Source organism: Lagopus leucura, unplaced genomic scaffold (assembly GCF_019238085.1).
Source record: "Lagopus leucura isolate 7727_CA_CO unplaced genomic scaffold, USGS_WTPT01 Super-Scaffold_100014, whole genome shotgun sequence".
Classification (NCBI taxonomy): domain Eukaryota; kingdom Metazoa; phylum Chordata; class Aves; order Galliformes; family Phasianidae; genus Lagopus; species Lagopus leucura.
The window spans coordinates 6,844,008-6,988,186 of record NW_024962268.1 but is presented as its reverse complement, the minus strand read 5'-3'; the positions used below and the strand labels follow the sequence as shown (position 1 = coordinate 6,988,186).

Here is a 144,179-nt window from a genome sequence, read left to right as displayed (position 1 = left end):
ATGTTATATGTGATCTGAGAAGGGAGTTAATGCATTTTGGCTGCAATTCCCAAGAGAGCTTCAGGATCTGTTTTTCTTTCAGTCAGGAAATTTTCCCCTTAAGTGTTTGACATTGAACTAGGTAAACTCTGCAACATCAGCAGATGCTAACAAGTAAATTGTTATGCAACCAGTATGTAAGATGGCAAGGGTCTGGCAGGAAGGACGGAGATCTCAGTGAAAGAAATACACGAAATACAAAAATTTCTCAAACACTGATAGAAGAGAGAAAACAAAGTAAACTGCACTGAAACTTGGGCAGTTAAGCATTTATAAAATTGTAGAAAAATATGAAGGCAACATTCAACAATAAATTAATAAGTATACAAATGAACCACTACTGTTTTTTTCTATGTACACTGTTCTCATCACTGAAAACAATTAAGTAGTTGCTGGTCCAAGTAGGTCTTACTTATGAAATGGAAGTAGTGCACATTTTCTAACTTTTATCTGTTTCCACAGTGCTGGATTTTATTGTTTAGATCATAGCTGAGTAAATTTTCCCACACCAAAGAATTTCTATATTCATTAACAGAAATGTGATTCTGCACATTTTACCTTTCTTTGTTTGAAATTCCTGGAGTGTGTCTTCTCCACTTGTATTTTAACCTGATCTCTGCTGTTCACCAGCAGCAAATCATAAAATCACAAAGCAAAATTGGGTCATCTTTTTAATTACCAGCATCTCTCTGTTCTACTACTAAAGTTGTGGAAAATTCATTTTTGTTTTAAATATTTACTCCAGTGTGTTACTTTCAAAAAACAATCAGTCACCTCTGGACAAGTAAAATTTGGAAATTCTAAATCAACTTATTGCGCTCAAAGGCTTTGGTCCGTTTGCTTGCTCATTAAGGCCCATAAAGACATAATACAGTACAGCTTTGAGTGAAGCGAACTTTCTATATGCCTATATCTCTACTATCCTCTACCAGAGGAGGTTTAGGTTGGACATAAGGAAGAACTTTTTCTCTCAGAGAGTGGTCAGGCACTGGAATGGCTGCCCAGAGGGGTGGTGGAGTCGTCGTCCCTGGCAGTGTTCAAGAGGCGTCTGGATGAGGAGCTAATAGATATGCGTTAGTAGCTTGTGGTACTAATAGGAATGGGAGGGTGGTTGAACTAGATGATCTTGAAGGTCGTTTCCAACCTTGCAATTCTGTGATTCTATGATTCTATATATACAATTAAAAAACAAAAATAGGGGCTTCATTGTCCTAGATTAAAATCAAATATTTTCCTATTTCATTTAAAGAAAAATTCAACCTCAGAATTAAACATGGCTGCTCTGTCTTCTAATGCCCAAAAATTCTTACCTCTTGTAACTAAACACATTTTTTTCAGTATTCATAACTTTGTTTTCATAGTGCCAGGAAGAGATCAGAGCAACAGGGAGAGGGAGGTGATTTTCCCCACTTGTGAGGCCCCATCTGGAGTACTGTGTCCAAACCAGGGGCCTCCAGGAAGGTTGTAAAGCAATTTGAATGGGTCCAAAGTAGGGCTACTAAGATGAACAGAGGGCTGGAGCATCTCTCCTATGAAGAAAGGTTGAGGGAACTGGACTTGTTAAGCTTGGAGGAGAGAAGGCTCTGGGGAGACATCACTGTGGCCTTCCAGTACTCAAAGGGAGTGTAAAAACAGGAGGGGTACATCCGTTTTTGAGGGTGGATAGTGATATAAAAATGGTAGGAGGAAGTTTTTCACACAGATGGTGGTGGCACACTGGAACATTTTGCCCAAGGAGGTTGTGGATGCCCCATCCCTGGAGGCATTCAAGGCCAGGTTGGATGTGGCTCTGGGCAGCCTGGTCTGGTGGTTGACGACCCTGCACATAGCAGGGGGATTGAAACTAGATGAACTTTGAGGTCCTTTTCAACCCAGGCCATTCTATGATTCTATGATTCTGTGAAAGCCCCATAGAATGCAAGAGTGAAGAAATCGGGGGGGAATTTAAGAAATCAGTTTGCAGAAATTACCCAACGAGCTGTTACTTGTACGCAAGACATCCATTCCAAAGGACTTTGTTCAAATAATTATGGCTAATTTATATTGCTCTTGGATGGTTATTTAAAAGCCTCTATTGTAAATTGTTTTCCCATCAAATTCTGTAGGCCCATAAAAATTACTTATAAAAAAGTATTACAATCTGATATTGCATATGTTAATACGATATAAATTAAGGACGCCAAGAAGAAGATGAAGAACAAACACAAGAAGAAGAAGAAATAGGAGGAGTTTAAACTCACTGAGGCAGTTGAATACACAGGAAATACTGGCAGAAACATCACTGCCTTCCGTATTTCCAAAAATTCTATTATTGCAGGATTTTATTCTGTCTTTTTTTTTTTTTTTTTTTTAATTGCCTCAGGTTTCCACACTAAAAATACACCAGAATTCAGTTCCAAGTTTGGGAGTTGCAGGCAGATCTTGGGAGTTGTGAGCAGGTCCAGGGATACTGAGATCACCTTCGTCTTAATAGCTGGATGGAGATGTTAAAAAACAGGACCCGGCATACTGGAGAAAAAGAAATACATTACAGTTTTAGGATTGCAGCACTAATATATTTTCCTTCATTAAACTTTTAGTTATTTCCTATTTTTGTTCCAGTTGACTATTTCCTCTTCACTTTTTCATCCTGAAAATGTCCAATGACTGATATTTCTTTAGATACACAATATCTAATATATTATAGATATAAGATATTTTAAAAGAAAATGTATCAAAGGCGATAAATACTAAAGGCAAATCTATCTTGAAAATAAACGAATCTATAAAAAGTATTTTGCAGAGAACTTCCAGGAAGGTGCTGGAAGAAAACTGCTGCGATGGACAGCTGTAATTTAACCTCCCATACTGTTTTAACTCTATTAAAAGTACATAGCTCCTTCAATGTCTGATGTGTATAGTACAAAAATGTTACTAGTTTGCAATCTAGATTCTGTCCTCATTGCACAGGGTCACATTCGCTAAAGTATTGAAAAAGTGATGTACAGAAAAGGATAGAAAGTCTCTCCGCTTTTATCAGTCCAATGGAGCTGCTCAGCTATAGAAAAGAAAAAAGGACTTAATTCCTTATCAATCAAATGTGACTCTATAGAATGACATCTTTACAGAATTTTGGAAGAAAAGAACACAGTATTACTCATCATCACTCTCTTGCAATTACAGGTAGGAATAAAAGATCAAATTCAGAGATTTGATACAGAAATAACTGACATATTTATAGACATATCCCTAAGAATTTAGTGATGACTGAAACAGTACCCCATTGAACACAGTGGACTGTACTAACTAAAAGATTACATCTCTCCGTTTCTATCAGATTTTTGTATGGCAAAGTGAACTTAAATTAAACAGAAAAATATTCAGTTTTCTACACACCTGAATTGGCAAGAGCTATCTAACTAAAAAGTACTCCAGTCAGTGGAGGCTTTTTTTAATTAAGACATCATACAGTCTCTCATAGTACATTTTTAATGACTCAGAAGCATTTTAAATCAGTTTTATTTTTCTATCTATATTCTTCTGAATTTAATCTCATTGGTGGAAAGAAAATTCAGAAGAGGAGACAATCATAGATTACTCAGATTTTTCTGAGGCTGTGCAATATTTACATTGTAATTTTTTGAAGGAAACTTTGTGCTCACTGAACATCCTTGTTCATTGCAGGAGAGGTCCTGTTTATTGCAGGAGAGTTGAACTAGATGGCTTTTAAAGCTCCTTTCCAATTCAAACAATTCTATGAATTTGTGATTTACTTACATGGAAATCAGCAGAAAGCGGATGAATCAATGTTAAAAATCCCATACATAAATATCTTTTCCAAAAATCTGCATTTTTCTAATTGTATCTCTCATAAGGAAATAATCTTCAGAAAACAACAGAAGTGAAAAATACACATTTGTATCACATGACCTCATAATCCTAAATGCGTGATTGCTTTCAGGGACAATGTAACAGTTTAGTCTGGAGAAGTCTCAGGATGGGGTAGGTTAAGGAGAATCTCATCAATGTCTGTAAATACTCCAAGGGAAGACTCAAAGAGGATGGAACCAGGCTTTTGTTGGTAGTGTCCAAGGCCAGGACAAACAGACAATGGGCACACACTGGAATGCAGGAGGTTCCCTCTGAGCACCAGGCAGTACTTCTTACCCGTGCACTGCTGCAGATTGCCCAGACGTTGTGGGGTCTTCTTCTTGGAGGTCTCCAAAAGCTGTCTGGGCATCCTGCTTTTGGTGTCCCTGCTGGAGGAGAGGTTGGACCCAGTGAACTCAGAAGGCCCTCTTCTTAATATTATTTTTTATAGTCTCCTTTTTCACCAATTATTATAACCTACAGGTTATATTCCAAATTATTTGTTTTATCTACAGTACTATCTTTGTAGGTCAGAAACTAGTAATACTGATGGACATTTACAAAATAAGAACTCTTGTGCTCACAGATATTCTATTAAATGGAATAACAAAAGAGTACTTCAACACCAGTACACTATTGTCATAAGCAAACTGGTGAATAGGGATTTTTTTCCTACCTGTACTGTCATTATTAAAAGCACTCTTCCAGTGAGATTTTAGATAAGATAGGTAGTTCCAAGATGTAATACAAAATCTGGTTTATTGTTATTCCAAAGACAGTCCTCATAAGAATGTTCTGCTTGCAGTTCTTACCTTGTTTTGAGGCCATAATGTAGTACCTGGATTTAACTGCTTGAAAGGTCAGCTCTGGAAATCCATTTTTAAAAGTCAGAGTTCATATAAAAAGTCGCAGCCCAGACCCAACAGAATTGTCAAAATACTATTGCTGTAAAAGGCTGCTCTGCTTTTGTTGCTGCTCTTCATGAAAAGGAATATTTAATTATCAGAATTCTACAGATCTACCCTTTCCTTATTTAACAACAAGAAAAAAAAACAAATGTAGATGCTTGCTTTTGTTTTCTATTAGACTTCTTAAACCATAGATTCAGGCTCACTCCCATTTATTGATGTCAATAAATATGAAGACAATTATTGTGATGAGACCAAGCCCAGCTGTCAAGGTGTTAGTGCAAAGTCAGCAGTGTTCTCTTTTTTATTATAATTCATAATCCATGCATCCACACAAAGAATTTAGCGTTTGTGATAGAGCAATGCACTTCTTTTCCCCATCTTCTGCTTTTTCTGTGTATTCAAACTGAAATTTCTTAGTATAGCAATTCTCGTATTTTTCACTAAGACTTTGAGCCTCTAGTGATCAGTCAGCTTTCTGCACATCTTTCCACAGCCATATAGCACACTTTAAGCAAGAAGGACCAACAGACCTTTTCTTTTGCTCCAAATGACTTGCAAGTAGAACAGTAACATTTTTGCCTCTCCTTCTATAAAAATCACAAAGATTAATTGCATTGCACTTTTTTTAATACCTCACCCCTATGCAATTGTCTGTCTGGACTTTGCTGCATGAAATACGTTCAGCTTTAAAAATAACAAGTAGCCTAAGAGCTAATATAGATATTGTCAATTGATAGGTAACGTACTAATATGTGAAGCTTGTTCAGTATTCATTTATGCCTTGTATTAATGGCATTTAGCAAGAAGGAAGGAGACTCATGAAACAGAAATCTTCAAACAGATAATCTTTGAAATGACAGAAGTCTTCAAAACTCCTTTCCTGACAAGAGTATGAACTACCATTTGGAAATATTTCCAGATCTTCCCATATTTGTGACAGTAAGATTTCAACTGCTCTTGATTTTGTTTTCTCATTATTTGGCTTCTTGATTCTTTTAGACAGACTCTGCACAGTACAGTCAAAGTATCTGAGAAGCAGCAACATAGACACAATGTGTGACAAGCAGCACACTGCATTATCTAGGATTAAGAATAAGACCACTCCAGAGTTTGAGAAGACATCAAAATAATGGATAACAATTAGCAATTACAATGTGAAACTCAAGACTTCAGTCAGAATTCAATTGGTCTTAAAAGGAAATTCCATTTCTATCACTAGTGAGGACAGAAAACGTTTGACTACTTATCTCAGAGTCCATGTAAGTCAGATTGGTGTGATTTATAACTATGTATCTTGCCTTTTATTTCTCTTGTGTGTTCAAGTTTTTCTTTGATACTTTTATAGTTAAACAAGTCATAAATTGCCTCTGAGAGTATGAGTTAATCACTTTCCTTCAGCTACATCACTATATTATTAGCTGTTTTCAAGCAAAACTAAATTATCTTCTCAGAGTACATTAAGTCATAGGGTTCGGCGTATCTAGCATCTGTGCCAGTTGGCCTGAACAGGATGAGCATACACAGAGCAGGCATCTGTTTTAGAGTGATATTCAGAAAAACAGGTTTACTCTGTCTGTTTTATATCTTTGGGATTTCTCTCTTATCTCATAATGCTTACAAAGTATCTTGCAATAATGTAGATTGCCTGTGATTTTTAGTGCATATGCACTTCAGCTTGTTTTTTCCTGCCTAGTTCGAGTGAGAAAACGCACTCACAGACGCATTTTAAAAACAGGATCAATGCTTTTACACCAGTAAATCCTGTGACTGAGAGCTGTCAAAATGTTCCATGCATTAGTATGCAAAGATTCTGTTACGGTGAGCACTGTTACTGCTGGCTGAAACTTGAAGCAAGAAAGTAAGGACTTGTGTATCAGCCAGTCTTAGGATATCCAGCAAGATATCAAGGAACCAAAGTCATGCAGGATGGGTATGCTGAAAGAGGGAATGAGTAAGTCTCACCAAGTGAGTGAGATTGTTACTAGGCCTTCAGTATACCAAAGAACAAAATGATATAGCCTCCTAGTACTACTTAATACAACTAAAGTATGTTTAATGCATGTTTCCAGACCATTTGCTCTTTCTGAGACCAACTAGGGGAGAACAACTTTCTCCCTCCCTGTACAAAGCATACATTGAGTTCGTGTAACAGAGTAAGACTCATTAAGACAAGAGATGTATTAAGTAGTCATCACATTGAAAGTAAAACGGAATTTCTTATTGTTTTTCTCTGTGGGACAATGGTTTGTATAATTCCAACCCTCGTGTGAGCAATTCCCCACCATTTCTGTGCAACAATAAGAATAGCTATGTAACTAACACCATTGAGAGGTTTTTCCGACGTTCCTAATCACACCTGTTACAAGATCCAGACAGACAGACAGCTAGTCTCTGGTGCCACAAAAGTTCTCCATAGTTTCCTCAAAATTTGCAGAAGACAGAAAACAAAGCCTAATTAGAAGAATCCTGAATGTCAAGGACACTGTGACCAAACACTAATGGCAGAAATTAGGCAAGTCTGATTGACTTCATTAGGTCTTTGCTACTTATCCTCTTGCTATTTATCTAGAAGTTTGGATTTGGAGCATAATGTATTTAGAGAAATAATGTTGAAGTTGTATTAATAAAATATATCTTTGAGATCAAAAGGATGTATTCAATGGAAAATATTTATTTCCATCCATCTTTTTGAGCATCTGGAATTTACAAACAAGGGGAAATTAGAACAAATAAGCTTTCCAGCAGAAAACTTAAAGGAGGAATGAGAACAAATAAAATACCATCTTAGTTAAACAGGATTCTTTCATTTTGAAAGTGTATATGATTCCTTAACCAAAGACACTATTCTCTAGGGAAAAAATATGTTATAGAAATACAGTTCAATAGAAAAGATTCATCATCTATCTGCATTTTTTAGTATCCCTCACTGTTTCAGTTAGTATCTAGACTTTCTCTCTTTTCTGCTTGGTTATGATTTTTAGTTTTCTTGCTGGAGGTGAACAGTTTTCTCTATGTTTTCTGAGTTTCCAAGATTTTTATCAGGACTTTCTTAAGTTCTGTGTCCTTAGCAGTTCTGCAGATCAGTCCTTTCAGATTCTAATTCATCTATCTGCAGCTGTGCTTGAAAACTATGTATACTCCAAATGAGAATACAGATCAGTGATGTGGAACAGGAGTTCTGAGAAAAGAATTGAAGTACCCCATTAAGTTTCAGGTCTTAACTCTGGAGTTAAATGTAGACATTTGAAATACTGATACTGTAAATTATGTTACATTCTGAGGTAAAAAATTCACCTGAAAGGACACTGCAGAGGGTTGACAAATCATGAGGTTTTGAGGGTGTTGTGTCTCGCTAAGAGCAATTTCCAGTTCTGAACACAAGGCAGTGTAGATGCAAACTGTTGTACTTGATGCTGACCGGGAACTCCTGTCCTCCAGTTAATTGATGACAGGCAGCAACAAACAGGATCGAAAGAGTTAAGCCTTGGAGATACTGATTCGGATTACTCCCACAGAAACTGAGAATGTTCCACATGTTTTTAGCAGTCCTTGCAGCAAATGCATGGGCATAGAGCAGACTTCTGTGAAAGGCAAGCAAATCACTGACACTTCTGAAGAAGTGGAAAATAGATTCCTTCCATTTTACCTCTGCTGCCAGAAAATCCAGCTCAAAATGAAGAGGGATTTAAACTCTGTTTTTGGAAAGTATAAAGCCCAGAATTGACCACCTTTTTCACAGAGGCAAATTTTAGTTATATGTGGAAACAACTAAGTTAAGTCATTCCTCCTGCTGCCTTTCTACACTGTGAATGCAAGTTGACAGCTGCTTTGTCTTATTAATAGAAACGTGTGGTCTTCCCTTCCACCATGCTTGGAGGAACTGCTAGATGTTACAATGACTCTTGAGTAAAATCTCAACTGAGGGAAGGTGAGATTGTTTGCTAAACCAATACCTTAGACTGCCTTCCAGGCAGTGCGGTGTTTCAAATGGGCAACTCTAGATACAAGGCACATTTCAGCCAAGCTAATTGCATTACTAGACAGTAGAAAAACCGCTCTCGATGTGGGTTAACAGGGTGGGTAATCTATCTGTTTGTCGTCGAGTAAGCAAAAAGGGAATCTGTAAATCTTATAACAGATGGTAGATTTATGCTACAGTCTGTGTTCTTTCCATGGGATTTATTACCATATGTGCTGTTTCTATTTTGCCACCCTTCTGTTTTGATTACTGATACAACTCTATATGAATGCATGGAGGATTAGGGCTCAGTGTAGTGAAACCAAGTCAGGTTCCAAAAGAGCAATAAGCAGTGTGTTCATCCTTAATGTAAAGATGATAGCAGATCAAAAATTAAAATGATGTATAAGAAATTATAAACTTTATTGTTAACTCCTTTTTGATATTCAACACGGTGATTTGAGCACTGTTACGAATGGGTTAGAGGGTTACATATGCTTTAAATTAGCATCAGTTAGCACTATCATTAGCATTTGGGTAAACAGTCAAATCCATGAGGTAGATGGCAACTTTGGAAAGCTTCCTTGGGTAGACAGCTATACAGGTGTCTACTTTGTGTTCCCTCATTCTAAGATACAGTACCATTATTTCTACTCCTCTCCATCCTCTCGTTCTCTTCTGTCTCTTTCTTAGTACATTTCAGGTAGGTGATTTAACAGATGAGAGAAGAGTAGGCAAAATGTAAAAACATCTCAACAGAGATGAACTCAAATAAAAGTACCCTTAAGTCCCTGAAGAGACAAGTGAATTAGACTTCAGGATAAGAAAAGGGAATTTGTACCTCTTACTAGTCAGAAATATTTTCCCAATAATAGTAGGCCAGAAAAGATCTGATTCCAGCATCAATTTCAGACATTTCACAGGAGGCTCTTTTTGACACCCTATGGCTCAGTGTTCTGCATACATTTATAATGAGGAAAAGGATTGCCAGCATCTAGCTTTAAAAACAATTATAGTTTTGGTGCTACAAATGTACCCTGAGCAGCCTATTCCAGTGCTCTGTCACCCTCACTGTGAAGAATTTCTTAAGCACATTTGTGCAGAACTTCCTATGCTTCAGTTTGGGGTCACTTCCTCTTGTCCTATTGCTGTGCACCACTGAAAAGTCTGGCCTCATCCCTTTGCTTCTCACACCTTAGATATTAATATTCTTTTTGCACCCGAAGATCCCATTGGCCTTCTTGGCCACCAGGGCACACTGCTGGCTCACTGTGTTCTTGATAGTAGTTTTTTTCCACATCAATATTCTAGAATAAGACAGATCAATTCACATTATTGATGTCTCATTGCATTTTTTTTTCTATTTAAGAAAAGTTCTGTGGCTTCTGGACAGCATAGCATAACTAATAATCAGAGTTAGTTCTGTTTGTTTAGTGCAGTAAAAAATTAGAACTAGGCAGGTATGCTGGAGAGGGCAACCACAGCCCACACAAATTTGTATATGCTTTACATATGAAAACTGGCACAGCCAGTTTAGAATATCTATTAGAATACTTAGAATATCTATTAGTGAGAGATGTTGCAATTTCTATTTAAAACAGACACATGAGATACCAAGACATGACAAAGGAAACATTATTCTTCAATTTTCCTTTTCTCTTAAGTACAACAGTGGAAGATGCTTGCCACACCATAATCAAAAACACAGGACCTCACCTTAAGTTCACTTATCTGTTATCCATGGAATTATAAACTGATGTGATGAGGGTGGATAGTGATAGGACAAGGGGGAATGGTTTTATGCTGAGACAGGGGAGACTTAGTTTAAATATTAGAGGGGAATTTTTCACCCAGAAGGTGCTGAAGCACTGGAAAAAGTTGTCCAAGAAGGCTGTGGATGCCCCATCCCTGGAGGCATTCATGGCCAGGTTGGATGTGGCTCTGGGCAGCCTGGTCTGGTGGTTGGTGACCCTGCACATAGCAGGGGGTTGAAACTTCATGATCTTTGAGGTCCTTTTCAACTCAGACCATTCTATGATTCTATGATTCTATGATTTTAAACAAACTGCAATAGCAGAAAGAGAAATCATGCCACAGTAGATGCATACAGGTATAAATACCTCCATCATTCAGCACCACTGAGCACCAGTACTTGAAATCATCATGCTAGTCTTAAAGAAGCTAACTTGGGAACCAGTGATAGTAAGGCTGCTTAGTCATTTCTGTCAGTGGGTTCCAGCGTCTTATGAAAACTGTCAGAAGCATCCACTAAGTGGTGAGTTATCAATTCACGGAAAAATTAGAGAATAACTTAAAAACTATGTGCCAGCCAGTTTGACTGTCTTTTTGAAAACAGAAGAAGCTGAATCTATTCTTTTGCGTCAATTTGCATTAGCTGTCTCTTCTATCATACAATATTTTCCTTGGAAAATTATTTCCAGAATACAAATAATACCAGATGAAGTCAGAGTTTTAGAGGTTATTTCTGGGGACCATCTAATGATGAGAAAACTACAGGAGTTAATATATATGATTAAAGTGTCATTGATAAATCTCTAATTAAAAAAAAGAGATACCATTAGACAGTTACCTAAAAGTTACTTAGCCTGGGGCAGCCTGTATAGAAAATGCTTTTAATTGCTCAAAGTCAGAGAACATTCCTATCACTGATGAAAATGCTGCTCTGGGTGAGGATGAAGTAAATAAACATAGCAAAATGTCTGAATAAAGTCTCATTCTTGGTCTTTTTCTCACAAATATTTAAGGCCATTTATATCATGATATTGGGGTACTGTATACAGTTTGATTGTATCTCTTTTTAAAGGTCAGCCTTCTGAAACACTGCTTACTTTCTTTTGCAACCTGTCAGTCAAATATAAATCACTACCTCTTCACATCTCAGATACCCCTCAAAACAGAAGAAACAGTCTAAAGAAAAATCCTAAAAATGACATTTGCTGGCAAAACATTTCTCAACACACAGTCTGTCAGAAAAAAAAAACCAAAAAACTGCTTTCAAACTGTGTGTCTATTTGAACAATTCCCAATAACTGAATTCCCTAATCCTGTGTGAAAATAATCAGAGCATCTAGAGCCAAAACTATTGAGTAGGTCTCCCATCAATCATCTCCCTTTTGATGTTTATTCTTTTATTCCTCTTCTGCATATCACATTTTGACCAGACATAATATTTTGACATAATGTGGTAATCATTGTGTTAAACTTAGTGTTTTCTTCAGTGTCAGTGCATGCACTCTTTGCCATTTCTTAATACTTCAGTATCATTTTGCATTGCCAACTACTTAAATCTTCATCTTTTGAAGTATTTGTTTTCTGTTAAGATCAGAATTGCCTATTTCCCAGTCAGAGAAAAAAAAAAAAAAAAAAAAAAAAGATTTGACATTATCAAATTGGTAATTCAGAGTCTGATTTTCAGACTGCAAGAGACCATTCAGACAAGTTACAGGTATCCATTACCTTTTACAGTAATGACTGATTCTATGCTTCTGTTTTATTAGAAGACAGTATCTATAGGATTTTGTTCATTACTGGTTCCTTACTTGAGAAGGAATTTTTAGGAGAAGCATTCCTTTCCAGTATGGTACCTATACAATAGCTCTCTTCTCCTCAGCTACAATGACTAAAAAATTAGCATAAGATTTTGCAATTAATTCTGGTGATGAAGACACCAGTATAGTCTCCTGTTGGTTGTTATTACTGGATAATCTTAAAAGTAGCTTCTAAATATAGCCATGCTGATGTCTATTGTGGAATGTGTAAATATACAATACGTAATTAAGTAAAGCTACTCATTTACAGGTGGTTCCTCCATTTCTTCCACCTTCTTTGTGCTGCATAGTAGAAGCGTTTCCATGTATTAGATTAGTAGTTCATGTGCATAGTTCATAATATAGCCACAATATATTGAGAAAATGCTATCATAACAAAGTGAGCCCCTCTTAACAAAGAAAATTGTCCTTTCAGTACCCATCCCAGCTACTGGAAAGGTACGTATTATATTGCTGTTTGACATGACCTAAAGATCAGGAATAATAAACTTCCTTGTTTCAACCAAGTTTCAAGTTTATTCTTTCTACATATTACAGGTACATATTTCTACATATTGCAATTGGTTGCCCAGAACTCCTTTGGGCGTCTTTTAAATTGTGATTTCATTTTCCTGTTGCCAAAAACTTCATCACAGTATGCTTTCTGAAAATTATAAGTTATTCTGTATTTTCCCTCTATCTCATGCTTTGATCTAAAATATGATCCTAAAACACTGCCAGTTCATTAGCTAAAATGTTATTTGTAACATTAGCAAGGCCCACTGAACAGTACTTTCTGTAATACAGACCTGTCACTTATCTTCTCACAATTAGTTTGTGGTTATAGTAACGAACTGTGTTAATTTTGTTTCTAAGCTAGAAATAAGATTGATCTTAAAAGTCCTATTTTTAATAGAAGTGAAAATTTGAGTAAATTGTGGAAGGAAGGAAATATACCAAACATAATTGCATGCTGGCTTTTGTCAGTTTAGTTCCTGGGCTGCTATTCAACACAGTTCACCTTGCCTGTATTGCAACACATCCTTTTCTGTTCTCAGTAAAAATGAGACAAACAAACAGTTAAGTATCTCAGCACAGCCCACATCCTCCTCAGAACTCAAGAAATCAATGCTTGCAAAACATTGCTGGCTCGTGGTAATTCTAGAGATTTTTACCTCGTTAACTGCTCAGAACATACTGATCAAAATTAGATTCATAACGTCCCAGTCATTAGCAGTGAATTAATTGCTCATTACATAGGTTGACTTTTATGAATTGTTTATTTTAATCATTTACTTACATTTTCTCCACAGGTAGTGATGAAATTCATGTTTTAACTAGTAACAATTTCAGCAAGATGTATCATTTCAGTTTACACTTTAATGAACAAATATGAAAAATTACTTGTATAAGTAAAAAATTAATTTCCCTATTGAAAATCTAATCTCATTTCATCAATATTTGATTTATAGCAGTCATAAAGATAAATGTCTCTACTATTAATTAAAATATTTCCTTCTTTATCATCTCACACTTCTAATAATCTAACCATTATTTCTGTATTTTTATCTCAAATTTTCTTAAGCTTTTACCTAGTTAACTAAGAATTACAGCCATTTCAAGGCAGTGCTTTCAGCTTATACAGTTTTCAAACGCTGCACTAACTGCTCCATCTCCTTTTGTTGCACTTTTTGTCATAAGCCTTATGCCTGTGCTTCCGCTGGTATTCTAATGTTTGTCCTGTGGGGCTGAAGTCGGGGCATCCCTAACAGAGGAGCATAGACTGTGGAAATCACTCCCTCTACTGGATATTTGAGCTTCTTGCTTTTGCAGTTCGCAATCTCGGCTCAAGCATTTACCGGACTGATCTAATCTGTGGTTTAACTTTCCCAATCTGTTTGGGAACAGTCACAGTCAGGACTTTACATAAAGCAAACTCATATGTACTTTTGTAGAAAGAAAATAGATACTGGCCGCTTATTTCTGTTGAACTCGGAAAACTGAAATAAACATTTCATGAAAAAAATGATTATATATAAAAAAAGAAGAAAACCCATTCCAGGTTTAAAAAAAATACTGAATAAGACCAAGGTAAATAAAAACCATAGCACTAAAAATTAGGAGATAGAAAATATTTAAAAGGGTGAAAAGATTTTTTTTAAAAACTGTTACTGCAGAAGAAAAAAAAAAAAAAAAAAAAATCACAGGCAAAGCAGGTACCAAGAAGTGTATAAACTACGCAGTTAGGAGAAAATGGAAAATAAAAATGAAAACAAAGCCAGATATATAGACCTGGATTCTGTAATTACCCCAAATATGCATTTTCTGAAAGAGATGCAGCAACAAAAATACCTGTCCTTTGTAGCACAGGATTGTAGGACTGTCAGTGCAAATCAGGGTAGCAGTGCTCCTGATCACTGGCAGTTTAATCTCTTAAGGATAGCTGAAAAAAAAATTTTGCCTTTACAAAAAAATAATTTCTACATTATTTTCAAAAATTCATGTAAAAATCTGCCAAAGCATGAATCAGATTTCTCAGATTGTAAGAAATGAGAATATGGTTATGGGCACGAGTCTGCTAATGATGTTAGTTGTTTCTGTATCAAAGGCAGAATGAGTATCTTTAACTCATTTGGTCAAAGATATGACAGTTCGATGCCAAGCCACATGTGGGTTGCATGGGCAGATGGCTCTGCCCCAGCATCATGCAGAAACAGGCATAGCAGTGACAGCTGATCAGAAGCAGAAAACTGAAGCACAAGTGTGTGCTCAGGAGGGAGAACTCCTATGCTTAGATGTCTCCAGCTGTTTTTCCCTGCAGGCCTACAGGCAGTTGCCTAGGCAGGCTCTCTCTACCAACCATGGGCAATATTCTGGGAGGGGAATATGATTCTGTGACCCCTCCTGCTGCCTGGCAGTGAGAACACTATAAAGTGCAAATGGATTTCTGACATTATTTAATTCTTTTAGCCACATATTCAGTTGCTTTTACAGACATATAATTTTTTTCCAGTATTTTTAATGAAGTCCATTTTCAACATAATATAGAAAGACTTCTTTTCTTACTTTATTTAATGCAGAATTACACTGTTAAGAATTCGGCTTTAAAGGATGGTAAAATTTTACTATGTGCATTTCTGTATCCCCATCAACTGGAGAGAGATTCCTGTAGTAAACTAAATTTGCTCGTAAAGTAAAAACAGCTCTTACCACTTTGACTCATCAGCTTAGCACAAGGAACTACAGGCTGCCTTGTAAGGTACAATTGCATTAAAGGAGAAAACAATGCTGTTTCTCTTACCTCAGTAAGCAAATGGGGAGGAAAATGCATCAAAACATAAACCTGAAACATATACAATCACAGATCTTAGATTCCTGCAGCAGGGAATAATAGATGAAGCAAGAATTAGGAATGTTCTGAAACAGCAGTATCATGGTCCAAAGGAAAAAGCACTGGCTGAAGACTGCCACTTAATGTAAAATTATGATCACATGCCAACTGTATATTGCATTGCCACTGTTACATTGTGGCACTGTTGAAGAGTTCCAGTCACAGATCATAGGTCCAATCTTTCTCTTGCTCATCTCTAAAGATACACAAAAATTCACTTCAAAATGAAAATTCACAAAAAAATGAAGTTTGGGTGAAAAAAATGGGATTTGGGGGTCCACGTTTTGGGGAGATTTGGACTTTTTTCAGCCTATCCCCAAAGGGATACTAGGATTGAAATATGGGAATGGGGGGAGGAAAGGGGAAAATAGGGAATAAATAGGAAAAATTGGGGGAAAGCAATGGAGAGAATGGGGGGGAAGGAAAAAAAATGAAGTAAAATTGGTGGAAAAAGGAAAAAAAGGGAAAAGAAAGGAAAAAATGGGAGAAAAATGAAGGAAATAAGAGCTGAAAATGAGGAAAAAAAATGCTTTAAAAATAAAAAGAGTTCAAGAGGTGGTGGAAAATTGTGTTATTTTGGGATTGCCCCTCTTCCCCCCCCCCCCCCCCCCCCCAAAAAAAAAAAAAAAGGGGGGAAAGAAAGCAGATAAATGGGTAAATATTGAATAAAAATTTGGTTTTGGGATGAAACCAGGAGATTTTGGTTAAACCTGGGCTGAAAAGCCCTGGTTTGGGAGAAAGGAGGATAAGAAAAAAAAAAAAGGGGGGGGGGGGGAGTGTTAAAAAATGGGAATCCCCAAAACTGTGCAAAACTGTGGAAAACGCTGATTTTGGGCAAAATGGGGATAAAAATTGTTGCAATTGGCCCTAAGGATTTTCAGTTTCAGTAATTCAAGTGGATCATCTGAATGGATGGAGGAAGTGGGAGTGGATCATCTAAATGGGTGTGGGAAGTGGGAAAGCTGAGTAAACTAATGTTTTTATAAGACTGTAAAGACCATCTTGATTGTAAAGGTTATGTTGTAAAGACTGTGTGTTTCACAGCTACCACCCAAGCTTGGATATCCATCCAAGGCTCCTAAAAATCAATATGCTCTCCATAAATATTAAAATAAAATATCGTAATTTTATATTTTTCCTGATTTTACTTCTGCTTAAAACTTTTATATCTCTGCCCATAAAGCATAATGCTTGGATTCTGTAAATCCATGTACAAACCACTGCTGACTTTGCTGAGCTTTAAAGAGAACAGATTTGTCCTTTATCCAACTGTAAACAGTAAAATCATGATGAACAAATCAATATGCATATACATTCTGCTCCTCATACTTCTATAATTTTACTACACATTTCTACCCATTTAGCTTTTCTCATCAAACTGCAAGCATCTTTTACCTCAATGACATCTTTATCATGAATGTGAATCAGCATAATAATTAATATTAATCAGCATAATAATTCATACCTCAATTCGGCCTATCTTCCTTATGGAATCTCCTCATCACATGTACTGTGTTTTTCACAAAATGGCGAGGATTCAATGTCTACAGGATTTCTCTCTAAACCTTGCTCTTATTCAAATTAATACCTGCTTTGAAGTTATATATTGTATGACTAGAATCACTGGATATTTATAAACATGTAATGTAACATTTTAATCACTTCTCTGTAGAAACAGTGCCCTTCTCCTGTCCTTTGTATTAAACCACATAAAGAAGAAAATCAAATGTTACTTAAATCAAGCATCCATAAATACGTATGAATATCTTTGTGTGTTTTTGAAAGAGTGGACAGACTAGGAACTGTAGCAAACAATGCACTTGGCACTACACTGTCACTGGTGTCAGAATCACTGAATCATAGAATGGTTTGGGTTGAAAGGGACTTTTAAGATCCTCTAGTTCCAACCCCCTGCTATAGGCAGGGACACGTCCCTCTACACCAGGTTGCTGAAGGCCCCATCCAGCCTGGCCTTGAATGCTTCCAGGGAGGGGGGATTCACAACCTCACTGAGCAACCTGTTCCAGTGTCTCACCACCCTCACAATAAATAATTTCTCCCTAGTATCTAGTCCAAAACTACTTTCATCCAATTCGAAAACATTTCCCCTCATTCTTTTGCTACATGCCTTATAAAAATTTCCTCCCTAGCTTTCCTGTAGGCCCCCTTCAGGTACTAGAAGGCCGCCATAAACTCTCCTCAAAGCCTTCTCCAGGCTGAGGAGCCCTAGGTCTCTCAGCCTGTCCTCGTTGTAGAGGTGCTACAGCACTCTGATAATCCTTGTGGCCCTTGTCTTGACCTACTCCAACAACTCTATGACCTTCTTGTGTTAGGGGCCCCAGAACTGTACACAGACTCCAGGTGGGGTCTCTCAAGAGCAGAGTAAAGGGGTAGAATCACCTCCCTCGACCTGCTGGTCACAATTCTTTTGATGCAGCCTAGGACATGGTTGGCCTTCTGGGCTGCAAGAGCACACTGTCAGCTCATGTTGAGTCCTTCATAAACTGACATCCCCCAGTCCTTCTCTTCAGGGCTGCTCTCAAGCCATTCTCACCCAGCCTGTATCTGTGCTGAGTATGAATCCAGTGAGTGGTCCATCCATCCCTCAAATTAATTTTTCTCCAGTTTGGCAACCAGGATGTCATGAGGGATAGTGACAAATGCTTCGCACAGGTGCAGGTAGATGACATCAGTTGCTCTTCCTTTACTCACTGACACTGTAACTCTATCATAAAATGCCACCAGGTTTGTCAGGCATGACTCTAGGAGTTTGTCAGGCATGACACTTGGAGAAGCCATGTTGGTTACCACGAATCACTTCATCTTTATTTTCCATGCGCTTTAGTATGGCTTTCAAGATGATCTGCTCCATGATCTTTCCGAGGCTCTGAGGTGAGATTAACTGCCCTGGATCTACTTTTATTCTCTTTTTTGAGAATGGGCATTACATTTCCCCTTTTCCCATCAGTGGGAGCTTCACAAGACTACCATGACTGTATAACCAAGATGTTATAATCACAGTATAATTGTGTATAATCAATAGATATCAAGATGTTATAATCGCAATATAATCAAGAGAGTAAGGCAAAGCAGACAACAATCACAAAAAGAGAATAAGTGGAAGAGCTTACCCTTGGGTTGAGCTCACCAGAAGACACCAAAAGAGGGAATCTCCAGAAGAGATCCTTCCCCTCTGGTAGCCAGCTCTTAAATAGGTCCATATATTATATGGGCCTATAATAGGTTCCGGTAGCACAGGTGAATTGCCTTCACCTGTGCTCCTCTGGCTGACTCATGGCTCACCTCAGGTGATCAATCAGAGGTTCAGGCCGTGACTCAGCAGTTCCCATACACTCCACCCCTTCACGGCATGAACCAATGATCAGGTTAACAAAAGGGTAAGCTTTCCCTAATACAGAGATCCAGTATATCGCAACACTTATACAATTTTATCGCGACGTATGTTGGTACAGTTCAAGACAAGTGATGATTAGTGGATGTCTATATTCTTCTATGGGCCAGTGCTCGATGATGTGACTGGAGGCATGAGGTCCTGAGGTGCAAGTCCATTCTATGTTCCATCAGTCCCATGCAGACCATCACCGGCTGTTGTACGTGATCTGACAGCAACACTGGAACACTTGATGGCATTTTGTTCCTTCCGGTGGTCCTGAAGGCTCACGGGGAGTAATACAGATGTTTTACAGGTACCAGGAGGGGAAGGTCTGCTCTCCAGGGCAAGATACAGGCCGTATTTCTGTCTTGGGTCAACACTTCCGCTTGTACTCGGGCACGTCCTGGCCACCTGTACCACACCTTTTGGCCGGATATCTGCGGCTGCATAACAATATCAGGCACCAAAGGAGGTGTCCTGATCTGCCATAGGGACAGGATGGGGGTCCCTTTAGCAATAAAGATCGGAGTGTTGACCACAATATCAGTAGGCCATGTACCTATTACTGGAGGGACTACTGAGCCTCCCACCTCCAATAGTCTCCCCCAAGGTGCAAGTAGGCCACACCACTTGGGTCCTACCTGCACCTTCCAGGGCCATTTTATTTTATGGGTACCTGGCTCTAAGTTTTCAGGGGCAGGGAGCAGAAGATTATTTTCATTACCAATCTGGGGTCTTACCTGATGATCAGTGCCCGTAATTTGGATCCTAAGCGGGGTGGCCCATGTCGTCTGCAACATTCTCAGGGCACTGGGTCTGCCATCTCAAGGTCTTTCATTCAGGTCCCGCAGGGTTTCATACAGTCTTTTTGTCCACCCCTGCAAGGACTGGGAGTCTGTCTTCAGGGCAGCCTTAAGAATACCATTATAACGTTCGATGAGGCCTGCCCCCGTTGGATTATATGGCAGGTGGAATCGCCATTTGATGTTATTTTCTTCTGCCCAGCGCTGTATCGTTGCACCAGTAAAATGAGTCCCTTGGTTGCTCTCGATGACTTGAGGTGTCCCGTAGGCAGACATCAGTTTAGTGAGTGCCTTGATGGTATATGCCTGGTTTGCTTTCGGTACTGGATAGGCCTGCAGTAGCCCACTTGCAGTGTCGACACAGGTCAGGGCGTATCTTGCCCCTTCGGAACGAGGAAGGGGCCCAATGTAATCGACCTGCCATCACTGGAGAGGATTGTGTCCCCTAGCAAGATGGGCTGTTGTTTCGGGCAACGATCTCGGTCTCATCTTGGAGCAAGCGTCGCAATCCTGGCATGCCTGGACGATATCAGATAGTTGTATGGGCAGTCCCCATGCTTTAGCAGCTGCCCACATTGTCTTTTGTCCAGCATGCCGTAGCTTCTGATGTAACTCAGATGGTGAATTCTCAATCCATCGAACTCGGGCCAGTGTGTCGGCTTCATCGTTTCCCGGTGACTGTAGGGGCTGATGACCAGAAACATGGTAGACACATACAGTCCTGTGTTTGACCGTATTCCATATATCTAACCACATGTCTTTGCCCCAGATCGGTCGGGCGTGGATAGTCCATTCCTGGGTGGCCCACTGTGCAATCCAAAGAGTGAGCCCCCGGTACACAGCCCAACTATCTGTGCAGATGTTCAGGATACCATCACCGGGTTCCTTGGTTATAACCATCCACACGGCTCGCAGTTCTGCCCATTGGCTGCTCTGACCATCCCCCTCATCGAACCAGATTGTCTCGGTGGAAGGATGGTACGCTATTGCTCTCCACTTGCTCGGGTTGCCCTTGCTGGACCCATCTGTGTACCAGGCATCTTCAGGGATAGGATATTTTCCCTCCTGAACGGGACTCTTCTCTGGTGGAGCGACCAGTATTTCTTTTGGTGCATCACTGTGATACGTAACTGGGCCTAGGATCTTCTGGAGTTCTTCTTTCAAGGGGGATGAAGACAGACTGCTCCTTTGGCTGAGATAGGCGACCCATCGTGCCACTGTTTGTGCTTGGGCCACCCCTGTCTTAGGAAGGTGGGTCAGATCTTTCACCCACCCCTGAATTGGCAGAGTGGTCTTGACTATAACTGCAGCTGTTTGAGTTATTGGCTCTACTGCCTGTAATGCCGAATAGGCAGCCAATAACTTTTTTCAATCATACTGTATCTTTCTTCTGCTCCGTGCCAAACCTGAGACCAGAAACCAATGGGGGTCCAAACAGAACTCTGGCGTTGCCACAGGCCCCAACCGAAGCCGCCTTGAGTAACATGAACGTCCAACTCGGCTGGGAGGGTAGGATCGAATATACCCAAGGCCTGAGCTTGTTTAACTGCCAGTTTTGCTTGTTGGAAAGCATCCCTGTTCGGTTTTCCCCCAGTCCCATAGCTGCCCCTTTTTTGTGAGTCTGTATAGTGGCCTTAGCAGCTGCGCTAGGTGAGGTATAAAGGAACGCCAATAACCCAATATACCTAGGAACTCTTGCAGCTGCTTTGATGTTGTAGGGACTGGGAACGCCTGAACCTTATCTATAACAGCACTGGGTAGCACTTTGGTCTTTCCTGACCAAACCACCCCCAGGAATTTTACGGACAGGCCTGGACCTTGCACCTTTTGGGGATTTATAGCCCATCCCCTTTGTTGTAAATAGGCAGTTAATGAATCTGCTGCCTGTCCTACTGCCTCCAGTGAGTCGGATGTCAACAGGAGATCATCAATATAATCATATAGGTTAACATCATCAGGTTTTCTCCAGTCAGCCAGGTCACGCGCCACTAGATTGTGACAATACGTTGGTGAATGCACGTACCCCTGTGGCAGGACCTGAAAGGTCCACTGCCTGCCTCCCCACGTAAACGCAAACTGATCTTGCGATTCCTCAGCAATTGGGATACTGAAGAATGCATTTGCTAGATCTAGGACACAATGATAGGTTTTTATCTCCCTACTCAATGTGTCCATTAGGGAGGCAATATTGGGTACAGCCGCATGAATAGGCGGTGTGACCTTATTTAATTCTCTGTAATCTACTGTCATCCTCCATGTGCCATCCGACTTTCGCACTGGCCATATGGGGGAGTTATACGGGCTGTGTGCAGGTCTTATAATGCCCACTTTTTCTAATTCCTGCACCGTTCTCGATATTTCATCTTGCCCACCCGGGAGTCTATACTGTCTAACATTAGTAATCCGGCGCGGTTTCGGCAGGCAAACAGGCTCATGTTTTGCATGGCCTCTTAATATTGCCTGCACCGCCCGGATACCGATACATCTTTGTCTGAACTCTCCCACAGTTGTTTGGAGAGCCAGACCCCATAGAATGTCTATGCCCAGGATGTGTTCTTGGACTGGGGCAATAGACACCTTGTACTCCCAGGGTGGGAGACGCCCAACCCCCAATTTTAACCATGTTTGGGTGACAGGAATAGTCTGTCCCCCAAAACCACCAATCATCACTCTGTCGCCATCAAATTTTCCCGGATCTCCATAGATAATTGATGTTTCTGCTCCTGTGTCTACTAATGCCATAACTCTCTGAATATTTTTTCGGGACCAATAAATCGTTAATTCTACATAGGGCCTCCGGTCCCGTTTGGAGGCCCTACAGGGACTAACATCCCTTGTCACTGCATGAATTGTGCTAGGGCCAGTTCTTTTGCTTCTGACGGCTCAGGCATTGTGGCCCGAGACACCTGAGGTGGCTTCTTTTTCCTGTTTGGAATAATAAAATCTGCTAGGTTCCATGTTGTTGGACCCTCTCTATAGCTCTTACCCTTGATTTCTTAGGGTAGCTCTGGAATTTTTGATTGTCCTTTAGTTGTCTCCAGAGCTGGAGAAGGACATGGTTGGGCTGGCGGTCGATCTTAGCAAATTGGACCCCAGCCCGAATTAAATCATTAAACATTTGTTTTTGGGATACCCTTATGGGTCCCGATGGAGGAGCTCAAGTAGCCGGCATTTTGGTTTTATTTACCGGCAGGACCTCTGCTTCCTCCAAAAACCGAATATTGCGCCTAGTCCGCAGGCGTTCTGTTTCTCCCAAGTCGGCAACTAACTGGGCAGCCTGCTGGACTACGGGTTCTGACGCTACAAGGGGATTTAATATGGAAACTAGGGTGCCGTACAGATGGGAGGGAGCTTGCTGTAGAATTAAATCTCTCATCCCTGCTGAAAATTTAACCATATCAGGGCCATCAAATGTATCTTCATAGATGGCCTCTCTTACACCCAGTTCACGGATATAGTTTTGAAGGTCCTCCATGGAGGACCACGTACCTGTATGTAACGGTATGTCTGATTTATTCGGCCATACCATACGGCAGGCCGCCATTAACCATTCTAGTATGGAATGGGTTTCATCACGATACTGATTACCTACGTATAACCTCTGTCTGAGAGCAGGATGGACGGTCATGGTGGCCAACTTAGCTATTTCTGGGCCACTCACCAAGACACTTTCTGCCTCAGAATCCCACAATCTCAATAACCAAGCCGGCACACTTTGTCTAGGCTTCTGCCGAAATCGTTGTACTAAGTCCATTAATTCTGTTGCCGTGTATGGCCGAGCTGTAACATGTAAATGAGTCTGGGCAGGGGGCCATTGATCAGGCGGCACCCCTGCCAGTCTGTCCTGTACTTTTTTTTGTTTTTTGGGTTACAACAGGACAGACTTCCAGTGGATCAGTTGGACATTCAAGATCTGATTTGGATTTCTTGTTCTCCTGATCAACGAAGTCTGTTGATTCAGGAGTCTGGTCATCATTTATTGAAATGTTACGAATTTGGCCTACAGGAAGATGTAGAATTGGCTTCTTCCCTGTTAAAACGTCAAGTTTGCGCTCCAGCTTTTCAATGCGGTCTTTCAAAAGCTGATTTTCAGTTTCTAAAGTATTATTTCTTAAGTCCGCATGATTTAAAGTGGTTAATAATGGCCATGCCACCATGGCGGCAGCCAGTTGTCTTTCTTTGGTAGTGAGGACATCCTTGCCAAGTCCTTGAAAATAGTCCGCCATGCGATATGGGGAGAGATTGCCCATAATGCGTAAAGGACCCCATTTTTCAATGATGGCAGCTAACTCGTAATAGGGCGATCCCTCAAATCCTGGGATCTGCCCTGGAATCATTTTCTCTAGAGGAGTATTGTTCTCCCCCTTGACCCATTTATAGAAATTCCATAGAAAAGACATGATGTTAATTTCAGTATATTCAGCCTGCCTGGCTCGCCAAGTGTATAACCAAGATGTTATAATCACAATATAATTGTGTATAATCAATAGATATCAAGATGTTATAATCGCAATATAATCAAGAGAGTAAGGCAAAGCAGACAACGATCACAAAAAGAGAATAAGTGGAAGAGCTTACCCTTGGGTTGAGCTCACCAGAAGACACCAAAAGAGGGAATCTCCAGAAGAGATCCTTCCTCTCTGGTAGCCAGCTCTTAAATAGGTCCAGGAGGGGTGGAGCCTGGCTCCACCCCTTCCAGCAGCACAGGTGAATTGCCTTCACCTGTGCTCCTCTGGCTGACTCATGGCTCACCTCAGGTGATCAATCAGAGGTTCAGGCCGTGACTCAGCAGTTCCCATACACATGACCTTTCAAATATGATGGATCGCATCTTGGCAACTTCATCAGCCAGTTCCCTCAGAACCCATGGATGGATCTCATTGGGTCCCACAGGCTTGTGCACCTTTTGATGGTCTCAAAACTGTTCTTCACTTACATCAGGCAGATCTACCTTCTCCAAGTTCTTATTACTGCTCTCTGCCTTTCAAGGTCTTACAAAGTAAAATACTTTGGCAGATAAGAACAACTATTTGAGGGCATCTCAGATACATCTTGATGGACTGATGCAACTCAGTTCAGTTGCAAGTGACTAAGGTCCTAGCAAAGTTTGAAATGCTTTCAGGTATTCCACCTGATCTGCAACCATTCATCCAGAGACCATGTCAGATATGTCAGTGTCACAAAGATGTGAGTATCTTAAGCAGTGAAGACGTGTGTGGGTGTATAAATCAAGCTTCATGTCAAAATCATTTAAAATATTTAGAATACCAGTTGATAAGCTCTTACAGTGCCTGAAGTTTATAGATCTCCAGATTATGAACCACTTAATTTTCTCAGTGTAAAAGCCTAATACCTTCCTTAAGAAAATGCAGCCCCACTGCCCTCAAGTTATCTGGGAGCAAGGGAGGATCCTTGCTTATAAAGGGAGCAGGGAGGACCTGAGGAACTACAGGCTGGTGAGTCTCACCTCTAAACCTGAGAAGATCATGGAAAAGATCCTTCTGGACAACATGCTTGATCACATGAGGAATGAGCATATGATCCAAGACAGCCAGCACAGCTTCACCAGGTGAAGATCATGCTTAACCAATCTGGTGGCCTTCTATGATGGAGTGACAGCATTGGTGGACAAGGGGAAGGTGAGCAATGTCATTTACCTGGACTTGAGCAAGGCCTTTGACATGGTCCCCCACCACATCCTCATCTCCAAATTGGAGGGATGTGGATTTGATGTGTGGACACTTGATGGATAAGAAACTGGTTGGAAGGCCGCAGACAGAGGGTGGTCATCAATGGCTCCATGTCCAGGTGGAGGCTGGTAATGAGCGGCGTCCCCCAGGGGTCTGTATTGGGACCGGTGCTCTTCAACATCTTTATCAATGACATCGATGACAGAATCGAGTGCACCCTCAGCAGGTTTGCTGATGACACCAAGCTGAGCGGTGCGGTTGACACGGTGGAAGGAAGGGATGCCATTTAGAGGGTCTTCAACAGGCTTGAAAGATGGGCCCTAGTGAACCTAATGAAGTTCAATACATCAAAGAGCAAGGTTTTGCACTTGGGCTGAGGGAATCCAAGACATTTATATAGACTGGAAGGAGCACTTGAGACTTGAGAGCAGCCCTGCAGAGAAGAACCTGGATGTCCTAATGGATGAAAAACTTAACATGAGCCAGCAGTGTGCCCTTGCAGCTTGGAAAGCAAATGGTATCCTGGGCAGGGACAGGGAGGTGATTGTCCCCCTCTACTCTGCTCTTGTGAGGCCCCATTTGGAGTGCTGTGTCCAGGTCTGGAGCCCCCAGTGCAAGAAAGACAGGGAGCTGTTGGAGAGGATCCAGGGGAGAGCCACAAAGATGATCAGGGGATTGGAGCACCTCCCTCACAAAGAAAGGCTGAGGGAGCTGGGCTTGTTCAGCCTGGAGAAAAGAAGGCTGCGGAATTACTTCATTGCAGCCTTTCAGTACCTAAAGGGAGCCTACAAACAGGAGGGGAATCAACTCTTTGAAAGGGTTGATAACTGCAGCACAAGGGGAAACGGTTTTAAGTTGAGGGAGGGGAGATTTAGGTTGGATGTCAGGGGGATATTCTTTACAGAGAGAATGGTGAGGTGCTGGACTAGGATGCCCAGAGAAGTTGTGGATGCCCTGTACCTAGAAGTATTCAAGGCCAGATTGGATGGGGCCCTGGGCAGTCTGGCCTAGGATTAAATGGGGAGGATGGTGACCCTGCATGTGGCAGGGGGTAGGAGATTCACGATCCTTGAGGTCCTTTCCAACCCGGGCCATTCTGTGATTCTGTGATCTGCTCTTTGAGTCTGAGATAGGAGTGTCACTAAACTATGGCAAAGGTCTTGAAAGTGACTGCTCAGTTAGCTCACAGCTTCTGCTTGAAAAGAACTGAGCATCATAATTATGTGGGTGTGCGTTCTTACTCACTAGCTCTGATGGCATTGTTCTCAGCACTAGAACAGAGAAATGCCCCTTGGGAGTCTAGTTCTTTGTTCACTCTTTGAGGTGCGAAGCTGCCCTGAATCATGCAGCTAAAGCAAGGAGTTCTGTTCCAGACAATTGGTACTTAATTCTGGCATCAGAAATACTGTTTTGCAGGTACCTTTGTTGGAATAAATCGAAGTTTACATTTAGGGATTACAGAATGGATTCTACAGCAAAAGCAAGCACAGTAACACCAAATTAAACAAAGCCTATCTAACTAAAATGACAAAATTATTTTGTGTAGCATCTCATTATATTACATATTTTAGATGATTACATGACAAGATGAAAAATTTTGGATCTCTCTGAGATCTGGCAGCAGAATTCACAGACACAGTATTTCAGTAATGGCGAAAATATTATGAATAATCAGGCATGAGTGTAGGAGGTTCTTTTGACTACAACAAAAAGAATATTTGAATACAGTATCATGTTAGAAAGATGAAGCTTTGAAGTCTTACCTTTTATTACATCTTTAAATTGCATATTCTAAGCACAACAGAATGCATCAAGAACACAATTCTTGATTCAGAAACAGTGACATGTAAAAAAATAAGCACAAGTTTCCAAAAAGGAAAACTAGAAATCACCTTAAAATGATTTACGACAATTTAAACTGATGACTATGTGAGGATGAAACAAGTAAGCTTTTCATAATTGAGAATGTTAATTATGTAGCAGCTGAGACATGAATGCAAACAAGATAACTGAAGTAATTTTAGATGATCTGTTTTCAAGGAGAATGAGACAGTTTAACCTGGGGTGGCTTCTAAAAAGAAAACCAGCCTGTTACACATACAATTTAGCATTGATGAATGAAAGAAACTTTAACTTTTTTCTACTGATTCCAACTAAAAAAGTCAAATTGACTAAAAAAGGAGTGAATTTCAGGCTGCTCTAAGAAACTATATTACATGACAATACATAATAAAACAATATATTAGGAAATATTTAATTTAGACAATGGTAACATAGCAGATGGCCCTGGAATCTCTTCAAAGCTTCAACTTTATCAAAAAAATTTTGTGCAAAGATGCTCAGTATTTTGGAACAAGCTCAGCATTGGAAAACAAACCAACAAAACAAGCAAACAAACAACGAAACAAGAAAAGCATATTTTATATCTTTTAGATCCTTTCTGAAGGATATAAAATATATTTTTACAACCTTAAGAAATTTTTTTCTTCATATTCAAGAACTGATGAGCTTCTTACAGCATAGGAAAATCAGGTCTAAGTACACAGAAGCATGCTCAATCACAAGGTAGCAAATTACCAAAGATAATATTTTCCCAGAAATGGGAAGATTTAAAAAAATAAAAAAAAAAAAAAACAAAAAAACTGCTGTAAGTGTAATAACAGAGGGCTTGAAAGAAGCTGCCAGATCTTTAAATCCCACCACCAGCTTCTGTAAACTTGATAATCATGCAGCTATACTCCTTCCTCTTTTGTTAGTTTGTGTTTTTCTCTAATACTTCCCTTACGAAGCAATTTCATTAATTTCTTTATTGGGACAGATACAGCCTTTTTATTTCCACCATAAATTTTTTAACAGCCAATTTATATATTCTTTTTTACATATATCTCCTAGGCTCCACAGTCCAAGTTACAATTCGCCTTTTCCAGGGTACATTACTCTGCCAAGGCATAGACATCCTGTGACTAATTAGTATACTCTTCCCTCTTACTTCTTCCACTGGACGAGTCCCCTCCAATTACAGTGGAAACTTTTGCTACCATTTGTTGCAGGGTACATTTGGATCTGAGACACAAAATGTCTCAGGAGCAGAGGCAAGCAAGCTTATAGCAGCACAGAGGATTATGAGTTTTGTTCAGCATACGCACTTCTCACACACAGGCATCCATTTTATGTAATCCCTGGCAAGCAGAAACAATAAACAAGAACACTATTACTTACCAATCCTTGAGAGATAGCAAACCACCAAAAAGGAGAGACAAGGAACATGCCAGCAGTGGATTTGATAGCTAGTGCCAGCAAGCCAGCAAGCATCCCCTGCTTCAAAGTGTACTTTTCCTCTCTCTCCCACCATAGTCTCTTTCCTGCTTTTATTCTCCCCAAGGTCTACAGGGGTTTTTCCACTTGCATGCTGTATCTGCATGACCAGTGTATGTTATGGAGCCCAGGTGGAACACCTGCTTGCAAAACAAGTCCTTGCAAAAACAAGACTGACCACCAAGGTCAGCTCTTTCTGCAATAGATCCCTTAAAACTATCCTATACCTAAAAACTTATAATACTTTGCTCCATCCCTGTATCGTTCTTCAGTTAGAGGCCTGTAGGTCCCCAACACGTCATTCTCCAAGTGTATAGCATTGCATGTTATTCATTTGAATCTCAGACATTTTCCAATTCTCTAATACCCAAGGTCACCTACGTCTTTCTTAATATTCTTTGCAAGTTCCAATTCAGCTGCAGTTTAAACATCTTTTATTCTTGCTCTACACTTAAAAAAAATAACTTTGCTGTTCCTGTATTCGGTACTCTTTTATTCCTGTTTTTCTTTTTCAACCTATTTTTTTACTCATCCATTTATTTCTAAAATCTTTTCAGAGATTCTCCAGCATTATTTTTGCAAGTCTTTACCTTACTTGCTTAAATTACACCTCTGTGGTTTGAATAAATTTTACTTTAATTCCAGATATCCTCTCCATTCAAATTCCTGCACACTACAGACTGGAAGATCTAAAGAAACTGCAGTTTTGTTTCAGTTTCTTTAGCTTATCTAAGCCTCAAGTCAAGCTCTATACTTGAAGAAATACCTTGGTCTTTCCATTTAATTTAAAATAAAATGACTTAATCAAAAACCTTGATTAAAATGTATAATGGTAGATTTATCTGCAACATCATTTTTTTTTACATTCACTCAAATATAAAATAGCATAGAACCCTCTTGTAAGGGTTTTTAATGTATTTTTACATTAAAATGTCTTTCTAGTAAATACATGTCTTTCCAGTGTAAAACAATTATATTAGTCCTTCGAGATCCCTGAAATTCCCTTTCCTATGCAAGTCTTACAGCCATTTGTGCAGATATGTCTCTTCTATCCCAAAACTGTCCAGTAGATCATAAATTCTTTGAAGCTGGGATACCACAGATACCAAAGACAGTGTGTTTTTATCTTTAGCTGGTTAATCCGTGTGTTCTTCCAGGTCACAGGAAATGTGCTATGAACAAATAAGCTGTGGAGAAAAGTGATGCGAGGTCTATTTTCTTTATGAATATTTCACTTGTAGGAGCTAGTTCCTAGCAGTGATAAACAGAACACAAACTACTAAGCTTCACTGGCAATAATTTGCATAGCACACCACCTTCAAGGCATTTTCTTTTCTCTACTTCAAGACAGCAGGATTCCTTGATCAGCAGGACTCTGAAGCACTGAGAAGATCCCTGCATCTAACACAGTTTTGGATTCCAGGGAATAAGTGACCACCAGGAAAGTGACATTAAGAACTACATTATAAATACATATAGCATATAAATACATCTGACAGACTTACACACTTAAAATTTTGTATCTTAGTTTCAACATGTTCTGTGACCACACAAAACAATTTTAGACTGATCTAGTTTTCTTTGACAAGAAGCACAATCAGAAGATTTGTTTAAAGATGGATATTCTGTATAGGCATAAGATTTCATAAATGAGAAACATTAGCTTCATAGATCTGGTTTGGAAGCTTAATAGCAAATATAAGCCATTATCTTCAAGGGAGAGGAGAGGAAATGTCACTTTCTTACAATTAATATTCTATTTGGAAAGATTCCTCAATGGTAAATCATATTGAACATAAGGGTGTGTTTTTGAAAGGAATATAAAATGCTAGATGATACTCACCATAGAGTGAGATGTTATGCTTTACCATAGAGTGAAATGTTATGCTTTACTGTTATCGTAACACCTAATGTCACCAAAGTTTTTTTCAGAAATGAGACCTACTGTGAAGGAGTTTTGCCTTTCCAATATGCATTATGCTTGAGCTTAAAAACAAAAATACAGACAAAAAATGTTAAGAGCAACAACACATATCTTCCTGTGTATCATATTCCTAAAGTTCCATTTAACATATTCTGTTTCTTCGCTTATTTCTAATGATCTGTCTCTAGCACTTCCTACTATAATTTCCTCCAGAACAAATGACAATATGCAGGTCTTGGAGACGACCCCAGAATAATGTGTTAAAAAACCAGAGATGAGTGGGTTAATGCCAATGTTAGTCATTAGTTCAACACTAAATATCTGTATAAAAAATAATAAATTGGAGACTATGTAAAGAAAGGTACAGAAAGGAACTTTACATGAGTGAAAGTCTGATTATTTATTTATTTTCTTAAGTAGAAAAGACTTCTATTTTCTAATTCATCACCTCTGCTGGCAAGGAGGTCATATCTACTACACGGTAGTAAGTAGCCTGCACAAATCACTGCCCCACTGCAATGTGCTTCAGTGTTCAAAGATAATACATACAGCCTTCACAACAGCCTTCCTGCTATCTCAATAGATCAAAAATAGTCCCTGTTTTCTATCTTACTGCTTGTCAATTCAGTATTGATAGACTGATAGCCCACCATAGACCATCCAGATCACCGTGGGATATCTCAGTAAAACGCACTTCATGTATATACCCATTTGGGAAATAATTCTACACCAGGCTATCACATACCCTAAAGCTACAGCGTGAGCAATAACTATTCACCTTCTTAGTGATCACTTTATCCTCTCTTATCTTGCACAGGCCAGCTGTTCTGTTCTCATGCTGTGAGAGACAAAAACTACCTGTAAAACAACAGATAAGCTAACCACGCAACTGAATGTCTTGCTCAATAAAATCAAAGGTGCAGAACAAAAATTCTCAAAATATAATTTCATAGAAGTACCATGGTTTTATCTTTCCTCATTCCATTCTGTGACATAAGCCATACACTACCTTTCTTTTCCTCAGTGCCTTCTTCACTGCTATTTCTTCTGAAGCATGAGATGCCATAAAATTCCTGTAGTTAAAACTTACATCTTCCTTAACAAGAATCAAATGAGATGATAACATTTTAAAAGAGTAAAATCTCCTTGCTCTAATACTCTCAACATCCTTTTATTTCAGAAGGGGAAGACCTAAATTAGCAGGCAGTCATTTAAACCTGTCTTTTATACACTCCATTCATTTTCCTGTTTTGCTTGCTATACATGCTTTTGAAACACCTTGTAAACCACAACTAGTCATTACCAATAAACAATGCTTTTCCTAAATAGTCCTTTCAGATAAAAATTGAGCACATTGTACCACACTGGGAATTACTTCAAATTAATAGTCTCTTTCTTCTCCTACACAACCATGGCTAAGCACAGTGGAACTTGTTTACTGTGAGCATTTTACCTGTGAACCTACCTACCTAGAGAAGGTCTTTGTGTAGACCTTTTCTACTAAACCAAAAAAAAAAAAAAAAAAAAAAAAAAGAAAAGAAAAGAAAAGAAAACAGAATCACAGACTCACAGATTTGTAGGGGTTGGAAGGGATCTCTAGAGATCATCGAGTCCAACCCCTCTGCCAAAGCCGGGTCTCACAAGAAGAACAAAGAAGAAGCACCAAACTGAATAATTACTAAAAAGAATGTAGTATTGGTGTTCTCAGCAAATAAATAAATAAATAAATAAATAAATAAATAAATAAATATTCCAATGATAAAGCAGGAAGATAGGTGATCATAGGTCAGGATAAGTTTGGTTGTACTTTTATATATTTTAAGATACACATTCATCAGTAGGACTCCATGTAGTTGGAAATGAAGAAACCTATGCTATGTCCTAAGGGAAAAAAAAAACAAAAAAACAGACTAATTCCATAGTTACACTGCAGTCTGCTAGAACAGGGTAGCAAAGAGCAAAACTTAGTGGAATCATAAAATCACAGAATCACAGAATGGCTGAGAATGGAGATCATCTGGTCAACAACCTTCTCAAGAAGGGGCACCCTGAGCAGGCTGCCCAGTACCATGTCCAGGCAGCTTATGACAGTCTCCAAGGAAGGAAATTTCTCAATCTCTGTGCCTCCTGATGTTCAAGACAGTGTCTTTAATAACATACTTTAACTTTTGGTTAGCTGGTCAGGCAGCTAAAATGGCCAGGTAGTTTTATTCAATGATCTTTGTCCCCTCCATCTGAACTATTCTAACTCTTTGGACAACATGCGGTCAAATAGTGAAGAAATGTTTCCTGACACCTTGACAAAGCCTCCTATGTTCCTCCTGCATCCAGTTTATGTCCATCGCCTCATTATCACAGAATCACAGAATGGCCCGGGTTGGAAGGGACTTCAAGGATCATGAAACCTCAGCCTTTCTTTGTAAGGGAGGTGCTCCAGTCCCCTGATCATCTTCGTGGCCCTCTCCTGGATCCTCTCCAACAGCTCCCTGTCTTTTTTGTACTGGGGGTTCCACACTTGGACACAGTACTCCAGATTGGGCCTCACAAGAGCAGAGTAGAGGGGGACAATCACCTCCCTGTCCCTGCTGGCCACCCGTCTTCTGATGGTGCCCAGGATACCATTTGCTTTCCAAGATGATGTAACAAAGCATCAGAGAAAAGTGCCTGGCTCCTGTCCTTTTGCATCCTGGGGTGTACACATTGATAAGATGTCTACTAAGCCTCCCATTCTCCAGTCTGCACAGTACCAGCTCTCTCAGCCCCTCATTACTGCAGATATACCCCAAACCCTTCATCATTTTCAAGGCCCTCTATTTTACTCTTTCCACAATGTCCATGCCATTCTTGTACTGTGGAACCCAGAACTGGACACAGTACTCCAGGTGTGGCCTCACCAGAGCTAAATAGAAGAGAAGGATCACCTCCCTCAATCATTTATCAACATTTCTCTTAATGAAGCCAACAGTGCTGTAAGCTTCTAGACGCATGGGCATATTGCTGACTCATGTTTAACCTGGCGTCCACCAGGAGCCCCAGGCCCTTTTCTGCAGAGCTCCTTTCCATTTGGATGCCCCCAGCATGTCCTCATGCCCAGACTGTTCCTCCCCAGATGCAGGACTTGCATTTCTTTCTTCAACTGCATGAGATTCCTATCAGCCCACCACTCCAGCCTGTTGATGACAGCAGGGTCCTCTGGTGCATTCCCCCCAATTGCGTGTCCAGGTTTTCTCCCAGACAGCTCCACATGAATTGCAGCAATTCTGTGTAAAAGTTCACAAAACTACTTACGTATTTCATTTAAAACTTTATCTTTGCTTTGGTGCCCATTAAGGCACTCAGAGGCTGCAGAGGAGCTGATACACTGCTGTACTGCATCCTGCTGCTCGCAGTTTTTCTGCCCACACTGGTTCCAGTCTGGCTGCGCTCGCTCTGGACAGAGCTTCTCCCTGAGTTCAGAAAAAACCCTGAGCACAGGCGGGCATCGCTGCTGACCTGGAGTAGCCTAATGCATTAGAGTACTTGCACTGCCGCCTTTATGGAAAGGGCTGCAGCAGCGCAAAGCATTTTTGTCATTTTGTTACCGTTCCTTCTTTTATTGAAAAGTTTTTATTCAGCTCTCCCTAATCCACTCCCGCGTCTCACCTCTGCCGCGCCCAGCCCGGCACACCCCACACCGCCTCCCCCCCTCTGCCAGGCAGGAGACAGCGGAGGTGCCACCCTCGGGCTTCCGCGCGGCACGGCCCGCCGGCCCGCCGCCCGCTGCCCGGCCTCTGCCGGCACCCCGTGGGGAGGGCTCGCGGCAGCGCCCTAGAGGACCGGCCCTCCCCTGGGTGACCTCCACGGCAGGCAGAGCCGGCCGGGCACCGCGGTGGCTGAGCGCTTTCCGCAGCCGTTTGTCTCCTGTCTCTTCCCGTTCGCATGAGCAGCTGCTGCTGCGCAGCCCCTTCCCCGCCCGCCAAGGCGGCGTCGCCTCCTCCACGCAGCTTCGAGCAGCGCGGCCCGGTAAGCGGAGCGGGGCGCGGGGAGGGGCAGCGCCGCAGGCGCTTAGGCCGCGCCGGGGCACGGTAAGGGGCGGACACCCGCACCGAGCCCTCGGGTGCTGCCCGCCCCGAGGGGAGCCGGAGAGAGGCGGCGGGAGCCCCGACTCCTCTTAAGAGTTTACTTAGCGGTACCGCCGCCTGACAGCGCCCGGAACGCGCGGGAGCGGGGCCCAGCGCTCCACGCGCCGCCCACGGGGCGGCTGCCGGCCCCGCTCCGAGGCGGTCGGTGCCCGGCCGGGGCCTGGCCGGCGCGGCGGGGGCGTGCGCTGGCGGATGGCGGCTGGGCCGGGACGCTGGGTTGGCTGTGGCTGTGGGCCGGTAACTGGTGGTGGGGAGCTTGTGTGCCACCTGGACGTGCGTTACTGATGGCCCAGACCCTTATTTTGTGCGGCAGCCGATGTTTATACGAACAGAACCATTAAACAGTGTTGGAACAGTCAGTGGGATTTCGCGCAAGAGGAAATTTACGTGCCAAACCCTGATTTTCCATTGACCCGTTTTGTCTGTTGTGTCAAAGCAATTTAAGCACTCCGTACTCTCTTGATGTATGGTGTAGACTCATCGACTTTGGCAGCATGCAGCAGGATCTTTTAGGAAATTAAGTAACACACTGTAAGTGAGACATTCCTTCCTGTTTTTAAGGTTAACTGCCTTTTAATTTACTACTATTGCTGGAAGGGAGTGTTATCGAGGCCCACCACCCTCTCATCAGCAGTGGACCGTGACTTGGGCTGAGTTCACAACAGCTGCACTGTGGAGCAGTTCGCAGTCCTGTGGGAGAGATGTGCACATCAGCTCACACATGTTGCTGATCTGCTGCTCTGGCATCATTTTCTTTCTCTCCTTATAACATGAGGAGATAACCTCATGTTATCATCATAACCTTTTTGAGAAATGCAGATTGTGTACTTTTACAAGTGTCTCTTTAAAAGAGAAAAACTCTGGGGATTGCACCCCAGGAAAAAAAAAACTCACCTAGCAGTGAGTTTTCATGTGTGCTTGAGCTCCTTGTTTTCCTGTTCACCAGTGTTGGTTCCTCCCTTTTCAGGAATAGGAATTTCTGGTGCGTACACTTGTTGCCCAACACAGTTAATCTCGCTTCTGTCACTCTACCTCAAAGCTTCCAAGCATCTACTATTTTTTCAAGACTCTCTGTCACTAATGCTTAGTTAATGTGCCCTAGTTCCTTGCTGCAACCTAATTACTATTGTCATCTTCAAGGCTACAGTATTCCGATGGGGTCACAGATGACTTTTGAACAAAAAGCATTGAGAACCACTTTTATGCAGTTGAGAGGAGGGCAAACCTAGCTGAAGAGACATGCTACATCAGGCTTTCAACAGAAATACAATTTTATGTTTAGCCTTTTGCTTTGCACATTTGAGAAACTTTGGAGGGGCTTTCATGTCATGATTTGTAGCAGTATTTTTGAGAGCAGATGACCAAAGCTGAATAAATTATGGTGTTTGCATTGTATAAGAAACTTGAATGAAACATCAGATGGGACTTCCTACTTATGAGAGGTTGCCAGTAGGCAAAGCATCCCATTCAAGGAATACTGAAGCTGATTATCAGAATTCTCTCAATTTGTCTGCTGCTTCATCCTTCACATGATTCCTGCTGTTTTCTTCACAATAATCCCACTAGCTTTCTGTGTTGTTGCTCATAGATTTCCAGATGGATAGAAGGGAAAAATGTTTTTATTGTTTTTTCTTCGCTTAACATACTGATGAGCATGTATGAGCCTGAAAATCTTGAGGAGCTCACACAGAGACTGCACATGAAAATTATTTACCAGTTATTCACTGCAGTAATTGTTTAGTCTTCTGGTGTGTCCTGTTTAAAAAGAAATCTAGTGAATCTTATGTTATTTTCCACTCTAAGAAGGCAATGTCCTCATCTTTTCTTCCTCATGAGAATTTGTCTGGTCAGCTCAATACTGGTAGCACTTCATATTGAGTTCATATTGAATTCTGCAGCCAGATTGGATCGTAGCTGTGTAAGTATAGATGACCCTTTTCAAAGAGTTCACGGGATGGTAGTGACAGGTGGAGATCAAAAGAGCATGATCTGTGAGGAGATAGTTATAGAATTTATTTTATTTTAACCCAAAGACAAGTCTGAAGGGAAGCTTTAAATTGTAAAGTGTTTCTGTGTGGAAGGGAAAAAAGATATTTTGTCCTCTGAATTCACACAAATAAGGGAATAAGTAAGGTTTAAATTGCATGAAAATTTAGATTAGACATGGGTTATAGTAATAGAAGACAACAAAGTAATGAAATAGTTAGGGAAGGTGTAAAATCTCCATCAGAAGCCTTTCAAGTGAAGTTTAGAAAAATGTTTTAAGAGAGTACAGAGTTTCTGAGTTGGGAAGAAACTCTCTGTTCCAGGCTTTTCTGAGAATGAATCACAAAAGAAAAGTTTGAAAGACATAAAAACAAACCCTAGAGGAGCAAATGCTTTTTTACACTTGGATATATCTGCATGCTATTTTGGAGGCAAGTATGAGCTTACACAAGGCCAATAATCTTGAAGCAATACAGGCACAACAAACATGGCCCTATGCCAACCTGGAAAGGCCCACTGAGGGGGACACTGTCTAGTTTCTGTGCGTCTGCCTCTCAAAATCTTAGGTCTTTGCATTGATGTCATTGCTGAAAGGTAAGAACAAGGTGCCTTGTAACAGTTTTAAAGGCAAACCATGAGAAATAAAATGTACGTATATTGAAATGTATCCAGAACACTATGGCTAAATTGCATTTGATTAATAAAAACACTTCAGAACTCTGTGTGCCCACTTTTATTTGAATTCCAGTTTAAGTTATTTGCAAATCAAATAGAAATGAATGCTTGTTGAAAAAATTATAAATGTTTAATCTGTTGTTTTCTTAAGTGGTGTGTGTAGAAACCTCTGTACTGTGTTAGTGTAATTTGTAGCATTTCTTCCTTCAGCAAGATCTGCAGAAAGGGACATACATGTAGAATTTTAGTAGTGTCACAGGAACTTTCCTTTTTAAATTCTGTGAGGCCAGAAGAACACTTCACCCACTGTAATATTGTTTTTAAAAGTATTTGAATTTTAACGTAGGTGGTTTTTTTTTCATCTAGATGAGTGTCAGCATTCTTAGTTACACTGTGCAACTTGTGGTATGCAGATTATTATATCTATAATATATTGTACGTTTGTTTATTTTTAAATAAAGGTATAGACCTAAGCAAATATTTACAGTGTTTAACAAGAAAACAAAACTTAGATTTTACAGCATAGCAGTGATTCCTTGCTAGGCAATATTCAGGTAAAGGGAATGTTTACATTGCTTCGAATGTGACGCTTTCATTAGGCAACCTTTCTTTAAATGTCTTGAGCATAGTCTTTTAAATGCAGCAACTGCATTTATCCAACAGCCTGTTGTTTGTTCAGAGCTCTTATCACTGATTCATACCCCACTTCAGCAACTATCATCATCTTCAAATGAAGCAGCTTCTCGATCAGATGACAAAACAGTTTTTTTCTACTTAGTATAAAGGAACTAGGCTACATACAGAGACTTAAATATATGCAATTTGAATACATAGATTAAATATATATGCTGTATAAGACAGATATCACCAGTCAAAACGATATGGCTGCGCCTGAAATTCCCTTTTGAGCTAGCCTTAGGCAGAGTTTTTCAGGCCGTACTGAGTCTCAGATTTGAGGTTCCCACTGAGCTGTAAAAATTGTAAGATTAAATTAATTTTAGGAGTGCTATGAAACTGAGTAATTCCAGCAACTTTAAGGTGTTTGAGTGATGTACATGTGTAACTGATGATCATTTCTCCAAAGTCCAGTGCCATAGTTTTCACTGCAAATTGGTACATACTGCTTGTAAAACCCTATGGAACCTGAATTTGTTCTTTTTTTTTTTTTTTAATATTAGTCTCTCTCACATTGTTTTACAGTCTGAGGTTAATAAGAAGAAGCTGTGATTCTGCTTCAGGCATTTGAATAATCAAATTTTTGTCACAAACAGACTGGAAACAGACTTTCCAGTGTAAATTCTGCCTTATCTATAAGTGTCTCTACTATAATCTTTTGTTTGGCCATCTAAATGTACATTAACAATTTCCATTCATTTGTTAGAAAAGAAGACAAATGGAATCTTCATAAAATTTTATCTTAATTTATCATGATGTTGAAAAAACAGATTTAATGTTTGTCTTAATTTCACTTTCTTTGATTTTCACTTTCTTTGGATCTAGTTACTGAATGCTCTGTACACAATTGAGTTATGTGATGTGTGAACATGATGTTTTAGTTCTTCCTCGTTAAACCATATTCGGACTCCATACATATTTAGAAAATGTAGGAAATTTGCTGAAAAAACCTCAGATATGAATGGAAAAGTACAAATACTGTGTGTTTGTTTCCTGGTCTTCTATTCACTAAGAAAGTAAGGCAGGAAAAGACAAGGCAGAAATAGGGAAAACGCAAAGACTTATGTGGCTCAGTAAGCCACATGGCTATAAAGGCAACAAATGTTGATGACCTCAGAGCAAAAAATACATTAAAATAAAGTTGAAAGAACTGCAAAGTCAGACATTTGTACTGTGGAAGAACAGAGATTGTTTTATTACTAGTTTTAGATTTTTTACCACAGCCTCCTTTATGGAAAGGACTGTGGTATAAATGTGCAGTTTAGCAGTGTAAGCAGACATAATTGTAGCATAATCTTCCATTTGTTTGTGTATGCATAAAAGATCTTTTGCTTTTTTCCAGGTAGCTGGCACAAAGGGGTAAAACAGAAGCAGGAAGAAAGAGGAAAACATTTGAGGAAAACATGGCAAAAATGAAAGTTATAGAATAAAGCTAGAGGACACCAGAGAAATATTGTAAGATAGCAAGGCATAGAGAGAAAAATATTTGCCTGTCTTAATTTAAATCTTAACTTTGTTTTACAGGAAAGTTGATTTAGGTCTGTGAAAAGCTTGGTTGTACCAGTAGCACTGGTCATCTTACATAACGTTACGAAAGAGAACAAGCCTTTAGGGGCATTTTGAGTAAACAACCTTTGTTTTCATGTCAGCGTTAACTTTTGTTACGTGACATCACATAAATGTCGGTATGTGTGCATTAGATGTGTCGGGCAACAATGATTTATTTCTGTGGACCTGCTCTGGGAAATAATATGATGTGGAAGAGGAGATTGTAATTGGGAGGCTGGAGTTCTCTCATCTCTTCTGTAAGCACTGAGGAGATGGGGGTTTTTTTGGGGATTTCGGGAATTTTGTTTTCCAGTTCCGTATGCAACCTGGAAATTAGATCAGCTGTTTTTATTTACTTTCTTAAAGTGGTTAGATGATGTGCTGTACAAAATCAGGGAATGCTTGTAAACAAATGTTAGCCTCTTCTGTCATGACAAGGAGGTAGATAGATTGATAGACTTCAGAGCTGCAAAAGAAAAAAACATGTGCTTTTAGCAGGTGACTGAATTGTACATTTTTATGGTCTTTTCAAATAGACTTACAAAGCTGAAGAATCACAAGCTGAAATGAGTAACCAAGAGACTGATGTGCTACGTTGCTGGAGATGTAGAAAATACATAGCAAATTCTGTTTGCCTTGCGAAATGTTATGGAAAAGAGCCATCCGATGTAAGTATAGTGTCTGAAGGGCTGCTTTGTTCTTGTTTTTTAGCTTTTTCCAGAGCTACTGGTTTTTGATAAAGGAAAACCTTTAGTTAGTCTTTCCTTCATTAAATTTGCTTGTGAAGATAAGTACTAAAAAATGGACAATTACATGGAGAAAGATGTAAGCAGTAGTGCTATCAAAGCCAAGTAGTCAACAGTCTCCTAATATTCTGCAGCCTGTCGGCTAATGTTTGTGATACACTTGTCCACTTGCTTGCATATATATTGGTAACAGTTTACATATAAAAATCAGTTTTATCTTTGCATCTTGTTTTGTTATAATTTGTCTTAACAGGGAACTCTTTATTTCTAAGGTGTATTTTAAATGCTGATGCTGATTTCCAGTTAACTGGTAGTTAACTGTGCATAAAACATTTCTAGATCAGATATCTTTGCTATTAATTTTGAAAGAGGGGATTGTCTGTGCACAGAAACTGTTGACACATTGCCAGGCTAAATATCACTTAGTAACTTGTGTTGTATTGCTAAAATAAAGAGAAAAATTATCATACAGAATAAAACAGTAACAAAATATTTCTTACTGCTTTGTAAGTTAGTTATCATAAAGAGTTAGAATCCTTCCAAGTACACCAAGAACCCTGTGCTTACATCCTATGATGCTGAATCAGAGAGAAAAAAATAAATAGAATATGTTAATTTTATTTGTTTTTGAACAAACTAGAAATGAAATACCTCACCACTTGTTTTAGCACTGGAGAAAAGCATAAACAATTAAAGTTAAAAACAAAGTTACTATTAAGACCTTAGTATAATTATTATTAATAATAAACCCTATTTTATTAATTTATATGCATTTAGGTCAGTAGTCAGAAATCAAATGTTTTTAACACACAGGTTTGCAACAGAGCAGGATATGCTCTCACCTTATTTACAACATACAACATAGAGCATTTTCAGAAGGCTACCTTTTAAAAGCAGCATCTTTTTGGTTTGTTTGTTTTTTATCTGTGTGTGTTTTGGTATTTTTTTTTTACAATCACTGTGACTTTCAGTTGCTAAATTTCTGGAGTCTTAATCTGTGTTGATAGCTGATCTTGAGTTTTAGTCTACCAGGTATATCATTTCAGCAAGAAGAATTTTCATTGTCTTTAGCATTTTCTAATAACTTAGCATTTCAAATAACTGAAAGAAAGCCTCTTTTTCACCTAAAAACTGTTTCTAGAGGAAGGCTAGATATCAACACACCCACACAAAAGGATAAACTAATTATTGTGTTCTGTTTAGGGTCTTCTTTTGGAATTTATTTCAGAGTTAAATGCTCTATATTTTTGAATGCTAATCTGCCCTACTCATTATGTACCTCCCCAACAATACAAAAGTAAAAATTTTAAATGCCTTTTTCTGAAGCAAAAATTTAACAGTAACGTTGGTCCTTTTGAATAAATAAGCAAAGCATTTCCAAAGTCAGTGGTATTTGGATGCAGATATTTCTTGACAGTAATAACTTTGTTCTAATCAAGATCTTTTCATATTTAATGCACTTATATCAATTGTTTGAGCTTCTTCTTAACTACTGTATTGCTAGTGCCTTGTTAGTGGAGTTACACCATTTGTAAATTTTAGCCCAGATTACGACTATGTAAATACCTATAAATTTAGAAGGAAAACTTCAGTTCCGGAACACTGTTATTCCAGAAGATCATGTGTGTCTGTAGTTGACAAGCGTATGAGAAGATACCTCCAAGTGGTAAGGCAAAGAGTCATCTGCTGCATACGTAGTAGGAAATTCCCCTTTTCTGTATAGGTTTTGTGGGCACCTTATTTAAATAACTCACAGAATATACTCTTGTCTTTCTCACATTGCAAAGTACACTGATCACGTGTTCAATTTTAGTTCTTTTTGCAGTTGTTTTTTTTTTACTTTATGCTTCACTTTGTGGAAGGGGACTTGCAAAGTCAGTCAAGTCTAGTGCATTCCTTAGGCAGTGCAGCTCTTTTGACACAATCTGTGGGGCCAAGCAGAAGTACAAATGTATCCTGTGCTACTCCAAGTACTAACACACACCTTTCAAGTGAATCTTTTAAGTTCACTACAAATGTATCAAGATTCAAAGGTGACTTGGTTGTTGCCGCAATACGCTTTACTGTATTTCAGGGTAGACTCAACTTCCCATAGTATGGATGTGATCTTAATTTCCTAACATACTGTAATCTTAGAAAGAAGATTAATTTTCTGCTGATTTCTTTTATGATTAAACTCCTCTTGTCTGCAGAGCATGAGCGTGTAGAATATTTTTCATAGTATATGCTAAAGGTTTTTTATTTGTTTTGTTTGCAGTGGATTTCCACTCCTTTCATGGCAAAATATGTGGAACTTTAAATTGATAGTAAAGATCCATCTTTATTTTGAGCACTGAAAGTGCTCTTTCACTAATTATGTAGATAGCAGATAAATGTAATTTAGTGCTGCTTTCTGAGTCAGCAGGAGACAAGAAAAATAGTAGGGTAGTAATATTTTCAGTAAGTCATCTTTCCCTTTTGAATTTTAAGCTTGCAATATGTTGCTTAAATATGAGTAAAAGAATACTCTTAGATCAAATCTTAAAACTAAATGTTAAAGTTATGTATACATTATAAATACTTTAAATCAGAATTAGGTCTAAGTTGAATTTTATCTAGGTTGAAGTACATGCAGTCTATTTCATAGAGAAGAGGAAGGTGATATCATAGATACGACAAATTAATCTGTTTCAGCTCTACTGTCATTAAGTGGAGAATTCCTATAAGTTTGTCTGCAGTATATGGTCCACTTTCAATTATCGGAATAAAATTTTTACTCCCATTAGTTCCATAACTTAGTAGTCAGTGTTTTTTCCACATTCATCACCTTTAACAAAGGATTTTTGGACTTTGACACTTACTAGAGCTTATGTCTTATCCTTAGAACTTTACTGACATTCAAAACTACATTAAAATGTTTTAACTGCACCTATATCATTTCTGTGCTAAAGGGTAGTTAGGTAATTTTATCTATTTTAGTGTGAGTTATTGAAATGCTCTATCACTCTTACCAACTTTCTTTTTGTTCTCTCTATTTGGTCACATTATTGCACATAAAACTCAAAAATTAGACGGTCCCTGTTTTCTCAGATAATTTTTCTGAAAGCATTTCAAAAGTGATTATAAATCAATTCATGCAATAGTTGTCTAGTACTGACCAGTCTTCATATACTATAACTTAAGTTCTTCCTGCCTTTATGGAAAATTGTACCAGCTGATAGAGCATGTGAAATCAGTTTCCTTATATAATTGGAAGATCAGCTATTGCATACTTTCTGTTCTTGCAAACAAAATAAAAACACCTCCAGACGCCTCCATCTCCACAGTGGAGCCTGTCCAATGTCCTTAGATTCAGAAATAGTATATTCCTGACAGCATCTACTTGATTTTTGGCTTAAAGAATGTACCAGCATCTCTGAGTATCATTTGTTAATAAAAATATTTACTGAATTTGGGAGGCTGATATGTGACTATGTTCAAACAAAAAAAAAGCCTACATGAATGTTGAATAACAATACAGTGTTTATTTTTTCAATAGATATCACGGCATCCAGCTGTTGCTCAGGAGTCTTGCAACATTTGGCATGTGAGCTTAGAAGCTATACCAGAGTGGGTTAAATGCGTCATTGAGAAGGTAGATATATTTTCCTTGTATCTTTATCATCTAACAAAACGTCAAATAAGGAGGGAAGAAATTTGAAGGATACTTCTCTGAAAAGATCTATATATATTACAGAGACTTTGTAACTGAAGGATTTTTTTTTTTTTTTGGTAACCTATATTGTTATGGAAGACTTTTATATGTATTATTTTCTTATGTACAAGGGCTGCTCTGAAACAAATGCCTCCTACTTTACTATGTTGGCCCACTGCTCCGTAGGCAGATGGTTATGGTATGTCAGTAGAGGTTAAACCTTCCCACCGATATTCCATTCCATTTTGTTGATATACAACATATGGCAGCAGCGGGGCAGACTGGCAAAACGACATCTGACATGGAAGTGCGTACAAAGGAAAGGTGAAGAATTGAATTCTTCCATGAGGAAAAAGTGCACTGTTCAGTTCATGATCAAGCAAAATTGCTCCTACAGTTTCTTGGCAAAACTAGACAAAGTATTCACAGGTAGGCCAATAGTCATATACAAAAAGAAGAGCTGAAGTCACCCAGCTGGTAAAGGGGACCTCTGGCCGTCACTCCTTGACTCCTTGACAGGAAAAAGCCAACATCCAAGTGACACTCTCTTTTCAGTGGCTGGCCCTTATATGAGCCCAGGGTGACTTCCCACTGGGTCCACACGTTCTGGTCACATGGGGAGCACAGGTGCAAACCGTTTGCCTGTGCTCTCTGGACCAGTGACACTCTTTCATCGTGTGCTTGGTCACCAGTTCAAGCTATAACCTAACAGCTCCTCTGCTGAACATGGAAGATGACCCAACAGTGGATGTGTACATTGTGAGGTGGTGGGTGGTGTGTTTCAGGCAGTGCAGATTGTCATGAGCATGGCATGCAGGTTCTTGTTCATTGCACAGCTAATGATGATGACTGTATATTAAAAATGTATGAATTATCGGGGCTTTGGCTTTGTTTTGGCTTTGATTTGTGCTGATCATGGCATCTTTTAGTACTAACACCTGTGGACAGTAACATTTAAGGTTTTTTTAGAGATTTGTTGTTGGAATATGATGTAATTTCTTTCTTTTACATGTTGAGATATTTTTTTTTATATGACTAGAAAGTACTTGCTTACTTGGAAATTCCAAGGTCTGATGATGAGCTAGTGTCAATGCATTTGAGTCTTAACTGCCCACTGAAAAGTATAAGACATCTCACAACTGTTGAAATTATTGTTTCTATTGACTATATTCTTTTTTTAGGTCTAGAACGTAAATGTTACTTGTATAATCACAGAATGGCATGGGTAGGAGGGGACTTTAAGCTCACCCAGTTCTGACCCTGTGCCATCAGTAGAGTTTCCAGCCACCAGATCAAGTTGATCATGGCCCCATCCAACCGGCCTTGACAACTCCAGGGATGGGGCATCCACAGCTTCTCTGGGCAGCCTGTTTCAGTGCCATACCACCCTCTGAGTAAGGAATTTCCACCTAGTACCTATCTTAAATCTCCCCTCTTTAGTTTAAAGCCATTCCCTCTCATCTTGTATGAGACCTTGTAAAATGTTGCTCTGCCTCCTGCTTATAAGCTCCCTTCAAGTACTGGATGGCCATAATGAGGTCTCTCCAGAGTCTTGTCTTCTCCAGGCTGAACAAACCCATCTCCCTCAGCCTTTCACTGTAAGAAAGCACTCCAGCCCTCTGATTATCTTCATGGCTTAGTTCACATCTGTCTTGTGACCCAAGGCCTGGACGCAGTACTGCAGGTGGGGCCTCAGGAGGGCAGAGCAGAAGAGCACAGTCCCCTACCTCTCCCTGCTGACCACCCTTCTGTTGATGTAGCCCATGATACAATTGGCCTTCAGGGCTGGAAACACATATTGCTGGCTTGTGCTAGTCTTTTCATTCACCAGAATCCCCCAAGTCGTTCTCTGCTGGTGTAGGAGAAGTAAGCCAAAACAGTGGTTTTTGTTTGCCCTGCAAACAAATTAATGTTTGATTTTGAGAAACATGTTCTATTTGCATTTCTTTCTGCTTAGGTTTCAGTATCCAAGTTTTCTTATATATGCAAAAGCATATATATTTTTGTTATATTCTATTTTGTTCTAATCTGTATCTCAAGTGACATTTCTGGTCTAAGCAAATCCACTCTGAAAATGGCAGTGCAAAGAAAAAATGATGACTGTAAAACTAAGCATTCAGAAATTAAGAAAACTTGTTTCATTCTCCCTCAATGCTTTCCTATCTTTTTTGTATTCTTAAACATTAATTAATCTCTTCTGAAAATTAATGAAATCTTGGACCTAAATAGTGCACGACAGAATAGTGCATCTGCTTCAAAAATATTAATCTTTGGGAAGAAAAAGAAAAGCAGAGTGATAAGGTGTTTTCTTGCCTTACAGATTAACCTAATCTTGAATGCCTGATCACAGTGACCCAATTTTTATAGCAGTTTGCATGTTCAATTATTTCAGTATAATTGGAATTAATGTTACAATAGTTGTAAATACTCATCTTTCTGCATATGAAAACCCAAAGGTTCATTTTGGAGGCCAGAGAGATAAAAGACCTGTAGACAGTGACTTCTTAGAAGAGATTTAGTGTATTTCCTCAAGATTGCAGAAAAGCAACGTTTCTCTGGTTGTCGAAGCACAGAACGCAGTACTCTCTGAAAGTCTTCACTACCAGTGTTTTGTTTTCTCTTTCATGTCCTGGGAACTCTTGTTTCATTCACTTCTGACCTCTCTGGAAAGATGCTGCAGGTTTATGGAAATATATATATGGAGTTTTAAAACAATTTTGGTTTATCCTCAGATCCTCCAGATCCTCCTGGGCTCTGAATAATGTTGTGATCATGTTTTATTTTCTCCTTTATGACTCCTGAATCAAAGGCTAAATCATTTTACATAAGCACAAAGTCTATTTGCAGCCTGCAACAGCCCACTGCTTCCCAGCCAGTTCTTTATTGCCATCTGTCCCTGTTCTTAACCAATCTCATTGGGTTTCATGCACACATTAATATATAGAAAATCTTCAGTAATTACAAATCTCTGATCAGTGTTGCTAGTGCCCATTATTTAGTAGCATTCTGTTTTCCCCATCAGTCTTCATTTTGTTTGGCTTCTTCAGGTAATCATTCCTACTTTTCTGTCTTTATGGAGGCCATTTTTAAATCTGTGTACCCTAAGCTCTTCTAAAGATCTTGCTGGTTTTCCCACTGGCACCGCCTCTGCTGTTACTTCTTAAACTGAATCAGTGGTTTATCAGTGCCTTACCAAGCTCATGGTAAATCAATCCCAGACTCCCTCTTACTGCACTTGATCTCCCAGTTTCCCTGCACATTGGAAATTGGGATGTACTTTTTCTTCCCTACAGTCTCTAGCTTTCCCATTTTTGCCTGAATCACAGAGTGGCTTAGGTTGGCAGAGCACTCTGAGTCCATCTGGCCCAGCCCCTACTCCAGGGGAACACCCAGAGCAGGGTGCCCAGGTCTGTATACTCTGCCCAGGCAGATTCTGGAGATCTCCAAGGAGGAGACCCCACAACCTCTCTGGGCAATCCGTGCCAGTGCACAGATAAATACCCAGTATTTATACAAATTGGGGGAAGATCTCCTTGAGAGCAGCCCTGCAGAGAAGGACTTGGGGGTTCTGGTGGATGAGAAGCTGGTCATGAGCCAGCGATGTGCTCTTGTAGCATGGAAGGCCAAATATGTTCTGGGCCGCATTAAAAAAGGGGTGGCCAGCAGACAGAGGGAGGCGATTGTCCCCCTTTACTGAGCTCCTGTGAGCCCCCATCTGCAGTACTGCATCCAGGCCTGGGGCCCCAGCACAGGAAGGACGTGGAGCTCTTGGAGCAGGTCCAGAGGAGGGCCACTAAGATGACCAAAGGGGTGGAGCACCTCTCCTATGGGGAAAGGTTGAGGGAACTGGGCTTGTGTAGCCTGGGGTCTGCAGGGCGACCTCACTGTGGCCTTCCAGTACTTGAAGGAAGCATGTAAGCAGGAGGGAGAATGGCTGTTTTTGAGGGTGGATAGTGATAGGACAAGGGGCAATGGCTTTAAACTGAGACAGGGCTGGTTTCGATTAGATAGGTTAAATATTAGGAGGAAGTTTTTCACTCCGAGGGTGGTGACGCACTGGAACAAGTTGCCCAAGTAGGTTATGGATGCCCCATCCGTGGAGGCGTTCAAGGCCAGGCTGGATGTGGCTCTGGGCAGCCTGGTCTAGTGGTTGGCAACCCTGCATATAGCAGGGGATTGAAACTAGATGAACCTTGAGGTCCTTTTCAACCCAGGCCATTCTATGATTCTATGATTCTGTGCAGTACTGAAGTTCCCTGCTGTTCAAGGGAGTCTCTGGTATTCCAGTTTGCCAGGCTCTTAGCTTTCTTCCCTAACCTTTGTAGATCATTTCCTTCTCCCTGTCTATGGATTGAGGTTACTACTGCACTAAAAAGTGCTTTTTCCTTAATTTTAGTGCCTAGTCACAAGCATCCAAGAGCATGAGAGACTTAAAGTAAATCTCTGAATTGGCTTAATTGTTCTTAGGGAATGGCATAGAGACAAATTCATCAGCCTTACAAACTACGACTGCATGCTTAATGAATTCTGTGGGATTTGTTTGTGTTTAGGCATATGCTAACAGGTTTATTTTTCTCTTAGTTAAAAACATGTCCAGATTTAAACAGGTTCTCATCCATCATATCTTTGATATTTTTGGAATTTTATGTTTTTAACGCACTACGCAAAAGTGAGTTTCTCAAAGAAGTGTTTCTGTAACTTTTTACAGTACCACATGTGAAAAATAACTTTTCTTCCACACACATCTTTTCTGAAACTGCATAAGTGCTTGTACTGAAACTTCCAAAAGTATTCACTCAGACGAATATTGGTCATGGAATCATTTGCCAAACTACCTTGCAAAGATTTTGCAACTGAAAACAGTGCTTTTGCTAGAAATGTTTTTGCTTTTGCTTCTGTATTGGTTGCTAATTTTACTTCATGCACGCTAATGAATAACGTGACTGGAGTTGATAATAATGTTTCTCATCTGGGCTGCGATCCTGCAAATACTAGAATATCTTTAATCCTCAAAAAAGTTTCTACTAAACAGATGAGTATAGTTATGCAAGTATGAAGGAGATTTTAGGTCTTTGATATATATTTCCTTTTCAAAGAGTGACATTAGGTTTGATATGAGATTCATAAAAATGCTGATAATATAAGTAAGCACATCCCTAATGATTCAGTATTAGGGATTTATGATGGTGTGTTCACACAGATTGTGTTGTTAAACTACCAAAATACAGGAACCATTTCAAGCCTTCTTGGGTAAGCAAAGAAAAAAATGATATTTTCTTTGTGAGAAATCTCCTTCCACTGTACTTAGTATGCAAGAAATGTATCAGCGCTCAGAAAACTCAGCTGAGAAACTCTGCTTGTCAGCTCCAGATTAACGTGGTAAATTAATTTCCTTGTTTAAAAGGATCTAATGTTTTCAAGGGTATTGTTCTACCTATGAACAAATTATTAAAATATTTTAGAGTCCCTACATTTGAAGTATATGTTAGTACTTGAATTCTTACATTTAGAATAGCTATCACTTAGAATTAATTATCACTTAGTAAGCATTGAATATTTTCTCTGGAACATTTTTTATGGTGGAATCTCTTTTCTTGTGTTGGAAAAACAATAGCTAAACCCTTTAGTAGAAGGACAAAAGTAAATTTAGTAATGATTTTCTAATCTTAGATTTGTAATGAATGTGTTGAATAATGGGGTTTTTTTTGTTGTTAATAGGCACAGTGGACCGTTGGAAAACTGCACTGTCCATTTTGTGAGGCCCGTTTAGGGGGCTTTAACTTTGTTTGCAACACAAAATGCTCCTGTGGACAGCTAGTAAATATACATTTCTGCAAAAGTCGGACTGATTATCAAGCAGCTCGCTCTATTAGATTGGCGAAGTCAGCAGGAAAATGCTTACCTCTCTGTGAAATTAAGTCTGGTTTTAGCAAGAATAGCTGCCATGAAATGGTAACAGAAGTTTCAGATACCAGCCCCCAAGGGCTTTCATACATCACCAGAAAGAATAACGATACTGAAAGATTTACAGAAGCACTTTGTCTAGAAGTAAGATCTCCCAGATTTGTGATGGACAGTAAAAAATTTCCCTTAAAGGCATTAAATCAAAAAGGAAATCTTTTTGCTTCCTGTCTGAATGACGCATGCACACTAAAACCTTTTCACAGAAGATCACACAGTTTGGATTTAAATATCAGGCAGAGACTTGCTTTGTCACCTGTGTTATTTGAAACTTCCAGTATGGGACCAGTTTACCACATGAAATGGTCAAATGGCCAGAATGAAAATCCATCACTTTACACACCAGGTGACCTGCAATTAGAGTCTAATAATAGTGCTTTTCAGGTCCAACATAGTTCCAGTGCTGGCAAACTACAAAAAAGGTTTCGAGCTATGTCCTGTACCACACTGGTACACAGAGATATGGAAAGTGATGAATGTGGTTTTGAAGCTACTGGACAATCTTCTGGGAATGCCATTGCTGATGGGTCACCTTTTCTGTTGAACACTGCTTCATCTGCAAGAGCTGTAGAAGAGGAACAGTATATTGCACCTGAAAGTCCCATACAGTCTACAAGTATTTCTTTCAACCAAAATCTGAGTAAGAGAGAAAAAAACAAGTTGAAAAGCATAAGGAGAAAACAAAGGCAGCGAGAACAGTGGCTACAGAAGCAAGTAGGTGTTTAAAGTAATTTGTTCTGCTTTTTTTTTTGTTTGGCTTACTTTTATTACTTTTGATACTGTTTCTTAATATACAGTTTTAATATAGTGCTGCTGTATAGGGTTAGTTATCCTGCAAACAAGGCATTTCAACCTCTTTCTGCATATAATTTGTCTAATTCAATCCAATCTGCTTTTTCCTATATAAAATCAAATTGTAATGGATAAGTATATAAAACTTGCTTATGTTGGCTTTGTTAATGTTTTGTGATGTAACAGCAAATCTGAAGTGGGAAGAAATACAGTAAAATTTAGTCAATGTGATTGAAGGCAGCCTCCACATTCAAATCTTCTAAATGAGAAATAATAGTATTTCAGAATTTCCTAGCTACTACATAATATCATTTTAGGTTATCTTTGCAGCAGGCTTTATTTTTAAAGGTGTCTGCATTTATTACTTATTGTAACATAAGCATTTCTTTCTTTGGGTAAAGAATTGAATGTTGCTTTTTAGGACATAAGTCTTAGTATCTAAATGTCTTACCTACAAATGTGAAAAGAAGTTGCATATTTTTATCTCATGTACAGCTATGTTTTCCCTCTTCAGACTATCTACTGAAGACCAAAATTGAAAGTTACATAGGATCAGTCCTTTGTACATAAATGATTTTCCCTCTTAATGCTTTGGTACAGTGCTACATTACTCAGGCAGAAAGTGACTTCAGGTTCTTTCCTATGTACTGTCAGTAGAACCTTTAGAGTACAGTACAGAATCTAAGCAGAACAATGAATTCAGGGTTGAGAGATAGTTACTTGGAGGCTGACTCTTAACTAAATTTAAGAACCAGCTTGACAATATGAAGGGACATATCATAAGACTTTTTCAGTCTGTGTGTGTGTTATTTTATCTTTGGGATTTTTTTTGTTGTTGTTGTTTAAATTCATATTGCCAAATTTGGAAAACATGTTCAATTTTTATAATTGTACACTGATACTGAAAGTAAAGAACCTTTCTAAGATTTGTATGTCTTCATATTAAATATTTATTTTTTAACAAGTTTAAGACTTACTAGGATGTCAGATTTCCTTAAATGGTTCTAAAAATTCAAGGTCTTTATATTTCTTTTGAATGAAGTGACAATGTAAAGGCATGATGCGTAAGAGCATTTGCATGGTCATGTCATCTGCAGTCTCTGCAGCCACCTTCATCTTTGCTAGATGTTACTTTTACGAGTAAAGCGCTGTACAGATTTTCCTAATTTGTGGTAACTGGGGAGAGGAAAAGATAAACTTTAAATCTTTCCCATGTTAGATCATGCTTCTTACTAGTATTCCTGCTTACGTGTCCTCCCTTCTCTTCCAAGTTTGTTTTCATTTCTCTTTGGCTTTCAGATACTCCTCTTGGTAATGACATACATGATATTACATTGCTCCTTAGAAATAAGAAACAGAGCTGTGGGACTCTTTAACCATGATTTTCAGCATACTTAGCACCTATGTTTAAGCAGTGAGATATTAAAACCTAAAAAACAACAACAACAACAACAACAAAAAAAACAAAAACGAAAAACATCATAAACCTCTGACTGATAGAATGAGAGAGTTTTGATAAATGACACTGAGGAGTGTTTCATTTAAGTGCTCTTCTTCAGTGCAGCAAAATCCTTATGTGGGTACTTTGATTCTAAGCTCTCTTCACTATAGGTACTATATATCTCATTTTTGTCTTTAGTTAAAGCAGTTTGAGAGAACAGACCTGCAAATGCATCATGCAGTTCTCTGCTTTTGTTTCACAGCATGGTAACTTTATCTGTCAAGTTGTTTTCTTGTCTTCCAGTAAGCCAAAATATGTTCATAAAAGTTGTGTTGTGACAGAATGTGAGCTAATATGAAGGTGAAGTATATATAAATCTCAAATTGTGAATAGGAACAATTCTGTGAGCTTCTGACATAAGCTTGCACTTGGAGGTCTGCACTGGGAGTACATGCAGGACTAAGCTGCCCTGCTATAACAGCAGAGGGACCCAAGCTTCCTTTGACTGTTCTGCAGGGGAGAGCTCTTAAAGCCTGTGGAGTGTATAAGCATTTTGTGTACAACATGCAGGCATCTTTGTGTTCAGAAGAGATTTCTGGCACTGCAGTGTATTGTTACAGTATGAAGTATTTAAGTCAAGGAATTGCTAGTGTTAATATTTTTTTCTCTATCTAAGAAATGTAAGATTTTTGTTACAAACTCTTATTTTATGTACATCTTTTCATATTTGCATTGTTTGCTATGGTCTGGAGCTCATACTTGTATCCTAAAATATCTCAGACAGAGGTATCATTTGCTGTTCCTCCAGTTATATTTTATTTCTTCTCAGAATAATTTTACATGAAGGAAGACTACTGAGTTAGCTTCAAAACTGCAGTATCAGTTAATCAGTATCAGATGATTTTGGAAATCATCCTGATCCATCTGAAAAAACGTGTCACTGAGTATTCTGAGAGCCTTCTCTGTCTCTACGCCTAAAGTTCTCTGCCTTCTTAGCAGATCTGTATTTCTTTACACTGCTTCATTATTTTATGTGAAATAACACGTTGTTACAGCTATCTGTAGTTGTCCCATACAACAATAATAAAAATAAACCATGGTAGACACGGATATCTGATCAGTTAGATAAACTGTTCTTACAGTTTACTGTAAGCTAAACCAAGTAAAACAGGCAAGAAAAGTTCAGTCAGAGCGAGCCTGACGCAGCTTTAGTTCAGACCTTGCAGGCTGAGAACAAAGCTGATGTCTGTTTCTTACAGTGGCAATACTGCATTACAGGGCTATGCACTTGCAAACATAAGGCAGTATCTTTATTTAGCTAGTACATTTTACAAGACTCTTGAGGAACATCTGAGCCAAAACTTGTATATCTTTTGATTTTATTGTGGCTATTATCTGATACCTTTGTAATTAAGAGATTAATTCTGTCACAGATTATAAACTACAGTTAGGAAGAGGTATTAGCAATGATGGATTCATGCCCAAATGCATGATTTACCATTCTTAAATTGCAACTGTACTTTCAGAGGGAGAATTGTACTTTCTTTTGATTTTATTGTGACTATTATCTGATGCTTTTGTAATTAAGAGATTTATTCTGTCATATACTATAGAGTAAGGAAGAGATATTAGATATTAGCAATGATGGATTCATGCCTAAGTGCGTGACTTACCTTTCTTAAATTGCAGTTATACTTTCAGAGGAAGTTGCATCTGAGGGAGAAGCACGCAAAAGCTACTGATTTATGACATGCATTTGGAGCTCCTCTTGCATGTCTTTAAATCCCAGCACTTTTGACTTTAATTACTTTTATCAGTAGTCTTCTCACACTTTTATTTATGATTGCAGTTTTTTAGGGTCATTTGTGACCCAGCCTCTTCATGTGATCATAGAACCATAGAAACATAGTGTGGCTGGGGTTGGAAGGGCCTTTAACGATCATCTGCTTCTAACTTCCAGCAGTGTGCAGGGTTTCCACTCACCAGATCAGACTGCCCAGGGTCCTATCCAACCTGGCAAATGCCTCCAGCTGTGGAGCATCCACAGCTTCTCTGGCCTGTCTGGTCCAGCACCTTACATGTGGGCCTCTGAGTAAAAAAAAATTCCTCTTAATTTCTATCTTAGATCTCTCCTCTTTTAGTAAAGCCATTCTCCCTTGTACTGTCTGACCATATAAAAAATCAGTCTCTATCTTGTTTATAAACTCCCTTCAAGTACTGAAAAGCCACAGTGAGATCTCCCTGGGGCTTCTCTTCTCCAAGCTGAATAAGTCCAGCTCCCCTGGTCTTTCTTCACAGGAGAAGTGATCCAACCCTCTGATCCTCTTAATTGTGCTCTTCTGGACCTCCACTTCAACAGCTCTTCATCTGCCTTGTGCTGGGGGCCCCAGGCCTGGATGCACTATTCCAGATGGGACCTCACAGGCCCAGAGCAGAGTGCTACAGTCCTCTCCCTCTCCATGCTGGCCACCTTTCTACTGATGCAGCCCAGGATACGGTTGGCCTTCTGGGCTGCAAGCACACACTGCTGCCTTACATCCAGCTTTTCATCCACCAGGGCCACTGTATCATTCTCCACAATCTGCTCTCAGTTTGTATGCATATTTGAGATTGTCCTGACTGAAGTGCAACACCCTGCACTTGACCTTATTGAACTACCTCATTAGGTTCACATGGGCTCACTTTCCAAGCTTGTCCAGTTCCCTTGGACATCCCTTCTTTCTATTGTATAAACTGCACCATTGCTTGTCAATTTCAGGACTCCCTCTTACAGTCTCCCACTCCTCTGTATTTTATTGTTGACTGTGAAAATCAGCATTTTTTAGGTATCATCATTGTTAATATTAAGTAATTGTTACTACTTCAATATCATATTGATGAGCAGCTGAGAACTACAGAAATATTATATAATTCCTTCTTGCATGCACTACTAAGTTTATATTATGTTGTTTATTTTATAAGCTTACAAACAGGTTAGCTAATAACAGTTTATGAGACATGCTGTCCCTCAGCTAAGAACAACAATGGAGGTAAGTTACAGCACCATGCACAATGTGAAAAGCAGACTGAACTGCACAGTTATGTAAGATGGCTCACAGCACGCAAAAATTAAAGTTTAGCGATACAAGTAAGAATTCAGAAGTACTTTCATATTTATGAAATTTACCGCAGATTAATAGAAAGACAATGAATACACAGTAAGGAGAGAATTTAAGATTGGTTCTTGTCTTGTTACACAATTTTGTATCTTCACATCTACAGATTGTTCTGTTAATGATTCATTGACACTGCATTTGTGTCAGTTTGATATCTCTGATTGGTTTACATGTTAACAGACTCTCTGAATGCATATAAAACAATGGTAAATTTGAGATCTGGAAGCTTGCTTGGAGGTGTAATCAGAGAACAGATCTTGGTTCTGTGAATGCAAGTAGAATTTTTTTTTTCAGAAAAAAAGAAATTCCAAACATCTAGGAGCACTAAATTTCCATATTGTTATGTTTTGTTCTGTTTCTAGAACTAATCACTCATGCATTGCTGTGTTCAAAGATACCTGATTTTTTCTCATTCACAACCCCCTTCGATTTTACGGTGTCAAGCATGCTAGTGTTTATTTTTGCTATTGTTTTCTTCCTCCCCACTCACCATGTCTGTATATAGCAGGAAATAACACTAAGTGAGAAGAATTGATTTCTTTACAATTCTTCAACTTTTTTTTTTTTTTTGTAAAAATTTAGGTGTGCATGGAGAAGTCACTCTAAACATTAAAACAATCTCACACAACTAGAATAGAGATTTCATAAGAGATTTCGTAAAACAGAAGAGATTTCGTAAAACCTCACTGTTCTGAAGTTGATAAGCTGTCTGATACTAGTAGGAAATTTTAAAAAAAGTATCAGTGAAATGAATTATATGTAGTACTGCAAAATTCTGAAGAGGTGTTGTATGGTAGCTGCATTTCAGAATGAAATGTGAGGGAAGGTAGCATTTACTGTTTAAACTGTAGGAGGTTGTAGTCTTTAAACATATGAACACCTGCTTCAGTCAAAAGTACAAGCTTATACCAAAATAATCTAATACAGTTGATAAAGCAAAAGTTTTCTGTATTATGATCTAACACCCTAATGCCTTCAAAGCTGTGACAACATGGTTTTTTTTTAAAGCCAGCTATTCCCAAAATTGTGTTGGTATTGGTATTTCATACCAAGCTAACACTAGCATGTCTAGAAGAGTGTCTCGGGTAGGGCCTTCTGTTCTTAAGTCAGATTAATTTGCTTATATTCCTACGTCTGAAGCATCCTGAGTGTATTTAACTTCTTAGACCTGTTAAATCACTGAGACGTAATCTTAACACTTAAAGCAAATGCTTCTAACTGTGTCCACTCCCGTTAGCAATAGAGTTGGCAGGTTGTCTTTGGTTCATATACCTGTTTTTGTAGGTTTGATTACATTGGAAAAGTAGGATTCTAGAACAGACAATAGGAAAATGTAGCATTGCTTATAGGCATTTGTAGATTTTTGTGAATTTTTAGAATTCGCTGTTTTTTTCCCCACTGTTAAGTGGAGTCTGTTCTATCTCGCTTACAATGGAAGAGGCAAGGTTGTATGAAAAGTTACAGAGAAGATTAAATACATGTGAACCTGGTAGTTGCTCTTGGTTGCATAATGACATAGCTTGTACTGCATGTAGTTGTCCTCTTGAAATGAGTCTATAATCCAGACCAAGTTGAGAATGTTAATTATGTTACAGTAAAAATTAAAGTACTTACTTTGGTGGACTAGCAGACTGAATGCAGATTTTATGTTCTAGAAGAAATACGAAACAGAAACAAACTTTTCTTAGATGATCAGACTTCAGGTACAGGGAACTTCTAGAATTAAAAGCAAAACACAATTTTTGTAGTCGCTGCCACAGTATGTTGTATTCTGGGAATGTGAGAGCGAGTGCCTTGGGAGGTTTATGCTAAATTCTTATTTAAGGCCAGTTTCAGTACCAATCAGCAATTGACTTGGTTAATTGTAAGTAAGTAAATCTGAGAAACCAGTCCAGCTCTGTATTGTGCTTCTGGAACCCAAAGTAACAACAGCAATCACTTTACAAAACACTTACTATGCAGTAAGTTGCCTGACCTCTAACTGTCTTTTCACAAGGAAAGCATGTTTCTGGGTGAAAAAATATGCATGGAAACAAACAGATGAAATCTAGTTCAGACTACATGCCTAATGATTTCAGTGTTTCCTAAGAAACTAACATACCTTATTTTTAGGGGTACATTTAACTTCTACTGAGTAATGGTTAGGACCATTCTAGAGGGATTACTTGTGCGTGAGTCACCTGAATGTTGCTAACACTAAATAACCATAATCTGAAGATGCACCTTGAGATCTAATTCAGTTCTCAGTTGCTTCTAGATAAAACAGACGTTCATTCTTGTGCTTGTCTCCTCCCTTTTGTGCTAAATCAAGTTTGAGTGGACAAGACTATATATCTTAAACTTAGTTAGGATTATCTGCTTACTACATGTATTTATAAAAGTAGTCCGAAATTACAACATATATTTATATTTTTTATCATTTGATAGCAAAACCATTTTTCTCCCATATCTTAGAGGAATTAATTCATGGTCATGTTAATCTTTAATGCCATATGGGAATCTCAAAAAAAAAAAAAAAAAGGAAAGGGAAAGGGAAAGGGAAATGTGCCCAGAAAGTGCTAATACATCCTGGGATTATTACATAGATTTAGCTATGGCATTGTCTCACAACAATTATATAGCATGCTATATTGTAAGATCAACAGTAAGATTTTTTTCTGCTGTTTTTTCTTAGGAATAACAAATTTGAAGAAAAAAAAATGGTCCAAAGCAGTATGTGCATTGATAGATCAGCAAAAAGTGTGCAGCATACTTATTTCAAAGCTGCATAGTTGTCATGGACTGCTCTATCAATAATGCCAAATTATAATGATGTCAAATGTGGATACTGATGACTACACAGCTGACATCAAAATGTTTGCCACTGCATTATGGCTGATTTTTGTGCTTGTTTCATTCTTTCCATGAGGAGAACTTGGCATTAGCTTCTTTGTATTGCATTAGACGTTCCTTCCAAAGCTTATAAAAATTATTTCACATACTTTTTTTTTCAGTAGGAATGTTTTGGAAAAGGCTGCCCTATATCTAAACAATAGCTCTCATTACAGATGATTTGTTGCCCCAAAAATGCATTACTTTTTTAAGTACATAAGCATTCATATGCTAGTAACTATTCAGAAGAGAGGACAGAGCATTATGGAAGGACAGAAATTAATTTACAAATGTACAGTGTCTAGCTGTATTAAATGTACAGTTACTGAAGCCAAGAGCCTAAGAACAACAAAGAACACAAAAACTGCTATAGCACTTATTTTAAATATGTGTAGATTCATACTCTGTGAATCACTGGATTTGTAAACAATATCTATTTAATTGTGTAGCTTTTTTATAGAAGTGTTTTGCTGCATTTTTCATAAAGACATCAGCAGGCAGGATATTCTAACATATTTATTTGTTTTGGAGCACTTCAGAAGTGTTAGATACTTTTCGTTGTGGGTAAAATCAATAACTCTTGCCTCATTGGCATGCAGTATATCTTCAGAAATGATTCAGTGGAAGAGAACAGCCAACTAGAAGGGTTAATAAACCCAGTAAGCCGTGCCATGTTCAGTCTAAAAACACTGACTGACTGACGATTTGAAATTGGGTATGCTAAGAGCAGTCACAATTGCTCCATGCTTTCAGATTTAAATTTAATCTGATGAAAATTAAGCATATTGTTTTTTTACAGATAGAGGTGTTTATTTGGGAACACAGCACAGCAGAGGCAGAGGGAGGTGATCCTGCCCCTCTGTGCTGGTTAGACCTCACCTGGACATCCCGATGAGGAGCTCTGAGTACAGGAGAGACATGGATCTGTTGGAGCACATGCAGAGGGCCATGAAATGATCCAAAAGATGAAACACTCCCCTGCAAGGACAGGATGAGAGAGCTGGGGCTGTTCAGCATGGAGAAGAGAAGGCTTTGGGGAGACCTTACAGCAGCCTTTCACTATCTAAAGTGGGGCTGTAAGAAAGAAGAGGACAGGCCTTTTGCAGAGTCTGTTGGTACAAGACAAAGAAAATGGTTACAAACTGAAAAACAGGAGGTTTAGATTGGATATAAGGAAAAAGCTTTTACTATAAGTGATAGTAAAGTGAAGATAGTGTATAGTATAGTAAAGATAGTGAGGCACTGGAACAGGTTGCCCAGAGATGTGGTAGAACTTATTTCCCAGGATGGACTAGGATTTGAGCAGCCTGATCTGGCTGTAGGTGTCCATGTTTGTTGAGGAGAGTTTGACCCGGTGACCTTTAGAGGTCCCTTCTAACTCATACAATTCTGTGATTCTGTAATCATTCTGGATCATGTGCCTCCAATCCGGACCCCATAAGTCTGTACAGGAGCAAGCTGAATTCTGCACATATTCTTCAGTTCCTTTGTTGTCCTTCCCTGTATCACAGGACATTTGATGTGAATGCAGTGAGGGTTATATGCAAGCTGAATCCATGGTTTTGCACTGTCAGGAAAGAGCATGATACTGAAAATATCTAAGTGCTTCTGTATGAATCAGTCTGAATACAGGCAGTCAGTCAGATGTCCTCACCATGTATTTGTTTCTAGGATCATCATGCAGAAGTATTTGAGCTAACATTGCACAGAAGTGTTTCTGATGTGCTAAATTTATTTCTTCACACCATATTATGGTGGTTAGACTGCTCATATGTTGAAATGGCCCTGGAAACTTAAGATTAGCTTTCATGTGATTCTGATTGTGTTCTATGAGACCTGCTAAATAAAAGTGACTGTGTAAAGAACCTCCTGTCTTTGCAGTTATGACAGTTAATCACAGAATCAAAAAATGATAGAATAGATTGGGTTGGATAGGACATTTAAGATCACCTAGTTCCAACTCCCCTGCTATAGGCAGGGACACCTCCCTCTAAACCAGGTTGCTCGAAGCCCCATCCAACCTGGCCTTGAATGCTTCCAGGGAGGGGGCATTCATGGCTTCACTGGGCAACCTGTTCCAGTGTCACACCACCCTCACATTAAAAAACTGCTTTCTAATGTCTAGTGTAAATCTACCCTTTTCCAGTTTAAAACCATTTCCGCTCATCCTGTTGCTACATGCCCTTATAAAAACTCCTCCAAAGTTTTCCTGTAGGCCCCTTTAGGTACTGTAAGGCCACTATAAGGTCTCCTTGGAGCCTTCTTCAGGCTGAACAGCCCCAACTTTCTCAGTCTGTCCTTGTAGTGGAGGTGCTCCAGCCTTCTGATCGTCTTTGTGGCCCTCCTCTGGACCCACTCCAACAGCCTCATGTCCTTCTTTTGTTGGGGACCCCAGAACTGGATGCAGTACTCCGGGTGGGGTCTCACGAGAGCAGACTAGAGGGGCAGAATTGCCTCCCTCAACCTTCTGGTCACACTTCTCTTGATGCAGTCCATCTGGGATGTTCATGTTGAGTCTTTCATTAAGTGACACCCCCAAATTCTTCTCAGGGCTGCTCTCAAGCCATTCTCACCGAGCCTGTATCTATGCTTAAGACTGTCCCGATCCAGGTGCAGGACCTTGCACTTGGCCTTGTTGAGGTTAGCATGGGTCCACCCCTCAAGCCTATCTAGGTCCCTCTGGATGACCCAAACAGGTGTTACACAGAAAGACAGCTGCCAATGTTGAATGCAAGATTAATTCAGATGAAAGTGATGGCAAACATGGCAAATTATTTTCGCTAGGTATTTCCACTGTTATAAAAAGTTAACTTTAATAGAGTAATGATATATTTTGTTTGTATGGCACTTGGGGAATTCTTGTTTTCTTCATGATCATCTTTCCTAATATCAATAATTTACTTTTTATGAAAATGCATTTGTATGTGTATGCCTACTACAAACCACACATCATCTCAAAAGTGAGTGATTATAGTCTTATGAAGTATTTTTCTAAGGTAAGTTAAAAGCTGATGTATTACTGACTGATATTAAGGAGAAGTCTGAATTCTTAATTGAGTTTCATTTGGCAGATAAAATAGTTCTTAATTCATTTTTTAATAAAAAGTGATGTAGGTTTCTATCCCCTTTTTAAATACAATAATGAATATTTAATACTGAGTCTGCAAAAATTAGCACGCTCGAAAATGGAGTGCAGTCTAAAACTGAAAATGGGAAGTAGTTAAGAAGCTAAATGAATAAGTTAAGTTCAGGTGATAGAGCTCAGACTGTACCCTTCAGGTACTGGAAGGCCACTATAAGTTCCCCCCAGAGCCTTCTCTTTTCTAGGCTGGAGAGCCCCAGATCTAAAAGTACGCAAGTAATCTTTGGTAAGGTAAAAAATAAAATATCAGTTTCTGTTTCAAGTTAGTGTATGTGCTTTTCAGTCTTCTACAAAATTGTCCTTCTGAAATGCAAAGCAAGAAAAGTATATTGTTCAGACTGCTAGGTTATGTGTTATATGCTTTTCTTGTTATCACAGCGAATTAAATATTCATTTACTGAAAAATAAGAGCAGTCTCATCTTATATTCTGAATCAACCTCTTATCAAAGCCAGTGTCTGAGGTCCTTCTAACCTAACTTTCCTAACTTTTTGCTTGACAAAAAAAAGAAAAAGGAAAAAAAGAGTCTAAAGAATTTATCTTTTATACCACTTTTTGTCTGTATAACACTCAGGCTTTTACAAGGCCGCCAAGTATTGGAAATTTGCCAGTGCAGAAATGGGGTAGGCAGAATTATTTGGCATTGGTTTCTCGGATGTTTGGTTGGTGTACTATGTGTGTACTCTAAGAAAGCGAACCTAATCACCAGATTTGGTGCCGGGATTTTTTTTTTTTCACACAGCTTGTAGAGGTGAAAGCAGTTCCTAGTTTCCTTGTCAATTTTATCTGTAGCTGATTTTCTTCCTCTTAGTTTTCTAGGTTGTTGATTTTCTTTTCACCTTAGTATAAATGTAGAAATTATTTCAGAATGAAGGAATGTAGTTTTGGATCAACAGCTATGAAGTAGGAGCTCCCATCTTATTACTCATGATTTTAGAATACTGCACTTGGCAACCCTGGGAGTGTTCTGGTTCTATTTCTTACAATTCTATTACCTTTTAGCCCTTGTACTACTTTGAGTAGGTCTAGCTCAGGGACTAAAATGTAATGGGTACGTTTGTAATTGCTGGAAAAGAGCCAAGGAGTCATCCTTCAGTCTGAAGCACGGTGGCCCTGCTCCTGTGCAGTCTGCTTAGAGCACCTTTCACTCAGCAGTACTGCTCTGGGTCTGAGACCAAGGTGGTGCACCACATTCTGAAGATTCAATTAAGTACTGGATGTTTCTTCTGTCAGCTCAAAGTGTCTGAGCTGGTAGAAAAGGGCTATGCAAAGGGTAGAAAAGGAGGTATGCAAAGTGTTAAGTGCAGTGATTTTTACCATGTCAAATTATAAGTAGATATTGTATAGCTAAGAGTCTGAGCTGAGCATATGGGATAACATTTCAAATGCAAAACCTTAAGCATTATAGAAGCAGCTGTATCATCATTCATTCCTTTCCTGTATACAAAAATTCCTCCTGCAAAAATAGGTTTTTGTTACTGTTATTTGTTCACCCACCTCTAAATTGGCTTATTGATGTATGTATCCAGAATGCAGTGCTTCTAAGTGCTTATCACATGTGTAAACTACAATACCACTTTTTAGTGTTTAGCTTTTTAGAACTGATAAAATATCAAAAGTAATGTTTTGATTTTGCAATTTAAACTAGTTTTGTATATTTGCAATTAAATTTCTTAACGTGTATTTTTTTTTCTATGCTTTTTTTGTTTGCTTGGCATCTTTATGCAGGCATACTCATTACTTCTGTATGAAGTCTTATCTAGTAAGGCCATTTGTTTTGCAGTGAATGCATAGATTGTAGAAGAGCTGTTACATAGACTTCATCTTTGTGTTATTGCCTAATAAACTAATATTCAGTTGCTGGATAGCTTTAACTACTGTGAATATGTTTTTTTAGAAATGCGTAGAACTAAATAAAGCATCATTATGTGTAGGAGTTCGCAGTGCTTCTTTCTACCACTTAAGAAAACTACATTAGTAATGCATAGTATCTCCACCTGAATGCAGAGGTATAGTTGAACTGTTTTCTGCTGTAGCTGCACAAAGCTAGTACAAAAGAATAATTTTCACGGTTTCTTGCAGTTTTTAAAGATAGATGTTTTCGCTTTTTAGAAACTAAATTAAGAGCAGCATTTAGGAGGGCTTATGGTAACATTTTGCATTAGGAACTACTTTATTGCACTTCAGTATTTTTTAAAAAATAATATTTTAAGTCATTTGTTCTTGATATCAAGTTGTCTCTTCCAGTATTTAAAAAAATAGCTGGTGAAACACATAGGTGTATGTACTGTAATGTAAGGTACAGTGTGTGTAAACATTTATAATGCTTTTTTATCTACATAATTATCCTCCACGATTATACATCAGGTGACATGATTTTGTTTGACTTAATATATGTTTTGGTAAGTATGTTTTAATATACATTTTAATATGTAATTTACGATCTGTAGACCTCCCTGTTCCTTATAGGATACAGTCATAAGAAGAATAGCTAAACAATTAGTACTTTCGGGGCTGTAGTAGGTTGATTCTGGTCAGCAGGCAAACACTCAGCTTCTTGATCACTCTGCTCTTCTCACTCTGGGAAGAAAATAGGAGGAGGGCAAGCAGACTTGTGGTTCGAGATAATAAGAGCTTAATAGAGGAAATGAAAGCTGCACATACAAGCAAAGCAAAGAGGAATTCATTGATTATTTCTGATCAGCAGGCAGATGTCCAGCTGCTTCCTGGAAAGCAGTGTCTCAGTACACATAGTGGTTGCTTGCAAAAAAGAGACATCACAAGCTTGAATGCCCTCCCTCTTCCTCTCCCTGGACTTCGTTGCTGACACAGAATATCCGTTTGGTCAGTTTGGATCACCTGTTTTGGCTGTGTCCTCTCCCACCCTCAAGGTCATACATAATGTACATGCTGTGCTGTGCTTTCTTCCCAGTGGCGTCTCTCGGTGAGATCTGAGTCTGTTTCATTACCATTTCATGCCCCCCTTTATCTTTTGAATGATCTGTGGTTGAGTAGCTGATGTTGACATTGATGGACTTCAGAGCTAATATTGCAGTCAGGCTTAAGAGGGGCAGAATTCACATCGCTGAGTTTTTCTTTCAAGTTGTCTGGTTAAATTTTATTACTTTTGAAGGCTTATCTGCAGAATGAGCATTAAGAACTACTTTATAGTAACAAAATGTTGGGTACTAGAGGATTTGATTTTTTCATGTGAGCTCTAGATATTCTCTTCACAAAGGCTTAATGTTGGATCTTCTGCTTGAGGACTATAGCTTACTTGTGTTAGGAACCTAAAATAAAGTAATGGCATCTCATCAAATTCACTGTGAAAGCCATAAAATAAAATGTAGCGTATAATATTCTATTCTTTTAAGATAACCAGATCCTTGATTAAGATTGCTCCAAACATGCCCTGTATTTGCCTGAGGAACTGACATAAATAATCATCTAAAATGATCACAGTTTGTCAGCTACGAGCTTACATTAAGGAGGCAAGCAATCCATCGGAGTCAAACTAAACAGCATTGCTTTGCTTTGTGTTCTTTACTGTACTGGCTCTTTTATCTTTGACCATTACATTTCCTCATCAGAAAAGACCTTTCCTGTTCTGCTAAAGTAGGTCACAGGATGCTGCCTACATTAAGGAAAGAAAAGTGAAATTATTTGTAAAAAGATTTAGAAAATACATCAAATCTATGAGGCTTTGAAATATTTAAAATATACTAAACTAAAGAAAGATTCATTTTATCCATTAACTTAAGTATCAAAGAGTGATTTTTCCCAACAAAGGAAGCCCTATCTCATTTGGCTACCTAAGACCCTGAACACATCTACTCACAAAAAAAGAAAGAAAGCAAGTATGGCACACCTCAGCTGGGAGCCTGGTGTTTCTGTTAAAGTGAACACCTCGCTTTTGAAGCTGAATGCCTCATCTGGTCAACAGAGTTCTCTCTTCTTTTGCTTTTGGAGATCTTACATGTAAGGTGAGTGGTATGTCCCCATGTGCTGTGTCATAGCAGTCACATCCATTAAGTCTAGACCAATGTGGTATGTCCCAGAGGAATGTTTAGTGCTCTTTTTTAGCTAGCACTAGAAAAGTTGCAAGACCCCACTTTAGGCTGTTGGATAATGTGGGATGCTGTCCCACAAACATCTGCCCTCTGCTGAATTTTTGTAAGACTGTTTCATTATTTCTCTCTTTTTGTCTACACTGTTCTAAAAGAAGGAAAGCAGGAAATAGAGTAATTTCTTAATTTCAATGTAGATAATTAAAAATAAAGCCATAGTTAACTAATGGTAATAATAGTGGGCAGTCTTACATTGCCACATTCAAACTGGAATTCTATTGCATTTTACAGAAAGGATTATGTTTATTCTGATCCCAAATTAGAATACAGTGTTTTGACTCTCCCGGAAAAAGGAAACTGCAGTTAATTTTGCATAACTTAGGACAGTGATTCATAAATAAACTTTTCTGATGTTCCTTTTTTTTTCATTCTTAAACATTTTTTATAGTGTTTTTAACATGAAAATACTGTAAGCTGAGCATTCTGTTTTGTTGTCTTATATTTCTACAAATTTCCAAACTCTCCTTTTACCTTCTTTGTGTCAGTCTGGCAAGGACTTTTTGACTTGCAGCAGTGAATTTTTTGTAATGTCTTGTCTACTGATAATGAATTGTCTTGTATATTGTCTACCATATTCAGATCTGACTATTTGTTTTATCATATGTCTAAGTAAGGCCAAACACCTGAAGTGTAGGGCAGTGTGTAAAACCAAATAGAAGACTTCTAATAAATATATATTTCTTAATATTTATTTAAGGATGGTGTTGCTGCATGAGAAGGCTTTTAGGTAGGGTGTACTAGTACTAATACAACTTCAACTTGTGATCCATAAAATGAGATGATGATGTTTATGGTGTTTTTTTCCTCAGCTGCTTTTCAAAAAGTTTCAACCTTCTAACAACAGTCTTGCCTGCATTTAATAATCACAAACAGTTTTTTATGGTAACATTTTTTATTTTTTTAAGATAGCTAATTAATAGGACTTATTGTGTGCCTCTGTTTGTATCATAAAATATGTAGCTAGAAAATGTACATTTATGAATACACAATGATTGTAGTAGATCTAACTGCACACACTGTGCTGCTATAATAAACTGCTAGTAATGTATAATCTCATCTGATGCAGCAGAGTAAGATCCTAGACTTGTTTAGATTCCTAGACTTGTAAGACTTGTTTAGTGGAGCGTTAGCTTCACTCTGCTGTTTACCTAAGCACCAAAAGAACCGTGTCTTTAAAATGCATTGTTACAATTACAGATCTTATGCATTTTTTGAATCTTTACTTCATCTTTGTTGGAGTTAAATTGTTTTGTATCCCATAGTCTCATTCCAAATTGCCCTTCAGTTTTATAGTAAAAGAAATTAATTCTTTCTAATAACTGATTTCTTCCATATCATTCTTGGAATTTCAAACACAGGGAATGAGTGAAAAATTTGTACATCTGATAAAGCTGTAATGATAATAGCAATAATAGGAGGGTTATACTCAACATTTCTACTTCTGAAAGAAAATTAAAAATATGAAGGAAGCTTTCTGTATGCAGTTTACTTTCTAGAGTTGTCAGGCCTGAACACACTCTTCAGTGCTGAATTTCTGTTTGTCTGTATGAGATTATTCTGTGCGATGAATTTCTTAAAAAAAATATCCTATAAGTAGTTCTTAAAAATGTTTTTAAAAAAAAGTTAATTGAGCTACCATCAGCAAATGGTATTAACTGTGTCTGCAGTTCACAGTGAAGGATAGTGTAGATGTTTGTGTATGCATACATATGTTTCTAATAAACCCAAGTTATCTGTGGAACACTGTATTTTCTGGAAAACAAAAATTGTACTTAAGCATTTCCTGACTTCTTCTGCTAGTCTTTACACCTTTTTATTGGTGATATTTTATTTCTGTCATTTACCAATGTATTTTTTGAAGAAAAAATTTACCAGTGTTCTTTCTGCTTTAATTTTGCAGCTTTGTTTTAATCTTCCTGCATGAGTGTGAGCCTTGTAAAGAAACTTTATCTACTATTCATTATTTCTGCATTTTAGCAAAAAGGGGAAAAAAACAGGGAAGAAAGTAAGTTAGAACCCTATTAGGAGAGGAACACAGACAAAATGTACTCATCAAGTACATTTTATCAAAATCATCAAGGAGTTGGATTTCTTACAACTTAACAGAATGTGTCAGAGTAGCTTCAGTTTCTGAAGATGATGTGATTAAAAAGCTGTAATACAGTTACTGTTACAGTGCAATTAGTGCACAACATTTGAAGCACATTTTCTTCTTAGGCATTATTTTACCAAATGTGAAAATGGGAACACGGAGAGTATTTCTATACAGATCACTTCATTAACAAAATACATTGCTGTTTATACTTTGCTAATAATGGCAAGATAATGATGAAAAATAAATTCCATAAAAGTGTGCAGTAAGAATATAAATGTTAGAGGAATTACACAAAATACATCTGAAGGAAAGAACATCCCAGGCTGCAGAATCCTAACCTCCTGTTCTTTTCACTTTCTCAAGAATAAAATAAACACTTGTTAGCACTGTTCTACACAGTCAGTTCATTTTGTTACAAAAACAAGACAACAAGAAAAGTAATCTTATTTTGCTGAGCACTGCAGTAGCAGTAGTCCATGGTGCCCTTCCCCTGGCTTGCCTTTGCATCTCACATCCCCTCTGAAGAGAGAAACTCAAGAGCATTTCTTGGGCCAGATACCTTCTATATCTTATGGGTCAGGTAAAAATAATTTTGTTTCGTCTGTATCCACTAATAGTCATAGACCTTAGCAGAATGAAAGAAATGTTAAAAGCAATGGATCAGGGTACAGTGTCTAGAATCTCCTAAGCACTCAACCTCATTCTACATCCTAAATATTGCCTGTTGGAGTACATTCCATAGCAGTTGAGCCAAAGATGGGTTTTGGTGTTTTCTCATCCAGCTTGTACTTTGCCAGACATTTTCTGCACTTCCACATAATCTAGAAGGCCTTGTTTCTTTTACACAAAGACACAAAAACAGGAAAAATGTTGGTTTAAAGAATATCATTCCTATATCAAATGGTTGTTTCCTTTACTAAGAAAATTACATCTGCAATGCAAGTGGAGAAGTAAGTCCTCTATCATTCCTGTCGGAGTTTTTTAATCAAAAAAGAACAGTCTTGCAGCAAAATATTGTTTAAATAGAGACTTAAGACATCATCATTAGCAGAGTAGAACATGTATCATAAATGAAAGTGTACATAACATCTTAATGCCAGTTGAAGAAGTACCATGCCTTGCCCACTGCCAACAGGTAGAGTGAATTCTCTTTGAGGAAGGGGGATAGCTGGCAGTGCTTTTTGAAAGATTTCCGTGTTAGCAATCTGCTACTTAAAAATTGGGAAGCTACTATTTGTGGACTAGCTATACCTATAGTAAGGCTTATGTTGTAAAAAATCTGTTACAAAGGAAATGGTGTTTGAGAAATTATGGGGTAAGTAATTGGAGGGTGTTTTTTTTTTTAATGTGTAGTCTCTCTTAATCAGTTATCAGTTACTTTGAGGTTGCTAGTAGTTCTGTCACTTTGCATCTAATCCTATTTATAGTCAGTTATACACTTCAGCACAGTAATTCTTAAATCCTTCTGTTGGTGAATATGTTGATGCAATATTAACAGTTGAATCCTACTTTTTAAATCCAGGTAGAGAAATGTGAAATAAGCAGATGTTCAGCTCCATTTTCTGTTTCATTATCCTATCTTTCTCAAAGAGGAGCTTTAAATTCTCCGTTTTTTTTTAATGGAGAGGAGGTGGATTTTAGTTATTTGATTTCTAAGAAGCTTTGTGAGAGGCTTCATTTGAAGGCAATCTGCAATACTAAATCATAACAGAGAAAAAAGATTGAAATTGTTAGGGCTTGTTATTCAGTCCCCTCAAGGCTGTTGAAGGAAGGCTTACAAGAAGGAAATGTTGCCACCCTAAAATTTAAAATGCTCTTATCATCTCACTAAATATCTTCTGGGGAAAAAGTAAAGTAGGATGTGATAGGCTGATTATACAACACAGATAATCAATGTATTGCATAAAATAGGGTATGAATGTTGTAATATCTGCACAGCAAATATAGTTTGCTGTATAAGGAGGTTTGTGTGTTTGTAATAATTAAAACTTTATTATGCATGCATGTGTGCAAGATTTTCCACTTATACCAAGGAATAAAAAATAAGCAGTAATTTCTGCTCAGTTTATAGAAAAGATTTGGGTAACAGCTGTTTAAATAGAGTGTCTAGAAAGAGGATTTATATAAGTACCAGCATACTGATGATGGGCCCCTCTGAAGCCATCCATGTTCGTCACTTTCAGACTGAGGCATTTAATGGTTAAACAAGCTTTTGCACAGTTTGGATAACTGGATATGACTGAAGTACAATGCCAAGGAAAAAAGACACAGTGCTTATTGATGACAGCTATCATCACAGAACCATAATTTATACTTTCTGATAAAATAGCATAAAAAATCAGTTGAGATAGCTTAATCAAAATGAGCATCTAGATCTTATTTTTCAGAAAAGCAATATATGGTATATTTGGGTGGCATTTTGTTCATGGGGATACCTCCAGGTGTTTGGGTTTTTTTAAAAGCAGGATCAAATTTCAGCGTCACCCTCAGAAGACTGCATGAAAGGAAAAGGGTCTTGGATTTTTTCAGTTGATACATAAGGGCAAACACTTTCTATTTTTGGTAGTTTATTGTCTTAATTTTACATTGGAATGTTTATTTGAGATGGAATATAAACTGCAACTTTTACTGAGTCAGAACAATGAAAATATCTTGTTTGGCCTATTTACAAATACTTTTGTTGTAGCTGATTCCTGGAGTTCTAAGCTTAAATCATTTTTCAGATTATCATTTACAACTGAAAATGTTCTGAAAGGCTATAGGAAATCTGTAGGAAATCAAAGAGATTTGAACAACTTGCAAATTCCTAATATTGGGCTATCTACCTTAATTTTCTTCATATTTTTGAAGTGAGGGTGTACTTTTTGTACCTCCGTTATCTATTTGTTTGCGTTTTAAAGAAAAACTCTTTGTGATTTTGTCAAATCATTCCTAAAATGCATGAGAAATAAATTCTAGGATTCAAGTCTGATGCAGTATGGATTATTGAGTAGTGATCTTAAGGCATAATAGAGATAAACTAAGAGTGATTAAATCTGATTACTTTCACTTGTATTTATTTTCCTTGGATGTAAGTGAATGTTGTACTTCAACACTGTTTATGATGGAATCTATTTATGTAGTAAATAATTAAGCAGAGTTTAAGGAACTCAGCCAAGATGCATTAAATAGATGGCCTGATTATTCCAAGCAAGCTGATCACCCAATTGTTCCGTCCAGTTAAGGAAACTTTTGAAAACTGGTACAATCATGTAACTGTCAAATATAGATTTAGATCCCTAATTTTAGGATAACGTACTTTAAAGCAATTAATTTCACTCAGTAGATCTTTCTTCTACTGCATTATGTCACAAGCAATGTCTTGATTGTAGAAACCAAAGGTATTAGGATCCTTGTGAAAGCAGGTATCCTGTTTGTACCTTCATTTTAGGGTAAGAGGCAGATGTGCCCTAGCCAGTGGAAAAAATTGGTGAGGCCTCACCTCAAGTACTGCGTTCAGTTTTGTACACCTCAGTACAGAAAGGACATTGAGGTGCTGGAGTGGGTCCAAAGAAGGACAACAAGGCTTGTGAAGGGCTTGGAGAACATGGCCTATGAGGAGCAAATGAAGGAACTGGGGATGTTCAGTCTGTGGAAAAGAAGGCTGAGGGGAGATGTTATTGCTCTCTTCCAATATCTGAAAGATGCTTACAGTGAGAGTGGGGTTGGTCTCTTCTCACTGGTGACAGATGACAGGATGAGGGGAAGTGGCCTCAAGTTGCACCAGGGTAAGTTTAGGTTGGATATCAGGAAAAACTTCTTTACAGAAAGGGTTGTTAAGCACTGGAATAGGCTCCCCAGGGAGGTGGTTGAGTCACCATCCCTGGATGTGTTTAAAAACTGTTTGGATGTGGTGCTCAGGGATATGATTTAGTGGAGGGTTGTTTGTTAGGGTAGTTTGGTTAGGTTGTGGTTGGACTCGATGGTCTTTAAGGTCTTTTCCAACCTGAGTGATTCCATGATTCTGAAGGACACCCTGGGCACCCAGCCCATATGGAAGTACATCACATTCCAGTGAGTGCCTAGCTGGTCATAAGCTGGGGAATACTGTAATGGACATCCAGGTGAATGCAGGCAGAACCACAGTTAATGTACAAAGCTTGCTCCAAAGGTAATGCTTCCTATTTTACTTTGTTGGCTTATGAAAAGCCATTGAAGAGACAAATGTTGGTGGGATAATAGTAGAGGTTGAACCAGTATTCCATTACATTTGTTGTCATGAGAGAGATGGCAGCACAGGGGCAGTCTGGCAACATGATGTCTGACATGTAAGGGTGTATGAAGCAGAGTGTATCAGTGAATTACTCCATGTGGAAAAAAGTTGCATCTGCTGATATTCATTGATGTTTGCTCAGTATTCATGGACACCAGCCACCAGTGAGGTGGTGGCAGGTGTATTTCAGCAATGGTGACAGCAAGGTGAAAAACAAACCATATGCAGAACAGCTGTGCACAGCCATCACACCACAAAATGAGGAATGTCTCAATCAGCTCATCCACACAAGTTATCTAATGGTGGTATCTATGCTGAAAAAGAGTGTTTTGTAGCTGAGAATTTGCTCTGTTAAATAGTGTTATTGTGCTCTTTGTATTTGTTGTAGTTTCCATGCATCTTAGTTTCAGCTGAGATAGAATTATTCTCTTCAGAGTGTCTGATATGATGCTGTGTTTGGTTCTAGGAGAAAAACAGTGTTGATAACACACCAGTGTTTATAGTTGTTTGCTAAGCAGTGTTGTACAGAGCCAAGGCCATTGGCAGCAAAGGGCTCAAGGAGCTGTGAGGGAACAGAACTACAAGAACCAACTTAAACTGGACAAAGGGATGTTCTGTACCATATGACATCAAGGGGAAGGAGTTTTGAAGTGGAGTGGGAGTTCATCTTACCCTCTTGTGCTGCCTGGGGACTAGCTGGGCATTGGTGGGAGGATGGTGAGCAATTGCATCACTTATTATATACATTTGTATAATGTATATATAAATATATATGTGTATAGTCATAACTATTCTCCTTTTTCTTTTTTCCTATCTTAGTAAGCATTTTTATCTCAACCTACAAGTTCTACCTTTTTTGTTCTTTCCTTCATCCCACTGAGAGGAGAAGGAATGATTGAGCAACTGAGTTAAACTACACCACCACAGAAATAAAATTGTAGGCATTACTTCTGGAGCAGTGTATATACATTGGCTACATTTCTGTTTTAATTCAGTGCTATGATGGTTCTTACCTAAACTATATTCTCTCTATTCTTCTTTTCTGTGCCCCAGAAATGGAGATACGTGGAGCTACAGATGGTTTGTAAAGGCTGTTCAGAATAGATGTGGGACTCTCTCTCCAGACAGACCTCTTTTCATGTCATCTTCTCCATGGTCTGCCATACAGTGCACGGAGACTTATTTTAATGATGGGAGTGGGAGTTCTTCACAAAGGGGCCTTTTGTATGCTATTAACTGCGATTGTGTCATGCATCACTATAAATTGCTTTAGATTTATGCTGAATGACAAGAATTTCAAATGCATTGTTTGACATACAATGACTGTATTTATGCAAAGCTGCCAAAATACAGTAGCACTTCTCTAAACACCCTTTCACAGGCATTTTGTTAAGAGCATTTTCCTTGAAAGAGTAACAGTACATACTCTTCTACGAAGCCTGGAAGTAGATGGAAGAATAAATGCATACAATTGTTATCTCAGTGCTGAAAATCTTTTTGTTTTATTTAAAAGATTTATGAGACGTAATACTAATATTTCAATTTAAAAAATAACTTTATTGATTCTCTAGTTTTTATAGATGCAACTTGACAAGATTGTTTCTTTTTACCATGACCAGAATAAACTACTAGCAGAAGAGAACGCGACGCGTAGTGATTGCTTTCTCTGTGCAGAATTTGGAGACTTCTGGGAATTAATTTTTTCCGTCATATTATTTGAAATACTAGTTGTTATAAAGATGAGTTACTGTTAACATTCACTTTAGTGTTAGGTTTTCAGGGGTGATATAAAGATTCAAGCATTGAAATGTCTGTTCTTTGAGTACTTCAAGTAATATGTATTCCAGTAGCCTACTTCTGAATTTACCTTGGTAATTAAATTATTCTAATAGGAAAAATACTTCTTATTAACGAAATGAAGTAGATCTCCTCACCTTCAAGAAATCTTCATAAAAGTTATGTTTGTAGGTGTTCCTTTAACAATAAATTGGATTCTCCTAAGAGAAATTTCCAAGAGGATAATAATGCCAATTTAGATTTATGTTCCAAAATCAAAACAATTACTTCAAAATCAGTTCAGTTACTTCATAAAAGGAACCACAGAGTTTGTCCATGATTCTTTACAAAAAATGTGTAAATAATTTCAAGTCCATCATAATGGGAAACAGATGCTTGTTAAAAAAAAAGGAGATGTATAAAATAACCAGGTACAATTCCATTATCTGTGTGGGTGGCTTGTTTCAACCTGATTAAAACATTATAAATCAGTATAAAATAGTAGTACATTAAAATACTCATTGCCAGTTCTGGGAGGTTTTTACTGGAATAAAAACATTAGATACTTTTCTTCTCCTTTACCTGTATGTGTGGGATTTGTTATTTGTTTTTCATTTCTTTCACAAAATATGTGGTTTATTTTCATTTTGAATTATTAATTGCATCTATAAGATGTGTCATCTCTTTAATCCGTCTAGCGGTTTAAAAATTTCAGGCTGATTGAATTGCTGTGCCTTCTGTTGTAAGATGTATTTTAGGCTTTTATTTCACTGTCCCCTTTCTAGTTTTCAATGTCAGTTTTTTAAATTGTAGCCCCTCAGACTTGGATATTATATTCTAGCAGAGGTCTCAGTAACAACTGGTACAGAATTGCAAGGGAGTCTTTAAAAGCAATCTGTCTAAGCAATACAAGGAGAAATTTCTTTGGGGCAAGCACAGGTTATTTTCTTTAAATGGTTTTCTGTAGCCGCATTTTCCCTGTGGGTATGAAGGCATCCTAGCATTCAGTAAATATGAGGAGTTTTTTGGTCCTCCAAGTCTCAATAGAATTGACAGATTTGTCACTTCCTTGCATCATCCATTGGTGTTATCTCTGATCTGGTGCCGTTGTAATTGGCCTCAGTGAAAGGCAGCATGACATAATGTAAGTGAAATGCATGTAGTTCTTAGGCCCTAGATGCTTGACTTCTTGCTTAGAAACCACGGTGAATAATGTCCAGAAGCACTGTTCCAGTGTTTGTAAGTACTGATCCAAGACCCTGTGTCCATCCATAACAGTTGCTCAGTTTCTTGTTCATAATTACCACAATGTTTCCACCTGAACGTTTTCCAGCATATGACAAGACATTTATATTTAATACATATTAATATATATTACTTATTTGTATTTCAGGATGCACAACACACCTTTGAAATTATCAGAAGTGATTTCAGAGTATCTCTCAAAGAGTTGTTGCCTGTGCGCAGCCCTGTCAGCACTTTTGATCTATACTCCTGTCATTTAAAACCTACTTAATTTTCTGAATTATGTTCTGCACATAATGATTGGGTAAACTTAACGCGGTGAGAAATATAGCTTGCCTGTGTTGCTTATTATGTCATCATTCAGTATTAAGAAAAGTTTGTAGTTGTACTATGGTAGACATCATTAACTGAAGAAAGAAAAAGATCTGAGATTGATACGGTAAAGTTAGTTTGTGCACAAATATTTGATTAGACAAATCAAATTAAGCATATTTGATTAAGCAGGCTGCTAGAGGATGGGAAAAAAAATGTAGGATAAGGATGTCTTTTCAGATAAGTGAAGTGGTAGCCGTCATGAATAAACATAACTTCAGAATAACTTTCAGTTAATAGAGAGGGAAAGGGAATTTGGGTGTTAAGGAGGATGTCTTCTCTGAAAAGATGGAAGACAGGTAGTTTGTTATTTTCTCTGAAACATGAGGAAGGTAACTGGAAGTAAGAGAGCAAATATCTGATTTTCACTTGTATTATTTATTCATTTATTGTTGTCTCTTTAAAGCCTCTCATATTAAAAGCACAGGTGTCTCATCAGTACATGCCTTGGAAGCTGTGGTTTGCAGAGCACTTCAGTGAAGGAAATGGATAGCACCATTGCCTGCAGCTGTTTCTAAATGACACAAAATAAAGATAAAAATAAATATGCTGCTTGCTTTAAACAAAAGTTCTCTGTGGAAGAAAATGTTCCTTAGTTGTTTTTCCCTTGAGCAATTTATACAACCCAAATGCAGCAGAGAGAGTCTGAAGAGAGGCCATGGCTCCTGGTAGTAGGCAGTTCTGCGGAACTGCTTAAGTTGCTTTTCCATGCTTTGAAGTTTTTAGCTTGCCTTTGGATCTTTCTAAAATGTTGTATTGTAGAGTGCAGGTAGTTCAGAGTGAATTATTGATTTGTGCAGATATGTAAGCTGTGGGCATTGGTGCTTGCACTCTATTATGATTCATCTATTTTGAGCTTAGGTTTACTAGTAGCCTAAAAAGATGTGTATTCATCATATCAGTCAACAAATATAGAGTGCTTAAAGGTATACAATCCCCAGAGGACCTTATTACCTGATCTGAAAGAAATTTCGCTAGGTTAGTTAGCAGAGATTTATGATTTTTCCTATTATATTTTGGACTTGATTTGCTTGCTTCCGACCAATTTAGTCTGCAGAAATCAGGTTACATGATTTCTGATCAAAGCAACAACATATTAATGCTCTTTTCGTCACTAGAAGTTGTTAATGTGAATAGGTAAAGCCTACTTTCCTATTTCTTCGTATCTTATAACTAACATATTTATGCATCCTCCTTTGTATGATCATTTGCTCTTTCTTTACTCTCTCTACTACTAAGTATCCCAGCTCTTATTTAGCTGTTAAAGCTCCTTACAGTACTGCTCTCTTATACCATCTCCCCACTTCACTCTTCCAAGTCTTTGTTGCAGACACTTACAAATTTTCCCACAATAATCACAGAATCACAGAATATCTGTAGTTGAAAGGGAACAGAAGGATCTAGTCCAGCTGCTGGCACCACATGAAGCTATCCAAAAATCAGCATTTCTTGAACTCCAGCAGGTTGCGGCTGTGACCACTGCCCTGGGCAGCCTGTTCCAGGGCCCAACCACCCTGTGGTGAAGAACCTTTAGTCTGATATCCAACCTGACCCTCCCCTGATGCAGCTTCATGCCATCCTCTCAGGTCCTATGACTGTCACCATAGGTAAGAGATCAGTGCCTGCCCCTCTGCTACTTACCAGAGAGAGCTGTAGACCATCATGAGGCTTCACCAGGCTGAACAAACCAAGTGACCTTAGCTGTATCCTTCACTATCTTTATCGCCCTCCTTTCAACTCTCTTAAAATAGTTTTAAAGTGATGGCACTTGTTTCAGTCTATCTGTCAATTTTTATGAAATTCTCGGGGAGTTCTACCATTATATCAGATTTGGTTACAATTGACTAATGGATTTCAAAGCTGCTGTGGAACAACCTGACAGATATGGCGATCTGATTAGTTGTATTTTTGTGGGAATTTAGGCTAAAACAACTGATTTTTTTTTCCAATACTAACCAAGTATTTATTTCTTCTTGATCTACTTGTGTACAAAACAGAGCCTATATTCATTCTTTCAAACTTTTCAGACTGTTAGTGTACAGTTCTGATTATATAATATGAATAAAGTCTTTAGAGCTGCAGATCACTGTAGTATCGTTTATGTTCAGTTTATGAATAGCAGGGAACAGACAAAGGAACAGGTTCCAAGAGACCAAAGGGGACTATGCACTCAAAATGTGAGGTATGCAAATGTACAGAAAATCATGTCTTCCTCCTGGTTTGTAAACACAAGAAAGTGGCTTTATGTATTCTTCTCTCACAGACCACTGTTCCCATTTCAAGGTACTGTTTGAGATACTGTACATGTAAGAAGGCAAAGGAGTAATTGCTTCTGCAAAGAAACTATAATTTATCTCCCTTTACATTAGGCATGCAAGGACAGAACAAGGTTTTTTTTCCTCTGAACGAATCTACATAATAGCTAGTCTGATCACTACATATGTCATTATCTGAAAAAAAAATGGTCATTATATTATATTACAAATGCAGTCTGGAATGGGATTTACAAAGTTTTATGGAGAGGATGAAGAACTTTTTTTAAGCACTAAGAATTTTCAAGTGTATTTGATGAGCTGTGCACTATTAATGTATTTTTCCATAGTCTTTGTTCCACAGAGTTCTCCATCACTCTTACACAATCTCATTCAATGCAATACCCAGCTATTTCATCATGTGCATTACTAGACTTAAGCCAGCACTTCACACCGCTAGGTGTTTTTCGAGTCCACCATACAGCACACTACCGTCCTTCTTAGCAATTCCCATATACAGATTATTTCTCATTCTTAGCATCACAAGTACTACAAAATGGTCACCTGATAAAAGCATGTCCAGGCTGAATGGATTACCCCTGAAACTTCCATCATGGAAGTTATTGGAGAGTCTACATCATTCTATTTTAACTCCTTGTTAGAAGTATTAGAGATTGTAGTCCTATGAGGCATGTATAGTCATCTTGTGCTATCATTTCAGGGCAATTTATTGATACATTATTATGTACTCATAAGTCAACTGCTAATTAATTTGCACTTACATTTACCTAAAGTAGTCATAGATACCTTTATTCTTCTGATTAAAAAGTGAAATATATGGAAAACATTCTGTAATGTTTACTTAGCTTCAGAGCCCTTCAAAAATCCACCTTTGATCATTAATCTTTGCTGGCGTAATATTTCTATGAAATACAGCTTTATGTATGTGGGTTTTTTTCAGATTTATTTCAGGCAGTTCATTTTGCAAAGTAACTCTGTGAACTGCAGAGTTCTGCAAGTTGAAGAACTGATATTTTCTTCATTACCATTCACTGTTATTATGGGCATTTAAAATAACTTTAAAAGCATTCTAAATTACTTCATTTAAAATGACATTTCTTTTAAGGCTTTCTCTTCATTGTTTGTCATCGTGGTGCACTTGTTGTTCTGTGTGTGCTATCCTGGTTTCAGCTGGGGCAGAGTTGATTTTTTTCTTCATAATGTCTGGAGAAGGCTGTAGGGTGACCTCATTGCAGCCTTCCAGTACCTAAAGGCAGCCTATAAACAGGAGAAGAGTCAACTTCTTGCAAGGGTAGATAATGGCAGGACAAGGGGAAATGGTTTTAAGTTGAGGGAGGGAAGATTTATGTTGGAATTTAGGGGGAAATTCTTTACAGAGAGAGTGGTGAAGTGCTGGAACAGGCTGCCCAGAGAGGTTGTGGATGCCCCATCCCTGGAGGTGTTGAAGGCCAGGTTGGGTGGGGCCCTGGCCAGCCTGGTCTACTATTAGATATGGATGTTGCTGGCCCTGCATGTGGCAGGGGGTTGGAGCTTAATGATCCTTGAGGTCCCTGCCAACCCAAGCTATTCTATGGTTCTGTGATGCTATGGTGTGATACTATGTTTTGGCTTTGCTGTTCTGATCATACTCCAAATTTTTCTCTCAATTTTCTTTTTCTGGTAGCATGCATATAAAATGTTATCTTGTTAATGTCTAACCCACTAATTTAGATATTTCTCATTCTTAGAATGTAGAGTAAATCTCACATTAAATATCACATTGTTAATTGATATCTGTGTTCTCTCTGAATGTGAAACAGAATTAAACACTTCCACATAGTTGAGCCAAGCTACATTATAATCCTTACATTTAGCTGATGTTGTTTACAGACAATACAAGCAGAATTTGGTACGTTGTTCCTTTGTTATTTTATTAATGACCGTCTGCTACCTGTCCATGAAGTGTTAGTAATTATAGTCAGATGATACTATCAGTTTTAGCAGTTCCCAAGAGACTTGAGAAGGTTGAAGTTTGTGTGGATTCTTACCTTTCTTTCATTTCTTAGTAATAGTAGTAGCATTGTTTTGCTTTCAGGGTTTTTCTGGTAGTATTCTATGTCTTTTCCTTTTTGTCACTGTCTTCGATGTCTGTCGTTTCTCAATTTTGTCTGTATTATAGTTCTGCAAGAGTAGTGGTCTGTCTTACACTTTAAAGATCTCAAGCACGGAAGCTCTCCTTCTAATACAAATATTCAGGCTTAACTGCAGAAGAAAAATGGTAACCCTGTAAAATATTTGCACAAGCTTAGCACTATCATTTAGAAGTTGCTTTTATTTAACTTTGTGATTCTAAAATAATGCAGTGTGCATAGATAGGTCTTTTGAGAAGAGGGGCAAAGCAGTGATATATGTAGATATATATAGATATATAAAGAGCAATGATAGCTCTTCCTCTGATCCACTAATCAAATTACTCATAACTGGGGTCTAATAGAGACATTGGGATGATTTTGATATGCCTTCTAATCGTAAATGGCTCTGAAATTCTCCTGTCTGTTCATCTTACCCTGATTTCAAAGTCTCTGAACCAACAAGAACCCTTGAATTCTCAGCCATTTTGCCACTAGTTCCATCATTTGTTTAATTGATTCATGGAAAATGTTTAACTTGCTGCCCCTGAGTGAGATACCTCAACTACACATCCTCTCCACATTTCCTCTCAAGTCAGCCTTCATCAAAACGAGTCAGCAAAGATTGTTTCCACTCCACAACTTTTAGATTTATGCTAGCTTTTAATTATGATTTTATCCTTACGTGGCAGAGTTCTGTGGGTTGGATCTGGGACTGGGGGATGTTCTTGTCGCAACATATCAGAGTTTCCTTATATCTACCAAAGTCATCTGTGTCATGTATCAAGCTGTGACTACGCTCCTTGCTTTCTGTGCCAGTGTTGTTTCCATGTTATGTCAATGAAATTGTGTTGTGAGGCTTCCTTCATTTTAAAATTACCTAATGGCAGTCAACTCCTAGTGATCTTTTACCATGTTGTTCAGGTGTGGGATATTTGTGCTGTAAGTATAGGGACAGTCTGGGTTAAAGAGAATAATTGATTTGGTGTAATACAGTGCTTCTCTAACACTCCTTTGGGCAAGCTTTCCCCAGAATCTGACAGTTGTTTTCCTGCAGCACAGAACTAGAAATAATAGTCCCAGGCAGACTACATCGGCTGTGCGTCAGGACAGCCTAGTTGCATTTGCAGTAAATTTCAATACTTGCAAATATTTGCTGGATCCATCTCAGATCTGGAATAGAGAAAGCTGGAGTAATAAATGCTGAGATAAGTGTTACAAGATCCACATACACATTGAGACTCTGGGTTCCATGTGATCTTATGATTGGAGACAGTGCTAAACCCAAGATGTCTCCATGCACCAGAATCTCTTAGCACTTTGGCAACTGTTCTGGAAAGCAGATCATATAGAGTTGAGATAGTCTGGTAGGACTACTACTTAATACAGCTGATAAATTCTAGGTAAATATTTTTGATTTGTGTTCTTAAATGCATTCCACAGTATCTATATTGTTAGAGGCTTTAATTATTTTCACTGGTCGGTGTCCCAGGCAACAGTTGGCTGACAGTAATGAGAGAAGACAGAAATCCAAACCGGTAAGTTATAAATGTAGTCACTTCTGAGATCAACAGAGACTGTCATATCCATAGTAGGCATAAAATAATAGTTATTGTTAGTATTTGCTATACGTGCATCAGACAGTGGTTGTTTGCCATGGCTCACAAGAAGTTATCCTCAGTGCATTCCTGGAGCCTCCTGGTCTACGCTGCAGCTCACTGTGCCACTTTTCCAGCAGATGTCAGGGTGGTTTAAGCCCCCCAGCAGGATGAGAGGCTATAATTTCAGTGCCACCTGTAGCTGGAGAAAGAAGCCTTATCAAAATGTTCTGCTTGACCAGATGGCCTTTAGTAAACACAAAGACACATGGCTCCCTTCGTTGTCTTGATCTGTAACTCTCAACCAAAGCTTTTGACGTGCTCTTGGCCGTTCTTCACTCTATTCCTTCCTTCCTTGATGTAGAGTTCACTATCTCCCCTCCTTCCTTGCCCCTCCATTCTGAACAGTTTGTAGCCACTGATAGCCACATTCCAGTCATGGGAATCATCCCTTCAGGTTTCAGTGACAGCAACTACATCATGGTTTGCTAGTAGCACAGCGGCTTCCATCTCCTAGTGTTTGTTTCCCAGTCCGTATGCATTGGTGTAGAGGCACTTCACTTGGGAGCCAACCTTGTTGCTTTCTTGGAGGATAACTCCTTGATTCTTCTTAAGTGTTTTTCTTGAGTTTCCCTATTGCTTTCTCCTTTTGCCTCATATTGTCATAAGATTTCAAGTGTGCTGCAGTGTTGACAGCACATGTCAGGGCAGCAGATTGAGACACCTGCTAGCACCCTGTGCCACTAACCCAGCTGTGCTGTCCCACACCTTGGTAAGTGCAGGCTTGCTATCATCTCCCTCCACCTTCAACCTTAGTTTAAAGTAGTACCGATTTAGAATGTCAAGTATGCATGCTGGAGCCTGCAAGAAATCCCTGACTCAGCTGAACTTTCTACTTTAAGATTTAGTTTCTGCATTATAGTAATAAAATTGTGGCTTGCTTCGAATTGTGAATCATTGTTCATGCTGAAGCATGTACTTTGCTAGTGACTTCTCAAGTGAAGAACAATGTCCAGGTTATTTTTATTTTTAGATTTTTAGTTTCGTTTTGCCTCTCTTGGGAAAGTATTCAGTTATTTTCATAATAGTTGTAAGTATATAGTTAAAATTTATTTTAAAAAATGTGACCACAGTGCATCTGTATTCAACATTATTGCTTTTGTTATTTCTTTTACTGTCTCATATGATTTTTGTTCTCCTTCTATCAGAATACTTATGACATTCCTGTCTTACCAAGTAACCTATATTAAAAATTAATATCACCAATGTGTACTAGCTTCTTAACCATTCTTTAAAACACTTTCCTGCTGATTAGTTTATCCAAAACAGTTTTGAGATGAGCTGTGCAGAGATGTTTTCTATTTCTTTTTCTTCTTGCAGACTGCAAATGATAATCTGCATACAGACGATGAGCCTGAACTCAGAGGAGATAAGGAAAGCTATCTCTGTGCAGTGTGCCTGGATGTTTATTTCAATCCTTACATGTGTTACCCATGCCACCATATCTTTTGTGAACCCTGCTTAAGGATGCTTGCCAAAGACAATCCAACCAGCACTCCGTGTCCACTGTGTCGCACTACAATTGCCAGAGTTTTTTTCCAAACAGGTAACAAATTGAAAGTTTTTACAATGTAGAAAATTATTTCTGATTTTTCATTCGTGTATTACAGAGAGTTACAGAATGGTTGATGTTGGATAGGACCTCTGGAGAGCATCTACTCCAACATTTCCTGTCTGAGCAGAATCCCTAAAGCAAAACCAGGATTGTGTCCAGACAACTATTGAATATCTCCAGGGAAGGCGGCTCCACAAATTCTTTGGACAGCCACTTACTGCACTCAGTCATCTTCATAGTAAACAAGTTTTTTCTTGTGTTCAGTCAGAACTTCCTGTGTTTGAGTTTGTGCCCATTGCCTCTCATCCTAACATTGCCCCCTACTGAAAAGAGTCTGGCCCAATTTACTTGACACCTTCTCTTCAGGTACACATTGATCAGATTTCCCCTGAGCCTTCTCTTCTCCAGACTGAACAGGCCCAGCCCCTTCAGCCTTTCTGATAGAAGAGATGCTCCAATGCCTTCATCATTAACTGCCCTTTTCTATGCCCTGTTCTGGAGCTCCATGTTTCTCTTGTACTAGGGAGCCCAGAACTGGACACAGTACTCCAGATGAGGCCTTACCAGGGCATAGTAGAGGGAGAGTAAATGGAGAGGATAACTTTCCTCAATGTGCTGGCAATGCTGTTCCTCATATAGTCCAGGATACCACTGACCTTGGCCACAGGGCACACTGCTAGCTCATAGTTTGCTTAATGTCCACCAGACTCATATGTCTCTATCCACAGGGTTACATTAGCCCCAGACTGTATCTGTACAGGGTGTTATTCCACCAGGGGGGCACTACCCCACTCCTGTGTTTGTTGAATTTCAAGAGATCTGAATAAATATGTAGTTAAAAGTATAGTGTACAATCATCAAATTAGTCTCTTGTCCAAAGAGATAATAGCATGCAATGAGTACATCCAGAATTTATTGAGAGCAAAATTTAGTCTTGTTATCCATTGCGAGGATTTCTTTGTGTTTAACTTGTTCTAGGACTGTTTCATGCAGGCTTAAACCTTTTTGATATTTGAAGTGAGATTCTGATATTTTGTATTTCCTTTCTTCTTGTTGAATAAATCTTACAAACTCCAGGCATTATAAACATACATTGTATCAAAATACTTCACTGAAGTTATTTTTAAATGGCTAACTTAATTACCAAAAAAACCCCTTTTTGGTTTTATGATTTTAATTCTGCTGTAAGTGAAAATAAAGCTTGGCAGAGCTACAGAATTCTCCTATCTTCTTTTTAAACCCTTTCTTCGTGGCCTCTGCACTCTTCTATTTGGTATTCCTGTCTTTAAGCAGTAGGAATACATGGTAAGTAATGATCGTCATATATAGAGCAGCATAAATCAGTCTTTTTTACCTGAAGCTTTAAAAGGTGAATTCAGACACCACAAATGAAATTCCACTACAGCGAATTACCTCTGTGGTATTTGGAGGACTTTGCGGCACTTCAGAGTGTACATACACAATAACATAATGGTCCAGAGGAGGACTATGAAGAAGATCAGCAGGCTGGAGCACCTCCCTTACTAGGAGAGACTGGGAGAGCTGGGGCTGTTCATCCAGAGAAGAGAAGGCACCAAGGAGAACTTATAGCATCCTTTCAGTACCTGAAGGTGGCCTACAGGAAAGCTGGGGAGGGACTTTTTATAAGGCATGTAGTGACAGGATGAGGGGGAATGGTTTTCAACTGAGAGATGGTAGATTTAGACTAGATATCAGGAAGAAGTTATTTACTATGAGAGTGGTGATACACTGGAATAGGTTGCCCAGCACAACTGTGGATGCCCCCCTCCCTGGAGCTGTTCAAGGCCAGGATGGATGGGGCTTTGAGCGTCCTGATCTAGAAGGAGGTGTTCCTGCCTGCAGCAGTAAGTTGGAATTAGATGAACCCAAACCATTCTATGATTCAGTGATTCTGTGATTCATCTGTCCTGTTGCCTACATCAAATGAGCCTTTTCTATCTTTTCTATCCTTGAAAAAAAAAAAAACTGCAATGAATAAAGTAAAGTAATAGTACATAAGCTTTTTCAGAGGTCCCTGAAAGGTCTTTTCTTTCTTTTAAGACATACAAGGAATTGTGGCAGCAGCAGCTATGTTATTAGTTTTTATCTGGAGACCTGACATTTAGGAGGTAGAATATTTGTTAAACAATTCAAAATGTGGGTTTTTAAGTTTTTCATACTAATTGCTAACTTAACAACTCTGCTATCATCAGATCAATTCGTTTTTGTAGTAGAAAAATACTGTTAAACTTTATTTTCCATTTTTTTATTTCGCTGGATGAGTTAGTTTTTCCAGTTTTGATTTGCAGACCATGTAGATATTAACTGAAATTACATCTTCATGAGCTGATAAGCTCTTGAAATTCATAGGTTATTATCAACTTTTACAACCTGTCATTACCATTCTATGAATGTTCCTGTTAATGCTGTATTTTTAAAATGTTCAAAATAATTTTTAGGCTTCTCTCTTCTCTGCATTATTGTCTGTTATTGAGTGACAGTGTTAAAACAAAAAACAATACAAGCTGAGAATTAGTACCATAGTCAGACTGATAGATTCATAGAAGTTGTCATAGGCCTGCAAATTAAAGTAACTGATTTAGAATGTATTTTGTTTTGTTAGCATTTGACATCATCTTTTCTAAATGTTTTATTTCTGAGGAAAAAGCATGTTTAAATCTTATTCTTGCCGTGTATGGAAAGGATTTTTGATTCAAATAAACTTGAAGAGATGTTATAAAAGTGCATTTCACAGTAGACAGGGCACTTTTAATTTGTTGCATAGCCATATACAATTTTTGCTATATTTATAGCATTTATACATGTGTTGTTTCCCATTAATTGTTGTAGAACTGAACAACTCTACAAAGTCCTTTTTCCCTACGGAATATTTGAAGTTACAAGAAAGTTTTCAAAAATCTAATTCTGCAAAATGGCCTCTACCAAGCTGCAAGAAGGCTTTCAGAGTTTTTGAAGGTAAGAACATTGCTTACATATCATTTTAGACAAGAATAATTTTTAGACTTAGTATCTGTATTTGTTGAAGTTTTTTCCAATCTTCATTCAGTCTTGAATACACTAGTTGAAAATAAGTCTCTAGCTGATCTGTGCTTTAGGAAACCAGCAATGGATGACTGTTGTAGTTGAGTTAAATTCTCCCTCTGTGATTCATACCTAGCGTTCTGGATCTGAACATATGCTGCAAATTTCAAAAAGGCAGTTTGTGTGTGTGTGTCTATAAATTTCTATGTATTCTTAAATCTTTAATTTTATGCACATTATCAGGATAATTATATGTGGTTTCCTGTTTTGAAAAAAATGTGGCTGCAAGGAGGAAGAAAGAAAATTGCTCTGGATAAAGTGTTCCCAGTTTGGAGTCTACTCAATAAAGACTACCCCCAAAAAATCGGTCTCTTGTATTAGTAAATTCATATTAAAATTTAGAATAATACCAACTGTATTACTATTTTATTTTATTGTTTTATACATGCAAAATGGAGTAAAGATAGGGCTTTTTAAGGGCATGATGGTGGTGCAGATAACGAAATGAAAGCATGGAATTTTAGATGTGAGAATAGCTGCCTAATATATTCAGCATTGTCCAAGAAGAAAGTTGGTGGGATATGCTCTTTCATTTGGTTTATATCTAGCAGGTATAGTGGTGGTGTAGTTTAACATGGCAGCAGCTCAACTCCACACTGCGTTTGCTCCCCCTGCCTCAATGGGATGAGAAAGAGAATTGGAAACAAAATAGAACTTGTGGGTTGAGGTAAAAACTATTTACTAAGAGAACAAAAGAAAACAGAAACGAAAATGCTGTGGTGTATATCTCTGTGGTGGTACATTATTGCTACAACCAAAGCCCAGGTCATAATAGAGCTGCACAACGACCAACACCCTGCTACCAACTCAACATTTCACCACCTGCCAAACAACACCCAGCAACCCTCAAGCACTGGCTGTCCCTGGCCAACTCCCACAGGTTTATAGTCTTCCTCACTATATCACATGGTATGGAATAACCCCATTGCTAATTCAGGCACATGTCCTGGCTTTGCTCCCTAGTACCCTAAAGGCACCAAGCCTTCCCTGCCAAGCAGCCCTGCCTAGCTCTGAGCATGCTTCCATCACTCAGCAACAACTGAAATTTCAGTGTACTATTAACACTGTCTCTTTAAAATCTGCCTCTAAAATTTTACTTTATGAAATAAATAGGTGCATTACATTACTCAATATTGGCAACTTCAAAAAGTGTAAGAGCACAATAAAAATAATATCTCAAATAACTGCATCGTAAAATAGATTTAAAAATAGGTGATGTAGTTTTGATAGAACAGTTAGATAGTAAATATGCCTCTCTGGAGTCTGTTGTACTTAAGTCTAAAACCTATGACTTAACAATATCTGAAGTGTAGCCTTTGGTATGCAATGCCAGACTGGAACTGCGTTCTGTAAACACTTCACAATTGCAGAAGGTTTATAAACTAAGGGAAAATCTCCAAAAGTAATTTTATTCCATAATTGTGAATTAAAGAAAAAGTGTTCACAATCTTTTAAATTGAGGATACAATACATAGTGAATTTGCTGTCGTGAGATGCAGGAGTGTCAAAAACAGACTGAGACAATTAGAAAATTGGGCTTTAAATAGTTATTGAAAACGTTTTCACATCATATCTGAGATAGAAATACATTAGAGAAACCAGGGAAATATGGTAGAATAGACAAGATAGAGATGGAGATGTTGTAAAATAGTGCTGGCTGCCTGTGTGGAGAAGAAGGTTTTGGGTACACCTGAGGATGACATACATAGTGTTCAGAATGAGAGATGAGAATTACAAAACCACTGTGTTAAAACCTTTAGTGGCTATTTAAAAGTACAAGATTTGGTGGGCTAATGCGAAATTCACTCTAACCATTCTCATGCTAAGATTTATATTTAATATATAGTCATTGCACTGGAAGTGGGAAAGACAATTTAGAAATAGCACAGTTCTTTTTATGGTTTTTCAATGCTTAATCTAGAAGATCTTCCACCGGTGTTACATATAATGGAATCTGTGCCACATTCTTACTGATGGCATCTGTTTAGTAATGTAATAAAAAGGTATTGGCTTCTGCATCGGGAAGGGATTGCAAGATAGAACAGCTTTTTCAACTCCTGCTGTTACCAGTGGGAGCTCCTAATACTGCAGCAGGCCACATCTGCCATATTGTTTCAGCTAATCATTCTTGAGAGAAAAAGAGTGTTCAGATTTCTATGCATTTTTCAAAAAAGGTAGATACATTGTGAAAGATTTTAATAACACCTCTGATACATACCTTTATCTCTGTCTTTAAAAATGCACATTGGGGCACAACACTCAAAAATCTTCCTTTATTCAAGGTTCTTACAGTGATTTTGGCTAGAAAGACAGCAAAAAAATTTCATTAACTAGGTTTTGAATTCATCATATTTCTCTTTTTAAAAAGAAGGAAAAAAGAAAAGTGATACTCTTTTTCAAGTTACTAGTGCTGTGATCTACTAAGAATAAAAACAAAACATTTGTTATTGAAAATAGAAGGTGCAGCATTGATTTTAGACAGAAACAATAACAGTGGAGTGTAAGAAATGTCTCCATACAACTCTCATGTTCATATTCAGACTTAGATAAATTATTTCTCATTGTGGCTGAAGCAGAGAAAGTATAGGATAGGACACAAGAAGATATTCTGTTGTTAAGCAACAATTATACATCCATTCTTATTTTGATAGTTTTTAGCTGCAGACATTCAAAACTTCAGTAGTACCTACAGTTGTTCTAGCACAATCTGTACTACCTTTGTTCCTCTTAACTATCCAGCCTCTTATTTCCCTAGACTTTCTACTCCATTCTTTCTTATTGCATTTTTCTCTTTTCATTAATTTCCTTCCTCACTTCTTTGTTTGTCCTTTGTCATACTACTCAATCTGTGGTACCATACAATGCTTACTGACCAGAATGCTTTTTTAGCTGAGACCCATCAGTTTATTCAGTATAGCTTGTGGAATCATGATTTACGTACATGCCTTTCTTACAAGATGAATTTATAATGTACAGTCTTCACAGTAGGTGGATTTTCTGCCTCAAGGAGACGCATGTTACTGGGACGTGTTGTTTTTGAGCTTCTGTTAAGTCCAAAGTACACCAGGACAGAAAACACGGGATCCAAGCATTGCTGGTTGAAAAGGTCTTATGAGGAAAGAATGAGAGGCTGAGACTGTTTAGCCTGGATAGTAGAAGGCTGAGAGGGATCTTAGAACACTTAAAAAATTTGAAGGGCAGAAGTCAAGAGGATGGGGCCAGGCTCTTTTCAATGGTTCCCACTGACGGGGCAAAGGCAATGAACACAAACTGAAGCAGAGGAGGTCCCTTTAAAGGTGATGAAAAAAATTCTCTGTTTTGAAGGCAACAGTGCACTGGCACAAGCTTCTCAGAGAGGTTGTAGATTATCATTTTACGAACATATTCAAATGCTGCCTGTATGCTTTCCTGTGCAACCTACTCTAAGGAACCTGCTTTAGGAGGGAATTGGACTAGATGATCTCCAGAGATGATCTCTCTTCCAACCTCTGTGATTCTGTATCTTAATGTGTTAAAGAAAACTGAATTCTAAGTCATTTTCATGTGTCATCAGAGATGTTTGTTTAACTAATACACCTGCAGTGTCAAGAATATCAATAGCTATAATTATGCAACATCCAGGATTGTGATAGGCTGGCCATAACAAAATCAAATTCCCTCGCCTTTCCACGTATGTTTTATGACATGTCTCTAATGAACGCCATCAGTGGTGGCGTAAGGAACTGAGTATTGCTGCTCACCAGTAAGACAAGCTAAGAGCTTAGACCTCTTACCCAACTATGGTCCCACAGCTATACTGAATGGACCAAACTGAAATTGCAGGGGAGTTAAAGGTATTATAATTTTCACCCTGCTTCTTACAAATTCCAAAAGCCTTTTAAGGAGACTTTTTTGTCTCAGTATGTTGTGTTTAGGACAAGAGGGGATGTTCTATTATCCATTAGTAGATGGTTATGGGATAACAAATAAAAGGATATAAATAAATGATCCAGTGCTCTTTCTGGACAAGCATTAGCAGTCTGATCCTAAATGACCCTATGATACAGCTTGCACAATCCAGTTTATTTGTAAGGAGGAACAAAGATGATAAACTTTGCTTAGAGATCTACAATGTTCAGGATAATAAAGCATAAGCCATATAGAAGCAGTTGGATAAGATTGTCATGATACTGTGTCATCTTCAGTAATGTCTACATTCCTTTGCTTTCTTTGTAGAAGTAGTAAAATGGAAAGGTAGAGAGAAGATAAATAAGGAATTACAAAGTTTTGAATAAAGACCTAATGAGGTATGTGTAAATAGACTAGGATTATTCAGCCAGAACAAGAGATTAGGATTAAGAGAGAAGGCTCTGGGGGTAAGTAAAATCTTGAGAAGCATGGCAGAAGTGAATGAGCTGCTGTTATTCACTGTCTCATAATAAAAGAAGTAGGGAACATTAAATAGAAATGTCATGTGGCATACTCAAAATCAACGAAATCCACAGACCTACAATGTGTAATCAGGCAGTGTAGCTTATTGTTCCAAGTTGCCACATGAAAACCATGTAAACTTCTGTTAATGCAGGAGGTTTACAAAGCATGGCAGTTTTTTGTTGCAAAAAAAAAGTACAAAGAAGTCAAACTAAACTAAATTAGACAGTAAAGTTAAATTAAACTGAAAGATAACACATTTGCCTGTGGAGATCCTTGAGCTGTGTGTCCGTGGGAAATGAGAGAACATACCAGGAGAGGATTGCAACATGCTTGCTTCATTCTTATACTCTTTCCTTACTGTTCATCAGTTTCACATTATTTGACCTTGTTAGAGAAAGAGTAACAGAGTGATAGGCCTTTAATGTATTCCAGCGCAACTATTCTTTTGAAATCTTACAGTTTGTTAGCAATTATATGTTCAGTTACAATTTTTACTTAGATATCATGACATAATTTTATGTATTTATCAAATAAGATTACATAAACACTTTGTATTTGCCCTCCAGAAACAATTGAGAACAGTACATAATCCTGCTTAAACCACCCTGGCTACACTAGGAACTATTATCTTTTTGCTATGGTACTCTTTCATCATAGAATCTCTTCAGAGCCTAATATATACCATGGGCTTAGTTTTATGCCTTATGTAAGAGTCTGCTGAGACTACTTCAGCTTGTGACTGATTTCTGTGAACACGTGCCAGCAAAGATGCCTTCTGTCTTCATCACCAGCAGGGATTAGCAAGTATCTTTCCGTGCATTTTACTGAAAGTGAGGAATGGTCCTTGCCAGCTAGGCCAAGTTGAATGGGAAAATAAATAGATTGTGGCCTCTGAACATGCCCGGTAAAATTAATAATATTCGTACTTGGCTGTGAACTATTTTTAATAAAGATAATGGCAGACATGCTTCTCCAGTACACTCCTTCAATACATTTAGCACTAAAATGCACTGGATAGTAGAGCAGTTTGTAATAAAGTAGCCCCTGAAGAGTCTCCACTGATGTAAGAATATCTTAACTTGAAAGTTACGTTTGCTCAGTGAACAGAGATTTGATTCGATGACCCACAGAAATCCCGTATACTATAAAAATAAAGAAGAATCTGTGGCTGAGAAGAGGTTGTAGAGAATGTTGGAAGAAGCCTGTAAAAGTCATCTAGTCCAGCCCCACCTCTTTGGGCACCTTCGACTAGATCAGGTTGCCCAGGGCCTTATCCAGCCTGCCTTGAACACCTCCACCATCTGCAGCTTATCTGGGGAGCCTGTTCCATAAACAAACAAAAAAAAACGATGAACATGTACATTTTTTTCTGCTATCTATCAGGATTTTCTAACAGTTTATAGTCTATTTTAAATTCAAATAAGGTCTTTCTTGATATATTTTTAAGTAACACTTTTTGGTGAAAATTTATTTTTAATTTTCCAATGAACAAATATGACAGCTCTTCACACAGCTATTTCTGTAAAACGTTGGTCAGCTTCCTAAAAACTGTATAAGTAATGCCAGTATTACAAGTCTTTGAACTCAAAAAAACTATGCCAGCCTTCTCACAAAATGGTTTCTGTTGTATATTTTTCACTTTCTGGAGGAATTCATATTTCTTTTGTTTGCTCAAATGACAAGTAGGAATTTTCTGAATTGACATTGGCTACAAATTTGAATATCAATCTGTTTGAAGACAGTGGCATGTCTCCAACATAGGTTACAGGAAGCATGCTGCCAGACAGCTGGATGTGCAAGTGTAATGATTTTGTGGCAATAGAGTCTTGTCTTGCATACAGTTTAGTGAGGTTCTGGCATGCCTATACTGTATATTGTCTCTGGCCTTCACTGTCACAGAAGTAGAGCCAACCATTTTACTTAAGAAAATATTTGCATTACTGTTATCTTAGTGTTCCAGTAAAATTGGCTTAAAACATTAAATCTTTAAGCACTGAAAGTCTTGTGGTAAGCAAAACTCTTCAAAAATTTTATTAAATGATAAGTAATATTATGGCAGTATAATTATTAAGAAAATATAGTAATAAAGCAATTCAAGAAATAGCATATGAAGACAAATTAAGTACACCAAACTGGGGACAGACGGTATTATATTTACGCTATTTTATACTTACTCAATCTTGAGCTTTTATATTAACCCTTCCTATAAGTATCAATAGCTGTTGCCTCTACTCATATTTTATCATAGCATTCCCAACAGATGGAAGTTGCAAGGAAATAAGTAGTTGGGAATAAAGCTAACAAGAGTGGTTATTACAAGAACATGATATGAAAGATGAAAGAATCTTTTTATAATTTAGCAAGAGTTGATGACATCTGAAATACAGTATTTGATCAGCTGAGAAGATGATAAAAGTGAAAAAAAAATATCATGCAACATGATTTTTAGAAGTATTTGGTGATAAGGAAGTAGGAGCAGTGCAAGAAGTTGCCAGTGGTGGACAGAATTTGAGACTGTGATAACTAAGTGAAGAGACAAGTAAACATGAACAAGAGATACAAAGGCAATAGCAAAATACATATTGAGTTAGAATATTCTGAATTATTTCAATCTGATTTCTCATGTTTGCTATTGATACACATACCACATAGAATTGAATATTTCAAGGTGTTTTTTGACGTTAACTGGTTTTCAGTGTCTATGCTATTACAGTAAGAACAGGTATTCCACAAGTTACATTCACTGTAAAGATAAAACTCATCTACATGAAAATGCTAACAAAAGGGGAAATAAATGAGAATTACAGTAACTGTAATATGTGTCATAAATATGTATGTTGAAAACTGTGCTCTTTAATTGTAAAGGAATACATTTGATCTAAAATGTACATAGAATGTGTATTAAGATCCGTGACATGCTCTCACAGGGATAGTGCATATTTTGCATTCATCAGCAAGGCCATGTGGATTACAGTCAGGAGAACTGGGATGGTGAAGGGCAACAGCATTAAAGAAGACAATTTTTCAGTTCGCAGAGCTCTGGTGAAAAAGGAGAGCATGCTTTTCAAATTACTGCATATTATTTTTATTTTATCACTCTTAATTTAATTTTTGAATACAGAGATTTTAAATTAGGAGGGTAGGTTTTGCTGTAAATCATTTTAAAAATCTGTCATATGGTATTCTGCGTGTTTTGTTCTTAGTGAGTTGTAGTTTAGGGGAAAGGAACAAAGACAGCAAATAATGCACTTAGTGATTTTTTAAAAAATCTGCTTACAGACTATCAAAATTCCTTCACAATTCCCACATTCTAACATTTGTATTGTGAAGCATGAGATTAGTCACCCCATTTTTGTACGCATCCCAGTTCTTAGACTCACCAATTAGCTTGTATTTGTGAATCAATAATTACGGAATAATCATAGATGTCTGAACAGGCAGACAACATTTCCTAAGCTCACTGTGTCCTCCCATACGCTTTTTGCTTGTTGATTCATTTACTTGAAGGGAAATAAACAGCCCATGACAGAAAACGCAAGTTGTTCTGGCTTTGATCTGAATTTATTAGAGGGACTGGACACAGTAGCCTTTGAGTATTTTTCATGAAATCAGTAAATAGAATTTCAGATTTAAAGAATAAGTAAAAATCTTAGATGTGCATAACTCCCCATGTAAAAATGTGTTTTCTCGCATGTAATGTGGCTTTGTGGATTTCTTACTTCATTTTGAAAGCTTTGTCTTGTTTTATTTCTCAATAACTTGATTCTTTGATGAGATATACCAGCTGGCTTTCTGGTTTGTGTTCTAATTGGTAAGAGCTAAATTATTCATCTATAAGATAGAAAGAAATAATTTGCTTAATGCATTTTTATTTGGTTGTTAAGATTCAGAAGACTGTTGTTAATTTCTGACAGAGGCACTGCATTTATGTCTTTGAACTCAAACTAATGGTAGGGATAGTAGCTGTAAAAAAAACTTGAATGGTAAATAATCTGCACTGAATTCCAGTGAGTGTTATTTTAATGGAAAAAATATCTCCTCTCTTTCTCTTAGAGTAAAATTGTCATATCTTTTTCTGTCAGGTGTAAATATTTGTAATTTTTGTTTGAATTGATATTTCAAAGAAGAAAAATACTCCAAATGAGCAGTTTCTTCCTTTCTGTCTGGAAGAAGTGAGAGGTGTTAGTTGTAGTTATTAACAGTAAAAGGTCAAAAGATATGTTAATTCAGGCAGGGCTTTTGTGAACAAATATGTAATATAGGAGCTTAGAGCCTAGGTTTATTTAGATTGCATATATCAGGTTTAGGTAGATAACTAAAGGAAAAAAAAAAAAGATTATCATTTCTAATTTTGAAAAAAATATATGTTGAAAGGTTGAGCAATATGGAATAAAGTTTCCTAAGAGAGGCAATAACAAGAACTTCTCATTTCAAGTGACTTCTGTTTCACTTGCATATATTGCCATCCCAGTTGCTTGGAGAGTTCATAAGGTTTCAAAAGAGTACAGATAATTTCCAGGTAGTAATGCCAATAGTTAAAAATGATAATTGATCAGCAAGGAGTATTATATGTCTAACTGTAGGGCTACCATTTTTTTAGACTTCCTGCTTCAACTGATGAAATGTATGTCATTTAGTAGCATTATCAAATTTTGGATTTCTGTACAATTTTTTTTTTCTGTACATGATGTTCTTTTTCATAAGGAACACAAAATCTTGTGTTACCTGTGAAAGGCTTCAGTTTTTTCAAATTCTCAGTCATCAGTTGCTTTTCTAGATTCTTGGTAGACAAGGTGTTGGACAAGTTGAAAGCCAATTACTGTATGTTGCATGCTATGTTGCCTACATGATGCTGATTTTTTTGTGTACAGAGGAACTCTGCATCACGTGCGCAGTGAGTTCAGTGAATCAGCTTTTATGGATTTGCAAATAACTGCTTACAAACAATTTATCTCTGTATAAATTTATCGCTGATTTCAGCATTTAAACCAAAAGCTCCATAAAAGCACAATAGCCAGTAAGACAGACATCACAGTGAATATAAAAATTCTCAGATAGGGATTATATGCAGGTGTTTTAAAGACCAACTGCTAGCTTTATTAGGACTTGGATTTTCTGGTGGGAAAAGGAATGGAAAAATGTTCAGGCCATCGCATAATTTTAGTCAGATGTTGATATGAGGTGGTGGCAGGCAGTGAGAGCCTGGGGACGAAGTCAGAACGGCAAGACCACAGAGGTGGTCACAGAGTGCAGAGGGAATGTGAAAGGAAGGTAGAAGTAAGATGAGGGTCATTTTAGGGAAGATGGTTGGGCTTTGAAGTGAGAAAGGCTGCGAAACAGATGGCAGAATTTTTAGCATATGAAAGCCAGGTATTCTCATGTGCATCCTTGGGCAAGAGGAGTTTGGAATTTGATAACTCTACAGAAAAGAACGAGATTTTGACATCTAAGACAATGAATGTACGGATCTGAAGTATCTGAGGCAGGCAGGGTAGGTCAGTTTGAACTTTTCAGGAAAAGCAGGAAAAGCTAAAATTCAGACTTTGAGAAAGGCTTGTGATGGGGATGAGTGGCTGTTGTTTGGGGAAGGAACTGGATGCCTTGAGCGTGTTGAAAAGTTTGAAACAGACTTGGAGCTTGGGATTCAGTGGAAAATCCTTGCAGGCAATCACAGTGTGACTGCCATCTTCTAAACATCTAGCAACAAATGCTTTTATATTTGTTGGAAATAACTCAAAACTCATGGCTTATTTTAATCATTAAATATTACGCTGTAAACACAATCAGAACATGAAAGAATATGGTGTACACATCTAAGAAGGCTGGTATGCATGTAAGAAATTCAAGACAAACACTGTAAAATTTCATTTGGGAAACAGTGAAGGAAACATTTCATTAAATGAAGTCTTCTTCCAAGCAGGGCTCATAGAAAGGAAAGCAGACTGAGGAAAGATGGGCAAATACACTGGCAATATACTGGAAACAAGTATCGCAAGCTGTACTGGTTTGTTGGAATCCCACAGCAGTCTGCATAGTTCAGAACATTCATCAGTAATTTGCAAAAGGGATACAGCATGATAAATTATTCAGTTCACTGATAGTAATATAAAAGTATTTTCTTTATCAGAAACTTGAACGAGGCAATACAATACTCATATCAGGTCTGCTCATGACTGTAAACTGAAGGATCAGGCTGTCATTCAGACGGAGTCATGTAGACAGGTTGGAGCAAACTGAAGGGAACCTCTTGAAATTCAGCAAGCTCAAATGTGCTGTCTCTTACTGTCTCACTCCAATTTATAGGAGGGAGAGGAGGTTCTTTTATTATCTATATACCCGGCGTGAGATTAAGAAGCAACGGTTCAAATGTTGGTCTGACCAGTTTATTACAAATCTTAATTAGGGAAATGGGGAAGGGGAGAACGGACACTACTATGAATTAGGGTAATGGGGGAAGGGAAGGAGGGTGATAGAAAAGATAGAAAAGAAGAAGCAAGGAGTCTTTATAGGAAGCAAGAGGGACATAGTCACCACCATGGATCCAGCGAGGTTCGTAGTTCCGTCTTTGATCTTCAGTAGTGGTGGGTCGTCGGGCATTGTTGTTCTATTGACGACGAAGGTGAGAAGGACGACGAGAGACGACCATGGTGATGACGGCCCCTTTTCAATGGTTTCAAAGTGGTGAAGTCAGCTATCTTTAGAGTGACAGCTCAAATCCAAAGTGGTCGAGTCAGCTCTCCTTTGAGTGGCAGCTTCTGGCTCTGGGATCTCAGCAGGAACCTCCTTTGTTCTTATCTTTCTGGCCTTGCCAGCAGATAAGAGGAAGCAGGGAGGCACCAACTTGCATCTTGCCTTCGCAAGATACAATGGTATCATCCCCCAGCCTTCCATACTTAGCTGGAGCGGTTTGGCCACAGGCCAGATCTTCCGCCAGTGAACACTGCTGAGCACTCTCTTCCGCTCTTCTACAGAGCAAGCAGCTCTGGGGGAAGGGGCTTGCAAATGTTCCCAAAGCGATATCGATTGTCACACAGTTAGCACCCATCAGTTGCCTCCTTGACAAGTCACTCAGAGTCTTATCACAAGAAAAACCTCAGGAAGCAAGCTTTGAGACAAAAAAAAAAACCAAAGAAGGATTCTCACACTTACCTGAGAGAGGGGAGCCCCTAGCAGTGTGATTGGTGGAGTGCTGACTGGGGAGCAGTTCTCTGGAAAGAATCTGGGCATCCTGGTGGAGAGGAGGCTGAGCTGGCTGCATGCCCCAGCATGCTGTGCCCCAGCTGTACTCTGGGCTGCAGGAATAGGAGCATGGCCAGTAGACTAGGGAAGTCGTTATCACCTGTTATTCAGTAGACTATATCTGGAATACTGCAAGTACCATGAAGAAGTTGTTAAATTGGAGCAGAATTAGCAAAGGGACACCAATAAGGCTTATTATCTTACAAGGCTGGAGTGCCTACCCAGTGAGGGCAATCTGAGGGAAATGGGTTTGCTTTGTTTGGAGAAGGGGAGGTTTGCGGGAAGATATCGGGGCAGCACTATAGCTATATGGAAGTCACCAAGAGCAAGAGCTTCCTCTTCACACTGGCATGTGACAAGCATGGTAACATGAGAAGCTCAGACTGTAAATAAGATAAATTTTCAATAGGAGGACATTCAAGTGGAGCAGCTACCCATAGAAATGACTCAGCGTTCTGAGCTGTAAATTAGGTTATTGCCTCTTATCAAAAGAGACCTACTAACATCATGGGTAGTTTTCTGGAAATATTTAATGCATAGTCAGAAAGTAAACAGGCATGATTAGGCTCATAACAAAATGGAAAGCTTCATTTTGTTAGCAAGATTTGTGGTGAACACACATCTCCAATTTTGCTATAATTTTGAATTTGATTTTCTCAAAGGATAAAACAGAGTGAGGTGTAATATGGAAAGGAAGGTCTGAATTATGGAAGTTTTTCCATACAGAGGGAGACTATAACTTTTTCATTTGGAAAAGGTTTTACAGAAAATATACAAGAGGTAAAATTATTAATGGTGTTTTAGGAAAAATGTTAGCTGTTAATTAGCAATTAAATCAGCCATAATGGATAGGGAAAAACAACACACACAAGACCATATGGCTACATTTGCATTTTAGGGAAGAAATTAATAACTTTCTTCTGATCCCATTGGCTGAATGCCCACTAGTGATTGGAGCACATCACCAGTGCTTATTTGAGCTCCTGGAGTTCATCTTCTGGTTTAATTCTACCCCAAGTGAAGTAAATCTATTTGCTCCAATATTACTACATAAAGGGACAAAAAGTGTGTGAGTGGGCTTATTGTGAAATCTAGTTTAAAAGCATGCACAGTCACATCTCAGGAAAGGAGGTCCCATCAATGATGTTTTTAACACATTTTTCTGAGCATAGCTTTGAAAACACTGAGTCTATAAAGTGCTCATTGCTGCAAGAACGCTGTGCCAATCCATACTTCCCTTTTTTGTTAGTCTTTTGGTAGATTTATCTGCTGCTGTTCATATCAATAACACGAGACTGGGGCAAAATTATGTCTGTATATCTGAAACAATTGTTCTTAGGAATTTTAATCTTATATGAGCATTTGCAGTGTAAATGATTATTGTAGCCTGTGCATTAATCAGGCACAATTTCAGAGTAAATTGTGCCTCCTTATTATCTTTTCTTCAGTAATAGCAAAATGAGTTCTGTCAACTTATAAAACTGAGAGAATATTTCAAATTGTTGGTAGCCTTAATTGGAGTACTGAGCTAGTACCTCAATATGATGCCACAAAAACTTCAGGAAGAACACATACCACAGATATGCCCGTTCATGTTCTGGTACTAATCCTTTGCTCAATTTCTTGATTACAGAAGTGTGATTTGCACATACTGTTGCTTTTGTTATCCAGTGACTGGTTTCCACTAGCAGTCTTCTAGACTCTTCTGGCACTGTGCGTGTACCTGCATGTGATTTGATTGGAAGTTCTTTTTTAGAGTATAATAACACAGGCACAAAAAAGTTAAGGTATACATTTTAACAAATGCATGTATTTGTAGAAATTATTTAGGAAATGTACTGATCAAATAAGATTGAGTTTGCTTTTTAAAAATGGAGCAAATACATTGGAAATTATTTGGAGCTCTCTCAGCTGTTCTGTTTCATAATTCAAACCCGTTTTAAGTGTTGCTGTACTGTTTTTAGGCAGCTTCACAGCTCTGAGTTTTTGTCTGCAGATGGCTAGAAACAGATGTAGAGACAGTTTATGTCAGCTCTCGCTGCAGACATAGACATTTGAAGGTATTTTCCATGCCACAATTTATTGAAGATAGTAGTCACAGTATGGATCATAGTGCCTGAAGGAAACTTTGGCATGATCATATAGGATTTCTAAATTTGATCCCTTTTCAGTACTGTACTGACATTTATTTCATAATATGCTTCAGGTCAAAGAAACATTTATTGTTCTTTGTTAGCCTCTGCTAAGTTCAAGAATTCAGTTTACAGAGTAGTTTTAATATTGATGTTTTCAGCTGAAGCTCAGTCAGTGCATAGGTGGTAAAAAAGAGACTATTCTAATAATAATAATAATGGATTTAAAATGCAGTCCATATAATCAGCTGTCAACCTTCAGTAGCTTTACCCATGCTCAGCGAAGCACAGGGATTACATGTGTTATACACTAACCAGTTCCTGATTGATACTTATCTTCAGTGCATCAATAGTTCTTTCTCTGTGGCTTTCTATAGCAAGAACAGTAAGAGTAGTTAATATCCTATACTGACACAGGTGTTCTTGAATGTAGAATGATTGCATTACGACATCAAATCCATGATAAAGTAAGTGCATGTTTTCTGAGGGTTAATTGCAGACGTACAAATCAAGAATAATGTTTATCTAAATTCTGTAGAAGGTGAGGAGTGCCAATTCAAAACTAATGCAGCTACTTCTGTACATAATTCCCTCGAGTACAAGTTCCCAGACACTAAAATTCGTATGTAAAAGGTGAAGTGAATAATATTGCATTAGTGATAATACTTGTTATTTTCAAATAAATTTTTTAAGAAAATAACGCAAGTGAAGATCTGGCAGTATTTAACATGTGTTAGAGAAATAGATAAGGAAAATAGAAATCAATTCAATTGAAATCAAATTAGCATTTTTCAAGTGAATTACAGCTTGGTAGAAAGTCACTTAGACTCACATTTTTCAGGATTAAATTAAGGAATTACTGATACTATTTTTAAGTAACCGAAGATCATATATTGAATTAATATAATTTGAAGTTAACATAATTTAAAATAATTTTAAGCATAACAGAAGTCTGTATCATTCTTCTCTTTTCGCTGATGTTTAACTCATGCATTTGTTGAGGCTTTTGTTTGTTTGTTTGTTTGTTTTTGCAGTATTGTAATTTCAAACTCTTTTAAAAGTACCTCACTGGATTCTTTTCTCTTTCTAAAATCAGGGTAACATATTTAGCTATGAAGTGAATCTTAGACCAATCTGAGTAACTGAAAACCATCATAAAATATTGTCATTCCCTCGACTAGAATGAAGATTTTGTGTATGGTCTCCAAAACAAGATAAATAAAATACTAGAGGGATTCCGATGTGTACAGATGCAGATCTGTAAGCAGCGTGTGTACACAGTGAACTGATACAAATGGTCATAAATAAATAAGTAAATAAATGTGATGATATGGTGGTGTCTAACCATAAGTGGTTCTCTAGAGAAAGAGTTTGTCTTTTCAGCAGGCCAGTCACTCTTCTGTACAAAGCATCCTTGAATGATTATGTATTCTATCCGGAATAAAATGATCCATCATTAAATATCTCTAAAACAGAAACAGATCAACAGTTCAGCAGTACAACAGAAAGAAACAGTAGTCTTATTTGGAATTCATGGAAACAATTGTTCTGAAAAGTTCTGGACAAAATATTATTAGGAGAAGAATACAAAGAAACAGTCAATATCTACCACTGAAAAAGTAAATTAGTGAATTCCAGCAAAGTTCCCTATTGGAATACTTTTTTTTTTTTTTATAAATTTCTCAATTACCTTGAATAAGGTCTGATATTATTTAAATGAAAATTACTGGCATGTGAACAATTATATATTAGCCAATACTAAAGACAGGAACTTCAAGGAATCCTGATTAAACTGCATTAGAAGACAGCACTGCAGCAGATAAAAAATTAATGAATGCCATTGGGCAGTGGTGCACACTGAAAGAGACACAGACTTTATGTCTTCCTATTCACCTTGAGACTCCCAAGAGCCATTATGTCTGCTTAGAGGAGAATTTGCATGGCTCTGCAGAGACCCATTATAATGATTGAGAACAACCTGGGAACAGAAGTCCAGAAGGTGCTCCCTTGCCACCTTGTCCTTCATGGATGGGCCAGATCTTCCGCCTTTGCAGCTCACCTCCCACCCTCTTTCCTCTGCCACAAATTGTGTCCAGTACAGATGAAGAGACATGAAAGAGACCTGTGCAATTTGTCTTGACATACACATGTAGTGTATTTATCTTACTAAAGATTTATCTTTATCTTACTAAACAGAGAAGTCAGGAAGAGTGGAAAGAAGTTTGTTTGGCATGGCAATGAGGATGTTCTTGAGGTCTCCCAGAGCCAGTAAAATATTCAGAAATCTCTAATTCAGATGCTTAAATTTTATGATGTATCTCCAAAATGATGGAGAGAAATAGAGGGTTTTGATGGCAGTAAGTAGTAAAGATTATCAGAAATGAAAAAGTCCTTCCTCAGAAAAAAGTCATGATTTTAGGCATTGTGGACAAACTACTGTAATCTGCAGAATGGATAGGCCACCACTACTTGTAGATTTTTTTTAGTAAAAGAAAATATATATATTTGAATATATCAAAATATATTCAAAGATATTTTTTTAAAAGCTTAATATGATCGAATACATTTTTTTACAGAACTTTTATTTGATTTCTTTAGATCTTTGACATTAAGAGCTTTACAGAATTTAAAGTAGAAATGCAGTTTCACGTAGATAAAAGTATGGCATGAGTAATCTTTCCAAAAACAAGAGTAGCAGCACACAAATTACATTTCAGTGCAAAAGCAAGCCTTTTGTGTTGGGGGTTAAAATCAACTTTTCTCAGATCAGATATTTGCAGATTTGATTATTGTGTAACTGTTGAACAGAGGTTTCTTTGCAGCTCTCTGTGTCATTTGCTGCTTGTTTTGATTAAGAGAGACTGGATGGAGTACACTCTGCCACTGCTTTTTCACTGTCTTTCCAGAATGGTCATTATAAATACTTTAAAATTAGTGTGGCTTAAAAAGAAAGTTATACATGAGGTTACAATTTATTCCAATTTAAAAATATTTAAGTAAATATTCATTTACTTAAAATTTTATTACTATGAATTTGTTTTCTTGGTGACATGCTAGATGATCTTTATATGGATTCCTTAGAAGTAGACCCACCAAATTGGATTCATGACAGAGTTTAAAAGTATGAGAGTGTGTGTCTAGACTTGTTAAGTATTTTGAGTTCTGTGTTTTCACACAGGGTTTTTATTTTAACTTGAAAGACTCCACTTGCATCTTCATATATATATTTTAAAGTACTATGAGTATTTTACAAACAGTAATTTAATAAAAAAAAAAAAAAAAAAAAACCAACAATTAGTTTCTGATATTCTTCAGATAGAGACATAGTATTAAAGCAAGCAGGATTTAAGAGAGTGTTCTGAACAAATACTCATAACAGGAATTCATATGTATTTGCCCTCTTGAACAGTATGTACACATATGCATGTGGCTAGATTAGTGGAGAATTAACATGAGTAGATTTAAGGAATCCAGAGATAAATTACTCAAGAAATGAGTTACAGTATTTAGAGGGTTTCACTTCTAGGTCACTGAATGGAATTCAGTGGAAGGAGGTACCTAGAGACAGTTAGACAGTTTCATGGATCTGTGTAAGTATCTCGTGCATTTCATGAGATACAGTGTTACCTTTAGGAAGTGCCAACTCTGAGTAGTCAAACTTACTATTTGCTAGAAACAGAAGAGCTAGGTTTTAAATCTTTCAAAATGAAGTCTGTGGAGATCTTCTTGTCCAACAAAGTGAGAAAACCTAGCAGTGAGATGTGAGTTTTCCTGCTTCCGTTTGTTCTGTAAGTAACTAAGAGAAGACTTAACTTACTTTTGTCGTAGTCAATCTAGTTGCTTTTATATAGATGTTTTATCTCATGATGTAATCTTCAGCAGGTTTTCGAAGACGCTCAGATACTGTAACAAGAAGACATTTCCCACATGCTGCTCACAGAATGGACTATATGGACTTTGAAGATGATAGTCGTGGATGGCGGTTTGATATGGACATGGTGATAATCTACATTTATTCAGTCAACTGGGTAATAGGATTTATTGTGTTCTGTTTTCTTTGCTATTTCTTTTTCCCTTTCTAGTCTGTAGAGACCACAGCTAAGGAAGACTGTGAACCACGATAATGTGAATAGAAAACAACTGAAGAAGGAGAAATGTTCGATGTTGCATTTTTGTCATTCAAAACTGCATCAGACTGCTTCAAGCATGCTATTATGCTTTTTGATGCTTCTGCTATGTATGACAAAGTACTCAAGTTTGGTTCCAGATGTAATGTGTGTTCCAGATGATTCTTCTTTCAGTGGCCATTTTACCTTATTTTGGATGGGAACAGGTCTTTACTCCTAATGTATAAAATATTTACTCAGTAGAATTACACATTACTGTTTGTTCTTAGAGGAGTTCAAGTGTGTGCTACGATAAAAAATAACCCATACAGTCATGCTTAGGGTTGATACTGTATTAACAAAATTTGTAAATAAGTCATTTCACTCATTGGTGCTTCAATTGCTTGTGTATAAAAAACAATAAAGGCAGTTGCTATATATAATCAGATTTGTTGGGGATAGTAGATTTTAAGCACTGCACTATGTAATATATAAATATTTACCAGAGTAATTTCACTGGCATTATCCAAATTCCTGAAAGCTTTGACAACTGATAGACCTGTCAGCTTTCTGTTGTGGGGATATACTATACTCAGTGCCTGAAATCTAGAGCCTATAAACCAAAAAGAAAAATGACACTGCGCAGCATTTGGTAAGTTTGTCTTTTCAGCAAATGGCAATCATAAGGAATCAACTAACAACTCGAGATCTGCACACTGAAGGAACTTTTTCTGTGCAGATTCCCAGAGCAGCACTGTACCTTTAGTAGACATTCAGATGACTGCATACAGATCCAGCAACAGAGTTAATGGGGGCAGGCAGTGCGCCTGCATCTGTGTGCTCTGAGACACTAACTCCAGTAAATAATGGAGGAATAACAGAAAGTGGAGCATTCTCTTGTACTAATTCAGTCAGTGCATGACTGAATCACTATTAAACTACCGTAACAATTTGAGGATACTGTTTAAGTGGGGGCTCACCAGTACTATGTCTCCAGGGAGACCATGTAGGACGACACAGTGTTTATGTGCACCTTTCATGTAAAAGAATTATAAAGCACTTTATATCTATTCCATGTGGATGTTGCTGACTTTCAGTACCAAACCGTACACAGGTCAGCAATAAGTCTGTACTTGCTACTTTACACAGTATTTTCAAATGAAAGTGAAACTAAATTACAGAGAGAATATTTGAAACTATTATGAAAATCAAATGCTGAATAATGATACAAGGTAGCTGAAGGGTTTACTTTTCAGGAAGGTACAAGGAAGTTCTTGTTTCTAATGGCATGATCCTACAAGTACACTGTGGTTTGATCTAAATAGCGTTTGTGTTGTAACTGTGGTATCAGGATTTGTGTGGGAGACCTGTGTTTTTCTCAGTAGGTGGCATACTCCCCTGTTCTAAACGAGAACAAGGAGAAATGTGTAACAGAAGGTGCCATCTGCCAAATGTTATGGAATGAAACCAGAGGCTTTATCAGTGTGCTTAACATTAAACATGTGCTTATGCTTCTTTGCTGAGCATAGCCAACATGCTCAGTATCTTATTGGTCATAAAGAGATCAGGACCAGAAACTTTGACATAATCTCAAAAACAGCTGTAAATCAGCTGCTTATATTTCATTTTCTTACAGGCTGCATAAAACAATTTCTTTGTATGTTTGAGAATATATATGTAGAATTCAAAATTACAAGTCTGAACACACTGAGATAAATGCCTGTTGCCATCATATTTAATACCTGCAAACTCAAGAAGGTAAAATAATTGAGATTAACTATCATATGTGGCTGTGACCATGACAGAAATATATTTTCAGTAATTGCATTATACCTAGTTACATTATCTCTATTTAAAAATGATTGGCTTTATTAATGGTGGTATAGGCATAAAATTTTAAAAGCTTTTTAAGGTTATAGGAAAGCACTTGGTAAATTTCCTTCTCTATACAAATGCAGGTAAATCTTTAAAAATTTGGAGTGTTTTAAGGCATGGGCTCCTGTTTTGCTACATGCATATGTGTAGGTCTGTATGCTGAAATGCTATCAGTAATTTTTAGAAGTTTTCTATTCCAGGACTGAGATTCTAACCATTTTTTATTTGTCTCTAATGTTATGAACTTCATGTTCCTCTCTCCACGGAGAGAGGACAAATCTACCTGTTAAGCCAAAATTGCTTCTACCTTTTATCTCAGAAAATACTAAAATAAAGAGATACGTAATGAAAAAAAATCTTTAATTTAAATGACATAGTCTGAAATTTCAGTAATAATTTAAACTAAAATGGTATAACCAGGATATCTGCTGTAGCAATATCCTTAAGGAAGTATTTCAAAATATATTGAGACATAAAAAACTTAGTATAGATACTAACTAATTATATAAGAAAGAGTTACTTATATCATTTTTAGTAGCAGGTTATGATGAATTATTTCTGAAAAGGGCAACAAGAAGAGGCAAAAATCCAATCTAATATTGGCCCCATCAAGCAAAAGTTGGTAACTGAGGGGTGGCTGCATTTTCCTCATTTTAGTAGAAGGGACAGTTTAGTGTGGCATTCCCAACTGTGCAGCAGCACCTTCCTTTGAGGCCTAAACAGTGAAGTCTCTCTTGAGCTGTACTATTTTACTTCATATTGTTTGTTATTAATTCCAGGTAATATTTTTTTTTTAAGTTTTATAAATTACTGTTGCAACTTTGAGACATCCTCCATATGGAACAAGAAGTGGTAGGCGTAGAAAAAAAGGTAAATTTTTTGTGTTTTATTGATTTTGTGAGATAAATTCTTTTGTAATAATACATTGAAAATTAAAAGGTTTGAATCTGGTTTTCATCAAAGACTGTCTGTAAAGTGAGGTTGATATCTGTGGGACCAATTTTCTGGTTAAGTTGATCCTGCACTTAAATCTTGTCTTTCTTATCTGCAGTGATATTACAATGTTTGCAATAAAATTTGAGTTGTTTGTAATATTTTGCAGCCATTCAGTAGCTTTTCCTTGGTGGAATTAAATTTTAATAGTTTTTTTCTATCAGTGTTTTGTTTGTCACCGTGTCTGTTCTTCTTGGGGTACAGCTGGGTTCTGCTGAATATCTTGTTTCTGTGATTTCCTCTTTTCATATTAGCAGACTTTTATCAGAAATTATCCTGGGTTAAGGTTTCAGTCCTGGTACTGCTTCAGTCAGTTCAAACTGGTTAACTGTTGAAGTCAGCATAAATCCAAAATGAGAATGAGAAGTTTGCCTTTTGACTGGCAATGGGACCTTATGTTCATTCAGTAATGTTTCCAGCCTAGCGGTGGGTATGTTTATAAATCTCTTATGGCGTGCTGCAGGTGCAGTCATCTTTCTTTCCTCCCACAACTTTTTTAAAAAATTCCCAAGAAGTAGCTGCACCTGCCCACAAAACTGGGATCTAAGGTTAGCCTTTATCTCTACAGATACACCTGAAGTACATACATATGTCACCGGCAGCATTACCACAGTTACTGATGGAGAAGGATGACAATGAAGCAGAGTTCGGGTTTATTTTGTCACTCTTTGAGAAAAGTAAAACGTGATAATGTGATTCTTTGGGAGAAAAAGCAGCTATTTTAGCTACCATAAGAAGTGAGTCTCTCGTGTAGGATTGCTTTTGCGACTGTATATTCAGCACTCAGCATCCTTTGTCCTTGGCAACTCATACCACTTCGTGAATTGAATGTACACTTCATGACATGAGTTGTACTTAGAAATTAGTAAGTGAATCTACACAAAGAATGGGTTAAAAGAGAAGAAGAGAAGAGAGAAGATTGAAATCCATATTTGCTGTTTTATTGGTGCTCCTTGAGTGCGAAAGGCAGAACTGACCTTAGCTAGCAGTGCACTGGAAACCAAAAGATATTCCTGCAAAGTAGATCAGTGATATTGGATGAGAGGACAGTTTTCACTAATTGATGATAGATAGGATGAACAAAGCTTACCTGGACTTGAGCAAGGCCTTTGACATGGTCCCCCACCACATCCTTATCTCCAAGTTGGAGGGATGTGGATTTGATGGGTGGACCACTCGATGGATAAGAAACTGGTTGAAAGGCCGCAGACAGAGGGTGGTCATCAATGGCTCCATGTCCAGGCGGAGGCCGGAAACGAGCGGTGTCCCCCAAGGATCTGTCTTGGGACCAGTGATCTTCAACATCTTTATCAGTGACATCAATGTAGGAATCGAGTGCACCCTCAGCAAGTTCGCTGATGACACCAAGCTGAGTGGTGCAGTCGACACGATTGAAGGAAGGGATGTCACGCAGAGGGACCTCGAGAGGCTACAAAGGTGGGCCCGGGTGAACTTGATGAGGTTCAACACAGCAAAGTGCAAAGTTTTGCACTTGGGCCAGAGGAATCCCAGGCATCCGTACAGGCTGGAAGGAGCGGTCCTTGAAAGCAGCCCTGTGGAGAAGGACCTGGGGGTCCTGATAGATGAAAAACTTAATATGAGCCAACAGTGTGCTCTTGCAGCTCAGAGGGCAAATGGTATCCTGGGGTCCATCAGAAGAGGGGTGGCCAGCAGGGACAGGGAGGTGATTATCCCGTTCTACTCTGTTCTTGTGAGGCCCCATCTGGAGGACTGTGTCCAGGTCTGGAGCCCCCAGTGCAAGAAAGACAGGGAGCTGTTGGAGAGGGTCCAGAGGAGAGCCACTAGGATGATCGGGGGACTGGAGCACCTTCCCTACGAGGACAGGCTGAGGGAGCTGGGCTTGTTCAGCCTGGAGAAAAGAAGGCTGCGGGGTGACCTCATTGCAGCCTTTCAATAAGTAAAGGGAGCCTACAAACAGGAGGGGGTCAACTCTTTGAAAGGGTTGATATGTGTAGGACGAGGGGAAATGGTTTTAAGTTGAGGGATTAAGTTGAGATTTAGGTTGGACATCAAGGGGAAATTCTTTACCCAGAGAGTGGTGAGGTGCTGGACCAGGCTGCCCAGAGAGGTTGTGGATGCCCCGTCCACGGAGGTGTTCAAGGCCAGATTGGATGGGGCCCTGGGCAGCCTGGTTTAGCATTAAACTTGGAGGTTTGTAGCCCTGCATGTGGCAGGGGGTTGGAGCTTAATGATGCTTGAGGTCCCTTCCAACCCTGGCCATTCTGTGATTCTGTGAAAAGACAGAAAGGGCCTACGTGCAGTCCTCTTGCCTTCAAACTGAGAAGGCTTCTGTTTCCTGAGTACAATTCCATGACCACAACACTGACATACTCCTGTTTGACTTCTGCCTTCATGACAGTGGCATCACAACGTACTGACGTGGGTAGCAGATGCAGCAGATCCTGCTTATATGGCTGTCTCGTCTACTTCAGGGAAGATTCAGGAGGCTGAATAGAGATATCCTGTGGTTTGGGTTTGACTGAGAAAAGAAGGTAGTTCACAGAGGTTTTGAGCTATATTTACATATTTCACTTAGGAAAATGCTACTTTTTCATTCAGATCTCCTGTAGATTAATAGCAAGTCAAATCTCAATGTCCTTTCATCATGAAGTATTTTTCTTTCTTTACACCAGTCTGCTGAGGTCCTTCTGGGAATTCCAGCTCCGTACCAAGGAAGATGCAGGCTGTAGGAAGGTAGGACAGTGAAAGCATTCTGCTGATATTCAGCCCCACAGGCTGGAAGATGCTGAGAGAAAGGAGGTGAGATACCCTGTGGATTGTACTGGGCTTGATGTGGAGTCATACAGCAAGGACATAACAGCCTTGGGCTTAACCTATTTGTTAACCAGAATGTGCCAAGACTGACAGCATTAGCAAACAGTGAAGTGGTTTAAAAAGTGGCTCAGTTCTCATAATATTGAAGTCAATGGGCACAAAGTTCATCTGGAAGCCAGTAATTAGCAGTGTGTCCCTCAGAGCACACCCTCAGCATGATTGCTGGTGACAGAAAATTGGGAGGATTGACTTATGTACCAGAGGGTTGTGCCACCAACCAGAAGAAACGGGCTACAAAAATGGGCCACTGGAACCCCATTCAGTTCAGACAAGGAAGCCACAAAGTCTTGCATGTAGAAAGGAACAACCTGTATCTCCGGTACATTCTGGGAGTTACAGGCTGGAAAGCATCTCTACAGAAAAGGGCTTGGGAGTCCCAGTGGACACCAGGTTGAACACAAATGAGCAATGCACCCTTGCAACAAGAAGGCTTACAGTAACATAGGATGCTTTAGGAAAAGTGTTGTCAGCTGGTTGAGGAAAGTGATCCTTCTCCTCAGTAGTTCAGCTCTGATGAAGCCAAACCTGAAGCATCATATCTAGTTCTGTGTTCCCCAATAGAGGAGAGACCTGGACGTACTGGAGAGAGTCCAACAAAGGGCCATGAAAATAATGAATGTAATGGAGCATCTCTCATATGTGTAATTCTGTGAAATGAAAAGAAGTGGATTGTTCAACAGTGAGCAGACTGACCTGACGGTTCTGGGTAGAACATCATGGTTTCCTTTGAAAACACAAAGCAGTACAATGCTGGAAAATCTTCCAACACATTTATGTCCATTTCAGATGTTTTCTATACATATCTTTAATTCCATAGCTGGAACAAATCCTGGTAATCTCTTTCATCTCTGGTTTGCATCTGGAGTCAATACAGCCAGTCTTTCTTCATGTACAGTTTGAACTTTCAGGAGATATTTTTCTTGTAGTAATTACTTACATCTGTTGTTGCTGCAGTTATCTAAATGTAAAGTTCAGAAGAGTAAAAAGCAAAGAATCACAACAAATCACATCATATTATTCCACTGTGATTAATTTTAATGATCAGAAATAGATATTCATTTTATAAACTGACTTTTTATTATTTTCTTAGTTAATTTCTGAACTCTTTTTTTTTTTTTTTTTTTTTTTTTTTTTTACAATTAAAGGTGCTAATTCAAATTTCCAGTTGTGGATGACTTAATTTGATGTTCCAGACATGAAGATTTCTTTTAACAGGTCCTAGGGCAGAAGAATTTAAGTTCGTGTATGTAAGCGTAATGAATCTTAAGTACACCTGTTTATCGTGGAGAGTTTCCAGCAGAATCAATGGGAGCTGGTACAGCAGTGATAGTGACATGCAGAAATCAAACTGTATAGCGAGACTAAGGATATAGAGCAGGTATGTTAACTCCAGCAGTGTGCATACGCTGGTGCAAGGGGAATAGCTCCTCCTATCTTGCACACCGTAGGGCAAAAGCTTGGTACAGATACCGGCCGAACTTACACATAATCAGTGATTTTCTCGGAATTCGCATACATATTATTTACATTTCTGAGAACCCATCAGCAAACGGTCCCTCCCCTCTTGCGTGCGCCGTAAGCAGTGGGGGTCTCCTTCTGGTGTTGTGGGATAAAGGCTCATCATCTTCCTCGCGAGGGCTCATATCTTCTTTGCTATAAACTCTTGACCCTGTGGGAGGGGCTGCCCCCAGTCCAGTTCTAACTTGCCTTGTGGACATCTTGTCACTTACTAAATGTCCTCGAGCTGTTTCAAAACTCTTATCTTTATGTCCTTCACCCTCACATTGACCTAATCCCAGCTTGTTGCCATCCGCATTCTTTTAGCAGCCTCCACATATTTGTTTCTGTAAACTATCGTTTACCCTTTGTTTCTGTGAACCATCTTTTACTCTTCAATTGCTGCTACTCAGTGTTACCGAGTATCAGTGATGGCTTATTTAAGTTTGCAGTTGGGTTTTAGGATGAAAAAATCTGACTATTTACTGGATATCATTTTAACTTAATCTATTTCATTTTCTGTCAAACATTTTCTTCAGTTCTACATTTCTACATTTCTGATAAGGCATTAAAATTTAATCAGGCAAGCACTTAAAATTTATTATACATGTAATCTTTTATATTCAATCAGGAGAATGAAGCAAAAAGAATAAATGCCACCGATAAAAAGATCATAGTAGGTCATTTGATATTGATACAAGTATTAAAAATTAATTTTATAAAATTCTTCTTGCTGTCATAAAAAAGAATGAGTATTAAAATGTTGATTATGTAATGTTCTCCACTGTTTCAAACTAGAGAGTGGAATTTAACTGAGCAGAAGGTACATTTGCATGTGACAACACAATATCAGCCATTTACAATGACAGATATTAGATATTGACATAAAAATCTGCATGATGACCCTGTTCAATGAATGAGTGAGAAACAGTAAAGTATTCTATGTAATCTTGGTCTGCCTGAAATAGTCCCCATTTGGGGATATTACCCCTTTGTATAATTAGGTCTCTATCCAAGAAATGCTGTTTAGACTTCACAATCAAAATGTGAAAATATCTGAAATTTACAAAAGCTTCTCCTCAATTCTTGAAGATTATCAATCCCAGAATACATTACCATCCATAGTATGGCACCTGATGGTGCCTGAGAGACAACGCGTTCCAATTAGAAACATGAGGTAAGAATGTGATTGCCTTGCAGATGGCTCTAGCTAGCTAATGTATGCATTTCATCTGTCAGAAGTTAAAGTAGTTCTGAAATAATTTGAATTAGACTTCAGGGGAGGGAGGATATGTTAATTCTCTTTTATATCTTATGAAGCAGAAAATATTTGCAAGAAGTGAATGTTATAGGCAATTTATAGCCCTAGTTGGTTCCATCTTTAAAAAGTGGTACCCACATTTTGTCTTTCCAAGGACATGCAGATTGATAGAAGTTGGCAATTGTTTGTATTATCTTAAAGACAGCATTTTTTCCCATGCATATATACAATTTTTCATAACTATCAGTAGCATAACCTACAAAGTTGTCTGAAAGAATTGTGTTTTATTTACCTAGGAGTTAAGATGCATAGTCTCGTTCTGGTTGTCATCTGGGAAATGTCTTAAATTCTAAACCACACACACACACACAAAAAAAAAAAGCCTAGATGTCATTACATTTTCCTTCTCTGCTGCACCATTCTTTAATTCTGTTTAAGATAGAAATACAGTATGATGATAACAGAAGCACAAATCACTATACACTTCTCTTTCCTTATCTATTATTCCTCAACGTTCCATTTTTCAGAGTGATTTACAGGCCAGATTCTCATTATTTTGAATCTCTATAAAACAAGTTATTTAGAATTTCTGCTTCCTGTGAGGAGTTTAGTAATAATACTGATTCAAGGCTGTTCGAGCTTCTCGAGTGAAAAGCACTTCTGAAAGCACAAAACAATATTTAAATTCAAGCATTATAGTGTTAATCCAGCAGCTGAACACATATTTCAGCAACAGTAATAAGTTGTTGCTATTGTAATTTAAATCAAAGGACAGAAGATTACGCATGTATGATTTTGCAGTCATTAGCTTCATTCCTTACTGACTCAATACCAAAAAATAAAAAAAATTTAAAAGCTTGTTTATCAGGTACTGCTTTACAGGAAGGTTTCTATAAAAAATTTTTGAGATTTTCAGTGTTCAAGCAGTAAGAAGATTTCTGGAAGATTTCCACTAGCAGCATTCCTTCACATAGCACATAGCCAAGTGTCCTCAGTGGGAAAATGAAAAATATCTCAACCTTCAAATGGCACAGACTGCAAGTTACTTTGGGCAATAAAATGCAGGTTATGGTGTAGTTTATCAAATTTTTTTGTGTGTTTTTTTTTTTTTTTTTTTTTTTTTTTTACCTCCCCAAATGATTAGTTCATTTCACATTAAGTTGTTTATCAAATACACATATAGCAACCCAGTGTCAAAAGCCTTTCCATTGTCAGCACCATCAGTGATCAATAGTGTGGTCACAGCAGTAAGACAACTGTTTCTGTACAAAATGGTGCTTGTAAAGGCTATGAGCTGTCTCTTTGAAAAGACAATAAGCATAATAGTGCATTAGCTTGAAAAAGCGGTGCAATTGTGGTAGTGGTAAGCAGTGAAAGCCAAAAAAAAAAAAAAGCTTTAGATGTTTTGAAATGACTCATTAGTAACGAGTGGATTTTGAAAGTGGAGTAACAGTACTGCAAATACAATGGAGTGAATTGCAGTTTTCTTTTAAAAAATTTTCTAACACAAAAACAATTATGATTGCTTTATGTTCCTTTCTGAAAAATGATGCACAGCAACAAGAGTCACAGTGCACCTAAAATCAAGGAAACAAATAAGAAAATGCCAAGTTCTGGGAAAAAAAGCCTTCCAAACAAGTAAGGATGAGGACCCAATTCAGCAACAAAAGTTGACCACAGCCCCCTGTATTTAACGGCTGCTGTCGACAAATCCAGGCTCCCACTAGTCCTGTTTTTGTAGCACTTCATACTGCACGTAGAGCCATGCTGAACCTGATGTGGCTGTACTCCACTCCCTCAGCACAGGAATCCTTGCAGGGAGGACAGCGGGTGATGCTGGCTGCGTGCAGAACCGTTTGGCATTAGGAGATCATGCAGATGGCAGGGAGTGCAGTCAGGTGGCACTGCACACAGGTTGTGCACTGCCAGAATGGCTCCAGGTGACAGTTACAAAAGTGGAAATTCAGGGGCTGCAGCTTTCCGGATATTTCTGCTTTATTCCCAGGAAGGAACTCCAACACAGAATGATTTAGATGCATTCCCCAAAGGTCCTCAGCACCTAACTCCCCTAACAGCAATGTCTGTTATGTATAATGGACAGCACTTATCACTGATCACAGCGTTCTCTTTTTTCTACAGTTTTGTGGCCGCAGCACCTCTAAGAAAAAGCTTTTAAACTCTCTCTCGTGGCCAGAGCTTCCCTTGTTCTAAGTGCCCTGACTACCAAGTTGTTATGCAGGTACGCGAAGGTGCAGCTCTGTTTTCCTATCCAATAAAAGGAAGATGCTATGATCGGTATTTAAATCCATTTATAAGTAGAGAAGATGTGTTTTTTCTGCATTCTTTTAATTTAATTTAAAAGAAATTTAATATTAGAATTTATTTAATTTATTATTTACTATTTAATATATTTAATATCAAAAGAAATTTAATATTTAGGTTACATGTGCATTAGTCGCGTGTGTGTGCAAGGAGAGAAAGGGCCAGTGCTGGGCTTAGTTGCTCCTCTCATATTTTTGGAGGCTGTTTCCCTGCTGTCAGCATCTGAGTACAGTGAATCACATTCTCCTGCATCTGATGTCTCTTTAGATGAAGGGAATCTCAGTCCTACTTCGAATTTCAGTATTTACACGTCTCAATTGAAGGTCTGAGATATCATCGCCTTGAACCCTTTTTAATCTTGCTCTTTCACAGCCCACCTCTTAGATAATAACTGTTATTTGTGCTTTTGGAAAATGCCGCATTTCAGTGTTGGAAGATCAGCAACAGATCGATAAGGCTACTTTGAGCAAATCCCAGGAATAAATGCAACGAAAGCCACAGTCCATTTAATAACCTCCTGGTATTTAATTAAAGTAACATAGATGAATGATCTTACTGTATTTTTGTATATGTTGCAGTGTAGGTGTGATTATAATGCTAATCATATTAAAACCCTAACATAGCAAAGTAAATACCTAATTAAAAGTATGGAAGGACTTCTGTATTAATTAGTCACAAGGAAAAATCCTCGATGAACTGAGTTCTCCTTCTCTGTCAGTTTTTACTGGTGGTCTAAGCATCCTCTTGCAATCGTTACCATAAATGAGATAAGCATCCTTATTGCTGTATATCTTATGTTTATATTGGAAACCAATGGATTTATCATTTATTTTTATATTGGTAAACAGAATTCTAATGTAATAACACAAGCAGTTTTATGATGAGCTACCATTTTGAAGGAGTGGATTTCAAAATCAAACATGCTGTAGTAACAAGTCAGCAGAAATGGGGAAAATAATGAAGTAATGAATAGAATTTAATTACTAAATAACTGAACATTTCTTTCTCAAGTTTAAAAATAGCTCCTTAAAAAACAAAATATATTTCTCTTTTTAGATATTTGGTGAATGCAAGAAGTCTTCTGTGTTTATCTCAAATGCTTTTATGTTTATGTAACAATTTTAATGGAAAGAAAAAGCAAAATAACACTAACATAGTTCTGCTAAACATTCATTAGACCACTGGTTTCTGACATTACCAGTTCATAGCAGATGCACTTTTTAGGAGTGCATCTTATGACCTTAAGGATCATATCCATGTACCTGTTAACCAGATCCCCCATTTCCTTCCAGAGAGTGCCCACATTTTCCCTAGTCTTCCTTTTATCACATTCATTTGGCTCTGCTGAGAGCCGTGGGAACATATGCAAACCCTCCTCTCTCCCATTCTGAGTTGTCATGAGTGTTCCTTCATTTTCTGGGAAATGTGACAAATGTTTCTTTCTATAGCAGACACTGCAGTTTCTGATGTTCTTTTAACTGTACTTTCTTCAAAAGCTTGTGGAAAATTAAAAAGAAATTAGAATAATATACATTACAAAAGACCATAGTAAAGTAATTATATTAACTACTGATCATTTAAGGAACTTACACCAATTATACGGTGGCTATGGTATACACAGTAAACACTTTAAAACCCTGTTTTTTTATAATAACCAAGAATTTTGATTAATAATTTAAATTTCATAGTTTTTCATCATTTCGTCTTTTGAATAATGAGAACTCAACACTATAGCAATTCAAATATCAACAAATGAGTCAAACACCACTCTAACTTCTTAAATCTATGTCAGAATCCACAAAATGTTATCTAAAAACTCTGTGCAGTGGAATGCCAATAGCATCTCTCCAGATTACAGACTATGAATATGGAGTGACTGGTTGGGGTTTTTGTAGGATGAACTATTTTTCATTTGCAGATCCCTGCTTTCAAACTCATGCAGATGAGTTCAGTCTAAATGTTAACACTGCTTCTGCTTTTTGTTTAATATTCCTTGCGTACCAGATACATACAGTGCTCTCTTAAGACAAAGGCCCCAAATCTCCATCTTGATGGAGGTGGCAGAACAACAATCCAACATCTTCTATTTATTCCTTCATAAATAGACCTTGCAGTGAGTGCTGTGTGGTTTGGCATACTTCGTGTATCACACATGGGGTGTACATGAGCATGCAGTGCTGAGGTGCTTTTCATGTGTTAAATATCCCCACCTATCTGCAAACTGAGAACTTTCTAGATATTGAATTTCATGAGCATGATAATCGATTATTCTAATAGAAAAAAAGTTATCATTGGATTCAAATGGTATGACAACAAGAGGAGAGAGGAAGCACCATCAAAAAGAGTAGTTTATTGTATATCTTCTGTGGGAGGAAAAATAGTTCAAATATGATGTGGTGATGATGAGGTAACCGTGGGTTTCAAAGGAAGAATCATTTGTCTTAACCTGTTTTCGTGTATCAGCATGCCCCATCAGAGAGCCCCAGCCTGCTGTTCTCGTGAGCAATTTCAGTTACCCTATTAGCTTTGGACAAACTGTGAATAGGACGACTTCTGCTCTCAGCATACATTCTGCAACAGGATCAATAAGGAAAGGTAAGGAAGACGTCAATTAGGCCACTTTTGTTACCCCTCAAAAGGTTCTTCAGCTAGGCCCAGCAGCAAGAGGGATACATATTTTTCATTGACTTTTGAAAGAAAGGAAATAAAGTGATTGATATGGCTGTAAGAAGGTGAAGAAGCACAGCCAATGAAGCTGAGGGTGGGTAGAGAAAGAAAGGTTTAGAAGGAAAATAAGGAGCTTCTGTTTCTCATCTGACCTTCAAGGACATTTACTTTCAACAGATATTACATAATCATTTTGTCATCTTGAGATCTCTGTTGTGAAATACTAATAGAGTTCCCAAGTTTTGTTCCGTGGTTCTGACCTGATTTCCTTAATATCTTCTCACAACAGAGCAGCCATCTACTCCCAGGAGAATTTCCGAAACCTTTTAGGACATAGGGTTATAAATTACTTTGACAAAATTACAAATAGAAAGTTGCAGCTAATGTGAATGCTTTGACAGGTGCTTTTGTGCTTTTCAGCACCATTCACAGCAGCAGGTGATTGTTTGTCTTGCTGATATAACTTAGATCTATGAAAATGTTTTCAACTGCCTTCACTTCTCACACCAACCTTCAGATCAAAAATCTATCTGCTTCACCAAGAACGTCAGGTACATTCAAGTGTATTTGATACTGCACCTACTACAGAGTGATTTCTGTATCCCTTGGTGCAGCTGGTTAAAAAAAAAAAAAAAAAGCCACACAAAAAACCATACTCCAACTTTCCTGTCTATGAAGCAATGCAAATTTTAAATAAGAGCCATCACGGCAAGTCTGCAAGCTGAGTCCTGTGACATGAACAGAATACATCAATTTTTCAGCATTATGAGTGCAGAGAAAATGGGATGTGATGCAGGATAGCCAGTATTAGAGTGTAACACAAACTGTTCATTTAAAAGAAAAATGTGGATGATAAGGGATGATACCTCCTTTTTCAAACATGTTGTATGTTCTTGACTAAAGGAGAACTGCTTTCTGGGCTATTAAAAAGATTTTACTGACTGTCATAACATGCATGTAAATAAATTCTATTTTTTAGCTTTTTCTTCTGTATTTCAAACCTGGGACAGAAGTGAAGTTTATTGTTATGAAAACAAATATATATTTCATTCCATTTGGTTCATGATGGCAAAAGTCTCTTAACAAGAATGCTTTGAAGTCAGTATTACAATTACAAAAATTAAAGAATTTCTTAGATCAGCATCCTTCCCTTCTCCTGAGTAAACAAACAGTGCTCTGAAAGAAACAACTTTGTTCACATCTTACTGTGAAGAATCTGAAAAACCTCAAAGGGGCCATGTGTTGTGGTTTTAAGGAAGAAAATCTTACTGGGATTTTCAGATGTGCTTAAATCCACGTATTCCTTTATAGTATCAGTTATACCAAAGCTAAATGGGGTCATCTTCCAGTATGACCTTAGCTGCCTTTAAAACCTCCTTTTCAGTGTTGGCGTTATTTTAAATTAATTCCAGCTTCTGTAAACAGATGTTAAGACTAATGTTTATGAGATGCATAGAAAGAAAAGGAGGTAGATGATGACTCTCAGTTTTGTTCAATATCTTTGTCAGCAAAGTGGATGGAGTCCACCCTCAGCATGTTTGCTGATGATACAAAGATGGGAGGCTGAGACACCAGAAGGCTGTGCTACTATTCGGCAAGACCTGGACAGAGTGGAGAGTAGGGCAGGGTGAAACATGATGAGGTTTAACAAGAGTGAGTGTAGAGTCTTGCACCTGGGAAGGAATAATCACATGCATCAGTACAGGCTGGGACATGACCTGCTGGGGATGAGTTCTGCAGAGAAGGACCTTGGGATCCTAGTAGACCACAGATTAGTCATGAGCTAGCAGTGTGCCCTGGTAGCCAAGAAGGCCAAGGGGATCCTGGGGTGCTTTAAAAAGAGCGTGGTCAGCAAGTCAAGTGAGGTAATCCTCTGCCTCTACTCTGCCACATTTAAAATAGTGTATCCAGTTCTGGGCTCCCCAGTTCAAAAAAGATAGGGATCGGTAAAGGCTGAGAGACCTGGGTCTTTTCATCCTGGGGAAAAGAAAGCTAAGGGAAGATCTGATTAATGTCCAATTATGAATATCTAAAGAGAGCTGGGAAGCAAATGGATGAGGCCAGACTCTTCTCAGTGTTGTGTAGCAATAGAACAAGGAGTAATGGCCTAAAACTTGAACACTGGAAGTACATGCAGAAGAACTTCTTTATAGTAAGGGTGACAGAGAGCTGGAGCAGGATGCCCAGAGGAGTTGTGAACTGGCTTTCTGTGGATATTCAAGATCCATCTGTATGCCTACCTGTATGACCTATTGTAGGGAACCTCCTTTAGCAGGGGGGTTGGACTTGATGAACTCTTGAGGTCCCTTCCAACCCCTGTGATTCTGTGACGGTTTTGGGATGCTTCAGGAGGCCCACAGCACGCACAGACTCTTTGTGAGTGTAAAGAAGTGGCTGCAACAGAAAGGCCTTTGTCCTCAAAAAGCCTTATCTGTTAAATCAAAGTTATCCACACTATAGACAATCCCACTTCCTCACAAGGGAACTGGAATTTCATAACAGAACTTGACTTCTTTTAAGAGTGCTTTTTTACATGTCTCTTTAGAAAGCCATCTCCACACAGCTGCCTCCAGAGTGATGCCTCCAAACAATCAACTAAATCAGCTTGTATCTTAACATAGTAGAATGTATCTGAATATATGTACCTGAAACAGTGTGTACCTGAGTATGTGTCTGAATTTCACATTACTGTACTATTAAAACAGCAGCTCTATAGGGTCACAGGTTCAGATACTCAGAAGCTGTCACAGATCTTCCCTTCCTTTTCACAGCTGCACTTTGGCAAAGTTACCACAGACCACTTTCTGGTATTTGCTATATTTTATAGCTTTATTTTTATTGTTCAATTTTCCAATAATCTGGATGATTGAAAGAAGATCATAGCAAATGAGAAAAAAGTAGCCCCATTCTCATAAAGTACAGTTCTACAAATGTGCGCATGTAAATGGCTATTTCAAAATGATTTTTAATTGTAAGCATTAGTAAGAAAACCATCTTTTTTTTTCTGATTTATTCTAAAAATTTCCTACATTGGAAAAGTAAGATGAAATTGCTCGGAGCTATCTTCTTCAATAACTTCCAGACTGCTGCATGCAAATGGGACCAAGGGACTGTGGCTACAAATAGCTGTGCTTAATTTGAATATGCAAAGAAAAAAAGTATTTGCATATGCAAACTTTAGTAGAAGGAGAATAAGATTGTTTAAAAAACAGAGTTGATATCTTTGTTTTCTAGTCTTCTGTAGGATGGCAGGAATGTTGATCTAAATAAAGACACACAGGAATATCAGTAATAAATTTTAAAACTGCTGAGGAAAAAAGGAAAAAAAAATTGAATTGCAATCCAGTATACTCTCATAATTCAGCAATTAATCCAATCATATTTAATGGAAATAATGCTTCATGACCATTAATATTTCTGAGAAAAAAAGATAATACATTAAAACTTACATTAAATGTAGTCTTTGAATTTTATTGAGCTTCCCATAAGCCTGTGCCCTGGTTCTGCATCTGGACAAAATCCAAATTCTATTCCTGCAACTGAGGAAATCTAGACATTAAGAAGACAAATGTTGGAGAGTAAAAAGGAATAAATCAAATTAATGACACATTGAGAGCAATGCACTTACAGGCAGACTCAGAGCAAACAACACATTGCTCAGTGTACTGTTAACAAAATTCCTAAGATAATTCTTGCACCAAACATTCCACAGTAAGGGTGTTCAAGGCAGTAGCTACTACTGTTGTTACCAATAATCCGGAACTAATCATCTACATTAAGACTCCACAAAATGAAATGTATCTAGTTCTTGTGTCAACACAATGCTTGTTGGCAGGTACTGTTTGACAGCCTTGTGGAAAATCCAGACTACACATTAAATCTCAAGTGGTTTTGGTACCGACTAAATCATTAATGAGTCTATCACTTGAAGAATCAAAGTAATTGCAGGACTTACTACTCCTAAGCCAATAATATTGAAAATGTCACTCTTTTGGATCTTTTTCAAAATAAAGAATTTGCCTAGACAAATATCCCAATTATTCTGCGTACCTACTGTCCACTGCATATGATAAGTTTTTATCGCTGTTTTTATACGTTATTAAAAATGTTTTTTGTACAGAAGTAATCATCATATCTTGCATGCTTGGCACACAGTTTGAGATACCATTACCAGCATTAAGGGAAATGTTATAAAACACTCTAAGTGTTGAGGACAACAAAGGAAATGAAGGGTAGAATAGGAAAGGGGAAGAGAGGAAAGGGATAAGGAAAGGGAAACATGATGTGATGCAATTTCCTGCTGAAAGATTTGAGGTTAGATGTTCTTTGAGGTTATTGTGAGAAATGGTTTAAAACAATATGTTCAAATAACAGCAATGAGGGAATCAGTACATGACATGTATGCTTACTGTGCTGTGCATACATATGAGACAGTTTTAGTAAATGAAGCATTAATAATATCTACATTTATAGTGCTTAATTTTTTTTTAAATTATAAAATACAGTGAACTTGAAACTAAAGTAATCTATGTATCAGTTAAAGCTCTGCCTCTAACAAAAAAGAAAAGAAAGAACAGGAGAAAGGGGATAGCAGTGCCACCAAAACTGATGACGTATGAAGATTTTTAGAAGCTTTTATTTTGTAGTTTGGTATCTTTTTGTTTTCACACACATTTGGCCAAACCAATTGCTCTGCAAATTTATTAAGATTAAGGATTTATGCATGACAAGAGAAATTGCTTCTTTTTGTTTGGGGATTAGAAATAATCACAAAAGTATGTTGCTTTTCAAACTGCAACTAGGATTTCACCTGAGCTGTTTTTGTCTGTTGTACTTTATGTAACTGTTCTCTTAGCTCTACAGATACAAAATGTTCGATTCTTTTGTATACTTTAAAAGACAAAAAGATTGTGAAAGAGAGTAAGTATAAACAGAAAGGTAGTTCGTTTAAGAAATGAGAATTACCTCTACAGAATAAATATTAAACTTTATGTTATTACTTGTAGGAAAACGTGTTCATGCACCTCCATTGTGTATGTTTTTATAGCTCAGACATAAGCTGAAGTAGTTAGCCTGAGTGCTTAACTCACAGGAAACATGTTAGTAATAACAATCACTAAGACTCACTTCTTTTTTAATAATTTTAAGCTCCTAATTTCTTCAAAGATTTGGGGTTTTTTGTTTGCTTGGTTTGTTGGGTTTTTTTTGTTTTTTTTTGTTTTTTTGAGGGATTTTGGAGGAGGAGGAGGAAGCTTGTTTACTTGGTTTGGTCTGGTTTTTGTTTTCTGAGGCTTTCAACTGCTTTTGAGTCACAAATCCTCCTAACGTCTGGATTTGTTGTTATTCACATGTTTTGAGAGGACTATTCTGCACTAAATAATTAAGACACATTTCCAAGTTTAAATTTTAATGTATTTAAAGCGTTTTGAATTATTAAAAATGTTTAAATGGTGACGCAATACATCATTTTGAGCAGCTCCTAGCAATGCATTGACTGTAGGAATTTCCAACTGCTCTCCATTCTTTCCACTCTTCTTTATACAGCCGTCTCCTGTATCATCTGGACAAAGAACTACTTCTGAAAGATGTTAAAAAAATAATCTTCTCAGTATATTTATTTACATTGCCATAATGCTAGAAGTCTTTTTCAAAAAAAAAAAAAAAAAAAAAAAAGTTTTATTTATCATTTTTTATTTTTTATTAAGGGGAAAAAAAAAAAAAAAAAAAAAGAAAAAGGAAGAAAGGAAACAATGAAAAGTATCTATTATCCCTTCAGTCATGTACACAGCATCTTTTGGTTTTGCCCTGGTTGATACCAGCTGTATTCATTCCTTCATCTCTGGGGAGACCTGAGAACAGCCTTTCAGTGTCTAAAGAGGGGTTGTAAGAAGGAGAGGGACAGACTCTTTAGTGGAATCTGTGGTGATAGGACAAGTGGAAATGGTTTCAAACTTAAAGAGGGGAGATTGGGAGATTTACACTGCATATAAGGAAGGAGTTCTTACAATAAGAGTTCTTACAATAACGGTGGTAAGGCACTGGAATGGAGAGGTGGTGGATGCCCCATCCCCAGAGATGGTCATGATCAGGCTAAACAAGGCTCTGACCACCTGATCTCACTATAGGTGTCCCTATTCATTGCAGGAGGGTTGGACTAGATGGCCTTTAAGGATCTCTTTCAACTCAAAGAATTCTATGATGCTGTGACTCTATGAACTGGGCAAAGGGATATCCCATACCATATCAATTTATGTGAAAAAAAACATAAACCAGGGAGGAATTGGCCAGGGGTGCAGCCACTGCAACCCGTGGCAGTTGGCAAGTGGTGAGCAATTGCATTTGTAATTTTAAATATCTATATATCTATCTATATCTATGTATCATTACAATTATTTCTCTCTTCCTTTTCTGTCATAATAGATGGATTTTATCTCAACCTACAGGTTCTGGTTTTTTTTTCCAGCTTAAAACCTGATATAAACCTAGAGGAGGAACACTGAGTAGAGAATGAAGAAGTGTGTACTTCATCTTGTTCTTAAAATAAACTGAATATGGGGACTTAATAACAAACAAAAAAAGCTAGATCAATTTAATTTATTTTTTCAGTTAATCTAGGTATATGTATATGTATATGTATATGTATATGTATATGTATATGTGTATGTGTACGTGTACGTGTACGTGTACGTCTATGTGTATGTGTATGTATATGTATATGTATATGTATATGTGTATGTGTACGTGTACGTGTACGTGTACGTGTACGTGTACGTCTATGTGTATGTATATGTATATGTATATGTATATGTACATGTATATGTATATGTATGTAAGGGTATTTTTGTACATCTATTACTGCATCACAAGTTACTCAAGTTAAAATGAATGTAAATCAATCTCATGGGTGAATTTTTTAGGAAATATCAAGATAAAAAGATCACCTTTCATGCTCAGTCTGATACTTGAAGAAAACAGTCTCAGCTTTGTATGATATTACTTTCTATACTGAACATGAAATAAGATGAAGAGGAATTAAAGCAACACAATTCTCAACATCACACACAAAAAAACATCAAATAGTAGCGTGGTAGGCTTAAGAAACGCATGCCAAACTGTTCTCAGATTTGTACACATTATAGAATTCTATGTAAAGGCAGCAGCAAATGGTTTTCAGTCCAAATCCTGGAGCTGCTGCTAATGCAGTACCTGAAAGAGTCCTTGAATGTGCTTCTTATATGAACTATCCTAGAGGTTCTGACTGCTAAGCTGCTCCTGCAAAGGATTTAATTGCCAAGTACAAAATCCCAAATAGCAGTATGTAAAATCTGAAGTAGGAGTAGCATGAGCTGAAGAACTATTTCATATGCAAGTAACAGTCTGTGCATGCATGAACGGTTTCTTATGGATACAATCACTTACAGTACTGTAAGTGAAAAATAAGAACTTTACATGTTTCATGCTGCATATCTACTTGCTTTAGTGTCTATTTAAAAAAAAAAAAAAAAAAAAAAAAGAGTGTAAAGGATAAATTTCGATATAAGGAATTATATTTACTTCCTAAAAATTAACTATAATCTAAGCTTTGGGAAAAAAAAAAAAAAAAACAAAAACCAGAAATACTATGAACTGGTAGAAGCCTAGCTGACCTCGCCCTTCCACCAACAGAATCCACAGCTGAAAGTGTATACACATTTGGAAATACAAAGCAAAACACACACACACAAACCAATCTGAAATGAGGAAGAGTTATCTACTTGGTACAAGTTTGCTTTCCCCTGTTTTACCTCATAAAAAGCCTTGCACTGGCTTAGCAACCCCAAAGGCCTTTTGCTTTTCGTATATGGGTGTTGCTGAAACTACCCATACAAAGCCTTGTGCTTTGAAATTCAGTGGATTAGTATAAGGCTTTTCAGAAATCAGCTTTGTTGTCTACTAGTTTTGAAACTATTTGTCACCATCTCCTCTGGGAGTCTGAACACTTGCTGCCCACATTAAAGGCAAAGTCTGTTTCATCTGAAAAGTCAATTATTCCGTTTATTAAACAACATTTCTTCCCAAATGCATACTTCACTTTGCCTGTTAATTTAGAGGCAGATTATAGACAAAAGAAAAAACAGTGACACAGCTCTGTACATAGCACTTAAATTAGAGATAAACTGTCTTATTTTTTAAAGAAGTTACTGCTGGGTGATGACTTTATGTTATAGCCTCGTAAAGCAAGGAGTAGATTTTCCTTTGATTTCTGCTGTTTTGAATGCAGGCTTTGACTCTTCACTCATTCCTGAAGATGATACTCCCCTGTAGGGAGAACTTTTTGGGAGAGACTCCCCCAGTGCAATCACTACACACTGTGTATACTATGAAGACATATTGACATCCTCTGGCATAGCCCTAACAGGGACTGGAAGAGGACCAAAAGTGCTGCCACAGTACAAATAACACATCTTTCCTGCTGTGACAAGGACAACACTTCAGCCACTGGATCCAAACAGATTCTTCCCATCACATGAAGAATTCAACAGTGCTAACAATGTGAACAGCACAAGGACCTGACTGGGAAAACTACAATCAGAAAGCTGCAGATGACCCACAGCTATGAATAAAGTAACAAATAGCAGATGTTGTGCAGTTCAACTTACCTTGCATTTACTTATGAAAGACTGCAAATGGGCAGCACATTTAAAATGGAAATCATATTAATTAAATTTTGATGGTACACTTAAAGTTGGTGGGCTGAATCATTATTCATTAAAAATAGTAACTGGATTCAAGAAAACAGACTTTTTTTTATAGCTGTAGCAAGTAAACAGAGGAAAAAAAGATTAATATAAAAACAACCTGTCCCCACTCAATGCACTCTTCTTGCTGCTGATGCACATGCTTCCCTTTCACTGCTGAATTAGTAAAGCTTTAATTTGACACTTCCTCAAAATAAACGAAAATATTTACAGATAAAACAGATGAACAACTCAGAAAACCCCATTCTTCTTCAGACGCCAACAACATTTGTTCTGTGCGTAGAAAGGGAGGGGAAAAAAGCAGAAAAAACTACAAGCAAAATGTAGACTTGCTCTTCTGCTCACCCCACTGACGGGCATTTTCTTATTTTGATCTTCATTCCTAAATAACTTCTGTCTTACCACTTTCAGTTTCACTTATTCTTAAATATTCTCTTGCTGTTTACTTTTTTTAAAATTTATTTTCTGTTTCTTCATGTTAGTAAGTTTCTTCTTTGTCCCTTCCTACCTTTCTTCCCCACTTCATCATTACTCATATCACTAAAGGTTGTACAGACTTTTGGACTGTTTAATAGCACCAATACTATCTTCACTAATACTATATTTTAAAAACATTTCCAGTAAATAAAGGTTAAGAATGATTGCTTTCAACAGTATGAACCTGCAAAGCAAAAATGATGCTGGAGTAGCAGCAAACACAATGGAAGGATCTGTCTCACATGTTGATAAAACCCCTGAAATAACAAAGTAAGACTGGAGACAGTTGAAAAAGCATTTTTACCTCCCATAGGAATATTTATAAGTGAATATTTCTTACAAACCTGAAATGATTTTTTGTAATTCCAAAGAAAAGGACCTTGAGGAGCCTGTAATTCAATTTCCCTGTGAAGAGATGATTAAGAACACATTTGTTACTTCTGACAGAAGCCTCCTGTGGAAAGCTAATCCAAATCTTCACTGTCCTTGCCATCATGAAGACTCTTCCATCTCACCTGAATACTTTTGCTGAAATTTATTATATATTTCTGTGATTCTGGGTTATTTTTCCTTTGGCAGCAGCACTTTGTGTACTTGAGAAGAGCTGTAATTTTCCCCCTCCAATTCCAATACATTCAGTCTCTACTGAGTTCATGTTTTCCAATTCCCCTTACAAGTTTTTCTGCTTAATTCTCCTTTCCTTCCCAGAGAAGGCCACTTATCTCCTTTATAAATCCTTCCATGTCCTCAATACACAACCAACAACTTTCAAAAGGTAAGAGTACAGGCCTACAGCAGAAAAACAGCACAGCCACACCACAACAAGGATTACAGAGAAAGAGAGAAAATCAAAGCAATGATCAGCTCAATACAGTTTGCACAATAATGCAAATAATAAAATAGATAAGTGGAAATCCCGGTCAGTATCTTTCTATGAAGTCATTATTCTATCATCAAAAGAATACCAGGGGAAGAAACACTCTTCCATTTGATTTCATACTTACAACCAAATGCTTTTAATTGTTGATGTTGATATTCTACTTCCTATATTCTTTAAATCCTTAAAATAATTAATTAATCAATTCCTTTAATTCATTTCTCTATTTCCATAAAACTTCTTGTTTTCAGTGAACCTCTTTGAAATTAGTTCAGGCAGCACCATCATTGCTAATCCTTTCCCAGAATTATTTAAAGTTAGTTGAATATCTTTAAATACGTGCTGTGAAAGAAAAACGAAATTTCTTTTTGCTGCCATCATAAGTCATACATGCACAGCTGAATTCTAAGAAGTACACAAAGTTCCTCAAGAACAGCTTTTTGTTTGCTCTGCTTTGACTTGAAAAGTGTGTTTATTAAATGGAAATATAATGGGCATTTAAGAGGTTGGGAAGCAGACAGATAACACCTGATTAGGGATAAGCACAATATAGGCACTTGCAGCATGTGTTTGTTAAGAATGGTATGATTTTGGTGCAGTTAGTCAGAACAGCAAATAAACTTGCAAGGCAAAAAAAGAGCTGAAGGTTCCCACTAAAATTGCTGTCTGATTTCCTCAGTTTATATTGCATTTTCTTGTAGAGCTGTGCCACACTTGCTGCATACCACAAGTAGATAAGGCAGTGTTTGTGGTATACTGCAATGATTCCTAGATGGAAAGCACATTATTTTCTGTGCAATTTAAGCTTTCATTTAAAGAAAACATGAACATGTGGTTATGGAAATAGTTTTCTAAGCATGAAAATTCACTGAATTTGCAGAATAACAATCCAGGCTCTTGAGAGGATATGATTTATTTCTGTTCATTTCAATTACATACTAATTTTACTGTACAGAAATATCATCTTTTAAATTAATGTTCCATCTTTTCTGGCCATTTAAAAAGAGAATAACAGAAACTGCAGGCAGAAGTGGACTTTGTAGGGCTACAACATCTCTGTCAGACAGGCAGTCAGTGAATAGTCATGGTGGGCAGAACACTGCAGTAATCGAGGAGTCCATAAAGGCATTTCACGAATGCCAGACTCTCACAGCAGACAAAGGGGTCTCTGAGTACTTGTGTCCCCAGTGAATTCACCAATTTTGAGCCATGTCCTCACCAGCTTATAATATAAACAATTTCCTCAAAGTGACGAGCCTGTTTGTCAGTCTGATTCATTTTGCAGCACTTCATCAGGGTATAGCTCTAGAAGTTTTATTGGAATCGTTCCTCATAACAGCACATTTCTTGTACTGCATTCACATCAGACACGGCAGTAAAATTTTAGTTTTCTTGATGTGCTTTTGAATTTGAAAACATTTGTCTTTCTTTAAATGTAATCAGAACTTTGGTGTTTAATCTCGAACCACAGAAATATTAGAAAAAATATATCTTTCCTAAAACATGTATGGATTAGTACATATAACCTAATAGCAAGGACCTTCCCGTGTGAACAGCTTATGCTTGTTGCTATTCCATGCCTTAGCACCTGATCCATGACGAACAGACATAGTGACAAACCATTTCTCATACTGACTGAACCAGAAGTTTTATACAGGACTTCGTATGTAGCTATTTCTAATAGCTATATGAGTCTACAGAACAACCATGAACAGACACTATAGCTATATATTTTGTCATCTGTGGCACTCCTGCAATGCACATGGCATTACAGGAAGATACAGAGGAAGGCCTCTGTGTTGGTCCAGGTGTTTTTCCCAAAGGAGTAAAGGGGATGAAGGTTATTTGGTTTTGGTACTTCATTATTCATAGATTCTCAAAGGATTACACTTGTTTTTCTGAATAAAATTAATTTTCCCTCTGTAGAAGAAGGACTGCAGTTTCTACATGTGATATAAAACCACAAACCCTGCGCGTTTCTCCTATGCATCCATCAACATGTCTGCCACAAGAGCATATGCCAAACACTGCATTTTGGAAGCAGCAAAGCACTGGTACGCTTACAGTATTAATTTCTTAAACATTCATTTGGTGAGAGCTGTACATTGACATTCCTCTGTCTTACAGCTCCTTGCAAATTCATGGTGTGCTCTGTTCCAAAGCTGCTCCTATTCTGCTTTTATTAGTAGCAATGCTTCTCTTCAAGAGGTTAACCTTCATAACTTCATAAATAATGTACAGATTTATTAAGTGTAAGAATTTCTTCTAATATTTTACTACCCAGTCATTTGTGAAAATGTTCATGGGGCATTTTAGGCATTAGAAATTCAAACGGTATCATTTAAAAAAAATAATACCAACTAGTTCTTTAATGCATTTTTTAATTACTTAGGTTCTTGAGCTTTATGACCTCAGACATATTTTTTCTTAATTATTTTACACACGCCTATAGGACATTTTGTCTTCCATTCAGTTTCAGCTTTGGTTTTATACCATAATTTCTACATATAAAAAGATAAAATTGTTACAGATTTTTCTTTTCTTGACTGTGCTAAAGATAAATTATCTCACTGATACGTCAGTAATGAGAAAATGGTATTAGATTAATTCTTTGCAGAATAACTTCAGAAATAATGGCTAATTTCTGCAGTTTGAAGATTTGTAAGGCTAATTCTAATTTTTTAAAAGCAAGCATTTTGTGTACTTTTTCTCAAAATAACAGAAGTGCTGACTACATTAGCATTATTTTATTACTGATCCTACATTTCAAAGAATTATGGAAGTGGATGCAAAGAAATATTCAATGTCTTGGACCAAAATCCAGATAAATTTGGACTAGGCAGTTGTCTGGTACCTGAGTGCTCCTTAGAGTGTTTCTGTGTAAATTCATATTGAAATTACATATGTAATGTTGTGAAGGCAAAAGAAAAGGTGGGAAGACATCCAGGATTGCCTCATTTAGAATTTCTTTCATTCTCTGAGTTAAGTGCCAAAAATATCAGCACAATGATCTTTCATCCTCAGGGCACAAATGAAGCATCACATGTGGTGTTTTGCAGTGCTTACAGAAAAGGTAAGCAGAAGCAGACCAAAGGCATGTTGACATCTTGTAGCTTAAGCATACTGGTTCACACCTTCATAATTGGGAGCATCCTGCCTGTACGGGACTGGCAGCTATAGGCTCACTAATGACCATATTTATTATTTTGTTTTAATTTCTGCAATCAAAATAAGTCTTTCCTCAGTATTCCCATTGCTACATACTGAGTGGGCATAATCTTCCTGAGAACCCTTGTAAATCTGTTGGAACCAATGTAAGAGAACCTGGAAAAATACTGGTATTTTCTTTATAATATAATGTAATGCAGTGCCAGTATTCATCGCCCTGTGACTATAAATTTCACAGGACACAGAAGCCTTTGGCTACTTTGGTTTGTACCTACAAATTACGAAAAAAGTAATGCCTCCTATTGATTTCCATGGAAGCTACAACAGATACATAGGGCACAGTAACACTGTTTGACAGAGCAAATTCTCAGCTACAGAACACTCTTTTTCAGCATAGTCACCATCATTATCCAGTGTGTGCAAATGAGCTGATCTAGGCACTCTTCACTTCGTGGTGTGACTGCTGTGCATGGCCATCCAGAACATGGCTCATCTTTCACATCACTGTTGCCACTGCTGAAATGCACCACCCTCCACCTCACTGTGCTCACATCCACTGTTTGGTCTCCATAAATGCTCAGCAAATGTACATGAATGTCAGTGGGTGCCATATTTTCCACATGGAGGAATTCAGTAACACATCTTTGTTTCATACATGTTTCTGTGTCAGATAACTTTTTGTCAGAGTGCCCCTCTGCTGCCACCTGTCACACAGCAACAAAATGTAACTGAATATTGGTGGGACGGTTCACACTCTCCTGCCATATCACCAGCATCCATGTCTGACATTGTAAGCCAGTATAATAACATAGCGGGCATTGCTTTGTCAGGTTCTGTGGGGACAAAGCAAAGGGAAATAATGTAAACTAAAAGAGGGGAGATTTAGATTAGGTATAAGGAAGTTGTTCACAATAAGGGTGGTGAAGCACTGGAGCAGGTTGCCCAGAGAAACTGTAGCTGCCTTGCCCCTGAAGAAATCCAAGGCCAGGCTGGACCAGGCTCTCTCTGAGCAGCCTGGTGTAGCTTTAAGTGTCCCTGTCCATTGCAGGGAAGTTGGACTACATGATCTTTAAGAATCCCTTCCAATTTAAATGATTCTATGACTGTGATTCTATGACTTTCAGTACAGCCATCATATTATTAAGCATTTTAAAAAGACTCAGTTACTGGATTTAGGGTCAAAAGCACTGTACTGACTTCTAAAGAGACTAAATGTAACATTTTTTCTGTGTCTTGTTATTAGACTAATAGACACTAAAAACAGATGGATGTGCAATCCATGCCACAAAACAATGTGATTTGGTCAATGCTGCTCAGAGCTCATGCTGAAGAGATGTGTGCAGGAACTGGGGGTTCTTTGACTCCAGCGGGCCAGCAGTGGGTCCATGCAGCACTTGTTGAGCCCAGCCAGGTTGGAGCCTTCTGCAGCTAACCTTCCCCTCATTTCTCAAGATGGAGGAAGCAATGAATAAAAAGCAAATAGCTATGATTCTCAAATGCACCATTGCACTGTCATTTATGAGTGTTAAACAGTTCTACTCCACAAGAAGCCTGGTACAAAAATCAAATATTGAAAATCTGGTCTCTGGTCTCACCCTGCATTTTCATGGCATAAGATTCACTCTCTGACCAAAATATGCCATGCTTACTCAGGCAGACACTGCACTCACTTTCTTCAAATTGTATTTTAGAGAAATATGGAGGGAAAAGTTTCTGTTCTTATTCTTAATTTTTCATTTTCAATCTCACTTCAAAATTTATTCATTTTTTGGCTCAGTTGAGGTCATGCAGAACAACATCCTTATTTTCTTCAGTACCTGTTGATTTTCTTGATTTTCTCTTGTATCCCTTCATTCTACAGAAATGGCTTCCTTTTTTTTTTTTCTTTTTTTTTTTCTTTTTTTTTTTTTTGGCCTTCTCTTCTTCACTTTCCTGCTTTCTCCAGTGTCATCTCTTCACATTTCCCAGTAATTCAGTATTTTTCTCATAATTTCCTGGTTTATTTCATTCTACTCACCCTTGGAAGATGTTACCAGAAACCAATGACCAGAGAAAAATAAATGGATTAGGCAATGATTACAATATAGGAAAAAAAATTAAAAATCAATCTCCAATCATTGTTCTGGAATTAAAATGCAGGGTGTGTATAGAAAAACCTACATATTTAGTTGTTTTTCCTTACAAATTACCTAAGAATTTAACTAGGGAAAAGCAAAGCCCTGCTCCTTTTGCACCCAGAAAAAGCTGCCCCGACACCCCTCAGGCACAGTCCCATGGCCTATCAGGGGCACAACATTCAGGCTTTCAGAGATCATAGAATCGTGGAAGGATCAAGGATGGGAAAGACCTCTAAGATCATCTAGTCTAACCATGTCCTACAGTGATACATCAACAATTTTCTTGAATACTTCCAGGGACAAAAACTCCATCACCTCCCTGGACAGCTTGTTCCAGTGCATTACCACTATTTCTGAGAAGAAGTGTTTGCTATTACCCAAGCTGAACCTCACCTGGCACATCTTAAAGCCACCAAATCTTGTCCTGTCACTGTTACCTTGGAGACGATCCCAATTCTCACCTCACCACAACCTCCTTTCAGATCATTGTAAAGGGCAATAAAGTTTCCCCTGAGCCTCCTCTTCTCCAGACTGAACAATCCCAGCTCCCTCAGCTCTCCTCATAAGACCTGTGCTCCAGACCCCTCACAGCTTCATTGCCCTTCTCTAAATGGTCTCCAAGGCCTCAATGTCTTTCTTTCAGTGAGGGGCCAAAAGCTGAACACAGAACTCGAGGTGCGGTCTCACCAGAGCTGAGTACACTAGGAGGATCACTTCCCTGCTCCTGCTGGCAGTGCTATTTCTGATACAAACCAGGATGCAATTTATATTCTTGGCCACCTGGGCACACTGCTGGCTCATATTCAGCGGGCTGTTCACTAAGACTCCCAGGTCGTTTTTCCTCCCATTCTTCTTTCCAGCCACTCTGCCCCAAGCCTGTAGTGTTGCCCTGTAGTGTTGCCTGGGGCTGTTGTGACTGAAGTGCAGGACCTGGCACTTCATCTTGTTGAATTTTAACCCATTGGCTTCAGCCCAGTGAACTAGTCTGTCCAGACTCTTCTGCAGGGCTTCCTACCACCCAAGCAGATAGACACTTCCTGCCAGTAAGCGAGCTTACTGAGGATGTACTCAGTCCTCTCATCCAGATCATCAATAAAGATATTAAACACGGCCAGGCCCAGTACTTGCCCCTGAGGAACACCACTCATGACCAGTCACCAGCTGGATTTAACTTCATTCGCCACCACTCTCTGTGGGCCCAGCCATCCAGCCAGTTCTTTCCCCAGTGAAGAGTACACTTGTCCAGGCCATGGGCTGCCAGCTTCTCCAGGAGAATGCCATGGGAGTCAGAGTCAAAGACTTTGCTCAAGTCTAGGCAGATCACATTCACAGCCTTTCCTTCATCCACCAGATGGGTCACCTGGTCATAGAAGGAGATGAGGTTGGTCACTCAGGATCTGCTTGTCATGAAACCATGCTGTCTGGTGCCAGTGCCCAGGCTGTCTCACACATGCTGGATGATTGCACTCAAAATGATCTGCTCTGTGACCTTACTTGAATATCAACTGGAAGAGTTCTGTAAGCAGGCGGTCTTACAAATTACCAAAGAATCACTAGATCCACCTCAAATGTGGACACTCTGAAAAGAGGATGAGCACCCTGAATTGGTCTGGGACATCAGGACTGCTCTGAGTATGGCTGCAGGACAGAACCCAGCAGAGTTTGCTCAGTACATGTTTGTAATCAGTGATTATTTCGCAGAAGTTGGAGGGACTTACGCCACTGACTTCAAGGGACCGAACCACTGCTGAGACAGGGAATGCGGAGGCAGACTCACTGCTGTATGGTAGATTCATTGCTGTTGATGATTATTTTAACTGTAGTATCATCTCCTTACTGATGTTCCAGTACTCTTAGACACATGGAATAAGACATATGACTGAAATGATATATGAGCAAGGATTGAAACATTAACATTAATGCAGCATTGCAGTGCTTTAATTTCTTTTTACAAGCATGTGTTATGTTGCACATAGACAATGTGAGAAGGAAATGCTGTGTGCTAGAGTTTAACTATTTTTCTGTCATGAGGTAATGGTCTGTGTGTGGAATCAGTGTGGCATCTGGCTAAGAACTGTGTTCACGCAGTGTTGAATCCAGGCATTTATTTCCTGTGAGTAACAGAATTAAGTTTACTACGGAAATGAAATGTGGTGTCCTTAAACAGTGCTTGCACACAGCAATCTGCTGCTGCTTGGGGGCCCAAGGATTCAGCAGCACGCTTTCAATGTAGCACTATACCCACAAAGTCAGTTCGGCTTTGCTGAGCACTAACGCCCATGAGCCCACTGCATAGAGAGGATGGTGAGAAATATCTGACAGGGGCTTCAAATCAGAAAAGGTGCTGATCTGGAGGGCGGGAGGACACTCTCCGCGCTGCCCTAGGAGGGGCATCGGCCCACCCCTGTGCCATCTCCTGTGCATGGGATGAGTGTAGTGTTCTGCTATCGGAAAGCACCGACACGAAGGGTTACGCTGACAGATAAAACACAGCGACTTCGCGTTCTGAAGAACGAACGTTGTTCCAGAGGGTAGGCAGTGCCCCCAAGAGACAGAGCTGCTGGCCCTGCCACGACCCGCCAGCGATGCGCACAGCCGGCGACCCCGCCAGGCACGTTCTAGGCCGCCCCCGGGGGATCGGCACCAGCTCCGCCGAGAGCTGCACGGGAGATCGCCGAGGGCTCGAGGCGCGGGAGGGGGGCTGCGGCCCCTCTCTGGCTCCCACCCTACGAAGCCGGCGCGACGCTGACACCGCCCGCACACGCGGACCCCCGCCCCCGGCTCGGCCCCCGCCAGCGGCTCCCGGTTGCGAGGCGGGGCGGGCGCGGGTTCCGGCGGGCGCTGGATGGAAGAAGCACTCCTCCGCCGGGCACGACCGCGCTCGCCCCCCCGCCCCCTCGCTCTCCCCCCGCTCCCCCCCCCCCCGCCGCCTGCGGGGAGGAGGACGGCGGGGCATGCCGCCGGCGGGGCGGTTCCGCGGGGACTGACATGCTGCTGAAGAAGGGAAGGCGCCGGCCCCTCCGCCTCTCCTCGCGGTAGCCGGGGCGATGCTGCAGGGCGCTCTCCGGGCTCTCCCGCAGGCGCCAGCTTTCCGCACACTGCCGTGAACGGAGCGGGGCGCGCACCCTCCCCGGAGCGGCGGCGGGGAAGGCGCTGCCCGCGCCCGCGGGGCCCCCTCGGCGGCGGCGATTCCGCGCAGCGGATGCGCGTGCATGAGCTCTGCACTGAGCGGGCGCAGGAAGCGCCCCCGCCCCGTCGCCTCCATCTTCCCGGGCAGCGGGACCTCGCCGCGCGGCCGCGAAGGGGAGCGGCGGGGCAGCGGCTTCGAGGGCGCCTGCCAGAACCAGCGGGCCCTGGACGACTGCAAGACGGTGGGTACCGCCGGAGGGCTTCGCTCGCGCGTTCCGCTTCTCCGCGACGCTCCGCAGCGCCGCTCCAGCCTGTTCCCCCCGTTGCCATCGGCGCGGGTGGAGCCGCGCTCCCCGCAGGGCGCTGTCGAGCTCGGGTGGTTCGGCCACGGGAGGTGAGGGGTACGAGGGGTCCGCTGAGCCGGAGCCCGCAACGCTGCCTACAGCCGGCGACTCCTTTCTGTTGGATCCGGCAGAATCTCTGCTCAGACCGAGCCTGAGCAGGTCAGCCGTCGCTTCTGTTGCATCAGTGCACACAAACCACCCTCTTACTCTAAAAGCATGCTAAACGGGATGCAGAATTTGAGACAGCAACACTCTGTTCCTGTTGTGTGTGCTAGTGCTTGCTGTCTCCAGAGCAGGTCTCAGGTACATCCGTGTTAGTTTTGGGCCGTCACATGGCACACCATGGCATTTTTCTCCATTTGCGCTCAAACTGTTGGGGTCCTGGTGCCTTCCCCCAGGCCGGTGCCGTGCTTCCTGTCTCTAGCTCCCCAGCAGGCGTTGGGCCCCAAAATTGCCCTTCTCTCTCATGACAGAAATAGCAAACAAATGTGTTGCTGCTACTTTGCCTGACAGATCTGAGCCTCGCTGCAGCTCTGTCCAACAGCGCTGGAAGCGTTTCTGCTACTTCTGTGCTGCTGGGCTCTGGCACTGTTTTACTCTGATACACGAACAGTGCTGGCAGATTTCCACACCGATACTTCAAACCGGCAGCAGCCCAGAGCACCAGGGAACAAAGCTGCCACCGTGGCTCTATAAATACAACCAACAAGTGGATCCCACTGCATCCTGCCTTTCTTCTCCTTCTCGGGAGCTTAATTCAGGACGTTAAACACAAGTGCCAGCTTTGTTTCTTCACTCTTCAGCTGGTAAAATTCTGATTAGAAGTATGACATGATTTACCAATGGACTGTCAAAATGCAGTGAGATTTAGAGACAAAATGAGGGAGCACTCTCTTGTTCTGTCTTGATGCTGAAGCATCAGTGTGGCTTTGTTTTCCTTGGCAGTGCTGAGGCTGCTCAGTGTGTCCTCTGTTGGGTCAGGGGATGTCAGGTGAGAACCTGCAGAATGCATCTGCCTCACCAGTGTGGGATGAGGATGTCTTTGTTTTTTATGATGCAGAATAATTATGCTGTGACACAGTGTACTCTTCTCTTTGTCCACTCATTTCTTGTGTGCTCTTAAGCTACATAGAACAGGAGATGAGAAGAGTTGGAGTGCTTTGTCTGGGGCTTTGTTGTCGTGTGGGTTTTTGGTGAGATGAAGGCATTGTTTACCCCCTCCAAAAACAGTGAAGCCTTACAGTTTGAGAAAGCATGGCCAAAAAAAGGGGTCCTGATACAAGTCCTTAGTCCTACTGAGTAATTACAGTTGTGAGCACAAAGAGCCAGAATGTAAAACTGCTGCAGAAGCAGCTCATTTATTTTCTCTTTCTGAGTACGGCAATCTGAGGACTAGACTTTCACATTTGGTGAAGCTGATGGATAGATTTGGATTTTTGCCATACTTGTATGTGGGACACACCAAAATCCTGATGGTAATGATGGATGCAGTTGCTTTTGTCTGTTTCTATAATTTGGAAATGGAGGTCAAGTCCACAAAACAAATTGATACATATTTTGTTCTAATGCTCCCTTCCACCTCCACCACCATGCGGAGCAAATGTCCTGATGTGCTTCTCCCAGCAGACAGCAAATGCTTTGTTTCCTTAAAATACCATCCCACACAGGCAATCAGTGGAACTGAGCAGCCATGGTCTGTCCCTCACTGTGAACCTACTTGGGCATCCAGCAGCATCCTGATGTGTCTGCTGGGTATCAGATAGCTGAGGAAAGGTCAGAATGCTTGTTTACCTTTTTACCTGCTTTTTGCTCCCATGCTGGGAAAGGTGTTTTCCAGAATCCTGGATTGGAAATGCCTGCCCAGTGCACCTCACCCGACAGTGATTCCCAATCAATTTCAGGTCTCAAATGTGGGTTAGAGCCCGGTGACAGAATGGAATTCATTACAAAATTAGCAAAATCCCTAGTGTAAAAGCAAGCATTGCATTCCAATCCCTAAGTGTGCCATTAATCAGAAAGCAAGAGGAACAGAGACAGTCATTTCTGGAGATGTTTTCATCTCTTACTGATCGCAAAAAAACAACCTACTAGTAAAGCAGCTGTTTGTCGGGGATTGTTTTTTTGTGCATTTGTTTTTTTGTTTGTTTGTTTTTGTTTTGTTTTGTTTTTGTTTGCTTCGTGTTTAAGACTAATAACTCACACTTGCAGAGATTAGAAGCACAAACAGCACTTTCCTGCAGATGAGCGTTTTGTAGCAGACAAGAGGCAGCTGGCAGGGAGTCCGTCATCATTCGCTAAATCTTAGGCACTTTATCCCATGTGCCGAGAGACTGGGAGCAGCAGGAGCAGGCTTGAGTTTGGATATGTGTTTATAAAAACACAGCTGTTTTTATCATTGTCGCTCACTGTCTCACCTAAGCACATCATCTGTTTTTCAGCTTGTCCAGGATTTCAATACCCAGGTGGCCCTGTACCGGGAGCTGGTGATTTCCATTGGTGATGTCTCTGTCACCTGCCCATCTCTGCATGCAGAAATGCACAAAACCCGGACCCAAGGATGTGAGATGGCCTATCAGGCTCACCAGAAGCTAGCGGCAATTTCTGGGTAGGAGCCTATTCATGTTAAAGTTGTACTCTCTTGCACATCTCTGCTAAATATTCCATTGAGGAGACTTTCATCAACAGCACTGACTTGTGTTTCTGTCTTAGGGTAGAGATGTATGACCACAAATTCTACCAAATGCTTATATCCCTATTATAGTGGAATTTGGTATCAAATCCCAGTCCCGTGACAGAGGTGATATCTCACTGATTTTGTGTGATACTTTTATGTAAGTGAGGAGGATTTTTCCCTGTATCACCAGACAGCTTAAAAAGATGAAGGAGGAAGCCTTGACGTTTAACACCGATGTAGCAACCAGTGCCTTCTCAGGCCTTCACTGGGTATACCTGAGAAGTCAGAAACAAGTAACAGTGCTAGTAGAAACTTGACAAAATTAGGGGAAAAAAGAATCAGGTGAAAATTATGTGAGGGGCGATTACAAAGTTTGGCTGCTGTGAAGCTTGTGTTTACTTTCTGCATGTTTTTAAAATCATCTGTGTTGAAATAAGGATTGAAGCTTTCCCAGCATGTATTTTTTTAATTTATTCTCTCATCGACTTTGTGTATTACGACATAAGCACTCCTTTCCATGGTGACAGAATGTATCATCATGTATCATCGCCTACTTCAGACTGCGCCACAGGAAAGACAAGCAGAGATAGAATAACTGTCTTTCAAAAGTGAATTGATGTTTTCACAAAGGCCAATTTTTTGTGGGTCACACAGCAGATGACAGGGATGTGACATTAACACACTCACTCCCGAGCCTTGTCTCTCTGACCAAGCCGTGTCAGTTTCCTGCTCCCACCTTACCCAACATAAATCATCATGACATTTTTATTTTCAGCAGCTCTGCCCAGTCCTCAAGGAATTTCTTTCATCAATTATATGGGAAAGCTGTCACAGATTTAGTGAATAGAGAAGACCACTGTAGCAAACACAGAAAAAAACATCGGTCATTTTAGTAGAACTGTTGATCTATTCAGAAGCAATTTTTTGTGCATAATCTCCTGTGCTGATATTACAAACTCTGATTTGCTCCTGAAACACAACAGATGTTTTTAAGTTACTAAAGTCTGGGAGAGTTAATTAAAAAAAAAAAAAACCGACAAAGCATGCAGTAGCCAGCACACAGTAACTCAACAACTGTAACACTGAGAACATGAAAACAAGCAAACAGTAATGAAATGGATTTTGTGTACTTTCAGACTCAATAGAGAGATAAACAAAACATACATATGAATAGCAGAACATAGGTTGGATTTTTTCTTTTTATTTTTTGTGTTGAAGAAAAATGTAAGTGCAGACTCATTTTAAAACAGAGAGCTTCTTTACGTAATCATTTCACAGTTGGGAGTCTGTCATATACACAAAGATGTCCTGAAGGTTGAGCAGTTGTTACGAGAATGACATTTAGCTAATCTAAAACTATTTTAAATAACTGTGATAATAACGTGATATCCATAACAACTGGTAGGTGTTAGAAACCCTCTGGAAATGACCTGTTCAGTTTGACAGACATTTTACAAGATGTGCTTCACAACGTCACCCTCCTACAGCTGAGGAAAGGCATATGAGCCAGCTCCACTTGTGTGGCATGTCTGTGAGGAAAGACGGGAGGTGAAGGTGCAGCAGGGACTCTGTGCAGAACACAAATGGAAGGAGAGGAGTAGTAAATAGAGGTGCAATCTGTACTTCAGATTGCAGAGCGATGTTGTGCGTATGGCATAGGATCTAGAACTTAATTTAGTGAGAAGAAAATATAATGAGAAGAAAAATATTTAAGGACAGGAATGTATTAAATCAGCTACAATATCCAACAGTCAGGAGGGCAGTGTGCTGTTCTGAAGTCACTGATAGTCAGCAGGTGGGACAAAGGTTCATTTGGTTTGCTACTTTAATTTAAAATGAGCAGCCCTGTGCTCTGCAAACTTCCAGATAACACAGCTGATTCCATCTTCCAAAGCTTGTTCAAGATAACAATCCTTGCCTATTGCTTTCCTAGCCAGAGATAATTATAACAGTTAACTAATTGTGTTACTGGCTTTAAGATTTCATTACATATCGGCATTCAATCAGTAACATCCTTTTTGTCCATTAGTGATATGAGCTATTGCAGGGCACTGGAGTTTCTTTCAAGAAGTTGACTTCACTTTATTAGATAACATTAAAGAAAAAAATGCTGAGGTGGAGATGGTACATTAGAAACTGCATGGGATAGAAGTCAAGAGAAAGAAAAAGCTTTGGCTTTGGGTACATCAGTACATCAGAGAGAGGTGTAATGTGAACAAGAGAAGATGCCCATTGTAGCTGTAACAGATGTATACACTTATATACTGTCAAAGGATGTTCATCTAGGCACATGGAACAAGTGAAAGCTGCACTTACATTTTAAAAACTAGGAGAAAGGAAAGCAAAGGAGAGAATGATAAAGGTAAGAAAGTAGTGAGGAAACACAAAATGTTAAGAGACTGGACTAAGTTGGAGCATATCACCCAATGTGGTCCAAATCTGACAGCAGCCAGTAGCAGAGATTTAAGGGAAATATATATACATATATATGAAAAGCAGATTGTACATGGAGCATTGCTTTCCCTTGTATACTTGCCACTTCCTAGTCAGTAGTTTAGGAATCTCGTGAGTCAAAGGCTGCATCTGAACAATTAATACCTGACCAATACAAGCTCACAGCAGATTTCAGAATTTGTATACGTATGAGGGTCTTCTACTTGGAAAATGCTGAGGATAAGTAATGACATCTATACACTGTGATGTGTTTAAAAACATTACAGATGAATTAATTAAAGTTAAGTTTATCAAGAAAGGAAACTTCAAATTCCATCTTTGGCTTTATAGCCCTCATCACGTGCTCTTCTTGAAGATGCATACATTCTGATGTTGGAGAGAGGTCAAATTTTCCCAAAGAGTTTACCTGAGTTTACCTGAGTTTACCAACATTATGACTTTCAGGGAACAAAGATTAGAAATAGAAATCAATTGAATGAAAATATTCTAGTTCTGGCTAATAACCTTATAGGAGTTAAAGTTAAAGCTCTTCTCTCAGTACTTCTTTCAGGACTTCAGGTCAGTTCTTGCTTATAGTAATCCTAATTCATATGAAAAATTCTTTTTTATTATTAATGCTATCTTCTGATGGCTGTGATCAAGCTCTGATTCTTTCACTGCATTTTCTACTATCATAAATTAAGTATCTTGTCTGAATTACATTATGCATCTTGTAGTATCAGAAGTTATGGTGAAACTCAGAGGAGGTAAAGCAGCAAGAAAATGGATCAGTATTTTTTTCTAAAGATAAACAAAAGGAAAGTGTTTGGAACAAGAGGGAGAAGGAAAAAAATGTGCAAACCTCTATTTTGGAATCTTTATTTTTTGGCTGGTAAATACTTTGATGGTATTTTAGATCAGAATTTGTCAAAAGTTTGAGATGGGAATAGAAATATAACTCAGAACTGCATTTTAAGGCACAGATCCGCGCAAGCGTAGAGACTTTTTTAAATGTTCCTTTCATATTCTCGAGCACTTGATATGCTTACATAATGCAAGTATTTCTGGGTGCACTTGGCACACTGAAACTAAAACTGATAATTTCTCTCTGATAATCTGATATAAATGTTGACAGCGGCTTTTTCTTGGATGAAATAGAAGCCTCACATCTGTGCTTTGAGAGGATTGTGCAGCAGGTCCTCCTGGACGCTGTGCTACATGCAAGATGATGTGGTGATCCAAGACAGCCAGTACAGCATCACCAAGGAGAGATTGTGCCTGACCAATCTGGTGTCCTTCTACGATGGAGTGATAGTATTTGTGGACAAAAGAAGAGCAACTGATGTCATGTACCTATATTTGTGCAAGGCTTTTGACGTGATTCTACTCCACATCCATATTTCTAAATTGGAGAGATATAAATTTGAAGGCTGGATTTCTTGGTGTATAAAAAATTGGTTGAATGATTGCAGCCAGAGAGTTGTGGTCCAAGGCTATGGTTTCAGCTGAATACTGGTGATAAGTGGTTTCACCAGGGGTCCATCATGAGACCAATGCTCTTTAACATCTTTAAACATCTTTATTGCTGACGCAGGCAGTGAGATTGAGTGCACCCTCAGCAAGTTTGCTAATGACACCAAGATGAGTTGTGCTTGAGATGATAGGACAGAAGGAAGGAGTGCCATTAAGGGGGACCAGGAAAGGCATGAAAAGGGCCCATGTGAAGCTAATGAAGTTCAAAAAGATCAAGTTCAATAAATTGAGATTGGGTCAGGGGAATCCCAAATACATGGTACAGACAGAGCATTCCTTGAAAGCAGCCTCACAATGAAGGATTTTTGGGTTTTGGTGGATGAAAATCTTGATGCAAGCCAGGAATGTGTGCTTGCAGCCCAGGCCAGCTGCATCCTGAGCTGCGTCAAAAGAGGGGAGGACAGCGGGTCCAGGGAGGGGATTGTTCCTCTCTGCTCTGCCCTCATGAGAGCCTGTGTGGAGTTCTGCATCCAGGCCTGGTATCCTTAGCAGAAGAAAGAATGTGGAGCTATTGGAACAAGTTCAGAAGAGGGTCATAAGGATGATCAGGAGGCTGGAGCACATCTCCTGTGAAGACAGGCTGAGGGAGCTGGGCTTCTTCAGTCTGGAGAAGAAAAGGCTCCAGGAAGACGTTCCACTTCTTAAAAGTAATAATCAGAACTCAGTGAACATGGTCCTTAGTGACTTGCTGCAGTGAGTTTAAGCAGGGAGGGGGACTAGATGGCCTCTTGATGCCCTCTCAGCCTGTGACAAAAGTCTCAGTAAATCTCCTCAGAATTTACATTGATGTGTTTCTGTTACTTTTACAATACAGTTGTTACATGTAGCTCCCCCTGAGTTCATGTGAAGTTGAGGTAGCAGACTTAAAAAACTTCCTGATGGCATTCCTGTCTTTCCTGCAACACACAGAAATGCTTCCGTAGTGTTGCTTTAGTAGTTTCATTTCATTTCCACTTTTGTTTTCTTATACAGTCTATCCTAGATTTCTGATGCTTTCCTTAGGCATTAGGGGGCAGGTTCTCAGACATAATTATTATTAGATCAGTTCCTAAGGTTGTGTTCAGACAATTGTTGACACCCACCTCTAGCTATGTTTTTATTAGAATGTCTGAATTTTTCCTAAATAATCAGGCTTTAACATGATTGTCTGCTTACTAA

General features: G+C 38.6%; 2 protein-coding genes across 3 annotated transcripts; both read left to right on the top strand.

Moving 5' to 3' along the window:
* Window positions 1-34,681: 34,681 nt before the first annotated feature.
* Window positions 34,682-107,052, top strand: RNF180 (ring finger protein 180). 2 transcript variants are annotated; one of them, XM_042875251.1, is made up of 7 exons: window positions 34,682-34,824; window positions 40,364-40,495; window positions 44,091-44,186; window positions 49,965-50,921; window positions 82,834-83,059; window positions 85,919-86,044; window positions 103,837-107,052. In XM_042875251.1, exons 1-7 carry the CDS (start codon window positions 34,741-34,743, stop codon window positions 104,034-104,036), a joined length of 1,821 nt encoding a protein of 606 aa, XP_042731185.1. In that variant the 5' UTR covers window positions 34,682-34,740; the 3' UTR covers window positions 104,037-107,052. The 2 variants fall into 2 exon arrangements, with proteins under 2 accessions (XP_042731185.1, XP_042731184.1); XM_042875250.1 differs by having other exon boundaries at window positions 103,834-107,052.
* A 29,068-nt stretch (window positions 107,053-136,120) lies between these two features.
* On the top strand, window positions 136,121-139,010 carry LOC122182351 (regulator of G protein signaling 7 binding protein). Its single transcript, XM_042875528.1, has 2 exons — window positions 136,121-136,279; window positions 138,820-139,010. Exons 1-2 carry the CDS (start codon window positions 136,121-136,123, stop codon window positions 138,988-138,990), a joined length of 330 nt encoding a protein of 109 aa, XP_042731462.1. The 3' UTR covers window positions 138,991-139,010.
* The last annotated feature ends 5,169 nt before the right edge of the window (window positions 139,011-144,179 follow it).

Bases quoted from the DNA above. Each gene is read 5' to 3' on its own strand.
- LOC122182351 (XM_042875528.1), top strand. From the start codon at position 136,121: ATGAGCTCTGCACTGAGCGGGCGCAGGAAGCGCCCCCGCCCCGTCGCC. The intron at 136,280-138,819 runs GTGGGTACCGCC...TCTGTTTTTCAG, and splicing joins CCCTGGACGACTGCAAGACG to CTTGTCCAGGATTTCAATAC.
- RNF180 (XM_042875250.1), top strand. From the start codon at position 34,741: ATGAGCAGCTGCTGCTGCGCAGCCCCTTCCCCGCCCGCCAAGGCGGCG. The intron at 34,825-40,363 runs GTAAGCGGAGCG...CTTTTCAAATAG, and splicing joins GCTTCGAGCAGCGCGGCCCG to ACTTACAAAGCTGAAGAATC. The intron at 83,060-85,918 runs GTAACAAATTGA...TAATTGTTGTAG, and splicing joins CAGAGTTTTTTTCCAAACAG to AACTGAACAACTCTACAAAG.